Source organism: Dipteris shenzhenensis, chromosome 23 (genome assembly GCF_047967505.1).
Source record: "Dipteris shenzhenensis isolate YYH24624 ecotype China chromosome 23, Dip_SZ_1.0, whole genome shotgun sequence".
NCBI lineage: Eukaryota > Viridiplantae > Streptophyta > Polypodiopsida > Gleicheniales > Dipteridaceae > Dipteris > Dipteris shenzhenensis.
This window is the reverse complement of record NC_141618.1, coordinates 37998931-38143109: the sequence shown is the minus strand read 5'-3', so window position 1 is coordinate 38143109 and position 144179 is coordinate 37998931. Positions and strand designations below refer to the sequence as shown.

Below are 144179 nucleotides of genomic sequence, written 5' to 3'. Positions count from 1 at the left end.
ATAGTTGACACTGAGGCGAGCGCGATTCCAAAAGACAATTCATCCTATGGATACAAGTTCCAAAAACAACCAATCATTTCACTTTCTATAATTGAGCTGTGTATTTTTGGACAACTTCACGCTTCTTGATCTATTTGCGTTGCAGTTCACGTTGACGCATAAAAGCAAGTAGTATGCTAAAAAGTTGGCTTGTGTTTATGTCTCTCTCCAACCCCCCCCACGGTTTGAGGCCATGAATAAACAACTATACTCAAATGCGCTCTCTTCTTTCTCTCCCCTCCCCCCATGGCGGGCTCAAAAGTACTTCGACGCATTAGTTATTCTGCCTTTGGTCAGCAAATTGATGCTGATACGAACCATGCATCATTTTATGAGAGGCTACACTGTACTATTGACTCTAGATATATAAGTTATTGACGTGATCACTAGATGAGAAGTTTCGAGTTGACCGATTGAGGATGAGAGTAGTGACTGTTGTGGTATGTAAACATCTATGCTGTAGAGAGGAAATTTGGATTTAGTCCAGGATCGGAATGAAAAGAGTCTAGGCAACTAATAATTAGTAGGTGCGTGACGGCATGTGTGATGAATAGAGATGGGTTGCAACTTCAATTGGAAAGATAGATAAAAAGAGGTCAAAGATATATGATACGACCTCGAGGATGGAGAAGCAAAGAACAATTTGGATAATGAAAGGATGGTGTTCATTTTGAAGCTAGTGGCTTTCCACGAGTTGAACACTAGTGGTAATAAATCATTCATAAGACCCGCCCGAGATCCAAAATAGCAAAAAACAAGAGGAATTGGATGTGAAGCATGGAAAAGAGGGAGGAGACTGCGGGAGATGATGAATTGAAAGCTAAGAGAGAGAGAGAGTAGAGTAGAGAAAAAGATCTAGATGATTTCGAGGGAAGAAAATAGCAAGTGGAACTTGGCCCAATAGCAAAATAAACAAGTTAAGAACTTCAAATTGGAATTTTCCCTTTCGCAAAGTGAGCAAAACCTTACTATACACTTCCCATAGGGAAAACCAAAAATCCCTTCCCTTACTTGAATTGAGTTACATGGCATTCCCAAATTGAGTTACATGGCATTCCCACGTCAGGATTTCTGGGCTCTATTTCGAAGGAGGCAAATTATAGAAGTCACTCGTGAATTTTGCCTTATTCATCGGCTGTAAGGGGGCTCTCTATTTTCATGGCTACCATCAAGGATTTTGGTGAAGTTAGCCATGAAAATAGGTCCACGAAGAGAAGATTTTGGGACATTTGAGGCAATGTACTACATTGAAACACTATGAGTTTTACTATAAGAAATGGAGACATTAAGTCAATGGGAGTTGTGTTGCCAAAGCTTCACAAGATGTTCCCATGAATACGTTGCATAGCTTCTACTCATTTGTCCTCCTAGCATTGAATCATTGGTACTAGCTCCCTTTGTTGAAGGTCCAAACCTTACCAAGTCGCTAATTTTGGGTTGAAAGGGAACGTGAAACAATGTTAAAACAATAGAAAATTGTGGGACAAAACTGAGAACAAAGGAAAAGAGGAATAGAAATGCAATTTAGGGGGAAAGGATGAAGAAGGCAAATCAGAGCATTAAGCACCAAATTGCTTGGGTGCCGCTACCAATTTTCCCATCTGCAACTGACCAAAAAGGATTTCCTCTTGTAAAGGCAAGCTCAAGCCACTTACCTCAAACAACAATATTTTAGGCATTTCTCCTCACTTGACTTCCCACAATGTCTCAACTATTTGTTCCTAATATTTGTTCTTAATGACGAGAAATAAGCACGTTCCAAAATCAACATATGGCCCAAATGTGATCATGTATCTACCCTTATGAAGATTTTCTTTTTGGCCATGCTCATGAGAAAATAGATGAGACATTAATTTTGTACTGACTACAGCTAAAAGCTTAGAGTCCTCGTTTGGGTTCACAGTTAGTAGTTTTTTTCGTTATGATAAGAAATAAGCATGTTCTGACTTCAATATATAAGCCAAATTGGAGATGCATTTTCCCTCATGAAGATTGAGAAAATAGTTGAGGGTGCACAATTGGTGGTGGTTGGTTGTAGCTTATCAATGCGAGTTTTAATACACATACGCATGTTTCTATCCTACATGTTTATCATTGATGGGTATGAAACTTTATATAGGCATTAATTGTATCCATTATAAGGCCCCTGCAAAGTATTATATCCATCATCAGATATCATTTGCATGATTGGGCACATATTTCCTTGTTTTTCACCACATCTCATGCGAGTGCTCCTATCCTATGTGCATGTTTAAGGTTAGTATTATACCTTTCAAGGGCATTAATACTATCCACTTACTTGCCTCGTGCAAAGTATCAGATCCATCATATATCATTTGCATGGTTGGGCATGCTTTTTCCTTCGTTTTTCACCATGTGTCGTGCATGACTGTCAAAATGTAACCTACCCCCTAGAAACTCAGAAAAAGAAGAAGGCTCTAACCCCTTCTTGAATCCCTACTCTCCCTTTAAAGAAAAGAAAAAAAAACCATCATGCTAAACCCCATGAAAAGATGATTCTTGAGACAATAAAGAAGCACACATGGTATTTTTCTTGGATTTAGTGGATTTTTATAAGGAAGGTGCATTAAGGGGAGCATTAGAGAAAGAAAGAAGAAAATTTTATGAAGAATTTCATAAAGCCCTAGGCCATGCAAGCTAATTGCACATGCAACCCTATATTTTCCCAGCTCCTATGGAGATTGGTCAACTTTTTAAAGGGGATCCCAAGGCCTGATGAAGGGCATTGGCTAAGGGTCATCGTGATGATTCTTCACTCTTATCTAGTTGTATGATTTGAGAAGAGATTTGTGAGTTTTGGAGTTATCCTACTCTACTTGTGATTGCATTGTGAGAATCTGCTTCCCCCTATGAGATTGTGGGTAGTTGTTGAGGCTAAGAGTCTTCCTTGAAGGCAATGTGTGAGGAGGCAGAGCATACCAAGACAAGGTGCTAGACTATCACAGTTGCATAGGGCAACAAGGATACTTCAACATGGTACGCTTAAGGTTGCACATGACCAAAATGGCATATTAGTTTGTCCCTGGCCAGAGTACAGCTTTTTCTCTATATTCCTATGAAGGTTCCGTCATTGTTTCCCATCCTAATATCTCCTATAGGGATGCAAGCCTCAGAAGATCTGGCTTGGTACAGAGGCTCCTCCAATGAGTCAAGGTTGATAGAAAAGTTGCTAGAGGATCCTCTGAGACTTTCTCTTGAGCAACAAATGTTTGGAGAGGCCGTCAAGAATCTCAAGGCATCACAGATGCCACACATGACCTTATTTTGTGGAAATTTCATCATTTCAATGATTATTCCATCAAAGTTTATATACATGTATCTACTCCTTGCGTATATGGCAATGTAATTTGAAAGCATTCAATGATAGTCTTATGGAGCCTTGTTTTATTTATGGATGAATGTTTTTTCCCTATGCCTCACTCTTATGAACTCTCTTATCCACTCCAAATCGATTGTATGGGTTTACTGCACCCACCCATTCATTTCAATGCTATGAAGGTCCACTTTTTATTAGCCTAGCATGAAAATGGACATTAGAGAGCATGTTTTGAAATGCTTGCCATGCCAAAAAATAAAATTTAAGCCTGTAAAGATCCATGGGTAGCTTATCCCTTTGGATATCCCTAACATAAAGTGGGAATGTGTGACCATGGACTTTGTCACAGGACTTCCCAAACTGAGATCGAGAGATGACTCCATCTTTGTAGATTTCGAACAAGTTTACAAAACTAGGGCATTCCCTATCAAAGCTACAGATACTACCCTTGACATTGATAGGGTATTGATCAAGGAAATCTTTAGACTGCATGGGCTACCTAAGAGGATAGTGTCAGATAGGGACAAGAAGTTCGCTCCCAATTTTGGCAAGATTTATTCTATACCATAGGCACTGAGCTGAAACTAAGCTCTTCCTATTACCCCCATATGGATGGACAATTTGAGAGGCTCAACCAAGTCCTAGAAGACATGCTTAGAGTGTATTGTATGGATAAAGGGATCCTTTGGGGAGATTATTTCCATTTTATGGAATGTGTTTACACTAGCGTAATTCCTAATTCTATTAAAATGACCCCATTCAGAGACTTATATGACCAATATCTATTTTCACTAGTTGCTTGGTGTGATCTCGTTAGTAAGGTTGAGATTTACAAAAACATGCTTGGTCAAATGCAAAAAGAAGCCCAAAAGGGCATCTTGAAATAGCCATTGACTACCAAAGAAGCATGATGAAAAACATCAAAGGGAAACAAAATTTAAAGAAGGAGATTGGGTTTCTATTAGGATGAAGCCTCGTATCTCCTTGATTCAATTTAAAGGAAAAAGGAACTTGAAATTGAAATATTGTGGGCCTTTCCGGATCATAATCCATGTAGGGGATTAGGCATATATAAGATCCATAACGTGTTCCATGTGAGCTTGCTAAAGTGATACATATCTAATGATTATCAAATCCTAAAAATTGATGAGGTCATCAAATTGGATGGCACATTTGATATTGAAATAGAAGAAATACTTGAAGTTAAGGAAACCCCTTTGAGGACTAGAGTCATTTGGGAATATTTGATTAAATGGAAGAGGTATCTAATGGAGAAAGCCACATGATTGACCAAAGTAGAACTCCAAAAAGAATTTCCCAATTTTCAAGGATGAGGACATCGTTGGTCCTCTAGGAGGGGAGAGTATAATAAACCCCCTAAAAACCCAAAAAGGGAAGAAGACTCTGACCCCTACTTGAATCCCTACTCTCTTTGAAGAAGAGAAAGAAAAAAAATTATGCTAAAGCCCATGAAAACATGATTCTTGAGACAAAATAGAAGCGTGGTATTTTTTTTAAATTTAGTGGATTTTTACAAGGAAGGATGCATTTGGGAGAGTTTTAGAAAGAATTGCATATAGGCCTAACTTTACCATAGGCATTAACCAAGGGATATGGTGGATGGGTAACTGGCGTATTAAAGGAAAAAGAAAGGAAAATAAGCCTAATCAATTAATGTATGTATAGATAAGGACTAGTCCTCTTCCGTGGGTGTTGGCAATGTACCCAAGGGCCATGCAAGCTAATGGTGCATGTAGCCCTACATTTTGCCAAGCTCCCATGTAAAGCCCTAGTGGTATGGAGGTTAGCCAAGGCTAGTAAGGGGAAAGACAATGCAACGATGGTAGTATTAGCTACCTATTGTATTCAACACAATATGCTTAAGGTTGCATGTGCATAGTAATTTGTCCTTGGCCAAAGTAGAGATTTTTCTCTATAGTCTTGCAAAGGTTCTAACATTACTCCCATTCCCGATATCTCCTTATGCATCCATTGGGCTATAGAGCACAGAAGTGTTGGCTTGGTCCAGAGGCTCCTCCAGTTTGAGCACACTAAGATTGTGGAATCTTGGCCATGTGTCTTATGAAATGGCTATGGAGGCTTAAACACAAGTCTTGGCCTCGATAGGTTATTTTCCCTATTATCACAAAATAGTCAAGGCAAAGAAGTCATGAAACCCCTCAAACTCAATTGTGAGCATGCATAAAATTCTAGAATCTTGACCATGTGGCTTAGGATGAATTTGAAGCTAATTGGTCTATATGTATGTGCATGAAATGCCTATGCAGGCTCAAACTTGAGCTTGAGCTTCTAAAGGATTAATTGTGCTATCAAACATGCTCATAATCAAAAAATGACTCAAGGAGTTCACTAAATTGCTATGAAATATGCAATTTAGTAGCTTAGTTAATGGATGGGGACTTTCCTTATTTGGGAGTTATATCTAGTACATGCTATTTTCTATTGAGTACTCAATCAATATGACAAGGGGATATGACCAATTTTTAGTTTATGCATCACTTTCATCTTTAACTTCTCTATCTATATTCTATTAAATAAGGTATTGTGCATAAAAACTAGAACTAGAATGAGCTTTAGACCTTATTGTACACTAATTTATGGATATTAGCTTGATTATTCAATGGATTAGACCAATTTTTAGTTTATGCATCACTTTCATCTTTAACTTCTTTGTCTATATTCTATTAAATAAGGTATTGTGCATGAAAAATAAAACTAGAACAAGCTTTAGACCTTATTTTACACTAATTTATGGATATTGGCTTGATTATTCAATCGATTAGATCAAGATTTTGAACTTTATTAGCTTGGTATGTGCATATGGAGTACAACCAATGATTAACTTGTATCTTATTATGGGCCAACATAAATTTTGCTATTTTCCTTGTATACTATTTGTAACAGCACATCAATGGTGGTTTACCAAGGATTTTCAAGGAATTATATCATTTTATTTTAAAAATTTTATTTAAATTAATATGATCAATTTTTTAATAAAAATTGTTTAAAAAAGTGCTCAATCAAGGGCTCTTTGCTTTGGTAACTTGTAGATTGGTCCATTCCCATCGAGATGTGCTCTTTTAATACCATGTGAGGGATATTACTTTTATGTGGTATACCATGAAATGAACTAAGATATCAATTAGTATATTCTTGGTAAGCTAATTACCATATTTTTTACATAAAAGTAGGTGCTCTAATGAATGAACTCATTTAACTCATTTAAGTTGATATAAATTCATTTAACATGTACTTTTTTAATTAAAAATATTTTATTAAAATTGTGGTGGCTAACTCTTTTCTTCTTAGAATGAGAACACTTGATCAATAGTACAAGGAGGTATCATCATGTTTTATTTTATGCATTGATTTTTCTTTACTTTTTTATCAATTCTATAGAATAAAGTATTATGTGTGGAAACTTGAAGTTAATTGATTGTGACAAGCCGTCATACAAAGTCGAGATTTCACGTGAAATAACAATTTTACCCTTTGTGTTTCAAAATCATTACTTTACAAAGGAAACACTTCACGTGCTCTATGTCAACCCAATCACAATCACAATTGGAGGTAGAAAATGAATCGTAATCACAATCTTGATCTCAAAATCTACAACTAGAACCATAGTCCCTAGTTCTTGAATCTGAATCTCTTCCAATTCACTCAAAATACATGTGCATAAAGCTTCTTCAAAAAGATAACTTCAAAAATTTGGATAATGTAAGACCCATCTAATAGGGACCTTATCCAATGAATCCCAAATATGCTACATTCATCAAAGAAGAGATACAAGAGCTCATTGATATAGGGTTCATATATGAGATCGAACATACGGAATGGATGTCTCTAATAGTCATTATAATTAAAAGGAATGGAAAAACGTATGTGTGGACCTTGAAAAGGTTAATGCTCCATCAAGATCATTACCCAGTCCCATTCACCGAACACATGCTCGAAAGAGTAGTTAGCAAAGAGGTTTATAGTTTCCTTGAGGGATTTTCTGGCTACAATCAAATGTTGATTGCAATTAAAGACCAATGCAAAACGGCATTTGCATGAAATGGGGGGTATTCACATTCTGAGTGATGCTTTTTGGACTTACCAATGCCCCAACTACATTCCAAAAGTTGATGAGCACGGCCTTCAAAGAATACTTGAGGGACTTCTTAGAAGTTTTCCAAGACGATCTACATGTTCACTCAACAAGTAGTCTTCGCAAGTGTCGACTGTACCGGATTTCCTTAACCCCCTCAAGTGCCAATTGTGAATTAAACATGGGATGATATAGGACATGTTGTGTCCAAGAATGGAATTTCCATGAACTACAACAAGGTTAAGCTTATACTAGAGCTACCATCCCCTACCAACGCCAAGGGTGTGCAATGCTTTACTAGGCATACAAGCTATTATAGAAGATTCATATATAGCTATGTTAAGATTTCTTGCCCCTTGTATAAGGTCCTTATAGTATTTATCTAGAAAAAGGAATGGCAAGCCTCATTTCAAACCCTTAAACTCGCACTAGTTGCATCAACTCCTATGTTGTGGGCACTGGATTGACACCTGATATTCCATGTGCATATAGATGACTCAAAATTTGCAATTGGATGTGTGGTGGTACAACAAGGTGAGCATAACTTGGATTACCCTGTGTACTTTGCAAGTTAACCATCTCGAGATGAACTATAAGACCACCAAGAGGGAAGGCCTTGCAATGGTTTACACAATCAATAGGTTTGTCACTACTTGTTGGCAAAAACATTTGTGTTCTTTGTAGAACATCACGCACTTCTCTATTTATTGTGAATAAACCATGTATGACCGGATGAATTACATGGTGGATGCTAGTACTATTACAACTTGATTTCATTGTCTCATAGTTTGCAAGCGAAGAACCCATTTTATGGCAAATCATATGTCTAGGATCCCCAACAAAGAGCCAACAATTGGCATCGAAGACGATCTCCTTGAAGCCCCATTATCACTTGTTGATTTAATACCAAAATAAGCACAAGAGATTAGCCACATTTTGACCAATGTGTTTCCACAAGACAAAGCCCTCAATAAGGATAGGGCTCAAAAATTTATAAAGGATACAGCACCATATCAACTAATTGTCGGTCAATTATACGGGATGGGAAAAGATGTCATTATGCATTGTTGTATCTGTGTGAGGATGAGTTCATTGAGGTGTTTGAAGAAGCACAATTAGGCATAGCAAGATATCACTTTGCAGGAGAACTCACAGCCCACAAGGTACTGCAAGCTGGGTTAACAATGAGTCATGAAAAACGATAATGAGTCATGAATTGTTGTTTACAACACGTTATCTAGATTTTTTGCTACTCCTAAATATTGAACAATTTTACAATATTTTGGTGACATTAAAGAGAACTAATTTCACAACTTTTGCAAAGTAAGTATAGTTTTGACTTTTTTCAAAAAAATCTACATATTGCTAATTTAAAGGTGAGATTTTTTTTGCTTTTCATATCAAACAAAATAAAAACACCAAGTCAATGACAAGATCTAATATTTTTAGAGCTATTAATAATTCACGCATGATTATGTAATGTATAATACATCCTTTACCTTGAATTCCAAAAATATGCTTTATCTTTTGCAAGAAATGTTGACCTATTGGTCAAAATTTAGATGGTAGTTAAGTTTTGAAATTTATCAGTTTACTTTATTTGATCTAAGCCGTTGTAAAATAATAACTTCTAATTTATAATAGTTAAATTCTAAGTCATGAAAACAACAACAATTTTTGTCTGAGAACAATGATGTGAACTTGGATTCTTGAATCCGAAATTTCATGACGGATTAATATTTTCATCTCAACGGCATGAAATTTCCATCCCAAAAAAGGGGGGAAAAGAAGTGGTCCAAAATTAGTGAAATCTCACTTTTGTCCAATGAAATTCTCAATGACAAGAATTCCTACCAATGAAAAAAAAATTGTCAAAGAATCTGCCAACGGAAACTTTTCCCTTCGATGGAAAATTTCCATCGCATGGAAAACTTTTTCGTCATCAAAATTGGGATTCCAAAATCCAAGTGGATTATGGAATCCCAAATTTCATTTATGGAAAAAAAAATATGTTGATGCACTAAGACTTCCATTGACGAATTAAAATTTCTAGTGATAAAAATTTCAATCCATCGACGGAAATCTCAGTCCGTTAATGGAATTTTTATCTCCGTCGATGAAATTTGGGATTCTAGAATCTGAAATTTTTTGAAATTCTTTTCATCGACCTGAATTCTTGGTAATGAGATTTCATTCGCCAAAAGTGAGATTTCACTCTTTTTGGACCGCTTCTTTTCTCCTTTTTTGGGATGGAAATTTCCCACCATTGACGGAAATATCAATCTGTCACAAAATTTCATATTCCAAAAGCCAAGTTCACATCACAACGGTCTAGATTGAAATAAAGTAAATTGATAAACTTAAACATCAGTACTATTTAAAGACCATTGACCATTAGATCTAAGTAAACCCATTTGATCCAAATAATATAAGATGATAAACATCTTTTAGTTAATATTTACATCTAAAAACCTCTTTACATTCAACAAACCTCTTCTATGGGCATAAACTCAATATAACTACCAATGTTAATATTGAAATATGCTTAAATTCAAGCATTGGTATAAAAAGAAAAGCATTTTTAAAGACAATGCATTCCTTTAGTTTTATGGATAGCAAATTATATACAACATGCAATTTGGAAACATGTATTGGTATAAAACTTATGCTTAAGGGCAATGTTGATACTTCTGTGGAAGTACAACAAAAGTTCTTGAGGAAAATTATGATTCAAAGATGCTTAAATGAAGCAAAAGATAAAAGAAAAGTGGAATTCATCGATGTGTAGAAATGTCTAAATTGCTTGAAGAAATTCTTGTGGATGGATTTAACCTAAAAAATTTTGGACAATCAAGCACTGAAAAACAATTGATATTTTAAATTAAAAGGTCCAAGGACTTTCCTAGTTTAACATAAGAGTTTCTTCTCCTTTGTAATTAGTCATGTTTTTAAAATTATAAGTTACAATACTTTTTCAATTCATAATAGCGGATGTTTTTTTATTTTAAAGTAAGATGTAAGTAATTTTTTTCCATAAAAGTAGTTATTTTAAAAGCATGTTTGATATAAATTGTGCATTTTATCTCCATAATTTGAAAACGATATCTTTTTTTATTTTGTTTCCACCATTTGAATGATTTTGTTGTCATTTTTATGACTCCCTCTTAGTTATGGTGGCCCACTCTTTTTATGGAACCAACTAAATTGGCTAACACTTCAACCCCTTCCAAAGAGTATCCAAAGATTAATTGCCCACACTTCCATTTGACAACATGAAGGGCCCGATCAAACCCTCGATGTGCCAAGACGGGGTAGAAAATCAATAATCCCATAATAATCATGTCCCTTATCACTCACATGTTGGCACCTTGGGGACGGGAGGCTGCAATCCAAGGCCTCTCCAAGCCACGACAAGGTGGGCGTACATCATGACTAAACACCGCAAGGATAAGGTGACAACCCCCACACAGTCTTCAACTCGAGCAACAACAGCCATAAGTCCCCACGCACTAGATCCCATCAGAATCAACTAGATCAAGACCTATTGTTCAACTTTGACGAGCCTTTTGGACTTGGACCTCAACGCACACCCCACGACATAACATAAAAAATAGAGGCATTGCTCGCCAGCATCAAAAGCCAAGAGCCCATGGGACACCAACGTGCTCCAACTCGCCCTAATTGGTCTTACTCGAGCTAGAGTTGTCACAATCATGGAAGATCGCTTAATGGCGTTCCTGGTGTGCATGCACACAACATCTATTATAAACGACAACAAGGAAACTCAATTAGCTACCTCTACCGCCGACCTTACCTCACCAAGCTCAAGGCCAACGACTTGGTGCAGGAATTGCAAAGCGAACGTGTATATTTCTACAAGCCATCGCGGATGAATAGAAAGAAAGGACACAACACAAGCCTGACCATACATACCATTGCCAATGCACTCAACGAGCAACTCACTCTGCGTGAGCTCGTAGAAAAAGCTCACTCTGCGTGATGCACAAAAAGCTCCTGCAAATGGGCTCGAACGACGCTGCATAAAGATCCAAGATAGTTTCGAGGCCTCTAGAAATAATGTAGAGCACGCCCATGCAACTTAGCAATCTAAACGAGGAAGAATCCGACACCGCAATAGCCATTTTCCAATCAACTCAGCATCCCGATCCATTCAATCCCCCTCCACCTCCCTACCTCACAACCCAATAATAACCGCCTCCCGCTTCTCGCTGAAAACTTGCTTACATTTTCCAACTCAATCCATCCATTCTACCCCTCCCGCTCCTTCCGCCTCCACATATCCCTCTACCTCACAACCCACTACCCCCACGCGCACACACAGGTTCCACCGACGACCCTGCAGGACCAAGTACCAATACTACACCCGCTGAACCACTCAGGTCCAAACCATTTTGCTACCCCAACAACCAACCGAGGAACTGGACCATTTTCCAACTGCAGGGAACGATCAAACTATTGAAGACATTCTCACATTAGACCCCCAATGGTACGGGATCCTCCATAAATGTAGTCCCTTTGAAGATATAACCGATTTAAGTGTATGGAAGAGCAAGCTTCAACAAGGCCTAAAGTTTGACTTATTTGTCTCATAGACTGCAAATTGCAGATGTGTTAGACTTGGATGAACACGAAAACATTGAGGGTCATTGATGACAAAGCAAGAGGGATCTCTAAGCATGAATTCCACAAGAGTGCTGCTCTATGATAAAACATGGACTAGGATGTTTTCCACAAGGTATAACTATAAGTAACTGTCTTTACATGCTGCAGAAATGGTCGGGTTAAGTACTAGTGTCTATAAACAGGTGTCTATAAATAGAGGTGGCCTTGTAATCTGCCACTATGGAGCTGCTTTGGAGCTCTTACTTTGTGAAACAGGCGAAAGAGAGAACAACATGCTCTTTGAATTAGCTAGTGAAATATCCCAGGTTGCTATGCTGTCTTGACCTTACAACAGGCCTTCCACTGCATCACATTCCCAACATCGAACAAGAGCAACCAAAGCAACATCTCCATTGGATAATCCCGTTCTTTCATCAATAGATGATGATACCGGTCAGACTCTCTAAAGCTGCAAATATAGATAAGCTTCCTCGACCAACAAAACTGCTATTGATACATCCTCCCCTTAAAAAACATCACGTCATTCTATCCCTCTCTCAATCCCAACGACTTTTCTCTCTCTTTCAGTTCATTCACACACCGTCACAAAGAAAACACTCACTGAACACCATAGGATAAGAGCACCATAGGCTCTAATACCACTTGAAGGATCACGAGGGGAGAGTGGGATCGTACACTACATCGTATTACAAAAAAACAATATATACATGTTCACCCCTTGGGATTAGGGCTACACTTTGTCCCATGAACACTCTCAATTGCGGATTTTACACCATTCTCAACAAAATAAGCGCTACCTCATTTCCAGCGATGTCCTACCAATTTTTGTAATATAATGTAGCTTACACCGATATATCATGAAGAACAAAGAACAAAATCATCAAAAAGCCATTTAAAATTAAAGGTTACTTGAGGACTAAAGAAGCCACAATAAACTCTTCTAAGGGGGAGATTTTGCAATCCAGGGAACAGAACTAATTTTTACATAATATCAATATAACTTTATCCTCTTGTCGGCTGTCAAAGCTGCAACAATCCAGAGAGCAAAACTTTCATTTACATAAGCTCCATACTCTTACATCTTGTCGGCATTCAAAGCTACACCATCATTTTTCTAGATTATACTCTTCTTTTAATCTTTGGGGCAGCCCTGCTTGCCATTTTTCCGTACACAAAATCTGTCTCATTCACTGAAATTTTGTGAACTGAATACAGCGGGGAACATCATATCTCAATCCAAAGCTGGAACCTCGTCTCCTTTTTATTATACTCTTCAATTTTTTTCACACTGTACCCCCGGTCATCAATTAGACAAATTACCATTCTCTCCAATCAAAATAATAATAAATTTGAATTATAACCTTATAATGTGTACAGTACATTTACAATAACTACATCCTTTGTGGAAAAAGGTGTTTTCACCTCATTGCCGATTACGAACAACTCAAAACTTCTTTCAAAAAGGTTTGTTCTTCTGAGCAAAGATGGATATATCCCCGTGGTATCCTTGATCTTCATATCTCATATCTCTGACACCTCAGCCACCACTTTGAGTGGCACTATCATCGGTTGGCATAGACTACTGAGCAGAAGGCTTTTGTCAAGTCAATGACGGACTTTGCACATATGAATTTGTAAGGGTCATTGGAAATAATACTTTCCAAAGTCCTGTTTGATTTATTTCTCTGATAGAAGCACAGTTTCAATTTCCTCCAACGATTTCCCCTTAGTTTCTGTCACATTTCTCCTAACAAATAACACCGCAAGGAAGCAGACTGAAGAGAAAAATGCATACAGGATAGATGCTCCAAGTTGCTGCAATAGCTGGAGAAACATTAATCCCACAAAACAATTTGTAACCTGTTCCATTGCAAAGAGTTAATAAAATTCTCTGCACAACTTCTCGTGTTTGCTGGTCAAATTATTATTTGAAACACTACATTTGTAAACAAAGTAACAGGAGGATACATACCCAATGCACGCACATACTGACAGCCATTGCTTTTGCACGTATGCGATTGGGAAATATCTCTGGTAAAAGTAAGGCTGGTACTGGTCCTACACCCAGGGCAAATGCGAAGACATACCTGCAGCGAACTTAACACTTTCAGCTGATGAAACAAACATCTCTGTAGAATGGAGGATTACAAAGTTTCATTTGATATGACAGCAAATTGAAGAGATTCACAGAACCAGGTCGACTTTATTACATGAGTGTCCCAAACACTGCAATACTCCCTTGCAGGGATGAAAGGGCAGGAAAAGCAGCTACCGAAGCTTGTAAGGCCATAGCCAGACACTGCAAGCCAAAACAACACCATTGAGGACTTTGCATACTTTAATAATATGATTTCCCCCCTCTCCTTCCATTAATATCAATAATAACCTAATTCTATTCTCTAATATATTAGATAAAAAGAGAGATCTGTCTATAGACAATTCAAAACTTAGAAATGTTAGATTGCAGGCGAGGGGGAGGGAAGGGGTGTCGTCTGCATAAGACAAAACTTAGTTCAAACTGACCCACCATGCCAGTGAAGCTCCAGACAAGCAGATTACGTCTACCCTGACGATCCATCAAGTGTGCTGCGACACAAGATGCTGCACATACAGCATGGCACATCCAACTGTTATGAAAAAGAGAGACTGAAACACTTTATTTGATTTGTTTTAGAAGATGATACATTTCTACAGATATATATCGGTACTATGCTGCCACTCAAGAAGCTACTTATAGAGCATGGTGCATTCAACGGATCTAATATATACCTAGATGAATCCAGGAACATTCCCAAACTCATCCTCTAAAAACACAACATAGTGCAGTTTCAATCTCATGATAGTCACTCACAAGGTTGAAAACCATAAACTCCACCATGCATAGCAGGGACTAGCTACTATGACATCCCCACTGACGTCATCAGCCCCCAACAGTGGGTGTAGACCATAGTATAAAAATAAGCTCTCAACGGAACTAAATAGTGTATTTTGCATCTTTCTGTTTGTTGCCACTCAAGAAGCTACATTATACTATATATAAAGCACGAAGCATCAACAAACTAAATGTTGTATTTTCCATCTTTTCATTGTAATTGCCCACACACCCCTCTTCCCTTGTAAGCATAAAAGTCTACAGGTCATGCATCATAACTGCTCCATGAGATTGTTGCTGCTCGGAAGTAGAACTACATCATTACTCTCAAAATCGTGCCAGTTAGGACCCAGTTAAATCGAACGCTGTGTTACTCTCAGAAGTTGGTGCCATGTAGGTCCCAATCCGATCCAACACTGGGTGCTACGCTATTGCTAAAACCAGCATTATTCTGGCCTGCAGGCTTTGATGCATAGATTACAATTCCTGCAAGGTGATGCATAGATCACAATATCTACTGACTTTAAAAAACAAAATAAAACAAGAGTACAGTGTGTGTGGGCACAGCATCGTAGTATAGTGGTAAAGTGGGTCTTTTGGATGCGAAGAAGAACGCACATGATTTCTCTAGTGTGTTGGGCTGTTAAACGGCAATTTTAGCCTTGAAGGTAAAAGGTTGATGGAAGCAATGACGAGGATGCTTCTTCAAAATCAGACAAAATAAAGTCTATAGTGAAGAAGGCCCTAAATGAGATGGGTTTTCGAAGGGAACTAGGACAAAATGAGAAATGGTGTAATGAATGTTCTCGAAAAGGACATACAAAAAATGCAAAATATTGTGATGCATATACCAACTTTGGTCATGACGAGTCCGACTGTCGGTATGCAAAGAAGAGGAATATAGATGTGCATTAGTTTGACCAATACTAAGGTAAAAGATGGATGCCCACCTAGGCCCAAGCCTAAGTTTGAGACTCACAAGTCGAATAACCTTTTTTTTTTAATTACAAGTCGAAATTCACAGAAGAGACCACATCTAAGGACGCAGTGCTAACAAAATAAAGTAGCAAAGAGCACATACCAAGAAGATTCACAACTCCCACAGACACACTCGCCACTAAGTCAGAGGAAATTCCTGCATTCCTGAATACTGTAGAGGAGAAATAAAAGACAGCATTTATTCCGGCCAGCTGTTGGAAGGCAAACAGTGCTGCTCCAACGAACACAACTGCACAAATGGTAGATTGGGGAAAAAAAAACTTTCAGATTTATAGAGCAGCAGTTTCGGAGAACAAAAGCAAACAAACAAACTAAGAATGGTAGGAATAAATTCTCAAACAAATCACCTTGACAATTTTTGGCAGTGAAGGCTCTTATAAAAATACATTATATCGCTGAATCCAGGAACATGCCCAAACTCATCCTCTAGAAATACAACACGTAAAAAATACCTTTTCTATATCGCTCATAAAAGAGTTCTTTGAATGTACTTTGCTCATCTTCTTCATGTCTATCACTGCGGACTAAGTCAGCCATTGCTGGTTTGACATGCGCTCCACCCCATAGTCTCTCAATTTCATGTTCCGCTTCATACCAGCGTGATTGCTGTCATATTTATTTCAGCCCAGAAACGAGACTTAATGCATAACTCAAGAAACACTTATTATAAATTACGAAAAGACAATCGATTACTAAGGCTAGAATTTCTGAGCTATACAGTTCATCAGAAAATTCCAAATAGGTATAGAAGTTAACACAGGGAAACCTTGGATGTGCCACAAACACCCATGCCAAATCAAAGATGAGACAATAAGCTTTCCCCCTACCTTCATCGTGAGGACCTAAGTGGAAATTGAAATTTTACATAAAATCACCGGTGAGTGAAGGCCAAAAGGCTGAAGGCTCTAACATATGCTCACTAAACAGAAATTTCCAAAAAGGTATGGATGTTGAAAATTGATAGAAGGAGACCCACAAACCCCCAAGCGAAAAAACATAAACTTCCCATTGTGAGGACGTAAGTGGAAGCTAAAATTAAAATTATATACACGAGTGTAGCCTGAAAGCGAATATGAAAGCAGACGTTCGAACTACGGAGGTCCTCTTACATTTCTAAATTAATTTACAATCACAAAGAAAAACTAAAGTTCTAAAATTCCAACCTTGAAAAGCCAACGGGGACTCTCAGAGCAGAACTCCATCCCAATAGCAAGTATTACAGCAGGAACTGTGGATATCCAAAAACAAATCCTCCACCTGGCACAACATTCCCTTGCTTGAAACATGCATCCTACGGAAGCTATAGAGGGGGAAAATATGACCAAAATAAATAGTTCGCTGAAATAAGAATAACAAGTATCATTTGCACTCTGAAAAGGAAACTTACCAACCAGGAATTGTTGCCACTGGAAGGCCGATTACAAGAGCTCCTAATATTCCAACGCAAGTAGCAATTTGGCAGAGACTACCGTAAGTTCCCCTCACCGCTGTTGGTGAAATCTGTAAACACCAGTGATGCATTATATCGATGCTTTTAGAAATTTACCAATAAAAAGAACCACGTGAGTAGAAGCAGCGGAAACGTTGAAATTATCACCAATCATACCTCGGAGACGTACAGTGAGGTTACTGGTCCTCCAACGCCCAGTCCTAAACCGACCAAAAAGCGACCGAAGATCATAAGACCCAGATTTGGAGCTAATGCACTGCAAAACCCCAGAAGAATACAATCTTAACATACGGTATTTCTCAAACAGAATATAATCCTGGGTCAGAACAACATCAATATTCTTAATAGAGACTTATAAACCGAAAGGATATCCAGATCACAACACAAAATTCTAGGATTCGGGAGAACTCGATCTCGATATTATATCCGCCGCGTCATAACCACGGACCTTAAAACTCATATGTAAGCACGACATTTCATTCAGTCTCATTTCTATGAGCACAACATTTCATTCAGTCAAGAATCGGGGCTTCAAGACTGGCAGCAAACCTGGCGCACGCTCCCACGATCATCGGAACAGCACTTAGTTGGAAGGCACGTCTGCGCCCGAAACCGTCAGCAATTGTTGCACTTACCGCACATCCAAGGAAAGCCCCTATCAAGCATGTGCTTACAACCCATCCTGCATAACGCACCGCAATTGTAAGGGAAATACTAAGATGGACGATGCTTTGAGGAAAGCCAGGAATCCTTTGGAAAAAAGACATCAAACCTTATCCAAAGATATAGGTAAAAGAAGGCCTCACCCTGAGCAAGGGCGTTTCCCGCAAAACCCAAATCTAGAGCGATCGATTGTAATGGAATATTAACAACCCTGCGCAGCAAAACACTCAGATTTTAGAATGCTCGAGAAGAAACGAGGCCCAATGCTTGCAAAGAATTGCCGCCGATAATTGTGTGGATACACCAAATGCGCTACACTTGTTTCACTGCATTAGCGCGCGAGCTTACCCGATGTGGTAGCCGAAAAGTGTAGCGGAGAGAAGAGCGATGCAGACGTGAGGAAGCGAGAGCTGCCACGATGGCGACAATGCGGCGTAGTCGAAAGCGTCCAAAGCGATGTTCATGGCTGCAAACCAGAAATAATGGACAGATGAGCAATGCGAGAAGCAGATCCATTGCGAAATAACACTGAGATGCCGTAGGCAGAATGTGGATTTGTTATCACAATCAAACTCTTCTTCTAAAATGCCACAGGGCGACAAGCACAGGGATTCATTCTAGCAAAGAAAGGGAAGAGCATGTACACAGAAATCCTCAACAGAAGTCGAATCCATGTCATACGGATCCTGAATAGTAATGCGAACAACGGACGACGAGATCTAGCCAAACAAAGAGGATTTCCCTTCAAAATTTTCCTTCGATTTCTTTCTCCTTCCCTTAGATTTCTTTCTCCAATTTTTCCTCTCGCCTTCCCTCTCGTTTCTTTCTCGGATTTCGATTCTCCTTCCCTCTCATTTCGTTCACTCACTCCCCTACCGTTCTTCTGGTGCGATCCTCTACCGTTCTTCTGGCGCACGTATCACACGTTCTCTCGGTTTGTCTTTTTTTGATTTCCTCCGGAAAGAGGGGGGGAAGACGGCGTGAAAGGGGAGAAAAAGGCAAGGGAAGGAAGGGATAAAATACCTGAGGCGGAAGAGCGGGGAGGAGCGTCGGAAGAATCACGGGAGGGGAGGCGTTTGTACATGGCGAGGGGGGGGGGGCTCGACATAGCCAGCACCAAACCACAAGAAGAAAACCAAAATGAAGAAGACGAACAAGAAGAAGAAGAAGAAGAAAAAGAAGACAATGAAGAGTGGGAACTGTTCCCTCCACGTGGCACCCTAGCAGATACCGGCTTAGCCGGTTCTCCCACCGGCTGTTCCGGTAACCGCAAATAGAGGACTCTCCCCAACCCCTTTCCAAGGGGTCCGACCCCTGAGGTTTCTAGTACCGCTCCTGTCCCTTTCATATCAGAGAACATTGTTTACAGCCTGGCACCCCCGCTTTGCCCTTTAATTTCTGTCCCCTGGCCCACGTGTCCTCCTCCCTCCCCCTCCACGTTGCCTCCCCACTTCTCTTGGATATGCCACCCCTCCTACGTGGCGCCCCTCCCTTCCACTTGGCCTCCCCTTTCCCTCCCACGTCCCCTCCCCCCTTGCTCGCCACGTCCCCCCCTTTTTTTTTCATTTGCATGCCATTTACCCTTTGCTCCACCCTTTATTCTTTATTCTTTCTACAAAAACATATATATTTTATTATTGGGAATATGTTCAACCACAATAACAAGATGAATGATAAAATCCATTCATAAGGCCTGCCTAAGATCCAAAATAGGGGAAAAGAAGATGAATTGGATGCGCAGCATGGAGAAGAGGGCGAAAATCTTTGTGTGTGTGTGTGTGTGTGTGTGTGTGTGAGAGAGAGAGAGATGGAGGATTTCAAGGGATGAAAATAGCAAGTGAAACTTGGACCGAGAAGAGGGCAAAAAGCTTTGTGTGTGTGTGTGTGTGTGTGTGTGTGTGTGTGTGTGAGACAGACAGAGAGAGAGAGAGAGAGAGATGGAGGATTTCAAGGGATGAAAATAGCAAGTGAAACTTGGACCAACCATAAAAAGACAAAAAATAAACCTAAAAATTATGGAATTTTCCCTTTGCAAGGAAAACGATAAAGCCTTACCTCATAGGGCAAGCCAAAAAGAAACAAGTTGAGAGAGAGAGAGAGAGAGAGGAGGGGGGGGGGGGGGGGGGGGACAGAGAGAGAGTGGGAGAGTAGAGAGAGAGATTCTAGGGTTTCCCTCAATTACTGTTGGATTGTCCGCCTTGGTCGTACTGCTTCTTGCGGCAATCTCTTTCATAGTGTCCAAACTTGACAGTAGTTGCACTGAATGTTTGACACATTGGTGGATGCATTCCCTCGTCCTTGAAATCTTCCTCAGTTGAAATGATTTCCTTTTTGTTGATTCTGATGTTGCTGAGGATGATGCTGATGCTGATTTTGATTTTGTTGCTGATGATTACCACTTTTCTTGTATGATCTACCTCTGCCTCTGCTTCTGTTTGAAGCTGTGAATGCCTGATCATTAGAATTACCTTTACGTGCTTGAATAGCTTGAGTCCTGAGTTCTTCACCAAGTAGGATTGACTGAAGTTCTTCCAGTGTCGGAATTTGCCGTTGGATGGTAATACTCTGGACTAGATTTTCATATCCCTTTCTAGTCCATTCAGAATGACTTGAACCATTTCTGCGGGGTTCATAGTCTCTCCCGCTGCTGCAAGTTGATTGTTGTAGTCTTCTATGCGGAGTACATAAGCATGACCGGTTTCACTGCTGTTGCGAAAACTCTGGTTGATCTGGTTTCTCAAGGTGAGAATCCTGGATGTGTTCTTGGACTTGTAGAGAGCTGTGAACATATCCCATGCTTCTTTTGATGTCTTGACTGTATTGAGCTATCCTAGCATGACATCTTGAACATCGGATCCCATTTGCATGGTCAAGAATGAACATTGCCATGTTTTTGCCCATTCATCCCCTCTTCTTGTTGAAAATAATGCCTCAATGGTATGCTAGTCATGCAAATGGGACCCGATCATCGGGATACTTTGCAAGGGGCTTAAAATCACCTAGAATGAGGCCTATGAAATATATCATGGCTAGAAAAATACCATTTGCATGGTTAAGAATGAAGATTTCGATGTTCTTCCCTATGCATCCCCTCTTCTGGTTCAAAATAATGCCTCGATGGTATTTGAGTAATGCAAAATACCTTCTCGCCAACCTAAGTACTTTCCTAAGGTCAAGGGCAGTGGGTGAGGGGTGAAAGTGACACGCCATCTATTCTGCAGGTGGTGAAAACAACCATAAGTCCTTTTCCTCCAGTTTCTAGGTTTCCTTGTCGAGCTATGCCCTTGACGTGAATAGAATAACAAGGAAGGTAGTAGTAAGTAACTATGGAGAACAGAGGCTAGGGCCTATAGCCATCGTCATAGCAGTTGGCTCCACGCCACCATCGAGCACGCTGTCGATTTTCTTTAAAAGAAAATCAGAAGAAGAAAGTATCATTTCACTTCCACAAAAAAAACATATTTATTTGAATATATCAAACAATAAAAGATTGGTCATCGTCTATATCACCATCTAGATTCATGAGAAATCAATTCCTTCATCCAAGTGTCTAATTAGAATCCACTAGTTCATCCAAGTATCACAATTAGACTTATTACGACATCCCTAAGAAGTCACCCTTAGGGTGTTATTAAGTTTCTTTCATGTAGGGATACATATGTGTCCTATTAGTGATGATGACGTGCCAAGACTATTGTTGAAGTACACGACAATTAAAATGCAATTGATGATATGGTGATTTATCTTTGGAATATAGTACTAAATATATCAAACAAAATAATAATTTCTAATATTATACTTTGTTTGTTAATTCTAAATTATTCATCCAATGCAACTTAACATACATCACAATCAACGTAAAAGAAAAAGGCATGAGCTTCAAAGTTTTTTCTTTTTTTAACGTCATTTTCTTGCTCTTGTGCAACACTTTAGATCCTCCATGATGATAGTCCCCTTTTCCTCATCTTGGTTTTGACATAGCTCCCCATATCACTATCCACCTAGCATGGCATTAAGCTTTTATGCATTCCTTTTACACGCACAAACTTCTTCAAACAAAATGCTTTGCCATCTATTGACCATTCCACTTCTTATGTGAAGTTGAACTTCAAACACAATGCTTGGTACAAATTGAAACCATTTCCATAAAAATTTCCTTCAGATTAATATTGTGTAAACATCACAACTAGGCTTATCCTTTTTTTTTCTTTAATAACCAAAAAGTAGTAGTGTATTTATAGGGGCTAGTGACCCCCCAAAAAGAGACCTGATACAAAATTTGGTTGACTACAGGGGCACCGCTCATAGCCTACGCTATGCCAGCTAGGGGACAAAGGGTTACTTCGAATAGCCCAATAGAGTGCAAGCATGACTAATCACTATAGGGGCACCACCCGCAGCCTACACTATGCCAGCTAGGGGACAAAGGGTTACTTCAAACAGCCAATAAAGTGCAAGGCATGACTAATCACTAGTTCTTTGGAGCCCATCATCCAACCAAAGTCCTTGAGGTAGGACTTCACCATGAGGCACAGGTGGGATTCACTGAACCCCAGCACAATATTCGTTTTGAAGGCTAGCTGGTTTCTTTGCTCCCACACCGAGAGACAGACTGCGGCACATACTGAGGGCCACACTGCACCTAGAGAGGAGGGGAGGTGAGAAGCCTCACCTAGCAGCACCCCACGAGTCAGTGAGCAGGACCAGAACAAGTGTTTGAGTGATTCCACCGCCTTCCTGGACAATGGGCATACCGGAGATAGAGGAATACGCTTGGCTAGCCTGCCCCGAACGGGTACCCAGTGATTCAATATCTTCCACAGCATAAACTTAGCGTTGCCCGTCGTGCAGAGTTTCCAAGCGTCTCTAAATCTTTTTTGCCACCATTGGTTACCCCTCCTTAGCTTCCATTTCCTGTTGAGATCGCTTGTCAATGCCCAACTCAACATATGTCCCTGTAAATCACTTTCGTAGAAATGCGACTCATCTTGGTTTTGCCACACACCCATTGATTAACTCGGCCCTCCTCGGACTTGTTGACGTGGTTGGGAGGCCACTTCTGCAGGATCTGGTCTCGACAACCGACTGAATCAAGTCCTTCTCCCAGGGTGAGCACGTGCAAATAAATTACATTCTATATTGTCTGCAATTGTAACCCAATGCTATATGCTAGAGAGAGAATATAGCCAATTACACACATGCGCGCGCATGCACATTTTGAGAGCGATTTACCTATGCTCAAACCTTTGATTCTTTCTACAAAATTTTAGGCCATTAACATATATGTTAACAGCCAAAGATTGGTCATCGTCTAGATTATTATCTAGATCTGCGAGAAGTTTCTTCCTTCATCCAAGTGTCACAACTAGACTTGTTCATCATCATATAATGGAATATGTGTGAGCCTTAAAAAAGAAGTTTTATCTTACTCTAACAAATGCTTAACGGAAGCAAGAACGGAAGAGGGAGAGAGAGAGACAGAGAGCCACAAGTTTTGGTGGGTGCAGAACCACCCTAATCTTCTTTTTTCATTCATTTATATATGTGTTTGAGTATTGTACATAACCGGGGTAAAGGCACAGTGACCTTTAACCCCCACAACCTCCCACTTAAAGAACAATGTGCCTTCAAGGGAGAACAACCAGTGAGCATACTATCCAATGCCCATCAATACACGACAATACTCAAACCGCTGACTAGGTAGACTCTTCGTCAGCATATCTGCAGGGTTATCATCTGTATGAACCTTGAGAACCTCTATGCACTTGTCCTCAAGTACCTCCCGGATGAAATGGTATCTGACCTCAATGTGTTTGGTCTATGCATGAAAGACCGGATTCCGTGCTAGCTGAATAGCACTCATGGAATCACGATGCAATGTTGGTACACCTGTATGAATCCCCAAATCTCCCACTAGCCGATCAAGCCATATAGCCTCCTTGCAACCCTCTGTGGCTGCAACATACTCAGCCTCTGTGGTAGACAAAGCAACGCACTTCTGTGTGCGAGACATCCATGACACTGCACCACCTGCAAAGGTGAACACATAACCAGAAGTGGATCTCCTACTATCCACATGCCCTGCATAGTCTAAATCTGTGTACCCAAGTACATGCATGTCTCCTCTACCAGAGCAAATGCACATCTCCTTGGTACCCTTCATGTACCTCATGATGCACTTAACTGCCTCCCAATGCCTCTTTCCTAGATTAGCCATATACCGGCTAACAACTCCCACTGCAAATGCAATGTCTGGTCTAGTAGCTATCATAGCATACATAAGACTCCCAACTGCTGATGCATAAGGAACCTTGGCCATCATGGCCCTTTCCTCATCTGATTTGGGACTATCTGTATGACTCAGTTTCACATATGGAGGCAATGGAGTACTCACTGCCTTCCCCCCCTCCATATTAAAACGCTGCAATACTTTTGTAACATACTCTTTTTGTGAAAGCCAAAGGAGTTTCCTACTCCGATCACGCGTGATGCGCATACCAAGAATATGACGTGCAAGTCCCAAATCCTTCATATCAAAGGCCTCATGCAACTTGGCCTTTAATGCATCTAGCTCATAAGTATTCTTGCTAGCCAATAGCATATCATCCACATATAGTGTCAAGAGTATCAAGCTATTATCCTTAGCCCTTTTAGTGTAGAGGCAATGATCAATTTCACTCCTTCTAAAACCCTGGGACCGAATGAAAGCATCAAACTTTTGATACCATTCTCTACGCGCTTGCTTAAGACCATAGAGACTCTTCTTCAGCTTACAAACTAAATGCTCTTTGCCCTTTTCTTCAAAGCCTTCCGGCTGCACCATGTAAATTTCCTCATGCAAATCCCCATGCAAGAAAGCTGTCTTGACATCCATCTGCATAAGCTCCATATCCCCTGCTGCCACTAGTCCAAGCATGCATCTAAGTGTGGTCATCTTCACAATTGGAGAGAATATCTCATCAAAGTCCACACCCTTCTCTTGCTTAAACCCTTTAGCGACCAAACGGGCCTTGTACCTAGGCACATCATTACCTGTGACCTTCATTTTGTAGACCCATTTACATGGCAATGCTTTCTTTCCATGTGGCAAAGAAACCAAGTCCCAAACCTTATTCTTCATAAGTGAACTCATCTTTGATTGCATAGCATACTCCCACTTGTGTTGATCCTCGCGCATCATAGCCTCTCTGTAGCAAGAAGGCTCCCCGCAATCAGTAAGGATCACATAGTCTACCCCTGGAACAAACCTATCAGGCAGCCTAGACACTCTAGATGATCTTCTCAAGGGGATTTCAGCTTGCTGTCCCACTTGCATATCAGCCACATTTGTCTCATCATTTCCACTAATAGATGATCCATCATCTACCCTTGATTGTATACGTGTGGGAGTACTTGGTGGTACCATTTCTTGCACATTTGGTGCATGGACAGCTTGTTGTCTCTCAACATATGTAGGTGGATTCACATCTTGGAAAGTGATTCTCCTCATTTCCACATCCCTCATGGGTGCCTTATGCATCTTCTTCTCATTGAAGACTACATCATGGCTGCATATGATCTTCTTTGCTTCTGGATCCCAGAGATGATAGCCCATCTCTCCACTTTCACCATAACCCAAAAAGATGCATTTCCTAGACTTAAGATCTAGCTTCTTTCGAAGCTCTTTTGGCACATGTGCATATGCCTCACACCCAAATATACGCAAATGAGAGTAAGAGGGCTTCTTGCCACTCCATGCCTCTTCAGGAATACCACCATCCAAACTCTTACTAGGTGATCTATTGATCACATGCACTGCAGTCTTCATTGCCTCAGCCCAAAAACCACCAGAAAGACTTGCATTGGAAAGCATGCATTACAACCTTTCTTGAATGGTACAGTTCATCTTTTCTGCAACTGGATTTTGCTCTGGAGTACGAGGGAATGTGAGCTCCCTCTTAATCCCATGTGTATCATAGAAATGCTGAAATTCATGAGAGATACCTCCATTATTGTCAGTTCGTAGGCATTTAAGCATTCTACCTGACTGATTCTTAACCAAGGCTAGCCATTTCTGAAATACTTGGAACACATCACTCTTCTGAGCTATAGCATAAGCCCACACTTTCCTAGTTGCATCATCAATGAATGTCACATAGTATTCAGCCCCGCCTAATGACCGTGTAGGCATGGGACCACATACATCTGATTTCTGAAATACCTGGAGCACATCACTCTTCTGAGCTATAGCATAAGCCAACACTTTCCTAGTTGCATCATCAATGAATGTCACATAGTATTCAACCCCGCCTAATGACCGTGTAGGCATGGGACCACATACGTCTGAATGCACCAAATCAAGCTTTTCAAACTCTTTCTTTCCCCTTCTTTTATGGGCTGATTTAGTTTGCTTCCCATAGAGATAGTGCTCACAAAATTCAAAATCGGAGAAACTCAAATGCGGTACATAACCCAAACGGCATGAGTTTCATTCCATTCTGCTCATGTGCCGCAACCTGCAATGCCACAAAGAAGTGCTCGGCTGCTCGGTTATTGCAACAACATGATCAAATACCCCTGATACATGTAAGGGATACAAAGTCCCACACTTGGCACCCCTGGCCAAAAGCATAGAGCCCTTCTGAATTTTCCAACTCTGAAAGCCAAAAGTGGTGTCAAAACCAGCATCATCTAGCTGACCCACTGAAATTAGACTTTTGGTCAGCTTAGGCACATGTCTCACATGTTTCAAAATAAATGCAGACCCATTTGCAAAAGAAAACTTTATGTCACCTACTCCCACTATGTCACATGCATAGTCATTTCCAAGATGCACACAACCTGTCTTTCCACTGTCATAAGTGGAGAACCATTCCCTATGGGGAGTAACATGGAATGAAGCACCAAAATCCAAAATCCAATCCTGGGAATATGCATCATTTGAAGTGGTAAGCAACTCTGCAGATAAACTAGACATGAAGAGAACGTCATTGTCACTATCATGTGTGACTACATTGATCTCCTCGATCTTCACTTTTCCTTTTTCCTCCCTTCGACTCTCTTCCTTTTGATTTGCACCCCAATTTGCATTCTTTTTCTTATCCTTTTGCTCTCTTTTCAGCTTGTAGCAATCCTTTTTCATATGGCCCTTCTTGCCACAGTGGTAATAGTCAATGTTCAGTGCCCTGGATTTGCTACGAGACTTCCCTCTTTCTTGGGACTTCCCCTTGAACTGTGATCTGCCCCTTTGCACATTTAAGGCTGCATCCTGCTTGTTGCCGTACATAGACTTCCGTCTAATCTCCTCGGCCAACAAGCTACCCACAACATCATCAAATTTCAGTACTCCACCAGGTGCAGAGTTACTGACAGCTGTACGGAAGGTATCCCATGAGGATGGCAATGAACATAAGAGAAATATTGCCTTAGTCTCCACATCAAAATTCATCTTCTGAGCCTAAAGCTGGCTGAAAATAATATTGAATTCATTCAAGTGAGAAGCAATGGAGACCCCTTCCTTCATCTGTAGCTCAAACAACCTCTTCATGAGGTAAACTTTATTAGAGGCAGTTTTCTTCTCATAAGTGGCACATAGTTTCTTCCACAAATCTTCTGTAGTCTGCTCATTCACTACTGTGAAATAAACTGACTCTGCAAGATGAAGTCTAATAGTAGACTTTGCTAATGCATCCAACTCATTCCAATCATCCTCAGACATATTTGCAGGCTTAGCTTCAATACCTGCCAAGGGTTTGATCTGCTTCTTTTGAATAAGCACATCCCTTATTTGTTCTTTCCACAAAGAAAAGTTTGTCCCATCAAACTTTTTAATGTTGAAAAACTCTTTTTCAGACATGGAAGAGGATGCCATAATGCAAATAAAGCAAAATCCCAAATGCGAGTGCCTATAAGAGAGAATCACACCAAATACTAGGTGCACCCAAATGTGTATGCCACAATAAACTAAAATATCACCAAGACTCAAAGCTCAAAGCATCAAAAGATGCATCTGACTCATGTGCATATACTATGCATCCATATGAGCAAATTTGGCCCAAAAGAAAATGCCAACTGCAATGGCAATCCAAAATGCCAATAAATGCCAAATGACTCAAGCATAAACACCGTCCACTGGCATATGCATCAACAATATCTCATCCAAGAGAGCATAACACTATCAGTGCATCACCTGCAATGTGTCAAAGCTGTCCCTCAGCATAAAATAGCATCCATGTGCAAAGCGTCCTTAAAAATAGCATCCCACAAGGCAATTTGGGCCTATCAACACATCCAATAAGGACCGCAATGCATCCAAATGGCCTATAAATCATCCACTGCAACCCAATGCACACCACGAATGAGCGCACACTGCTCAAACTACAACCAGAGTGATCTGCATAAGGTATGCTTAAGAAATCATAGTCCTACGGTAATGACCGCTACTGAAAATAGAACCTGAGATGCCTCAAAACATGGGCGCCATTGCATAATCGGACTCAGCAAGAAAATCTGCAAATATCTCTCTTCTGCCAAAACTCCAAAATCCCAACCGATGAGTGAGAAATGGGAGTCAACACTTATCCATTGCCATGTGGCATAAATCTAAGGTTTCAAAACCTTAGAATGAAAAATGCATAATAGAGAGACGAAATCGAATACACAGAGATCTATAACTCTGAAAATCCTCCACCGAATTACGCAAGAACTGACAGGTAGGGGTTTTTGGGCATCCAGAACGCAATGGGATAGACGGTTTTGGAAACCGTGGTCTCAATCACTGGATCCAACACACGGATTGAAAAACGTTTTTGGAAACAGAGCTATTTGTAAACTCCACCGGAGTGCGAATGATGAGCAATATAGAAGTTTTAGGACTCTTGAGTCCACCGGAATTGACAGATCTGCAAATGGTTGCTCCAAACTTGAGTTCCAACCCCCGGGCAGAAAAACGCAGAAACTCACACAATGAGTCAGAAATCCAATGAAATGATCCCAGATTCAAGAATGAAGGTGTTTCCAAGCTCCTGAAGTGAAGTGTACACCAAAAGCAAGCAATAGTTGCCTCTACAAGTCAATACGGAGTCTCTATCATCGAATGGAACAGGGAAAAGCTCAAAAAACGACTTTTTCTTTTGAAAACTCTTCTTTTTTGATTCATTTATATATGTGTTTGAGTATTGTACATAACCGGGGTAAAGGCACAGTGACCTTTAACCCCACACACAAGATTGAGAATACCTTTCCTTAATAGAAGAGAACCATTTATGCGCTAATGGACGTATGCCATGGAGTGGAAAAAGATACGAAATAGGTATTTCTCTAATAAATAGCACTCCATGTTGGTGCTATTTCCCCTTCCCTTGAGAACCATTGATGTGATGATTCTCTAGAGCCCTCTATTTACGTAACATTTCTCTATAATACTCTCTCATATTCTTCTCATTGGTGTGACATTCCTTTAGAGCTCTCTCATTTTCCTACCTAAATTCATTCTAAGAGGAGACATAATGTAATGCATGGAAATTTATTTGCTCTTCCAAGGCAAAATTATCCAAATAAACCTTTCTTATTTCCCCTATCTTTTTCCTCCATGGCAAAAGTCCCCAAGTGTTATGGATGAACACTTTTACACATAATTATAATACATTAAGCCCTAATGATATGGTGGGAAAAGTTTTCCATGGGAATATTCCCGATGCTAAATATCATAATGTTTGGTGAAAATGTGGATTTTATGTTATTTTCAACCCCCAAGTCTTTTGCTCACAAAACCATTCACTCAGGAGCTCTCATAAGCCCTTTAGTCCACATGATGCAACTTTTAATGACGATATTTTACTTGTGGGATGATTTTCAATGTGTATGCATCACATTGAAAATTACATTCACTTCCAATGTTTTGTGATAATCCACATAGTTTTTAATTTCAAATGAAAATTTTGCTTTGCATGTCTTATTTCCCATATCTTTCTCCTTTTGTTATTGGAAGCAGATCAAGAAAGTTGGATCGGTGAGTAGCGGGGGAATTGAACCTGTGTCTTCTCCTTGGCAAGGAAATATTTTACCATTCAACTATATCACTTTGATCTATATTGAATAACTATATATGTAGCAACTCCAGTAGCTATTTCTCATTACCTTGGCTTATGCTCTATTTGTGTTTCAACCACTTATGATTGATATTGTTTTTCAATTGTCATCTTGAAGGCATCAACATTGACTATACCATCCCAAAAGGCCTTAACATTAACCTCACATGCACCTGTAGTGAGTGCCCTATATTCTGCTTCAGTCTAAGACAAAGAAACAGTTGGTTGTTTATTTGACAACCATGATATAGCATCTTGACCAAGGAAAAATGCATATCCCTGTGTCGATCTCCTGGTCTCATGATCTCTGGCATAGTCACTGTCACAGTATCCATGCAACCGTGGATGACTTCCTCTGTATTCTATCCCAAACTGTCTTGTACCTGTGATGTATCTCAAGACTCTTTTGGTTGCATTCCAGTGAGACATGCCCTCGACTCCATCTAGGGCATGCGCCTTGCGAACTAATCTCCACTATGCAATAGGGACCCATGCCCCTATATTTAAGTTTGTGCTTGGTGTTACAGATGCCATAAAGGAGTGTTAGGTCTCCCTCCACGAGGTCTTTGTTCTTGAGGTTGCCATTTTTTACGCCTTGCCTTCTCCACTCGAAGGCAATAGGCTACATGCAATCTCGTTTCATCTAGTCGTTCAAGATCAATTAAGTGCTTCACCAAAGCATTTTTGGTGAGCCTTTCCTTGACCATGATGCAAAGGCTCGATATTACATACTCCGTTGGCATAACTGCTTCTAGCAGCCCAAAGGCTAAGCTGAAGGGAGAGTAATTTGTTGCCAATTTGTAAGAGGTTTGGTAGGCCCACAATGTTGTGATAAGCTTGTGCTCCCAGTTGGTATGACTGGCTTCTAGTAGAGGTTTTTTTCAAGCTCTCAGCTAGGCCATTTGCCCTAGGGTAGTATGGCATCGACTTCCTATGTATGATCATGAATTCGCGAGTCAGAATCACCATGGTTTCATTGAGGAAATGAGTTCCTTAATCACTAACTAATTCCAAGGGAGACCTGAACTGTGTAATGACTTGTTCATATCAAAACTTAGCTGTGCATCATCTTTTCTTGTGGCCCCTCCACCCATTTGGTGAAATAATCTATGGCTAGGATAATGTATTCGCTCCTATTCCTTTAGCTACTGGGCTTATCGGACCAATAAAATATATGTCCCATTTCTCAAAGGGTTGATCGGTTAATATTCCCATTAGAGGCATCATGTCTGCTTTATGTGGGATTTGTACTCTTTAGCAGGGATTGCATTGCTTGATAAACTCAGTTGCATCTCCAAAGAGAGTTGGCCACTAGAGGCCTTCTTGCAACACTTTTTGTGCCGTAATATTAGAGGCGAAGTGACCACCTGCTATCTCAGAATGGGCTTCTTTGAGCACATTGATATATTCATGTTCACACATGCACCCATGCATGATGGGGGCATTGTCCATGCGGTAGAGTTGGCATGTAATTAGCTGATATGGAGTTGGCATGTAATTAGCGGGCTCTATCCCTCTTGAGGGCTTTGTCCAAGGGCAACCTGTTTGCTAGCTAGTGGCCTATTTGGCTGCCCATTCTAGAATTATGTCAATGCTAAATAGGGGAGCATCTGGGAGGTCATCCTCAACTCTTGTTGGAGCTTCCCCATTGGGAATCCTTGAGAGGTGGTTGGCTAGGACGTGGTTCTTTCCTTTATTCACCATGACTATGAAGTCAAACTCCAGAAGGATTAGCATCCACCTTGTTATGTGTCCAACACTGCGTAAACCATGGCCAAGCCTTCCCTCTCTATTGTAGTGCAATTAACCTCGGCATTGTTTAATTGTCGACTGGCAAAGTACACCGGGTAGTCCAAGTTGTACTTCCCAAGTTGGGCCAGCACGCATCCAATGGCAAAGTTTGAGGCATCTATGTGGACGTGGAATATTAGATTCCAGTCTGGGACCCGCAATACTGGTGCTATGGCCTGATCTAGCTTGAGGGTTTCGAAGGATTTCTAACATTCCTCGGTCCACTCAAAGACTACTAACAACTTGTACAATGGCTGGGCTATGTCTGCAGAAAACAGGATACTTTGGCTACTGGCTGGAGATACCAGTGTTACCAAGTTAGATGGACCAGAGATGAGAGGGACAGACAAGTAACAATAAAGAAAAAGAGAATCAAACACAAGTCTCTATCGTTATGATAAAATGTTGTGGATGTGATGATTTTACTAGTAAGTGGTCCTAAAAAAATTCACAAATGGTGTTTAATCAGTAGTTATTGTTGTTGTTTTTTTCTAAATTAAAATTTTATTTTTGCTCCATGTTGCAGAATGAAACGTGTGAGGTAGTTGAAGAGAAGTTAACACTCCTCTACCCACAGAGAATATTTTGGTTGGATATTGGTTAATGGATGGTAAAAAAAGTATAGGTCACATCAACTTTCCTCAATCTATAACTTTTCCTCCCGATCATTTAATATTCGTACTATGACAAATAAACTTAGGCATTTAATAGTGGATAAGAATGGAGAGATAGTGTGAAACCATATCGAAAACCACAACTCCTCATCAATCGGTTCATAGTTCTATTCTCAAACAAGTTTGACCTATCTGCTAGTTTAGGCACATGAAAGCATGTGCTTTGAAAAAGCTTTGAAATGTAATTTTGTAGTACAGAAAGATGAAGTTCAATGTTGTTATATAAAGAAGAGAGTGACTGCAATTCAGTAATTGCCTGATGAGCACCAAGAGCTTGGATTGAAAGGTGGAAATTTTGATATGGAATCAGTGGTACCTACCTCAAGTGAGCCCCAACTTTAAGAGATATCGAAAAAAGGTTTTATGGAGGCAGGTGAGCTAGTTGACACTTGGGAGAAGGAGATCAAGAAAGAGAAAGCAACTTTAGAGACACTGGTAGAAAAAGCCCAAGCTTAGGAGGACCATGAAGATGACTTTGTAGAATTGAGTAGATAGAATATATGGCATTCTATAGAGTAGATTGAAATATGACTTAAATGATGCATCTAGTAGAAAGAAAGATGTGGATTTCTATTCAGATTTTTGTAAATATGTATGGTTTGAATGTGGGTTCTCGACACTTTTGTGAACCTATATGCTCTGAATATTTTCAAGCAAAGATGCATTGAGTTTGCTTCATTATTTCGATAACATTTTTCTATTCTTTTGGTACTTTATGTGATAGTGAAAAGTTTAGTTTTGACAATAAAGGGAAGGGAAAACTTTTAGAATTCGAGATTACACAAAATAAACTGATATTTTGTGACGTAGTCGAGGTCCTTATTAACTTTTGGGCAAGATGTAAGAAAATTGCATGAACTTATGAAGCTTTAAAATTTTGACTATGCAAAACACAAATTTTATTTGAAATAATTGTAATTTTAATGAATTTTTTAGGGAATCTTAAAACAGGTAGCAATGTAGCTTACAAAAAGTATATGTTACTTTTTTTCCACCTTTCTCAACACAGTATTGCATCAAGTTTAACTAAATATTCTCAAGGGGAAGAGATATCTCTTGTATTTTCACATGTTCATGTGAATCTTTAACTAATCTCTTCAGTTATCTTTGAGTTGTTCTTCCGTTTGCATTTGTATCTTCACTATAAACTTGCATATTTGTAGTCAATTCATTTCTATAGAGGTTCACCTATCAACTTTGTAACAATGGTTGCTCCACTAATCTTACTCCCCAAGTTTAGCAGATTGCCATTCGTTCTCACTAGCTAGTGTTTTGTGCTTGATATGCAATGTGGAATCTACGTTTAGTGACCTCTTTTTTAGAGGAAAATATGTCATGATATGGCCACTCCTTCCACACGAAGAAAGAGGTAGGAGTTTCTTATAAACTAACTAGGAAATATCCTTGTCTTTTATCTTACTCTAAAAAGAAATGGAAGGCCAGTTGATAGGTCCATCAACAAACACACCTGCATGTTCTAGCTCTTGGGTTCACAAAGGGTTCCTTTTCAACTTCTATTGCCAAGGCTTGATAGATCTTGTCTACTTAACTACAAAAGGCTAGAGGGAGATCAAGTAACCCCACCTAGGCCAGCTCTATAAGTTTTCTAAGAACATCTAGAAAAACCTCAACAAATTGTGTCTCCAAATAGAAAGGTTGGTCTCTTATTGTCTAGATCCCATAATCCCTTATTGCTTGCACCATATCAAACTTTCACAAACACAAATACTAGATAGAACTTTTTGAGGTTTCTAACATTTGCCACAACTCAACCTTAACAACACCACATAGAATGAAGCCATCCCTCAAGTATTTAGATGAAGGACAAGGACCATGATATGAAACCAATAATTGCATGTGATTCAAGCCATGATACAACCGTCCAAAATGTTCTCATCCATAAAAGATGTGATGCTCGTACCTTTCAAATCTTTAGAATTCATTCTACTTAAATTCTAGGTTTGTGTTAGTCTACTTCCTGGTTCACTTGTTGGTCCTAAAGTGGTTTGGGGTGACAGAATACCATGCAAGGGTCTCTCGTTATGAAATAAGGGTATAGAACAATCTAGGACTGATATATTTGTTAGGAGAGGTACTCACAGGACATGTTCTTACTTTGGGACACTAGCAAACTGGTGGGACTACTTACTCTATTTGGAAGGTGAAGATAAGGAGCCACATGGCGAGGAGAATTTAGGTGGTGGCATGGGCATAGAGTTGAAACCCAAGGATCAATGGGATTCTATGCGTGAGGTAGCGTCACCAAGGCGCTATCTAGATAGTGTAAATTGCACTATCTACATAGGGCATAGGGGCAAACCCTAACCCTAACCCTAACCCTAAGGGGTTCACATGTATATCTTCATGTTCATTGTCAATACACTTAGTATACAGGTAGCTATATCATGTGCACTTCTCCTCTCTCCCTCTCTCACTCCGCTATCATAGTATGAGAGCCGATGGTGCTCCCACTCCCTTCATGAGCGTTAAGCCCTCCTTCATGAGCCATCCTTCTTCGAGAGAGATTTCCGTCAGAGAGAGTGAAAGCCCTTGCTTCTGTCAAGGCACAAGCCCTCTCCTAGAGGCACCTGCATCATTTCTCAAGCTCATCTTCTACAGCTCATTTTGCTCTTTGATTTGGTTCAAAAATCTTGCAATTTCAAGCTATGGAGAGTAAGATATGTTCATTTTCTTCTTGAGGGAGATTCCATCATTGAGAGTTGAAGTTCCTTTCATCTCTTCTGAGTTTTGTGGAGAAGAAAGCAACTTAGTTTCTTTTGAGAGTTCACGGGAGCCATCTCTACCTTGTGAGAGTTAGGATTCTCTGGTTTTCAACAAAGAGAAGAATTCTCTTTCGAGTTGGTAGCTCTGCATCATTATTTTACTATCTTTAACACTGACAATGCTGCAGTCAAACTACAAATCAAGGAGGAGATCATGATGCAATAGACCTCTCAAGAGCCATTAGCAGTGGCTGCCACCCCTCCTTCTTGATCATCTAAGAAGCATGCACCAGCTCCAGCACAGCGGGAGTACAAAGTCGTAAGGTCACTCGCACACTCTTTGCTCGGGGAAGCCTTACTTTAGCAATTTAACGGTTGTGCTATCCACTCCAAATTTATGTACTCACTTGAGGGAGGACCTCAAGACATATGGCATTGTTCTGGGCAACCCAATGCTGAACATGCATGTGCTTTACCACATGTTGGAATAGCAGTGACCAATCGGATATGGGCTAGCCAACAAAGAAGACATAGGAGACGTTCCAACAGAAGAAGAGAGCAGCGATTGACCCCAAAAGGCTCAAAATTGATCCGAGTGCAACCCCACCAAGCTGTTTTTCTCAATAGCCACTTGGCAGTCAAGTGAGGGAGCAATATGAGGATCATCAATTGTGAGAATTCTTGGAGAGATAGAGATGACTTGAAGCCAAAAACCACCAATCTAAAGGCAAGGTGACACTCCAGGTCCCCATTGATGTGGAAATGTTTCAAGGGGAAGATACAGTGAATATTGGCCTCCACGTCGAGGTAGAAAGTATTCCCCCCACCTCCTCTTCTCCGCACACTATAGCCACCACCACAGTACAGCCCGAAGAGCCATCTTCTTTTGTCACTGGCTCTTCATCTTCTCCATGGGTAGGGCTCACAAAACGCTTACATTTTTGCAGCACACCTGAGTAGTCAACACCTAGAGGATATAGCAAAATGACAACATGGAGCTCCAACTATTCGTTTCCATGGCCCAAATCCCTTGGGTACTGCACACAATTTCGTAGTGGAGGCAAGAGAATGCCTCCCAACTATACTCCTCTCTACTGCAAGCACAAGTCATGGCACGTGATAGCCACACCCTCATGGTCGCTGCACAAGCTACCAGGCAAATCACCCCAGACATAGTAGAGGAGTACAGGGCCAAGGTCGAGGACCTGGAGGTTACTATTACAAAGCCCAAGAATGAGCTCTTTGCTAGTGAATCCCTTGTTCAAACCATGATGGACCAGCTGGACAAGGTAGAATCAAGCCTCCAAATCATGGAAGCGCAACATAGACACAGGCTAAGGAAAGAACTAACTGAAAATTCAAATGCTTTAGGAGCTCCTCGCACAGGAGGAAGCCCTCACTATTGCATTGCTAGCCAAAAATGAGCAATTTTGCACCTTTGAAGGCCCAGAGGTGTCCATGTTGGAAGACAGGGAGCACGAGGAATTCACAATGTACAGGGAGGAACTTGCCAACTACAAACAATCCCTACGGACAATCCCCCAAACACTTTAGATGCACTTCAATGCACTCTACACACAAAATCTAATCTTCCACATCAATCGCACTGCTTCTCTCCCACCTAACACACTCCCGACCATCCTCCATCAAAATCCCAACCACTCCACCCCATTCAAGCTATGTCCTACTTCTCCCTCAAGCTTCAGCCTGCCAGCCTATCCCTAGTCCATCCCTCTGATCTTTAAGCCTTAGCTTCCCACCCCATTCTCTTAAACTTCCACGTGTGGTATCGAGTAATCATCAAGTCCACCAATTATCTATACAACAATGATGTGATGCAGCTAGCCAAGCTCGACAAATTGAGCCCATGGGCTTGTACTCCTGGATGCATACAAGCCGGCATCAATTGGATGCATACCTATGGCTGGGCTTCCGGCAATTCAAACTCAAGGGCATTTAGCTTACTATCATTTTGTTCAACAAGGTGCTACAAGCTCTCCAGGACTCACACGAGTCCTTGGTGAGCAATTCTAAAACAATTCATGTAGCATACCCCGAAGTTGTAACCAAGGAGGAGGGTAAGGAAGCCATCTTTGTCTTTAATGCTACTTCCCCCTAGATCCCACACACCCCACAAATCCTACCCACCCCCCTCACCTGCCAACGCCTCCCCTTCCCCACACAAACCAACCCAAATACTCCTCTAGCACCTCCAACACTAGCACCGCACATCATGGGATCTCTCAATCCATATCCTCCAACTCTCTTGTCGACCTCCAAGACGAAGTTCTCAATACATTGCTATGGTCAAAATTTCTTGTCCATAGGTCAATCGACCTTTCCCCTATAGGGAATGTAGAGGAGGACCCATGCCAAATGTGGATGATGATGTTCCTCAAGTACCCCCCTCATCATGGCCAAAAGATGTCCAATGGCGTCTCGACTGCCAAACCTTCCAGGATTCACCCAACAATGCTCTCATGCATCACTAGAAGGCACAACTCGAAGTCTCCTGCCTTCACCTGTACAAAATAATGGAATTTCGTCCCCGCACTATGTTTATCACTCAGCCTTGCAAAATGAGTGGAGGTGAGCCAACCTAAAGCGAACATGTGGGAGCTACTATTTAGCTCCAGACACACCCATTCCCCTCACCAACATGGGCACCAACTTTCAACCCCATTGGCACACCCCCTTTTTGAAAAAGGAGAAATTTTGGTTCTACTATTGTACCACACCCCAGCATTGGATCCATCCCCTCTATACGCCCATGGAATGACAATGGTCCTGGGCTCACTTCTAGGAGCTCCAACAAAAGGATCCCAATATCATATACAACTTCCCTATGTACAACTTCCCCAAGGAAATGACTCAAGAAGGAATTTGCTTTCGCCTTCAGTCATTCAATGATACCTATGGCAGCTCAGTACTTGACCTCACGGTGGTAGCCACAGTGCACATCAACCACCTCATCCTCCTACTGCTCTGAGATCTCCCCGCCCAAAGTTGTCCATTGACAACAAACTTCACCAACAACCAGATTGTCCTTAGTCCCGACATCAACCCCTCCCAATTCCAAGACTTATGCATGTACCTATAGGTCCACAATCTCCATGGCCATGATGTTCACACGTTTGAGGACATGCATGCCACCCAGTTCTGGAAGCATCGAGCTTATTTCACATAGATCACCCCATGGTGATTGGGTTGTTATGCAGTACTCCATACAATCCTCTCCACCCACCTACTACAACGCGACTGATCCGAGGATGGCTCAGCAATAGGAAGGGGGCATGTTAACAGGCCCATCCAAACCCTGCGGGTTTTGAGCCACAAATGGCTTAGTTTCAAAGTAGTCACTGGGATCACCCCAATCGGCAAGGATAACACAAGAGCCATTTGGATCCGATATATGGATAACATAAGAGCCATTTGAAGCTAGAGAGAATCAGCATATGCCTTGGTGCCATATGGGCCTAAATAAGTGTAACAAAAGAGAGAGGATGATACAAGGAATAGGGGCGGCCCTCGCTTCAAAAGGTGACATGTATAAAAGGCCAACTGGTTGAATTCGGTCTTCATTATTGTATGCAACCTTTGCGAAATATAAGCTTTCTTCTTGCTCATGTGTTGAGATTGAGGTTTGCTTGCTCTCCTTGTTTGCCCTTGGTGTTTTCCATGATCTTCCTTCACCTTCTTCTCCTTCTCCATCCCCTGCCCTTCTTCCCTCCCTCTCCCCTCTCTCTTTCTCATGCCCTTCTTCTCTGAGGAAACCCCATTGCAACAATCTGGTAGGCACTCATATGACACTAGTGAAGGCTTTACTATGTAATACTCCCACAAGGAGTAGCACAGGAGTGAGGAGCCCCATTAGCACACTTCCAACATCACCATCAAGACATGTGTGTCTCCACTAGACAACACAAAATCAATTAAATAGTCACATTCATATTATGTTCTAAAAAATACAAGAAGAGTAGTCTCCAACAAATAGCTCATTCTCGTTTTATAACAGTTGGAGTCTGGAGATAATTCATCAAGAAATGATCCTTGACGTTGCCAAATCCATTTTTTTGATCCTTCATATCATGCCAAAGCTCCTACAATGCCATTTTAATGGAGAAGTGTGCCAACTCAACTACCTCCATCACAACCAAACAAATGTTAGAACAAATCATTTGAGTCAGTGTGGAAGCCAAGCTTCATCGCCAGTGCACAATTGTTATCCTTATCACTCTATCTAGATTAGCAACCATAAAACCTTTGCATTCTTACTGATTCAAAAGTAGTCAAAAGTTTGCATTATCCTTAACAATAATTGAGCTGAAGCTCAAGACAATAGTGAAGTTAGAAAAAATCCTTTAGAGTAATCTAAGGTTTAAAGAAATAAAGTATTATTTGTATAAAAGTACTTGTTGTCATTTAACAAATATAGTAAGGAGTGCACTTAGGAAAAAGACCCATGCCTTATAAAAGTAATAGATATACGACATGCATGTGGTATATCTTATGTCCTAACGGCATCAAAAAATCTGCAATATCCATTTTATATCTTAATGATGGCTCTATTCTTTGATCTCTGTATCTTACATTAAGAGGTTAAAAATTTTCTTTAAACTATAATCAATCCTAGCCCAAGAGGGCATAATCATATCCTATTATGATCCAACATAGGCAAAGAAAGAATTAATTATCCATGGCATCTTAAGAGCATCTTAAATCTTAGATCATAGGAAAAATTAGCATCTTTCTTTTCAAATGAAAAATCTCAGTTTCCAAAAGAAGCTCCAAAGGACATTCACTTCTTTTAACTTTCTTAATCAATCTAGTACTGAATCGCTTCATATACCTCTACTATCCCATCTAATTTGGAGCCCAAGAATTAAAGAATACTTGGTCAATTGCAATTTGCATCCAATACATCTTTTTCCAATAGGACTTCATAATTAATTGAAGTACATTAGAATTCTATATCTATTTGTGGCATGAAATCTGTCTTCTTTGGTCCACAATATGGACATGGGAGTAGCGACTCAAATTCATTTCCCAAGAGTCGATGAGCTAGGCGCAAGTCATTGCCAAGATTTGGCCAAAACAAAGTGCATTCTTCCTTAATATCCTCTTCTTGCATTTTCTCAAGGTCCTTTATTAATTGGCAGGTCTTGTTAATTATTGTATCAGTGTGTTCCTTCCAAGAGGGCTCCTAATCAAGAAATCTCCAAAGCAATTCCTCTTTGTATGTAATGAAAGATTTTAAGCTTCTATTTCACACTTGGATTTCTCGATGAATTCTTTTATAGGATCCCATTTTGGATACATTTCCTTACTCGAAATTAGAGTTAAGAGACTATAAGGTTCTTCAAGTTCCCATGTTGTATCATGAGAATATTGTTGCCACTACATCACTGGTTTTTTGTCCTTTAAAAAAAAGTGAACGTGGTGTGGATTGCTATGATTTGTCAAGGCATAACCACCTATTTTAATGAAAGGTAGAATAAAGCTCTTCCAATCATACATTCTTTTGATTTTGGAGCATATTGTACCTTCCTTATGGACATCAACTTTCCTCCCACATCTTCTTATCAAGTCATCCATCATCTCCATGTCCTTGCATTTTAGCTCTCTTGAGACTGTGCTAAAAACTTGATCGATATCTTCATGTGTATCCCAACATACAAAAATCCAACTTCGATCTCATTGAAGATTTTATGAGTGATTAGAATTGAGAAAAATGCAAACAAGATTATATTCTTATTCTCTCATCCACAATTGTCTGCTTGTATTCTCAAAATTGTTAGTAGTCGACCTCTTTCTACATGTACACAGTGAATTGCCTTCATAATGGATGTTAGAACTTGATTGCTATCATTAGATGCAAGGAATCAATTCATATGTCTACAAAATACTTAAATTCATGTGCTAACACTCCACATAAATGTGTCTTCAAAAAGTATTATCCTTGTGGCTTAGGTGGTGTGTTAACAAATCGAGGCAATGTTACGATATTTTGATGCATACCATCTATAATAAGGCACATGTACTCATTAAGAGGATTCAATCTTTTCTCCTGAACTTGGCCTTTTCCTATCATTTAAAAGAAAGAAAGAGAGTTTCGTGAGTAGGTATTCATTTCTTTTGCTCCCTCTCCTTTGCCACACATGTTCTGTACACCCCTTGATGTCATCTAAGTTAATAGAGCACATACATCTATGCTTACAACATGTATGTGGCAATGCATTCGGCATAATATATTCATTAATTACTCTTATTCTCTTTGATTGCTTTCATGGATTTGCTTGGATTTTATTTCTCTTCATGCATCTATATGTCCGTTTGTTTCTTGTGTACATTGTTATTTGTATTTGTGCACTTCTTCCCATCAGGGATTGCTACATCCTAGATATTTTCAAAATTAAAGTCCAAATACTAAATAATCTTTCATTGATCTCATCCTTGCCTTTGATACAATTGTAGGGACATTTGCATTAATTGTGAGCATCGACTGTTGAAAACCTTGAAACTTGTCTATTCCTGAGAGAAGATCACTTTGTTTGACATCAAATTTATTAATATCGATGAACTCATCCATGCCTAATAAGCCATCATTTTTGAAATATTTACCCTTCTCAATATATGTGAATTCGTCCACTCCAAATAAGACATCGATCCTGAAATCTTTTCCTTTCTCGATACCAATAAACTCATTCACTCCTGATAATATATCACTTCTATAGTTGACTACATTTAAATCACCCACATTTAAAGGAACAAAGCTTGGCACGTTGGCATATTCTTTAAGTCCTTTGATATTGTAGTATACCTTATCCACTCTCAAGCAAACATTGTTCATTGACTTACCTTGCATGATTTTCACAACTCCATAACTTTGTTTGACACCAAGTCTCTTTAGTCAAGATTGAAGGTGTAGCTAAACTTGTTAGTACAACATAATAATACATGTATTGTCATTGCAAAATAAAACATCAAGCATATGAATGTAGTGGAATACAAATAACATAACCTTTTAAGTGGAATATCAAGGATAAAGCATTGTAATGAACTACGATAATATCATGGTTCCCAAAAATCAAACTTAATGATAAGAAGCTTCCTGATATGGCGTTGCTCTCTCGCTTTTTGTCTCCACCAGTTAATCACACCATCTTACACTCAGTATTTGTGTTCCCTTGGATCTAACACACAGGCATATCATGCTTTCATGCTCCCACATAGAGCAATAAGAGGCTCAATCACATAAAGAATACTTCTTTAGCTACATGACTCCACAAAAATTTAGATGAAGAGAAGACCCAAAGCCCATCGGTCATATCCACGAAAACCAAGAGTGCAGGATCGTTGTTGCAAGTGTAGTCAATATTTAGGGATGAAGATCTTATCTAATTTATGCCAATTAGAGTCTCAATCTTGTCGTTAAGAGTAAGGCAGCCAATCCACATGCTTTTATAGGTACATTTATATACGTTCAACAGACCAAAAAGTTGATTTTGCCGACAAAAGGTTATCTACCATAAGAAAGCAATTTGTCATCACTGAAAAAAAGAGTTTAGTGCTTCAACACTTGTGGTCTCATGCTACTTGTGCAAAAGTAAAAGCTAATGATGCTTCACATCTATTAAGCTAGTTTTTATTTAGCACATCCTTTACGGACTAGCTTCTTACTTAGTGCATCGCTTGTGCTAAGTCTTTGTGTAAGTGCTTTGCTACTTAGCATTCATAGAACGTCCTTTAACCAAAGAGCTTTGTTAATATCTATACTTGGGCACCTCACAAAACTTGATTGCTTTTTAGTGAGACGAGGATGGTTATTTCCAAGATCACCAACCACTATGACATACATCTATGTATTGGAGCTTTTCTTTGCCTGTTGGAGATAAACCGACTTCCTTTAATGTTGTACTTTTTCTTTTTCTTTTGTTTCAAATATTGTCGATTCTATAAAATTATGAACCTTTTCCATCCTCATGTCCTAGATCAAGTCCTCTCTGGTTATGGGTGTTCATCTTCCTGTCCAAACACTCTTCTACCAGTTTATTCACAACAGGCAGCAAAGAGAAATAACCATAACTTTATTACCTAAAATCGGAATATAGTGATCTAGCCAGTCAAAATAACTGGCACATACTCTTTGAACAAGCCATCACGAGCCATTTTCATCAATCATGATCACAACGCTGATTTTCAATGCATCTTTGATAACTTTTGCATATAAACTCAAAACCTAGAGATCAAGTGGCCGAAAGGATCAGAAAGAACAATTTTGTGCATGATTGTGTTGTCAGATTGACAAAAATCATGTTGCTTTCTTCTCACACTCATGCTAGAGTGTAGCTCGCAAAATGGATAGCACCAAGGTTTGCAAAGGATCGATTCCCCTTGACTCTATGATGCATTGAGGAAGCCATCTAGGATTGTCAAGAATATTGTTCATTCTCATGATGGTTCCCAAACTTTACGAGCTTCAAGCAGCTTTGCGCATGCAATGCAAACAAATCCCAGTTTAGACAATCACCTAACTTATCGTATGTAAAGTGGATGGACTTCTTTCGACGGGAAATCTGAAACTGCTCTGGCCAAACAATTCCATAGAGGTTGACTCATTAACTGTCTAGGTTCTGGCTACTACGATATAACTCAAGGAAGAGTTTGCAGATCTTACCCATGAATCCTACAAGGTTGATCGCTGGATGGAACACTTCTTTCACAAACTGGTGTAGCACATAGTACCCTGAAAATCATAATGGAGGAATTAGCATCTCGTGGGCATGAAAATTTCCCAAATTCGTTATGCGACCAAAGAATCCATGGGCCGAGACTCATCTTGAAATTTACGGAAGACAACTACAAAAATAGATTGATTTTGAAGTGAGTGCCAATGGTTGTGCTTTGTAGTGAAATCTATAATCTTCATATAATGGCTCCCATTTCACTCGTAAAGGTGGCCTGGTGGCGCATAGTATGACCTCTTGAGTGTGTTTGTGGAGTATTTTCTGCAAGCACATGAAGGGCATACTCTCTTCCTTTGGATTTTTTCTAGTATTGTTCCTCCTCATTGCAAACGAAAGGTTGTCCTCATTAGCACCTAACCTCGTCAATTTAAGTAAGCCTCATGAAGATGGCTAGACGCTTGTGGATGGGGAATGCAGAAAAGACTAGGGAAAACCTCAAAAGATTGCCAGATGCCTATGGATCACCTCCGAATCGAATCTACCATCTTCTTGAGCTAGCTGTCGAAAGGCCAAGGTTTGAGCGATGTCTTGGTGCATTTGTCTATTTTGCCTACTCAGTATCTTCCTATTCAGTAGTGTAGAAGCTCTTACTTTCCGTCCAGCCGATCGAAACTTGCCAAATATTGTATCCGTTGATTGCAAGAATGCATTCCAAGCTCAAGCCTGGAGCCAATCAACAACTCGTCTGGGCCTTGTGCACAAGCACGCACCGAAAGATCGCAGGCCCTGTCGAGGAATGTAGAAAGATTAGGGAAACCTCAATTCTCTCATAAATTTACAGATAATCGTCAATCCTCTGCTACTACAGATAGTCCGCAACCCTCTGCTCCCATGAATTACCGAAGATCTTCACCACTACCGAGTTGCAGCATTCGTGATTGCAAACGCCTTGTCTTCCTTCCCCTTCGTAGTCCTACTGTCTCTCATCCCTGGAGCAATCCTCTGCTCAATGGACGGCCTACACCCTAATTTTGCTTCTTTCTCAGGATGCTAGCAGCCCTTTCAGCTGGAGAGTTTGCCCCTGATCTATTTCTGCCCTCTCGAATACTGTCAGCTTCTACAATATCAGACTTCTGTTCTTTAATGTGGTGTCTGCAATTGGAACGGCTTCGCTTGTTGCCTGCTTTAATTTGTTCTCTGCTTGCTTACTTGCTCACTCCTTACCTATTTCCTCGTTCGACCGTTCTGTTCTCTTTCTTTTGGTTGATTGGAGGGAGATATTCAAGCTCAGGACTACAGAAATCCAAATCCATAGGAAAGAACTCAGCATACAATGAAAACGACTACGGAGCAACAAAAACCATGCTCAAGCGAGCACCAAGACAAAGATGATGATGTTGCCATTGCGAGAGATACCTCCTTCCATTGGGCTATCCACTCCATGAACGCCCGCCGCTCAACTCATCAGCTCACTTTCAGCTCTCAGCCTTGGACAATCAACTCCTCCTCACAACTCTCCCAATCCAGGTATTTCCCAATCCGATTTCTCCATACAACCCCCCATTGCCCTATCTCTTTTCTTGTTTTCTTTCAACTGCCCATTCTTCCATCACCTGTTGCTTCTTAGTTTTTTTTGTTCCTCTGTTCCAAACGCATGTTTACTCGTCTTCCTAATTTTCCTTAGATCCACCACTCTAAGGAAGCCAATCATGTGCTCTGCAGAAAGCTTTTGCTAGATTTGTTTCAGTATCACCGCCTTTGCGGAATTCTTATGGAACGATTTGTTGGCGATTGCCCCGAGTGATGCTACTGTAGGTGATCTCATGGCTGAAGAGACCTCTAAGCCAACCCTGCGCGTCCATGTAGTAGAAGAGGGTAGATTTCCTCACAGGCATGATTGCATGGTGTGGAATCGTGGTAAGATGAAAGACAGAAAGTGGTTTTGGTCCTCAACTCCTGTCTCTCATTTGCAAAACTTTCTAGTGGTGTGATCTTTGTTCTGAATCTGTGAGCAGGGACTAAAATGAACAACAAAACTTCGTAGTAGTGACCGAAACTAACAACAAAACATCACAGCACCAGTGCAAATCCTCACAATCCAACATGCGAGTACAAACCTTTCAACTGCTCTTGCACTTAATATGCTAATCTAGACTTAACATGGAGGAGATAGGATTGATCAACGAGAGATTGTGGGGATCTGAGAGCAGGTGATATAGATCACAAACTTCCTCGATTTTTATGGGAGGAAAGCCACTAGCCCTTATATCTATCCAAGATAATGGCGTACAATTGTACACATGGCTCGAGGAGGGCTCAGAATGCTTAAACTTCCGCCTAGGCTGCTTGCCGTAGCTTGTGAACCTAGAAAGGTTGTAATTAACATTAGGAAAAATCACCAATGAAATAAGGGTGTGTAAATATATCTATAGCTAACTGTTTAGAGAGAGAGAGAGAGAGAGAGAGTAGTAGAAACAATCAAAAAACTACTCGTAAACATAAATCTACCTATAAATAACAGAAAACAAGTAAAAGAGGCACAAGAGCGCGAGATGAAAAAGCACAAGGGAGGTACGCAAGAGAACCGGGACAGAGAGAAGGAAAGCCTACTCAACTATATCCATAAAAAAATATGTTAAAACAAAACAAGCTTACAGCAAGCCCAGTCCGTGCAACCAGTTGATGACATGCAGACAACCAATCAGGGCAGAAAAGGCTCTAACAATCAGTGAGGGCACAAGAACAAGGCTTATGAAATGACTACCCACAACACACGAAGAGAAGGGGCCACAGTTCGGTATGGGAGCAGCTTGCGGCATAGTAGAACCTCGAGTTCGGCATGGGAGTAGCTTGTGAAACAATAGAACCTTGAGCCAAATATTGTGTAGGAGAACCAAGTTAGATAGCACACTAGCGCTGGGATCCCGCGCACAAGAGAAGAAATTGAAACGTAATACACGTACTGAGAGGGAGCCCGGTAAAGTTCATGATCAATCAACAGGTGGTGGCAAATGACCCTAGGAGTACTCATCCATGAGCCAACTCACAAGGAAGGAGGAAATCGAGGTCAGGAACGTCAAGAAAGTTCTTGACTGCGAAGCACAAGATGCTAAGCGGTGACGATGAGTAAGCACGTAAGGCTAGGTTCTCATCTGTTTGGGGAGATGAGAGTACATGGAGCATGATCAGAACAGAGGTGGTCAAATGGGTCATCTAATCAGATACCTATGCAATGGCCACCTTGTATTTACACAGCCATGAAGGTTCAAAGAAAAGCTAGTAGCGAGAGCAAAGGAGCGGATAGAAGCGAAGACAACTATGGCCAATAAGCAAAGCACATAATAGCCCATAGTATTGCAGAGAAAGGTAGAGAGGGCCAGCTAGTCATCAATAGCGAATAAGGAGCTAAGAAAGAAACCAGCCAAGGATGCGAAACTGGAGCCATCACTTCTCCACTGCTGCGGATGGAACTCAACACTTGAGATCCTTCTGAGGATGGGGGTGCCGCTATTTTGCAGTTGCCTTAAGGCCAGACAACGAGCCACTGGTAAGGGGGTGTACAAAAATAAACATTCATCAAATGAACAATAATTAAGCACTCCAAATGAAAGATGGGGAAGGGGGGGGACAACTTAAGACCTGTCTCCATAGGAGTATTGATAGGCTTACAGTCCTTAAGACGAAACCTCTCCAGAAGTTTGGCCACATACTTTGACTGTACTAACCCAATACCTTTTTCATCCTGTATGAATTGAATACCCAAATAAAAATGCAGTGGCCCTAAATCTGACATGTCGAATGTCTTCTTCAAATCAGCCTTAAAAGCTGCAATTTTGACATCACTAGTGCCAGTCAGCAGTAAATCATCAACATAAAGGATGATGATAATCAAATCCCCCCCTTCCTACTTAACATAGAGGGTGGACTCAGATGGACAGTTGATATAACCCTGGCTTAACAAATAAGCATCTATTTTGGCATACCATGCCCGTGGAGCCTGTTTCAGCCCATATAGTGCCTTTCTTAACTTGCAAACCTTACGTTCACTACCAGGTACTGCAAAACCAAGTGGCTGATTTACATAAACTTCTTCCTGCAAATCTCCATGTAAAAATGCAGTCTTTATATCAAGCTGAAATACTGTCCACTTATGGTGAGCAGCCATAGCAATCACAGATCTGACTGTAGTCATGCGGGAAGTGGGGGCAAATGTTTCATCATAATCAATCCCCTTCTTTTGTGCATAGCCCTTTGCAACAAGACGGGCTTTGTACCTGTCAATGGAACCATCTGCCTTACGCTTGACTTTATAAACCCATTTGGTCCCAATGGCCTTCTTCCTTGTAGGCAGGTCTACAAGATCCCATGTGTGATTGCTCTTTATGGAGTGCATCTCTTCCTGCATGGCTGTCCGCCAATGCTCATTAGCATTTGCAACATCAAATGAATCTGGCTCCTCTTGATCTGCACATACTGCCATAACATAATCTGATAGATGAGCCTGCTCATGCAACCTAGCATCTGCACGTGTACGGCCAACAACAGGAGTATCTAGCCCGTTGTCCCGCATAGTAACTGTATACCACTTGGGTACTCGCCTGGCTTCCTGTATACCTTCCAACTCTTGCTGTACTTCCTGTTGCATTTCGAAATCTGCCATAGGCTGATTTTCAGCAGCAACTGGAGGTGCTATTGGTTGTGCATGACCACCAACAGCAGGAGTACAAATAGTGTCATCCATAGACATAGGCAGAAGCCTCTCAAATATGTCAGGAGGAGCTTGATAAGACTCATAACCAGCCAAGGAAAGTTCTGATTTTTCATCGAAAATCACATCCCTGCTAGTCAAGACTTTCTTACTGACAAAATTATAGAGCCTATAGCCCTTGCTTTCCTTACTATAGCCAACAAAAATGCATTTGACTGCCTTATCATCCAGCTTTCTTCTGATCTCCTTTGGTACATGAGCATAAGCAATACAACCAAAAGTACGAAGATGTGCTACAGTAGGTCTCCTGCCATACCAAGTCTCGAAAGGTGTAACCTTCTTCAGTGCCTTTGTAGGACACCTATTCAAAATGTGGCAAGCTGCCATGATTGCCTCCATCCATAGGATATTCGGCAACTTCTTAGCCTTGAGCATACACCTGGCCATTTCAAGATGTGACCGATTCTTACTCTCAGCCAAGCCATTTTGCTGAGGAGTATAGGGGCATGTGTACTGATGAGAGATCCCTCTCTCCTGTAAAACAGTATTCAAAATTTTAGACATGTACTCCCCCCCTCGGTCAGATCTGAGAGACTGCAATTTACATGAGGATTGATTTTCAGCCATGGCAATCCAAGCCATGAAGGCATCATACACCTGAGATTTCCTGGTCAAAGCATATATCCAAGTGAACCGAGAAAAATCATCAATAAAAGTGACAAAATAGTAGTGACCCCCTAATGACTTAACATTCATGGGTCCACATACGTCACTCTGTACAACCTGAAGTTTCTGTGTGGCTCGAAATGACGACCTGGCAAAAGAGAATCTGTGCATTTTCCCCAAAATACAGCCTTCACAAACATGTGGTGGTGGCTTCTCCATAGGAGGCAAATCAGCCACCATATTGTGCCTGTGCATGAGCATCAAACTTCCAAAATTTACATGCCCCAGACGGGCATGCCACAACTCTGCAATGGACTGTGCATGAGTAAGTGGGGTGGCTAAAAAGCCAGCCTGATCAACAGGCTGTCGTGTATCCAATTGATACAAACCACGAGTCAAAGTACCTGTCATCAAAAGAGAGCCATGCTGGCTGCGTACAACACACTGATCTCCCTCGAAAGCAACAACAAGTCCACCCTTTGCCAAGGAAGATACTGATAACAGATTCTTTTTGATTCCTGGTACAAACAGAGAATCCATGAGGCAGATTGTGGAGCCATCTATGGCTGTAAGCATAATCTTACCCACACCTTTTACTGGATAGGTGGCACCATTTGCACATGCCTCTGTCTTTTTGAGAGGTGGAGGAACTATGGACACAAAGAAATCACACCTGGCTGTAATGTGCTTTGAAGCACCGCTATCAAAGTACCAAGCATCATCAGACTCACCAATTTGAAGTGCATGTGAAGCACCATAACTGCAAGTATAAAAACACCAATTCTGCTCTTCAACAAAATCAGCATTTTCATCTGAAGTACCTGCAGTAGAGGCATCGGCAACCAAGCCTTTCTTTGCTTTTCTTTTGCAATCCTCTTCGGACACTCTGTAATAAAATGCCCTGGCTTTTTGCAATAGTGGCATTTGCCCTTCTTTTTAGGCTTGCTGCCATCCTGCTTCACACCGGAAGAGGTTGCTGCACTTTCACTTCCCTGCCCAACAGGTGCATGTGTTTTGTTACAGGATGGGGTTTAGGCTTAGTTTTGCCTTTCCCTCTGGACCTAGCATAAAAAGCATCCTCTGCTGCACCAGATCTCAAATCTTTGTTCTTTCGAACCTGCTCTTCCTGCAACAATAAAGAAACCAGCTCCTGAAAGGAAAGTGGCTATGCTGCGTTTCTCAAAGAGAGATTCAAAGAAGTATGAAATGATAAATAAGACGGTGGCAGAGAGCTCAAAGCTGTTTGAACAAGCTGCGTTTCAGGTATAACCTCATCAATGTTTATCAGTTGCTCTCTCAAATCCTGTATTCTGTTCAAGTGAGTCTGCATAGCATCACCTTCCTTCATCTCTAAATGATCCAGCTCCCTTTTCAAAAAGGAGATTTTAGCCTCATTCCTGGCTGCGTATGACCTCTCCAAGGTTAGCCAGGCTGCTCTAGCATCTATGCAAGAGCGAATGTGAGGAATTATCTGTCTTTGCACTGAAAGAGATATAAGAGACATCGTCTGTGCATCTCTCTTGTCCCATCTTTTCTGATCATCTGTCCTAGGAGGAAGTGGAGGTGGTGCCAGTTGCTGATGTCTACCCCCCTGTGGTGGAGTGGCAGGTGCAACTGTGGGAGGCCGAAGCTCGTCACCATTAACATACTCCCAAAGGCCTTTGGCCACCAAGATGTTCTTCATCATGAAGGACCACATCGAAAAATTGGTGCCATCAAGCCTGTCCTCCTTGGACACAATCTGTAACACATCATTTTGATTATGTGCCATTGCGTGCAATCAAAAAGACAAATAAACACTGTATGTGTTCTCACACTGATTGTACCTGCAGCAAATAAAAGAATACCCAAATAACGAAGGTCACCTTATGTGACACTTTTGGATTAAGAATTCTGATTTTTCTGCTGCACAATTACTAATGCATCGAATGTTCTGCTGCTGCATACAACATTGCCCAAAATCTCCCACTGTTGACTGTTAAGTCAATATCAAATGCATTCACCACTGAGAGTACTCAAAGCATATAAATCTGAATATTTAAATTCAGGTCTGCATTATTTCTGAGCACAAAGGCCAACCAAATCCACTCACAAACTGAGTATTTTTGCCCAAGCTTGCATCTGATACTTCACATAATGTTCCTGAGCACAAAGGAATAAAAAGCCCCTTGTTTATCCACCACAAAACTGAGATTCACTCAGTGTGGATCAACAAGTACGAATCTGAGTAAAAAACTCAGAAATCAACAGCATAATTCCTCCTCGGAAACCGTTCTACAGTAGCAAATGATGATTGGCAAAAATCTGAAGTGAATTGCATAAACCCACAGCCAGTGTCTTGCATAAAAACAGATGTTCGCAATGTACTTGCATACGATTGTGAGAGACCTCGAAAGTAGCAGAATGGGCTAGATGCCTGCGTGTGGTGTGTAACACTTTGCCTACTTGGCTGTGCCTGTACGGCCCGCTGCCTGCGTGTCTACTGCCTATAAGGGAAGTCGCAATGCTGGTGCTGCTACCGCTTGTGGTCGCCAAGAAGCCACAGAATAGTGTCGCCCAGCAGGTCGCCCAACACAGAACAGGAAGCGGCCTGTCTAGTAGAAAAAACGGCAGCTTCAGGGTGATCACGAACTGAAGAAATGTATCGCCCAGCAGCAAACGGCCTGTAGCAGCTTTGTCCAACTCGCCCACAGCCAAAACGAAGAGCAGGAGTAGGGTAAAACGACCAGCAACCACTTCGCCCAGCCCACAGCTCAAGTAGAGCAGGTCGCAGGCCTCCAAGAGTTCGCTAGGTGAGGAAAAACGAGCAGGCAGACAGAAACGAACAGCCTACTTCTCACAAATCGTGATCCCCAACAGCAGCCTCAAAAAAAACGACAGGAGCAGCTCCACAAGTAAGAGGGAGAGCAGCAGGAGAGAAGGAGTCACGGCTCCACGTTTCCTCCAAGAGACGACCTCCAAGAATGAAGATGCCAAGAGAAGGAGAACCTGCTCTGATACCAAATGAAGGATACACACTGTGGAAGCACACTGAACAACGATGCAATGATTGGGATATTTTGAAGAATGAAAAGTACAAGGCTTATAAGCCCAGATCCCAAACGGGATAAAATAGTGCTATCTAAGCACACCCCTAACTAAGCACAATGCTAGCTAAGCACAAAGTGCTGTGAACTGAAATAGCTAAATAATAAATGAGATATCATGAGGCCATGTGGGCCCCATGGGTTCGGGGAAAAAAACCTCCAGCTACCGGAGTAAAAAGTGTCCCGAACCACTATAGTGTGATCACTGGCACTCCCGTGGGTGCATACTGACGGTAAAACCCAACAAAAGTTGCCAACACTGTATCTTCATGCCAGACTTATCAATGCAAACCTGATGGAGAGGTATGCCAACTCACCTAGCACCATCACAACTAAATGAAAGTTAGAACAATTCATTCAAGCTGTGGTAGCCAGGCTTCAATGACGGCACACAATTGTTATCCATGTCACTCTATCTAGATTAGCATTATCAAATCTTGGCATTCTAGTATTCAGAAATATTATAGGTAGCATTTAGGATGTTGATGAAATGCTTATAAAATAGTAGGAAAATTTTCAAAGGACTATATGGACTAATTAAAGGCCTTGTCCTCTTGGATCCATTCTCAACTAATCATGATGTTGGATCATGTTATGCCTACAAGCCAGAACCTTAAAAAAATAAACATTAACACCCATTTAGTAAAGTCTTCCAGAGTCATGTGTAATCATTATATCCTTGGTTAGCTTTCCCGTTCAAAAGGAAGAAAAAGGCATTTGGTCACTCAAAATCATGCAAGAATCAAAAGATTACTAATCATATTTATGACTATGGGTCAACGTTTGCTCAGGTGTAGCCCGCAACTATTTTCAGGGCCATTTTGGGACCGCGACGCGATGCGCTTCTGGGTGAATATTTGAATTTTGTGCGGTCTTGCGCTCTCGCCAAAAATTTTCTCGACATCATGAATTCACACTAGCATAATAATGAGATGCAATCTTATCATGGTCAATAGCGCAGAGCTCAGCACATGGCACTATATGCATTTACTCATGAGCACAGAGACTATTGCTCTCTGACTATATCACGCAACATTTGCCTTGCCATGTTTGCTTGCTCAGCTTCGCCATTTGTCATTGTGCAACACAATCTTTTTGTTGCGCTGACCACCATGCTAGTTCGAGCACAACCACGTTGGCTTGACAACAGCACAAAACTTTTGCCTTGCTACTTGTCATTACGCAGCTTCACCATCTAATGCTGCGCAACATAATCTTTTGCTACGCTGACCACCGTGCTAGTTCAAGCAATGATGTTGGCATGGAGAGACCACCACGTTGGCATGAAGACCACCGTGGCAGAGGTCCATATCCGCAACCACCGCGTTGGATGTTGAAGCTATTTTAGTTCTAAACCAAGGAAAATAGTGTTATTTCAGAGATATTTTAGTCGTATTACTCCTTATGCAATAATTTCTCAACCACCACACACGTTCTTGGAGCTATTTTAGTTCCAAGCTAAGAAAAATGTAGACATTTACAATTTAGTATCATTTCCTTGCAACCACCGCGCTAGTTATTAGAGTTATCATAGTTTTAAAGCACCGCGCTAGTTATTGGAACCATTTTCGCTACAGTAAGAACAGTTTTTTCAACAATTTCTTGTGAAACGATCCCTATGGTTGCAGTAAAATGTAAACGAGGGCAGAAGTATGCCATTTGTTCTTCATTAGAGCCACTTTCACTACCGAAGTAATAGCCAACAATAGTTTTGGCAATAATGGTACTACATTGAAATTGAAACAAAAGAAATTCCATTAAGAAATTACATCCGAGAGTTTTTGCGATAATAGTTTGACATCGAAATTGAAACAAAATAAATTATATCCGAAGAAAACATTTAACAAAATAGATTACATACAAAGATGCTAGCACTTTATTTTTGTAACACTTCTTTAAGCACTTGTCAACACCACCACCGTGGCAGGACTAGGTGTTACTTTTTGCCCTTGTTAGCACTTTCTTACACTTTTGACCTGGTGCCTTGTATGTAGAGACGATATGAGCACCTCGTAGTGCTATCACAGGTAGGACTTTTTTAAAATTTTGACCTGAAACTCCTCATATGCAGGAGACAATACTAGCACCTCGTAATTGAAACAACCTTTTTCATAGCAACTTCAGAATTCAAGGCACTGGAAAAGGGAACTCAACTCGGAGGTAAGCTCAATCGAGCACGACATTCGACAGTGGGCAGGGAACTCAATATGGTGGTGGTGAGCTCCAGCACATTAACGCATGCTCTCAATGCATTAGAGCTTATCACCAAGTTGAGTTCCTTCCCCAGTGTGAAAGGTTGTGCGCAATTACGAGAGGCTCAACACCAAGTTGAGTTCTCTCCTAGTGCCTCATGGAACAACAACGACCCATTTCCCTTGGCTCCCCATCCTACAACATGGTTGGTCATGAGGTTTTTGTTTCAAGTCTTTCAAGGAATTGCCTTCATCATAGCAACTTCTTTCTTGAGACACTGAAAGGGTTATCAAAGAATTGCTTCTTTTAAGGCACCACTGGCAGAGAGAACTCAACGACGACCCATTTCTCTTAGCTCCCCATCCTGCAACTCCCTTGGTTATGGCTATGGCTGGTGGAGTGTTGCAGGATGGAGAGCCAAGGCAAACAATGGATCCCATGACTTAGACAACATTATGAAGTGGCATCGAGGTTGCAGCATTTCTCTGCCCTTAAGGCCTTTATATAGCTAGACTTGCCGCCCTCCTACTCTTTCCCCCTTCGTTTCTTGTGTCAATTGTGCGACTCTGTGTGCCTATCATTGCTAAGAGCACACAATCCACCAACTGGATTTTGCTGGTAGCCTAGCCTAGCATAGGCAGTCATCCACATCATCGTCTAGCCACGACATGCAATTAGATGGTTGCCATGCTAGAATTTTAAGTCATTAGAGCCAAGATCTTGTGTCAGTTGTGCAACTCTGGATACCTATCATTGCTAAGAGCACACAATCCACCAGTTGGATTTTGCTGGTAGCCTAGCCTAGCGTAGGCAGTCATCTACATCATCGTCTAGCCATGACATGTGATTAGATGGTTGCCATGCTAGAATTTCTTGATCATCGAAGCCAAGATCATGATAATTCAATAGGATGAGGGGGGGGGAGCGGTGGCACATACACCTAGCTTTGCTAGTAGCCCAGCCTAGCGTAGGCGGTCATATTCATCATCAACTAGCCATGACGTGCGATTAGATGGTTGCCATGCGAGAATTTCTCGTTCATCGGAGCCAAGATCATAATAATTCAATGGGATGATGGGGGAGGAGCAGTGGCACATACACCCAGCTCTGTTGGTAGCCCAGCCTAGCATAGGTGGTCGGATACATCATCGCCTAGCCATGATGTGCAATTAGATGGTTGCCATGGGAGAATATCTCGGTCATCGGAGACAAGATCATAAAATAATTCAATGGGATGAGGGAGGAGGAGCGATGGCACATACACCCAACTTTGCTCTGGTAGCCCAGCCTAGTGTAGGCGGTCATATACATCATCATCTAGCCATGATGTGCGATTAGATGGTTGCCATGGGAGAATTTCTCAGTCATCGAAAAATGTTAATCTGGTGGCTTGTGAACTAGATGGCCCCTCATGCAAAGTCATTGTGTTAGTATAGTCAACTGAAGAAAGGAAAGATCAAAACAGGACATCAGATTAGCATTGAGTCACTTCATCAAGCTGTAATAACAACAATAGTTCTGATTCTAAACTATTGTTATTATGTACAGCCTGATACACCGACTGAATGCTAATCTATGCTTGTGAACTCGATGGTCCCCCATGCAAAGCCATTGTTATTACAGTCTGATTCCAGCTCAATGCTAATTTGAGCCTGTGAATTAGATGGTCTCTCATGCACAGTCATTGTTATTACAGTCTAATTTCGACTAAATGCTAATCTCAACCTATGAATTAGCCGGTCCCTCATGTAGAGTCATTGTCACTAAAACAAGCTCGGTGGTTGTTTAGGATTAGTATACTGTTTGGGATTTATATTTTTTCTTTTTTGAGATTTATTGATTGGGATTTATTAAAACAAGTGTGGTGGTTATTTGGGATTTACTAAAGGTTATATTTTGTGGGGGTTGTAGTTAATCCTAAACCAACAAAAATGTATTTCATTGCCAATGCCTACCTCCTCTAGCCTTAACTATCATACAACTAACCTATCATATTCATCAATGTAATGTGTGGGGAATCTATCGGTACACAGGTCTTCAAAGATGGTAAAGATCTCACAAGAAGGCTTGATTTGAAATATTAGAATATATGAACAATTACATCTTGGATAGTAGGAGAGCAAACTAGTTTTAAAAGCCGACACATCTCGAGTAAAGTGGTAATTCTAACCGTGTGATATATTCTTACAATCTATCTAGTCATTATTATTACAGTCTGATTTCGGCTGAATGCTAATCTGAGCCTGTGAATTAGATGGTCCCTCATGCACAGTCATTGTTATTATAGTCTGATTCCGACTGAATGCTAATCTGAACCTATGAATTAGATGGTCCCTCATGCACAGTCATTGTCTAAAACAAGCTCAGTGGTTATTTAGAATTAGTATACTGTTTGGGATTTGCATTTTTCCTTGTTTGGGATTTATAGATTGGGATTTACTGAAACAAGCACGGTGGTTGTTTGGGATTTACTAAAGGTTGTATTTTGTGGAGGTTGCAGGTAATCCTAAACCAATACAAATGCATTTCGTTGCCAGTGCCTACCTCCTCTAGCCTTAACTGGTGTTTGAGTTGATCCAATCACGATTGCATGATGTTCCAACCATCGAGCTGGTTTAGGACAATCACATTAAGTCCAAGCCAACCTGGCTCTGATATTTGAGTTGAACCAGCCACACGGTTGCATGATATTCCAACCTCCGGGTTAGTTAAGGACAATCACATAACTGGTATTTGAGCTGACCGAACCACGATTGCATGATGTTCCAACCACCGAGCTGATTTAGGACAATCACATTAAGTCGAAGCCAGCATGGTTCTAGTATTTGAGATGAACCAGCCACACGGTTGCATGATATTTCAACCACCGGACTGGTTTAAGACAATCACATTAAGTCCAAGCCAGCCTAGTAAACTATCCCAAAGCTCAATCACAAACAACCACCGGACTTATTTAGGCAACCACTGATCTGCATTGTATCAAGAAATAAAACAAGTAAATTATCCCAAAGCTCAGTCACAAGCAACCACCAGGATGTTTTAGGCAACCACTTATTTGCATTGTATCAAGCATGTGTATGATGTGCTTGTCAAACATCTTATATCCCGTTTGCTTTCTACAGATGTTCTTTTGTTATTTGGAGATACTTGAGAGATGCACGAAGAGTTGAAGCAATGCTTGATCATCCCAATCCGAGTAGTCTATGCGCTTCAACAAAATGCAAGAAAAGGAGAGACAGACTAAGTGTAGAAGTCATTGCAATAGTGGAGACGGTTTGGCACAAAAATACAAGGTGTTGGTAGGGAACTTTAGAGTGCAGGCTAAAGCTTGTGAAGACTCGAGAATGGTATTTACCTGAATGGCATGATGTTGCTTCCTCGAATGCTACCACCAATCATGAAATCACAACTCATTTTCTTCGCTCTAATGGCAATGATCGAATGCGTGTATCTGCAAAAACTGCTTCTTGTTGCTCTACAAGAAGTGTTCTGCTCCTTGTGCCCTGACCAAGCTTTTCAGCTATTCTAGATTACTCGGTTGCATGTATGTATAGAACAAAATTTTGATGTTTTTAAATAAATTGCTATATCCTATAGTCTTCAGGATGCATGCTTCACATGCAACATAGCACTTGTAATGCTTTAATGGTCTCGTTCCAAATCCTTATTCCATAATTTTTTGCTCTCATGTTCAAGTTTGGAATGTGTACTACAACTTAAAGAAAAAGTTTTTCGAATTACGTTGAGCAATGCATAAGTTATGGATCATGCAAGATACCCATATACATAAAAGTCCCTGAACCTCACAAAAAATAGCTACACCCAAGCAAACAATGACCCCTATGGTTAGAAGTGATTGAGTATAAAGTGTATCAAATTTCTTGTTGTAAAAAGCTTGGTATCAATCATATCCTCCCATGATCCATAAAACACTACTCACTGGCTCTAATTCCCATAACATCCACCAAGAAAGAATTATCCATGGCATCTTCCAAGCAAATCTTATATCATAAGAAACATAGCATCTCTCTTTTTAAATGAAATAAAATCCAAAGGAAGTTCCACAAGGCATTCTCATTTAACAATTTTCTTAATCAATCCGGTATTGGTCCACTTCCAATACCTTTGCTATACTATCCAAATTGGAGCCCAAGAATTAAAGAATCATCCAATATATATTTTTCCAATAGGACTTCTGTCTTAAAAGGTTCTTCTCCCATGAACAATAGTCATAATTCTGCATTATGAGTCGCTCATAACAATGGCGAGTCTCCTTTCTCTTCAAACAATGCTAAAGGATTAGCTTTACCGTCCTCTTACATAGTCATATGCCCAAAGGGAATATTCGTGCATATATCATTAATGGCTCTCAACCAAGTCTCTCCAAAGTAATAGTTTCTTAGAACAAGGTTTTAAAAAATCTTTTGATCCACTTGCTCCAAAAGCTAGAATCAAAGGAATCTATAATGTATAGTTAATCCCAAAGTGACGCATAGTAATCTATATATAAATCTAAGGGTCTCATGAATCTCATGATATAATAGAATAAACTTGAGAGCAAGAATGAGTAGAATATTTTAATAATTAATTCATAAGGAGAGTTTAGCATTCCGACTAAAAGAGAGATGCATGCGTGCGTGCGTACATGTGTGTGTGTGTGTGAGAGAGAGAGAGAGAGAGAGGCCCCTTGCTTGGTGAGTACTTTTTGTAAAATAAACACAAATAGAGTTCACCAAAACAATGTGTGTCTTAGGTGCTCGTGCATGTGCAAGTGTACATGCATCTATGCATACACATAGATACATACATACATCATTTTTCCATGTAGAGCTAATAGAATAACACATATTTCTATTAAAAAGAAAAAAATAGATATGCTTAGGGAGGTATTCAAATTTTAAACCTTTTAATGACACATGTATTTACAATGGAAACATATTTTGAGCTTCTCAAATTTAGAGATTACAAGTATTTCAAATCTTTTAATGACATAGGTATTTACAATGGAAACATATTTTGAGACTCTCAAACTTACAGATTACTTGTACAAGCTTCATAAATGAGGTATCTCTTCTTTTGATATCCCTTATGTAAGGAACCAATTCATTTGTTATGAGGAACATTCTAGTTTATAACATTTTGTTATAAGATTATCATATGTGATATCCCTTATATAAGGAACCTATTCATTATTCAATGCCCACTAGCCTTTACCAAAATTATAATAATACGTGCATTATATCTATGAAGTACTACTCTACATTAAAGAAGCATCTTTAAAAGGCAACTTGTACTAGTCAAACCTCATTAAACCAATAGCTCATCCAAACAAATCACATTCTTCAGAATTTCTGTGTTATTATTACACAAAGTTGATCGACTCTATGGCTGATCGATTTAAAAAGCATAGCTTTGGGCCACTAACATCATAGTTTCGCCTCTTTAAGGGTGGGTTGTCGCATCCACTCATGTACAAATTCGAACTTCCTGCACAAATGGCAAGGGTAGACAAAATCTTTGCTCCACGTATATATGAGAAGATATCAGCGGCGAATATTTGGATCATGATTAACTTTCCAAAATAGTTTTACATCTAGTCAACACTAATGCAACTTCAAAAAAAATAATTCGTTAGGAATGGAAATATTGGACTTTCAGACTATAGTCTGTACAAACTTCACGAGCTACCTTTTTCCCCAAAAGAAAACTCAGGCTCAGAAGTTAGGGATGCACACTCGCAAAACATACAAGAAAGCAAAACCTTGGCCATGAGCATGCTTTTATTTTAAAAACCCTGTCCCTCTATGGGGACATTTTACCAAATGGGCACCCTCTGAGAAAGAGTGAAAAAAGCATACAACTCTTTCTCTAGTTGCACAACTCTTCATAGCAAAATAGCCCAAGGAAGACCTAGCTAAGTCCCGCACCTTGTGGGTAAGGTTTTTAATAATGAGGAGTGAGCCGATTAGCTTCAAGCAAGGCTTTTATTCAGCACATAATAGCCATGAAGTTGGATAAATATACTGAATGAAAATATTCTAATTACATACAGAGTTTGAACCTGTACCTTAAGGCCTGACTTCGAAAATGCACAACAACCGGAAGGTCTACTTTTCTTGAATGCTTATGTACATTGCTTTTGTATTCAACAGCTTCAAGCCTCAGCCTTTTTAGTTTGTGCACCTTTTTTATTCCGTCAATGTTGTCACTTGGGATGAAGAGAAGGATACTGTTTTCAACATTGTACTAAAGACATGTATCTATTAATGGGGGCTTGTACATTGCAGGCATTTGCCAACACAGTTACAAACCCCCATGACAAAAGTAAACAGAGGACTGACAAATTTGTGCGAATTACCCTCAAGTCTAAAGAAGCTTCATAAACCTTTTTTACATTGTCCTTGGCAAAACTGGTAGCTACTGACATCAAATCCCATCTGAAGGACTCTGCTTGACAACGAATAATACCTTGCAATTCTGTGCTCAAGTACAACACCCTCTCGTTTCTGGTAGCTGGCTTTCTCCCCTTTGAGAACAGATACCTTCCTTTAGGGGTGAACAAGATCAACGTCAGATGGGGACATGACTGATGTCGCAATTAAATCAGGCTCTTCACGATCTCTTGGGTTCACCGTTCCCTAGATTACAAAAAGTGTTGGCTGCTAACAACTTCAGGACTCTCTTCTTGCACTTGTGATTTCTGCCGTAGCTCTTGAAGTCGCTTCGCACGAAGAGCATCCATCATTTTCCAGGTATCTTCATGAATAACTCTCACCTACATTAATCAATTTAGATTGATAAGATAACTACACTTGTTAACCCGCAAAGCATACAATTTACCACCTTTAGGCATTGAAAAGAGCAAGGCAACCACAACTTACACGCATAGGTCGTGGAGCCCCATATGTAACAAAACCACAATTTCCTGGTTTGAATGTCACTCTGCCAGGCAGTGATGCTCCATATATACCCCAGCGCCCAGTATAAACAAGGGCAGCATACTCATCAGCTGGGGCCGGTTCACTCTGCATCAGTACAGTGGATATACTTCAGGAAAACTAGGCAAACAGGCCCCCAATGAGTTTCCCCGTCAACAATAGGAAACAAGATAAAAAATAAAATTTTCGATCAGTACAATTCCATGAAGTTGAAAATTCTGGACAAATTGGCTTAAAGAACAGGGGCATACTACTATCTAATTCCTCCATTATGCCCAGCAAGAGGAGTAACGGCGTGAAGATATCAAAACATAATAAACAAATTCTTAACGCATTGCTGCATTCAAAGTGTATGAGTTTAGAATGAAGTTAGTGCATGACTATTTCACATTTATATTACTTTCCTAGCTACTAAAATGGCAACTACAAAGCACTTAGGCGACACTGGCTCTCCCAGACTAAACAAGCCTCAAGGGCACCCGAGCATCATGAGCAGAAACTCTTGAGCATCCTTTACACTAATAATTCTTAGGAATTCGAGATTATCCCTAGAAAAGAAGTCTCCATGCCCCATCCAAGACACCAGCATCTCGAAATCCTATGCTGATATTCTGTATGATGTTCCCAATCAGCCCACACCCGACCTGACTAATATTCCTCGCCCCATCAGCTCCACACTGACTACTGAGAGGGAAGGACTGCGGGAGAAGTACAACGGGGAGAAAGTGAGAGAGAGGAGTGACACAATAGATGCGGGTGTGAGGTGATGAGCCACACCACAAACTCATAGGTTTTATTAGGATTAGGTTTTTCACCCTATGACTGTCTTAAGACAGTCATAGGTGTCATATCTTTAATAAAGGGGTGGCAATATGACTTTACCCCAACAACCTCCCACCTAAAGGCCAATGTGCCTAAAGGGGAGAAAAGAATAAAAATTACAGCAATATACAGTTACTGTATTCAAGACCATAAAATAAGAATGGTCTCATCCTAATCCCATGATGTGGCGGCAATGTGCAAACCGCTCTGTAGGCAAGCTCTTAGTGAGCAAATCTGCAGGATTATCATCAGTATGCACTTTCACAAGCTCAAGTCGCTTGTCTTCGAGTACCTACCTGATGAAATGATATTTCACATCTATGTGCTTGGTCTTTTGATGAAAGACCGGATTCTTTGCCAACATGATAGCACTCTGACTATCACAATGCAAAACTGGCATATCTCCTATAATGCCCAAATCTCCCACCAGCCGAGTAAGCCATATTGCTTCCTTGCAAGCTTCAGTGGCTGCAACATATTCAGCTTCAGTAGTTGACAGTGCAACGCATTTCTGCAACTGAGACACCCATGATATAGCACCTCCTGCAAATGTGAAAATATAACCGGTAGTAGACTTCCGGTTATCTGCATTCCCTGCATAGTCTGAATCTGTAAAACCATGCACCAATGCATCCTGCCTACCATAGCATATGCACAAGTCTTTGGTACCCTTGAGATACCTCAAGACACCTTTCACTGCTTCCCAGTGCCGCTTGCCTGGATTTGCCATATACCTGCTGATGACTCCCACCGCAAAAGCAATATCCGGACGAGTGGCAACCATGGCATACATCAAAGAACCAACTGCAAATGCATACGGAACCTTGGCCATTTCAGCCTTATCATCATCTGATCTGGGGCTGTCCTTACTGCTGAGTTTTAAATGTGGAGGCAACAGGGTACTAATAGACTTCCCCCCTCCATTTTAAACCTCTGCAGTACTTTGTCAATGTACTCCTTCTGTGACAGAAACAAAAGTCCCTTGGACCTGTCACGAGTAATCCGCATGCCAAGAATATGGTTTGCATCACCCAAGTCTTTCATGTCAAAAGACTTATGCAGTTGTTTCTTTAAAGCACTAATCTCATGCTGAGATTTACTGGCAATCAGCATGTCATCCACATATAGAATGAGTAGCATCAAACTGCCATCCTTTGCCCGTTTGGTGTACAAGCAATGATCGGTCTCACACCTATGATACCCTTGGGACTGCATGAAGGCATCAAACTTGTTGTACCATTCTCTTGGTGCCTGCTTGAGTCCATACAAGCTCCTCTTGAGCTTACACAGAAGCTGCTCTTTCCCTTTAACAGCATATCCCTCTGGCTGACTCATATAGATCTCATCATGGAGATCTCCGTGAATAAAAGCAGTCTTCACATCCATCTGACATAAATCCATGTCCTCATGAGCAACAAGAGCTAACACCGCTCTCAAAGTAGTCATCTTGACTACAGGAGAAAAGATTTCATCAAAGTCAATGCCCTTCTCCTGCTTAAATCCCTTGGCAACCAATCTGGCCTTATACCTCGGTAAAGCATTTGAATCAACTTTGACTTTGTAAACCCACTTGCATGGCAAAACCTTTCTGCCTGCAGGTAGCTGCACCAAGTCCCATGTATCATTTTGAAGTAGGGAGTCCATTTCTGACTGCATGGCTTTCTCCCACTTCTTTTCCTCTGTTCTTCCCATAGCTTCCTTGAAGCTGGAAGGCTCACCACAATCTGTCAGCATAATAAAATCAGCCACATTATTGGCTCCTGGAACAAACCTGTCAGGAGGCCGTTGTACACGGGTGCTCCTCCTAACGAAATGTTCCGGATTAGGCTGCTGTCTAGCTTGTTCGTCATGCATGACGGGTGGCTGTACCACCATATCTGGCTGTTCTACAGCCCCATTTGCTGGCATATTCAGTGGTGCATCATTGGCAAAATTATCTGGCTGATTTTCAGCCTGTATACCCTCTTGAACAGGGTTATCTGCAGCAGCCTGCTGCTGCATATTAAGGGGCATTCTTTGCTGTCCGACATCATCATAAACAACCCTCCTGGATTCCACAGGTTGCACGGGTTCTTTGTGTACACTATCCTCTTTAAAGATGACATCATTGCTGCGTATAATCTTCCGTTTAACGGGATCCCATAACCTGTACCCCATTTCACCTTCGTCACCATAACCCATAAAGATGCATCTGGAAGACTTTGGCTCCAGTTTGGTGCGCAGTTCTTTGCGTATATGAGCAAAGCACTCGCAGCCAAACACACGTAAGTGCTTATATGAAGGTGGCTTGCCAGACCACACCTCTTCTGGCACTTTCAACTCCAAAGCCTTGTTAGGCGACCTGTTGATTATGTGAACTGCTGTTTGCACGGCTTCTGCCCAAAAGCCATGGGGCAATGCAGCATAAGACAACATACATCGAACCTTCTCCTGAATAGTTCGATTCATCCGCTCCCTTACACCATTTTGAGATGCATTATGAGGGGCTGTGAGTTCCTATTTAATGCCCTTAGCTTCGCAAAACTGTACAAAAGCATTTGACACATACTCACCCCCATTATCGGATCTGAGGCATTTCAACCTGCGACCTGTCCGATTCTCAACCTGAGCGACAAACTTCTTGAAAACATCTAAGGCATCGCTCTTATGCTTCAAGAAATAGACCCACACTTTGCGTGTGGCATCATCAATAAAAGTAATGAAATACTTTGCACCCCCTAGTGATTTTGGCAGCTCGGTTATGGCAACAACATGATTACCTACACTGGTAACATAAAGAGGGTACAAGGTATCACTCTTAAAACCCTCAGCCACTACAACCTGGCCATCAGTAATCACCCATTTGGAATCCCCAAATGTGGTGTGGTAACCACTGTCATCCAACAAGCCAGTGCTAATCAGATTTTTCTTGATTTGCGGCACATGGCGAACACCATCAAGCATAAATATGCGTCCATCAGGGAATACTATCTGTATACTGCCAATCCCTGCAATCTGACATGCATAGTTGTTCCCAAGGTGAACAACTCCATGAGTACCTGTGTAGGAAGTAAACCACTCCCTATGAGGAGTAACATGAAAAGAAGCACCTGAATCCAAGAGCCAGGTGTGCATGTCATGGCCATCAATAACCAAAGTATGTGCAATTACAGCAGAAGAGCATAGAACATCATGTCTGTCACTGTCACTGTCCTCTGCTGCAACATTCACTGCATCCAAGTCATCTACCTTGGCCTTGCCTTTGCCTTTGCTTCCACTGCCTGCATCCTTTGCCTCAGCCTTCTTGGCTTTCTGATCCCTTATAAACTTGAAGCACTTAGACTTCACATGTCCCTTTTTGCCACAATAAAAGCATTCAATATCCTTTTTGCCACGGGACTGACTGCGGGATTTGGACTTACTAGCAGATCTCCCCTTCTGCTGAGTCCTGCCTCTTTCCTGTACCTGCAAAGCATTTGAAGACTTGCTGCCCGCATTATTCTTCCTGCTCATCTCCTCCATGAGGAGAGAGCTCTCTACATCAGCATAGATAAGAGTGACATTTGAATTAGACAGGGTGGTCTTGAAAGTGTCCCAACTCTCAGGGAGGGTACACAACAAGAAAGTAGCCTTGAACTCCTCATCAAGATTCAACCCCTGTGCAATCAGCTGTGTAAAGATGGCATTGAACTCACTCAAGTGTGAGGTCATAGCTGTACCTTCCTTCATGCGAAGATCAACCAGCTTCTTCAACCAATACACCTTACTGGCTGAACTCTTTTGGGCATACAACTCAGCTAGCCTCTGCCATACGCCATAAGAGGTCTTTTCAGCCTAAACATTGTACACAAGAGAATCACTGAGAGTAAGCATGATAGCAACCCTCGCAAACAAATCTAGCTCCTCCCATTCATCATCTGACATCCCAGATGGCTTGACACCCTTCACCCTTATGGGCTTAGAAATCTTCTTAAGCAGAAGTACATTCAAACACTGTTCTGCCCATAATGCATAATTGTGTGCCCCTTCCAATTTCTTTATGTTCAGAATTGATGATTCACTTCCCCCTGATGCCATATCAGATAAGGAAAGTACCTGACTCCCTGTAAGTCAAAAAAGACTGAATAAAATTCTGATTTCTCAGAAAAAACCTGCTCTATCAAGAGCCAGGAGCACTCACAATAGTGCTGTTTTTACTGTCAAAAAAACATCTGCAGCAAAACATAAAAAATTTCCCTCCAGTTATTGTACCTTCTGACACACTGTACCGTGCTCAAATAGGCATAAAACAGTAATTTCAGAATGCTGCAGCTGTTCCACAAGTGCTTTAACAGTGCATCATCAGCTGACGAAGCACAAAACACTGCTGTCCTGATCACTTCTCCCACCTCAGATGAGGTATTGCACTGATTTTATATGCATAAACCACTTGTCATACACTGTTTTGTTCACTGAAAAAGAGGCTCCAGACACTTCAGCCTGTCACAAACCTGCAAGAGAAAATGGGACAAATCCCAAGCAATCACCCTTCTGCCAAGGGGATAAAAGGCATCTGAAGGTCTCAAACAGTAACCCAAGTGCTCTCAAGCAAAATCTGGGCAAAAGCCCCTTGATTTGACACCTGTACCAAGTGAAAAACACCTCAACACTGAGGTAGCATACAAAATGCAGCGCTCTCCTGGCACTTTCACCTGACAATGCAATACATAAACAGCCCTGTGTACACAATAACAACACAGATCCCAACGTACAAACACTGAAGAGAAAATCTTTTGAGCACTGTCAACGATGGACAGTTAGGGACCGAGTAAACTCGATACGCCCTAGCCAAGCGTGGCTCAACTGAGATTTTCCAAGGTGTCGTACACAAAATGTGACCTGCAGAAATGTCACTGAATACACTGCGGAAACAAGACCAATGTGGGCTCCCTGGCTCCACACTGCCTCAAGGCATACACTGCATAAGCTTCCAAGCAAAAGCCCTTTGAAAAAGTCACCCAAAAGCTGAGATTTGCACTCAGCAAAAGCATAAAAGTCCTCTGCAAAATCAAGGCATTACCTTCCCGAAACAAGATAACTGTGCAACCACCACACACTGTGGTATTAGTCACCTCAAGCACGAGGGACAAGAGTGTACTTGTTGTACCTCAAAAAAAAACACAGTTTGAAGAACTGAACAGCCGGGAATGCTCTCTCTTTTTCTTCTTTCCCCAAAGAAAACTGCTGTACTTTCTGTACTTTTTGTACCTGTGTACCTGTGCAGGGTACCACTGTACCTGCTGTACTTGTGCAGGGTACAGATCCAAAGGAAAAAAAAAATTCAAAATTGTACTTCCCTGATGCAGCTCCCTGACACAGCTCGTACGGTGGCGTCCGTACAGTACGGACGCCTGTACGGAGTCCGTACGGCGGTACGGACGGCCGTACGTCCGTACAGGAGCTCCCTGCACGCCGCCCTGTGCGAGGCCCTAGGCTGCCTGTGCGCTGGTGCTGCGCACTGGCTACTCCCGCTTGGTAGCGGGTAGCAGCTAAGCTAGCAGCAGCTAGCTGCTGCTGTTGCAGCTGCTGGCGCTGCTCCGCGCCGCCGTCCCGCGCTGCCCTGCTGCAGCCCGCGCTGCTGCCCCGTGCTGCCGCCCTAGCTATCCCGCACTGCCCCGCTGCAGCCCGCGCTGCTGCGCAATGCCAAGCTCCGCCCACGCTGCCTGCACGCTGCTGAGGGCACGAGTCTCGAGGGGATAAGGAGGGGTAGAGGGGAGAGGTAGGCAGGAGTGGGGAGGGAGAGATGATGGCTCTGATACCAGTTGAGAGGGAAGGACTGCGGGAGAAGTACAACGGGGAGAAAGTGAGAGAGAGGAGTGACACAATAGATGCGGGTGTGAGGTGATGAGCCACACCACAAACTCATAGGTTTTATTAGGATTAGGTTTTTCACCCTATGACTGTCTTAAGACAGTCATAGGTGTCATATCTTTAATAAAGGGGTGGCAATGTGCCTTTACCCCAACAACTACCACATCCCATCTTAAAGACAACATCAAATTTTCTGCAATGAACAAGCCATACATCACCAGTGCCTTCTAGTAAAACTCCTAATCCGTGGTTGGGAACAATATCTATGCAGCTTCCATTTAAGAGCTCAACACTCATTGTAAATTGCAATGCTAGCATTCCCTGATACCAGAACATCCTCTTCTTCATCTGCATTGCATTGCGTTATTCTAAATCCGAAAAGAGAGGTCATTTTCTAAAATACTAAAGCTGTTCAAGGTCTGAAAATCCAAAGACTTGCTCGGAAGCTGAATAACCCACTTTTAATGTACCAATTGAATGAGATGTAGAGGGTTTTATGAGGTTGATACTAAGATTGACATTGATTTAAAATCATGAAATCAAATACCTGAACTAAAATAATGAATGTATGTAATCTCCTTAGTTCAACGTACAATCACCTCTCCATTCAATGATTTTCAAATAAAATATTCAATTGAGGGTGCAAGGCCATGGCACCTGAGGTAAGCGTGGTGCCTTATTGAAGATGTCCCATATTTCAGCAGCATCAATGTCTAGTTTCTCCAATAGAAAATCTGTAAAAATAATTTCCTCTTTTGATCCATTCTAAGACAGATTAAACATTATTATGAAGATTCAGGAATGCTTACTGCACGCTCACACAAATCCTTTCGAACTCTCTCCTATGTAGCTTCCATTTCAAACCTGCAATAGTCTCCAAAGCTGAACGATATTCTTTGAGAACAGCAGCACACTTTTCCAAGGCATATCGCATGTATTCGTCTCTCAACGCTTGAACTTTTCGACCAAGCTGCATTCAGAAACCCCAAACGTTTTGTACACAAGGAACCTATAATGAAAAACTTAGAGCGTAATTCTAGTTCAGGGAAACCAAGTAAAATATATCATGTGTCTCTTACATGTGTAACAACATCCTGCTCTGTCTCATAATGAAGCTTCCCAAGAGCAGTCATGCCCGTTTGAAGTATGAGGTAATCAGCTATTCCACCTGCTTCTTCAAGTGAAGCCCCCGATATCCAAGAAACATTTTCTTTGCCAAAGATCTGCTCCTCGACAACTCTCGCTGGTTGAGAAGTAAAAGAATTATTAGCACTAGCGTTAATAAAATGAAAAGTAAGCCATATGATGTCAAACACGGACGCGCACGCATGCACGCACACACACACATAAACAAAAAAACAAACAACTGCGACCCATGATGTTGATGTGCATTCCCACAGACAATAATAAAATTGAAACAATCACTTTATGAAAAAAAGAGAAGGTATCGACTATCCATGTATAACAAAATGAAAGACTTAGAACGGCCATCTATTGCAGCATGAAACCCACAATCAACACCTTACTGGTGATTTAGAGCATGAGATTATATCTCAGGTACTTTTCACAGAGGCTGATAAGCGTCTTTTGTGAGATAAAAAGGCTGATCTTTGACATAAGCCACGCGTCAGTATCTTAGGCTTCTAGCCTTGAATGCCTTACTTATTGGAGCACTTTCACATAGCTTTTCTAGCCAAATACATCTAGATGAATCCAAGAACAAGCCCAAATTCATCCGCTGCAGTTTTAACCTCATGAGAGTCAACCATCAGACTTAAAACCATAAATTCCATCACATATACCAGGGACTAGCTACAATAATCTCCCGATTGACATCATGAGTGCCAAATAGTGGGTGTAGACCTCAGTATAAACATATGCTCTCAAACAGTTTTCAAAGGCATCGTACTTTTCACAGAGGCTGATAAGCATCTTATGTGAGATACAAAGGCTGATCTTTGAAATAGGCCACGAGTCAATACCCTAGGCTTCTAGCCTTGAATGCCTTACTTTTTTCTTTTCTTTTTTTTTTCAAAGAAAGGAACCTTCTATTAATGCTGGGAAGATTTCATACAAGACAGCAGCCCCGAAGGTGCTGAGTATGGAAAAAAACCGGAAAAGGATAAAGAAAGAAACCGGCCTGTTCTAGAGAAACCCGGCTCACTACCTAGGGGATCTCTGGAACTAGGGCTAACAGCCAAGTGGGAGGACTATACAGCCAACGAATCCCTAGCGGAGTGAAGATGTAGAAAACACCTGCAAGCCAAGCCTTGCAGAAACAAGCAATAGTCGCCCTGGAGCGTGGAGTCCCACGCTCACAGGTGTAGATGATATCCTACCAAATGGCAACTAAGGTAGCCAAGGGTGGAACCGGGTGCTCTCTCATCACAAGACTACAGCGAGCCACCCAAATGTTCCAAGCCGTGATGCTGGCTACCACCTCCCAAACACTGTCTTCCCTAGGAGAAGGAGGAGCTAGGGTGTCACGGGGGACTGCCTCGTGAAGTGCAATTTGCTGAATGCTCTAACCCTGTATCCAGTAGGCTGGGGAGATCTCATCGATCTGGAACGCGTGTCCTCCCTCTGTCAACCAAGCCACCATCCCCTAGGTGTAGTCTCTGTGAAGACTGCATACGTGTCATGATCCTAAGGGTTCTCATCCAGATCCTCGCTGCGTTATGACAACTCCATATGCAATGCGGGATAGTCTCCAAGACACCATCGGAGCAACAATGGCACTGCCCCTCCACTCGCATCTGCTCCAACCACAGGCCGGGGGCAATCCTCCGTGGGCTGCCAGCCAAAAAGAGATCTTCCTCGGCCGCAAGCTGGACCACAACTGCGTCCACAACCTGGAGCGAACATCTCCGGGCACTCTTTGGGTCACCCAGTGTCTCTTTCTAGAGGGGTCCACCTCGACGAGTCCATCTGAAGTCTCCTGCCAATCCGTGTGGTGTAGGAAAAGAAGGGCACCTCATCCACCGTCTCAGCTAGGCCACCCCTGAAGGGCCAAAACCACTCCCCCGGATCCCACTGGACCTCCCTCAAGGGTCTACCCTCCCATAGCCAAAGGCGCCATCTAGAGGCGTCCTACTCTGAGATACTGGGAGGGTCAATGTGCCACTTCTTCCCCAAGCGTCCTACCACTCTGATCATCTGCCAGTGTATCCCATCAAGACACCCATCCATCTCAGGGTCGCTCCGAGTGAGGGACTAAAGTAGGCCTCCAGGTCCTACTCAGAAGAAGTCGAGGTGAGTCGCTGCATCAATATCCTCAAGGAAACACCAGTACAAAAAAATTGTCCCAACCATCTGTTGTCTCTCCAAATGTGAAGTCCTTCCCACCAGAACTCAAGAATGGCTAAGTCAATCTCAGCCAGAAGTGTGCCTGCTCTACCTTTGCCTCCAACGGAAATCTGATAACTCCTGTCGCCAAACCACACACCAGCTCCTGGCGTGTGGAGCTCAGCTGAAAGTTCACCTCCGCGCCATGGGCATACCAAAGATCTAGTCCCTGTGGTCCCATCCACTCGTCCATCATAAGTATAATCTGATTACCCAAGATAGCATCAAACGAAGGACGGGTGGTGAGAGTGACCATAGAAGGGGGAGCTGAAAGGGGGGGACGGGACGGGACGGGACGGGAGAAACCTTGGAGAGGGAGGGGGAAGTGAAGAGGAGGGGGAGGGGTCTGGGGGGGGGAGGAGGAGGAGGAGGAGGGAGAAGGGCGACCTCAGGCCCCCTGCTGATCAGGCTCGCCGGGGCTTTGAATCGGCTCCTCCGTGGCCCTCGTCGGGCTAGCGTCTGCGGCTTCCGCCATCGCCGCATCTGGAGCTCCTGGGGCTCTCTACTGCTGTAAGGGTGGGTGTGGAGACTGAACCTCCAAAGATGGAGGATCGGCCGGATGGGCAGTGGCCCTTGTCGTTGGAGGAGGTAGCTCCTATTGTTCCTCCTTCGAGGCCACTCAGTCAACGCTATCCCTCTCCCTGCGGTTGGCCCTTTGCCTGCGGCGTTTGTGGGCCTGCTTGCTTTGTGTCCAGTTTCCTTCCGAGGGGGTAACCCATGGAGTCTGAGACTCCTGCTACTCCTGCCTGTGAGGCCGCTGAACACGGGCCTACTGACTCTGTCTACTTTGTGGAGGAGGGAGAGGGAGGCCACGGAGACAATCTCTGGCAACGTGACCCATCTATCTGCACCGAAGGCACTGGCGAAGTGTGCCCCTTCCAGGGTCTCGAGAAGGATCAACTCTGGGAGGGACTCTGGGCTCTTAACCACCAGCCTGATCCTAAGGACTCCATCAACTGCTAGAACTGAGGTACCGACTCTGGCGGGGACTAAGCAATGTGCCAAATGCCTGACCAATGGAAGGGAGGATGGCTCGATACTCCTTGGGGAGCCCTGGGAAGTAGAGTGTGATCAAAAAATGTGGAACATGATGTGTTGTGTCCATGTCCTCCATTGTGAACCCATGATACCATGGAAAGAGAGAGACAAGATGCGGGCCAAGGAGGATGGGTGTTGAGGCAGAGTCGGAGAAGCTCAGCTGGATGAGGAAAACACCTCGTCCATAGATGGTGACCTCCTGTATGTGGCCTCCCTCTAATGCCAAGCTCGCCTAGATCCACTCTCGCGCCTGTCTCTGTGTAGGCGTGCGGCCCACAATTCTGATCACAAGCGCCTTGTCCTCGAGGGACTGAACTGCCTGCTATACATGTTCCTTGTCAGCTAGGGAAAGAAGAACCTTGACCGCTGTGGGATTCGAGGGTGCTGCCATAGAGCCCCTCTAGCCAAACCAAGGGTCACCACCAAGATTCTTCTCTCGCCTTAACAAGCACAAGTGCTCCCGCTACAGGGAGGAAGAAGAAAAGGAGGGTGAGGAAAAAGTGACAAAGAGGGAGGCGAAGCGGGGTGGAGGAGGAGCAAGATAGAGATGGAAGAAGGAGGGCAAGGAGGACGGAAGGCGGAGGAGGAAGGAGGGCGAGAAGGCAAAGAGGGAGAAAATGAGGGGGTGAGAGGGCAAGAGAGCGGAGAGGAGGCGAGAGAGGGGGGGGGGAACCAACGGGGGAGAGGAGGGGGACACGGGGGTGGAAGTGGCGGAGGGGGCGGGGGGCGGAGGTGGAGGAGAAGGCGGCGGAGAAGAAGGTGGCGGGAGCAGGTGGGGCTGGCGGAGATGAAGGTGGCGGGAGATGGAGGTGGTGGGGCTGGCGGAGGTGAGGGAGAAGGAGGCGGAGAAGGAGGCGGAGGAGATGGAGGTGGCGGGAGCAAGAGCGGACAACAGAGGCGGAAGCAGGAGGAGCGGACGTCGGGCAAGGAGGCAGAAGCAACGGGGCGGGCGCAAAAGGGGAGGCGAGAAGGTCAAGGGAGGTGGGGGCAGCGGGGAGGTCAAGGGAGGTAGGGGCGGCAGAAGCAACAAGGAGGTTGAGGGAGTGTGGGGGGGGGAGCAGAGGAGGCGGGCGGGGTGAGGCAACGGGGCAGCCAAGGGGGCACGACAGGAGCTCACAGGGAGCTCAATACCATGCAAAATGAATGCCTTGCTTATTAGAGCACTTGAATCCAAGAACGAGCCCAAATTCATCTGCTGCAGTTTTAACCTTTTGAGAGTCAGCCATCAGACTTAAAACCATAAATTCCATCACATATACCAGGGACTAGCTACAATAATCTCCCAATTGATATCATTAGTGCCCACAATGGGTGTAGAACAATGGGTGTAGACCATAGTATAAACATATGCTCTCAAACAGTTTTCAAAGGCATCCCACAAAATACCCCTCAAAAGCATTATACCTGGAACTACCGTCTTTTCTTGCAAAAGTCATCCATAATACGCACACAGTCACGATTGCAACATCTTCAGGCAGTCCGTCTCAAGTGTGCAAAAGAGTGACCAAGACCTAGCCATTCTCCACCTCAAGTGAAGAGACCTATTTTTGTGTCTATCCAGTCTATATGAGAGTACCATGTAGTCTAAATGCCTTTCGAACAAAAGATAGGAGCGAGATAAGAGCCTTGAACTTTGAAGGCCTCACCTTTCTATAGCATACCTTCTCTTACACTCACAAATACCAAGGCAGCTTATCTGATGATATAATATTCATAGGTTTTGAGCTCTCTCTCTCTCTCTCTCTCTCTCTCTCTCTCTCTCTCTGTGCGCGTGTGCATGTGTGTGTGCGTGCGTGCGTGTGGGTGGGTGGGTGGGTGGTTGCTCTTCAGTTTTTTACTACTGTTTTTGTTAGAAACATGGTGGAGAGAGAGTTAGGGTGTGGGAAAATAATGCTCCAATGAAGACATGAAGAAGGATTTCATTCATCCATCAAGTATGACAAGACAAGTGAAGTACAAGCCTTATGTAGGCTACTCACACACACACACTAGCACCTAGTGCATATGGGATAAGTCCCATGATGACACGTGGCACTCACACAAGATTCACACACATAAACTAGTACTAGATCACCTAGTACTACACACTAACACACTCTTTGACTATGATATCTCCAACACCCCCCTTCAGAGCAAAGAGGTGTGAGACCCAACACGCAAGAGTAGACCGATCCCTCCTCCACCGCAATACTGCAAAGAGCAAGTCCATGTTGCCTCAACTTGAGCGTAACATTCCTTCCCTCTTCAGGCATCAGCGTCCTCGATGATAAAGTCTGGGAACACTCTCCGCAACTAGTATACGGATTCCCAGGTAGCTTCTGATAGAGGTAAACCATGCCATGCGACCAACACCGTGGGTATCTTCCAATTGTGTACTTGCATTATTCCTCGGTCCAAGATTCTTGTTGGTTTGTGTCCTGCATTATCCTCTATCTCCTGAAACAAAACAACACCTCGATTAGTAAGTCACATGTATGTAAAAATTCCTTTAAACGAGAAACATGAAACACTGGGTGCACCTTACAACCCTGTGGTAATTCTAATTTATAGGCCAGCTTGCCTATTCTTTTCAGAATTAACCACAGCCCAGAATATCGGGGTGATAACTTAGCACACTCTCCTGTAGTCAAAGTGCGAAGGAACTATGAGAAAAACTTTTTCTCCCTCCTTAAATTCTCTAACAGATCTGTTTACATCCGCATACGCCTTAGCTCTATCCATAGCTTAGCGGATGTTAGCTCTCGCAAGTGCTAGCATCTCCCGCATCTGAACCACAAAGTTCGCGGCACTAGGCACTTTCTGAGATACTCCAACTCTAGTTGGATTTGCTGGTCTATAACCATAGTTCAACTCAAACAGACTGAACCCTGTAGAGGAATGTTTTCTATCATTGTAGGCAAATTCTAACAATGGCAACCATTTGTCCCACGTATGTTGCCTCAATGAAACATATGCTCTAAGCATATCCTCTAAAATTTGGTTGATTCTTTCTGTCTAACCATCCATTTCTAGATGATTCCCACTACTCATTCCTAACTCAATCCTTAGTGTCTCAAACACTGCAGTCCAAAAATGACTGGTAGCTGTCTGACACTATGGATTTGGGTAATCTATGCAAACGAAATATATATTTAATAAACAAATCCGCCACTTGCGGGGCACTAACAGACTCTTTAGTTGGAATGAAGTGAGCCATCTTGGTAAGACGATCAACTACCAAAAGGATAGAATCATATCCACCTTGTGTCATAGGCAAACCTACAATAAAGTCCATGGAAATGCTCTCCCACCTACCTAGTGGTATTTCCAAAGGTTGTAAAAGTCAGGGTGGCTTCACCCGCTCACTTACCTGACACGAAAAACGTGTCACATATTCATGAATATGTTTTTTCATTTTTTGCCAAAAGAAATCTCGCTTGATGAGATCATATGTTTTCTCGACTCCTGGATGTCCCGTACATGGGCTATCATGGCATTGTTGAATGATTCTCTGCCTGAGATCATTCTGATTAGGTACTACTACCTTGCCATTTCTTTTCAGCATACCATCTCTTATGGCATATCTTGAATAAGTCTGGTCTTTTCTGGATGCCACGTCACCCTTTTCCCCAGGTTTAAATATATGAGCCTTACGCCAAAGGCTCTGAACGAACTTGTCCACCTGTTGAGTTTCTCTTATCGCGGTCATTAGAGCACTTTCTAATACCGTGAAACTCATATTATGCATAATGCGTGGCAACACATCAGCAACTTTATTATCCTTCGCTCTTCGGCACTGAATGGTCCATGAGTTTTGCCCACCTAGCTTGACGGCCTCTCAAGTCAAGTTGTTTACAAAAATGTTTCAGAGTATCATGATCAACATCAACATAAAACTCTGACCCATACAAATAATGTCTCCATGTTTTCAGAGCATGGACAACAGCATACAACTATAATTCATGAGTTAGCCAATTTCGTTGAGAGGGAGAAAGCTTCTTGCTTTAAAAGGCTACTGGCCTTCCCTCTTAGAGGAGAACTGCTCCTACCGCAATGCCACTTACAGCCGTTTCAAGCAAAAACGGTTTCTGGGGATAACACCGGTCATGCGACCACAGCTTGTTTTATGGTGTTAAAACTCTCCTATTGATTCTGTCCCCATATAAAAGATACTTTATCTGAGGTCAGATCAGTCAATGGCGATACTATTTCGAAATATCCTTTGATATGCCTTCGATAAAATTGGACAAATCCCAAGAATGATCGCAAAGCGGTCAAACTCTGAGGGATAGGCCAAGTTAGTAGAATATCGTCAATAAAATGTACTACAAACTTCCCGATATACGAACGTAGTGGATCGTTCATAAGCATGACGAATGTAGCTGGAGCATTGGTAAGTCCAAACGGCATTACCAAAAACTCATAATGTCGAAACTTGCTTCTAAAAGCGGTTTTATGCACATCCTCGGCTCTAATACAGATCTGATGATAGCCACATTTAAGATCTATCTTACTGAAAATTATGACCCTATGTAACGCATCTAACAAATCATCCATCCAAGCCATCGGATACCTGTGTTTAATAGTGATATTATTCAATGCTCTGTAATCTATACACAGGCGAAAAGTATCATCCTTCTTTTCTTTTAATATCACTGGCGAAGCAAAAGGTGAGAAACTGGGTTGAATCTGCCCCAGCTTGAGGTATTCTTCCAGTTGTCTTCGTACCTCCGCTTCTTCAATAAAACTTAACCTATAGGGAGGTCTATTTACAAGTTCTTGTCCCCAGGATTAGTTCAATCTTATGCTGGACATTCCGCTCTGGAGGTAATCCATAAGGTAACTCAACCCTAAAACAATCAAAGAACTCCTCTGCTATTTGATCAGCCAGCTTAACCATCTCTCCATCCTTGAGGTATATCTTTTTCACCTCGTAAGACATACAACACATCATTCATCTTGAATTGATAAATGTGCTTTTTTCAATCTATGACTGGATTCTTCCTAGAATGCCAAGCCTTACCTAGGGCTATGTCTACATGAGCAAGCTTTATTATTTCAAAATCAAGCTTCTCAGCATAGTCCTGAATTCGAAGTTCCAACTAGGTAACCCTTTGGTCCCAGTCCCATACTTCAGTTGAACTTCCGTCCGCCATTCTGACTATATATGCATAGTCAGATGGACTAGTCTTTAATTTCAGCCTTTTTACAAGCTTGGAGTTAATTACATTCTGTGTTGACGCTGAGTCAAACAACACAATGACATCACGATTAGCTGCTTGCCCCTTCATCTTAATTAACTCTGTATCGTTAAAGGCTATATATCCCGTTTTGGTGGGCTTTGACAGGTCATTATCACGTGCACTAGTTACTAACTTAGCAACAGACACACATAACAAAACACTACTGACCTTTAAGAAAATCCCGCTAGCTGAATCTACATCTGTTCTGCTCTAGGACTTCCCTCCATTTCCACGTCACATTCAAAGATCACCATCTTAGCCATCCGACGATCCTTGTTTCGTGGACAATCTTTCCACTGATGAGGCTGAAGGCATCCAAAACACAAGCCTTCTCTCCTCGCTTTTTCTCTTTGATCTGGATTCAAAGAAGACTTCGACCAAGCCGGGCTGCCATTGGTGTTACTTTTCTTTTCATTCCAATGGTGGCACTTGGTTTAGGAGTCTCAATTGGCTTCACCTGCTTGGCTTGATCACTAGGCTGTGAGGCACTCCCTTTGCTAATCCACTTCTTCTTAAACCCAGTTTTCTTTGGGTACTCATACCGAGTCCCAACCTGCACAAACCCACTTGGTCTGTTCCCTTTGGCATCTTCATAGTTCAGGGCTATGGCAATTGCTTCATCTAGCGTGTTCACATACTTAGCCCGAACTTCCATCTTGATCCGATCATTCAGTCCAAAGATAAAATCTTTTACCTAGATTGACTGAGGTAGGGGTTCATAAACTTTCATTACACTTTCTCTGAACTTATCAATGTATTCCGCCACTGATAAATTTCTCTGACGAAGGTTTCGATACTAATCCCAAGCTCGGGATACTTCAGCAGGTAAGAAGTGTTTTCTAAATTCTTTTTTAAACCCCTCCCAAGTAGTGGATGCCACTCCATCTTTCTGTTGTTTTATCCACCACCTATCTGCTGCCTCATTAAACATATGGGTGGCCTCGCGGATTTTCTTCATATCATTCTTGATTTCACAAATGGTGAAAGCTTCATCCCATTTGTGTAACCAGGTCTCTATGATATCGGAACTACGGTCAGACATCCGACCAGAATACTTTTCTGGCCTATAATTGGCAATATTAGGCATCTTAGTCCTCCTAGGCTCGACCGTATGAACACTAGTTTCAGGAACACAAGTTTCAAGCTCCATTGGAGATTTACCTCTCTTCACGAGATGGTCTAGTAGACATACTATGAACCATTTTCTTGATCTCGGATTGCCCTACATTTGCTTGTAACTGTTGCGCTAAAATCTGTTGTAAGGCATCCTCCAATAATGCAATTCTACCAGATAGTGTATGGCCTGTTGGGCGCGACACATGCTGGGTCAGCCGGACTCTCGACTCTACGGGATCCACCCTAGAAGCTTCTTCTTCTACTTCTATTTAGATTGATGGGTGTGTATGTTCTTTTTTTTTTTTTTTTTCACGCCTGAATTGTATCTACAATTGATGGGTGTGTATGTTTTTTTTTTTTTTTCACACCCCTGAATTGTATCTACAATCGAAAGTCTAACTCCCAAAATTACAACTAACCAAACATATATCAACTGCAAACCAAAACCGCTTTTCCCTATGCTAGGGAAACTCCTGCAATCTCAGAAACCTCAAATCCTTTCCAAATCCGTAAATCCAAAAGCATAATCTCGCTCCCAACAATCTAGCTCACACATCTTGAAACTTTAGAAATTTAACCACAAAATAAAACAAAGGGAAAAAGGAAATCGAAAGCCCCCTGATATCTCCACGTGATCAACACACGCCAGACTGGTCTCATGGATGGTGCGTCATATGCTAACTGCCATCGTACAGAACTCTTTACAACGATCAACTCTACCCAAAATATAACGATCAACTCTGCCAAGGCTACTTGCAACACATCGAGGCCCAATTAGCCCATCGCATGTCAACCCACAACTCAGCAGATTCAGAGTCGATCGTAGATAGCGGGTCTACTCTAGGCCCTTACGTGGAACCACCTGCAGGTTGCAGGCTTGCCCTAGGTACATATGGGACAGCTACAACTAACCCAGCTGATCACAAAGAACCTCCAGCGCACTCCAGGATAGTACAAGCTGATGCGAACCTACCCCAGGGTCCCCAAGCACAGCTGAATTCGAAGTTCACCACAAATGCATGTAGCTTTGCGGGCTACCAGGCCCAATAGCCAAGCCCACGATTCGAACGCCAACTGTATTCCAATATCCTCTCACAACCATATGATGTTCCGCTCCAGCCTTTGGTGTTAACCAAAGTTCCGCCAACCCGTCACAACGCCAGCTAATCAGGTTGTGTGCAATAGCTAGCCCCCCGCGATGCCAAAGAGCCCTAAAGGCAACAAGTCATGAACCTACGACTATATGCGAGTCTGATATCCTGCAACTGCAATGATGTCCACGAACATATGACTTCTGCAAGCGCAAGGTCGCCTTTACTCCAACCTCTCAAAGCCTCCTTGATGATCATCGCATCTCTCTCAGCCGGATCAGACATCCAAAGCACAGCTGCAGAAGGTCTTCTTCATATTTCTCGAGGTAAGTCTCACGGATGCTATGACGCTGCGGTTGGTTACAGTGGCAGATGATATCCAAGACAATTTTCTTGTCACAGCCAATATCTTCAAAGGCGGTACGCAAGGCGAAGCAATCTGTGTTGCCAGGAAGGCCTTACGATGAATCCACGATCTAGCCGATAGCTCTGATACCAAATTTTCATGACCAAAAACTACAAGCTCAGCCAAGACCACGAATTTGATGAATACAAAATAACAGGTGATGGCACGATGAATAACCGCCCAGCCATTTCTCTGGTTCAGCAAGCTCATCAAAAACATCACCCACGTAAGAAGTACCTGCATGCTCAATACCAAAGCCCACAATTCCCTAGATGGATCTAGTATGCCACATGTCTACATTTGAGGGCATCTCCTCAATGCATCATTTATCCCTCTCTTGGGATATCATTGAAATCATTTGCTCCTTGGCCCATTTAATGCATTTACACCCCTTAGCCTTAGATCTACCTAGTCTTGTGCCATGTCACCCTCCCCAAGGACCTTGACCTTGATTCCTTTTTTATCATTTACGTGAAGCTCAAACAAATATAATACAACATTGATCCTTCTAAGAGAAATATTGACCGACCCTTTCGAGGTCATGTTGCCTCAACTTGAGCGTAACAAGGAAACAGTACGGGAACACTCTGTACAGCCAGTACGGACTGTACGGCTGGTTGTGGAGGTTCTAGGTGGGCAGGCAGAAGTGCAAACAAGGCGGAACTGACGTGAAACTGAGGCAGCTGCAAGGGCTTGAGCTAAAATGACGATTTTAGGGTTAGGGCAAGGGTGACGTGGCAGCTATAGAAGGTGGCTCTGAAACATGGTGGAGAGAGAGAGAGAGAGAGAGAGAGAGAGAGAGAGAGAGAGTTAGGGTGTGAGAAAATAATAATGCTCCAATGAAGACATGAAGAAGGCTTTCATTCATCCATCAAGTATGACAAGACAAGTGAAATACAAGCCTTATGTAGGCTACTCACACACACTCTAGAACCTAGTGCATATGGGATAAGTCCCATGATGACACGTGGCACTCACACACATAAACTAGTACTAGATCACCTAGTACTACACACTAACACACTCTTTGACTATGATATCTCCAACAGTTTTTAGTTTTGAGTAGTAGCTGTCCTGCTCTGGGACAGCTATGAATGTAATTTCTTCTTAAAGAAAAGTTTATTTTACCACCCCCAAAAAAAGTGAGTGTGTGCATGTGTGTGCATTTGTGTGTGTGTGTGTGTGCACGCACGCGCATTTACCTGGTTGCAAATGTCAACATGCAAAACACAAGTCATGTGTTGCCACTTTGGGATTTTTCAGGGAAAAAGAGTTCATGTATCTTCGATGCCAAGTTCACATTCAATAGGAACAAGCAATCTACCTCTTCAAACATGGGAAACAGCACAAGTTCAAAAAGGCACTTGTAGGCAGTGTTGAAGCCATATAGTGGTTGGTGCCTGCTGCATGATGGTTTCCCAGTTAGAGTTTGAAGGCTCTACTCAACAGTAGCCCTACACAGCGGAATGTTTTAAAACTCTCACTCATCACACAAAGTAGGTGCACACACACTTTGAAATATCACTCAGAAAGTACAGCAAGAAGAGAGAAGAAGAACTCAGACCTTACTCATTCACAAACATAGGGAAACAGATCAGAGAAGAGCAAAACACATCTAGCAAAGATGCTGGGTAAAACAGCAATCAAGGGTGATTGCAATGCTGAGATCTACAAGGGCTTCAGTGGCTAATGGAGTGTGCATAAGACTGCCTCTCATCCGTACCTGCTGCTGTCCTACTGACAGGCCTATAAATAGGCCCTGGCAATGCTCAACTGGACTCCTGCCATGCTGCCCCAAAGCCTCGCTGTATTACCACGCAGACTTGCTGCCCGGTACCAGAAGCATCTCCAGAGAGTCATAGACGTTGAGCACCAGCCTGCTCTCCAATTCCAAGTAAGCCTACCTACCCAGGTCAACTAATTGACGTTCTCGTATGGGGGCTCATAGTTGGTTTAGTGACCATTCATCCAACATTCCCCTTTGGTCATTACGAGGGAGTGGACCAAAGCATCAGTGGATAGCTAGGCAATCAGTTTCACACACGACCCAACATGTGCATGGAGAGCCTTCATAGGCTTTAAAATGGTATCAGAGTGTGCACCAATCAAATGTGTGCAACAGATAACAGGCTAACAATTGGGCTCAAACCAAACATGTAAATCTATTCTCCACCTACTTTGCTTAGAATGTTAAATTGTTGTCTCCTAATCTAGAATGCCAATTAAGAGTCTGCCAAAGGACAGCAATTATCCCCTTAGGACACGACAAAGGAGGGGGGAAACTCTAATCCTTTGGAAAATAAATGTTTGAACATGGTTGCCTCACATGGATGTTTCTTCTGCCACTGATAATCCTCAGTCTAACAAGGCTGCACAGCTCTCCAACAGTAAAAGGGTGGCCCACTCAGCAACACAAATTTCCTCGTTCCTAATCTTACCATGATGCAAGTTGGCATGCAAGACTTCACATCTTAAGAGTAGCCCAAGCTCTTTTCTCAAACCACGCCATTTTTAAACAAAGCCTATAATGCCCTATCTCAAAACCAAAAACAAGACTTGATCTGGTGTAACACATTTGTTTCTCTAACCTCATCCTTTCATCTGATTGTTCTCTGACTATATCATACTTCATACCTTAGCAAACATCGTTCTTCTTTCAAGCACTTCGTGTGTGATAAGGCGCATATTGGGGAAGGCGGGATAGAAACGCATGCATGCATGCATGCATGTATAATTGATGTGAATGCAAGTGTGTGATACCGCATGGATACCTGTGCATATATGGATAGGAGTGTTGTGTGCTGGATGTGGGGTCTGCACATACATGTGTGGGAACTTCATGTACAATAAAAATGAAGAAGAAAGAGAAAATAGACTTACGAGCACAAGCTCGTACAATGGAGCTCACAATATCTGATTTCTTGGCAAAAACTGAGGCACGGGGGTCCATATAAGTCATGTTCGGGGTAGTATCTAAATGCCGGACTGTTGTCTGCAGCATTACATAAAAAATGTCATGACATTCAAACAGACAAACATCATTCTAGGGTTACAAATATAAGTATGCCACTCCCGACTGGAACCCACCTTCAAGAAAGGCCTATGCCTGTTTGGGAAATAGCAGTCGAGTACCGCTATAGCAGCCTCTCTATATGCAACTCTAATCCTTGCTTCATTTGAAACATCAATTTCATCTTCCTCCCCAGTTTTGAATTGGCCTTCTTGCTGGGAAATTGAGCAAAAAAATAACCAAATTAACACTAAACAGCTCAATCCAACACTAAGAACAGAGAACCACAAAATTATTAGACTCTCTTTGGTTCACGTTTCAGGCATCTCAGAATATCATTGAAGAATACATTCGGAAAAAAACCCGTCTTGGAAAATTTTAAACAAGATCAAAATGGAAGTATGGAACAAATTAGTTGAATGCCTCCAACAAAGAGTGGTGCACCATATCTCAAATTCCACGAATGAATACTGCTAATTGGAAAGCATGCAATGCCTGGTGCTGATCACTCTATTTTCCTGATTGTTCTTATCCTATGCTCACATGTTATTTGAACTACATAATGTTACCAATAGAGCTTGGACAGCATTAATAACCAAAAGCTATAAATCCTACATAATATTACCAATGGAGCTTGGATAGCATTAATAACAAAAAGCTACAAATCCTACATAATATTACCAATGGAACTCAAATCGAAAGCCATAAATCCTACTCTTTTCAAAGCCTCTTTGAGGTCTTCCATTTCGATGAGGTCCCTATCCTTCCTTGCAGCCAATATGGATGCCTCATTCCTGTTTGCATTGAAAAGGTCCAACATAAGTTTTACAGTTGATGATGGCTCCAAAAGGCCAAAACATTGCATGTGTATGGTAATAAAAATACATTTTTCCTTAATCAAAGGGACTGTAAGCCCTATTTGAAATATAAATGCACAAATCACCCATAATCTCTCAAATCCACACTTACAGAACATTTTGCAACTCTGCTCCACTAAAGTCTGGAGTTAGACTGGCTATTTCCTTAAGAAACTCCTTTTTTTCACCCTCTGACCGCCAACCTTTGTTTTTAGCATGGACCTGAACCAATACAAGCATCAATTTAAAAATCTTAGTCAAAGCGATAATTCTCAATTCAAGTTTTTCCCACAAAGTGGTCTTATTTAAAAGGGAACAACCAAGAAAACAAACACGAAAACAACTAAAAAACAACCGGTTATGAAGGTTTATCCAAGGACTATTAAAACAGAGATTATAAGTAGTCTAGTGGGCTCAAGAATTGAACCTAAGAGGAGCTCAATGAGTCCATGGTTTCTAAGGCAGCTGGGAGCAATTCCAATGCTTCTAGAAAGGGACTAATTACTTGAGATCTATGTGGAGAAGCCACCAGGATCTCACTATACAGGTTCCAGATACAGTTGGATGATGTTCGAGTTGCAAAGGACCCAATATACTTTGTACCTTGCAATACCTACTATGTTCCTCACTTCTCAGGGGGCGATTCGATGGACCCGTAGGTGGTACAATATCTTGTAGACTCCAGCGTGCCCATGACTCGGATGGGCAGTGCCAATGAAGAAAGATGCTCTGATTGTACCATACTTCGAGGTGGCTCCAGTTGTTCGTGTACAATGTGGAGCAAGATCAAGAGGCACTGGAATCATGGCCTCATGATGAAACATCTTTGACATGTTCTTGAGAGCTTCTCCATGGGAACTGATGGAGCTACTCTTTGACAGAGTGCGACCAGACCATGACGTGTCATTGAGAGGGGGTGTTGGAATATGATGGTCAATGTCCCACCTGAGAGCCCCCAATAAGGAGGACAAAGGGGCTTGACATATGCAAAAGGATAAGTAAGAGAGAAGCTGAGTGGGCAGGAGGACAGGACTGCCCCAAGGGCTGATCAGAGGGTGTCACCTGGAGAGCAAACAGGCTTTCACATGGGTAGCAACAGCAGCAGCCTTAGGGCTGCCTTGTTAGCTACCCAGACCAGTAGCAATGGTGGCGCAATAGATTGGGGCTATTGTGCAGCGTGCTGGCACCTGGTGGTTAGGTTGGCCCAGTGCCATGTTTGGTGCCTTATCTCAGGGACTGATTTTAGATGTATAGGTAAATCTTTTGGCAAGATTCTGTAGAAGGCTTCTACCTTTATATCTATATACTTTTGGTTGTACTCTTTCAGATCTGAAGTGTGTTCTTACTTTCAAGTACAGAACATTGTGTTCCATTCTCTCTACTGTGATCTCAGGGCTAACCTTCCGCTGCGTGACTAGTGGTGGCCCTAAGCAAGCAATCTACATTCCGCTGGATGGACAAAAATAATAGAGCCGAACCCGCCTTCATAGCCACCCTCATCCCCGTTTAAAACACCCGAACAACACAATCACGAGGCAAAAGGCATTCATACAACATCATTGCTCTACACATACCTTCTGATACAACTCAACACTCTGGCCACACTTTCTCCAGAAGCCAGACAACCTCAAACAAAACCAATGGGTTATACAGCTCAAGGCAAGCTCCTACTGACTGAGATCAAGCTCAAGAACATACAAAAGAACCACAACTTAGGATGCACAGAAGATTGATGATTTTCAGATCTGTTCAACTATCATTCGAAGTCCCCTCTTCACTGACTATCAATCATCCAAACAACCATGTATGATCACAAAACACGCAGCCCACAGTGATAGCCTCATATTACGCCTGGCTCTGCTTGCATCCTATGCAGTTGACAACCAGCTAGCTCATAACTTGCTGCCTGCAGCACCTCTGGTTCAAAATCATGATCTGTATTTCCACCTACTGCTTAGTCTTTTCTCATAGCTGCTCCTTCAGCATCTTAGAGCTCACGGCCTCTTCCAAAGAGTCACCCCTGTCCATCTCCATCTTCATACTTTAGTAGCTACCCTGTTGCTCATCTGCAATCAGCGACTAACTACGTTGTATCTTGAATCTCACCCATTGTGTCTTCTCTCATCAGCCTGCTGCGCATGCTTTCTTCCATCCAAGGCATCCTATCTCCCACAATAGAGATATCACGCTCCTATTCAGTGACTCTCAACCAGCAACAGCACCTCTCCATTAAAAGCAAACAGCCCGTACTCATCGCATAAGCCAAGGCTCCTAGGCTCCCAACGAGGATAGCAGCTCATGACTTAGAATACGATCAAGATAGCACTACAGTGCGTCACCTTCCCTGTCGCCCAAGGTCTAGCTTCCATAGCTCTCAACACAGCGGCAAAAACTTCCAAGCCTTGTGACTTCCAGTTACAAGCTTACACAATCTACTCTCTATGCTCCACGACCTCTGCAATTGCGTAATCCTCCTCTGTAGTAGCACCTTAGTTTGGTTATCTTCCGCTCGATTAGCTCCTCACCTCTTCTAGCTGATCGCAGCTTCTCTTGCACTCGAAGGTTGGATCTCTCGATGCCAGGGTCTTCTAATCTCAACGCAGCTGTACGTCATCCCTGGTCCTTCCTTGCATGGCGACCCGACACTATGACTTCCTAGCTCACGGACAACCTACGCCACCTTCAAGGAACCTGAGTTCAGCAGCTACCCTCTTGCTGATCAAGCACACAACTCACGGACTCCAGGCCTGCATAGGAGCGGTGCACCCAGCCAAGTCCCTAAGCTCTCCGCAGTCCAGGAGTTTCCAGAGCAATTGCTGACCCCGATCAAGAAACTCCCAGCAAAGAGTCACGTCCAAAACTCACGACCACCTCCAAAAGCTCCCTGCAAGAGAATTCGACTCTTCCAGCAGGATCTCCCCTCGCCATAGTCACCAACTTGCTCATAGAGCTTCCCCTCTCTCTCGCCCATGAGCCTTCCCTTGTACTCCCGTCCCCATCAGCCTGCTCCTCTCGGACTCTCCAGTAGCTCCTTCTTCTCTGTTCGTCCTCTCCATGTGTCCACGTACCCTTCCAAGACCATCTTTTCGCCACCTTCTCCACGTACGTGCTCCTTTTCTCCAGAAGCTCCTCTTTCCTTTTTCGTAACCAGGCTTGCTTGCATGGATTGCCTTTCTCTCACAAATAGCCACATCATCATTTTTAAGACCACTCTACCCACACACTAAATAAATACTAGTACCAAGGCACAAATCTAGCACCTCCACTTCAAATTTCACTGATGGCAAACCTCCTCAAGCCCATAAAAACCCACATACTTGTCATAGGCACTCACCCAGGGTACATATACTTCACAAATGTAGACTCCACATTAACGGGAAGTTCCCTCAGTGACCGAAAAAACCTTCACTAAGGACCACGAAAGGACACATCTAAAGATAAAAATATCCCAAGCCCAAAACCATTCACACAGGGACTCTACATGCTCTAGGATGCCTGGTGCATCCACACTACTTTTCATCGTCTCCCAGAAGTCCCTTTAGAAGCCTCTACCATCTGTACATCAGTGTGGAGTCCTTTTAGGAGTGTCCAGAACTCAATACCACCACCAACTAGCTATATACATAGCTATGCACCTACCCAGCAACATGCAACAAGTAAAAACATATTTACATTTTTGTCCACACATCTCTAGCAACCCCTTTCTTCTGCTGTGACATTCATGTCCAGCACTGAGCCAAAAAGAGATGACAGATTTAAATTTCCTTCTTCTTCATTTTGCACTGACTTCCATTGATTCTGCCACTGCTCATCATCTTCATGATCTTCCTTTTTCAGTGCTACCATCAGCCGTGCAAAGTATCTCTTCAACCGGACACCATTGACTCTCTTTTTATGTCTTTTTCCATCTAAATCCATCAATTGATAAGTTCCATTTTCAAATTTCTTCTCCACTTTGTATGGACCTTCCCACTTGGTTTGAAATGCAGTATGAAATGTACTGTCCAGTTTGCTATTGTATCTGAGAACCAAGTCTCCATCTTCGATTTTCTTTTTTTTTATTTTTACATTTTCTAATTCTTGCCTCCGCATTTGCACTCCGGCATAATGCTCAAAAGCCAAATCCCTGTCTATATACCTAGATGAATCCAAGAACATTCCCAAACTCATCCTCTAAAAACACAACATTACCTGTAATGCTAGTAATCTCTCCTTGTAACTGTCTACAGGCTCATATCCTTCTTCAACTAAAAATTTCAAAGCTGGTATCTCTACATTCAATGGCAGAATTGCTTGTTTCCCATATACCAAATGAAATGGAGAGAACTGAGTGCTATGCTTCACCGCTACCCTGTATGCCCACAACACTCTATTCATCTCCAAATCCCAGTTTTTGGTGTGGTTCCCAGTCATCTTAGTCATCATCAATTTGAAATCCCCATTAAAATTTTCATTCAACCCATTGCACTGAGGGTAGTACGGGGTGATGTACTTATGATTTATATTCAGCTTGCTACATAAGTAATCTGTCACTTCCCCTCTGAATCCAAGACCATTATCTGAGAGTAACTCCAGGGGAATCCCAAATCTGCAGCATATGTATTCATATATAAAATCAGTAACCCCTTTGCTATCCACTCTCTTCACTGCCTTCACCTCTGCCCATTTTGATAAATACTCCACTGCAGTCAGCATATAACATTTCCCTCTAGCAGTTCTGGGTAGAGGACCAACTGCATCTATCCCCCATCTTTCAAAAATATCATAAACCAGCATAATATTTCTCGGCTCCATTTTAAGAATTCTTTTTCCCATTCTCTGACATTCATGGCAGGATCTGCACCAATGCTGCACATCCTTCTGTATTGAAGGCCACACATAACCTTCTAGAAGTATTTTCTGCAGTGTAATCTTAAAAGCATAGTGTCCTCCACAAGCTCCTTCATGACTGGATGACAGTATATAATATATTTCTTCTCTCCAGGGCACTCTTCTCAAGATTTGATCAGCTCCTCTCATGTAAAGCTCATCATCAATCATCATATACTGTCTGCTCTTCTGTATGAAGGGATATTTCTGATTCTTCTTAAGCTCCTGAGGTAGATGTCTAGTAAGTAAGAAATCCACTATTTGAGCCAGGAATTCTCTCCCTCTGTACAGTGGATCTTCAAGCTTTGCTATCACTGGATCTTGGCTACTCATCTCCTGAGCCAATTCATGTGCCATTTGATTATCCTCCCTTCGCACATGCTGGATATTCCATGCTGTAAATCGTTGAAGCAGCCTTTTTACTTTGGCTAGACACCCTCTCAATCTCGGGTTTCTTGCTTGCCAACTTCCTAGAACCTACTTTACAACAAGTAGAGAATCTCCCTTGATCATTATCTTCTGAATTTTCAGCTTAAGTGCAGCCAGCAACCCCTCATATAATGCTGCATACTCTGCCTCATTATTACTTCCAGCTTCCAGATGGACTCCCTCCTTCTGAATCAGCTTGCTCTCTGAATCGGTAATCACATAGCCTCCTTTAGCTTGATGTAAACTCTTCCTGTATGAGCCATCAAAATGCAAAATAGATGCCCCTGGAATGATAGCATACTCCTCTTTATCTATCTTCTTCTCTACTTCCTTTACCAGAATGGGACCCTCTTTGTATGTTAATAGATCTGCCAGTGTGGCTCTGGAAGTGCTCTCCCAGAAATGAGAAAGTATATTCTTGTAGCTCAACTAACCATTTCATCATACTTCGAGAAAGTGTTGAATTATTAACAAGCTGAGGCAATAAAGGGTAGCACGTCAAAACCACAAATGGCTTTGAGATTAGATATGCCCTGAACTTCCTGCAAGCATACACCAAGCTTGACAGAATCAACTCTGCCTCCATATATCTCCTCTCTGCTTCTGTTTTGACTCTACTAGCATAATACACAGGCCTCATATAACGGGACTCCTCCCCATTCTGCACTAAAATGGCTCCCATAGCATCAGGTCCAAATGAAGGATTCACATAAAAGGTTTGAGAGAAATCTGGAGCTTTCACACAAGCAATCTCTCCCAACACTTCCTTCACTTTACTGAACACTGCTTCACAATCCTCATTCCATTGCAGAGGTTCTTCTTTCATAGCTTGTTGCAAAGGATACAACAGCTGAGAGACCAAATGTATGAATCTTGTCATATATTTCACTTTTTGCACAAAAGTCTGCAACTGTTTTGATGTAGACGGGGTTGGAAGTAAGATAAGGTCTTTCACCTTCTCTGGATCAGGCTCAATGCCATTTTGGGATACTATGTGTCCCAATAACTTCACTTTGGAGCATCCTAAATGACATTTCCGTGGGTTGAATTGTCCTCCTACTTCATCCATTCTGTGGAATACTTGATCCAGTCTCCGTGCATGCTCTCTCTTGGAACTGTACACACATATATCATCCAGAAATGCTCTCATAAATTTATCAATGAAAGGAGCTAACATTTCATCAGTATTCTCCTGATACCATGCCGGTGCATTCTTCAATCCAAAAGGCACCACTCTGTAACAAAAGCAACCCCAGGGTGTGATGAATGTGGTTTTGATTTGATCCTCCTCAGCAATTGAAATCTGGAAGTATCCAAAGTATCCATCACACACACTGTATTTCTCATACCCTGCCACTCTATCCAATATATCATCAATAAAAGGAAGAGGATAATGATTGCTTTTAGTTACCGCATTGAGAGGCTTGTAGTCAATACATACTCTCCATCCTCCTGTATGCTTAGGAATGATTACCACTGGACTGCCCCAATCTGAATGCTCCACTGGATATATCAGCCCAGCCTTAAGCAACTTATTCAACTCCTCTCTCAGTACCGGCAAAAGCTCTCTGTGTGTCCTCCTCAACTTCTGAAAAACAGGCCTGCTGCCTTCTTTTATCTCAATGTGCATTGGCTCACATCTAAAACCCCTGATCTCTTCATGTGAGGTTATAAACAGCTTTGAATACTGATGAATGACTCTCATATACTCCTCCTTTTCCACTTCTTCCAGACTGAAATTCAGCATGGACAGCAATATTTCTTCTCTTTCTGTCTGGGAAGGTGGGGGTTGCATCAAATTATCCATATCTTCAAGCTTACTCTCCTCCTTAGCTTCTAGTATCTCTACCGCCTGCAACTCATATACATCAGACTCTTTCAACAAAAATGATACCTGCCCCTCCTCCTCAGATGTAGTACTTTCTTCTTCAGTCTCACTGTCTGACTCCTCCTCTATGCTTGTTTCTTCTGGTTTTTCTTCTATTTCCCGTCTGCTACTCATATCAAATTTCTTGGCCTTTCCCTTCTTATTATGCACTGTAATTGTACCCATCTTCCAGTTTTGTATCGCTCCTACCTCTCTGAGCCAAGGTCTGCCCATGGGTATGCTCCCAAACCAGCAGGCATAATGTGGCAATTAATACAACAGGATACTCCAAAAGCATCCACTACTACTCCCGTGCATAGACCCAGACACTTCACCTTCGCATGGTTTGCCAATCGAAGCCTAAAATCTGAATGTGCATTCAATTTTAGCCCCAACCTCTCCGTACATGCCTGAGTCATGACACTTATCTGTGCACCGCCATCAACATATGCCTCCCCACCACTCATACCTCCACACCATGCATCCACTGCAGGGCATAAATCTGGAAGATCTTCTACAGACATCATCTCCATCTCTCCTCTCGTAGGCTCCTGCTCATTACTTTTCCTGGGATTAGCCAACTTCTTCCATTCTCTTTTGAGCTTCGAACACAAGCCAAGTAATTGTGCAAAAGTTATATTAGCTGTCCTCCCCTTCAAATCATTCATCAGTGTGTATTCCTCTTGTCCTTGACCCATATGCAAATCTGAAGTCTTGTAATCTTTCTGGGCCTCCGACTCTTCTTTTTAGGAGACTAAGGGCTGAGATCAAACTCCACATGCTTCCCTTTTTTTGCAGAAGGTCCATTCTCTCCTATTGCACTCCTTGTTCTTTTTGCTACTGGCATGATCTCCAGAATAGTCTCCACCCTAATCAGGCTGATTGCCTTCCCTTTTCCTTTATCGTCCCATTTGACTCCACTGGTAGAGGGCTGATTCAAATCCTTCACTTCCACATTGAAGTCTCTTGACCTATCATTTGTTTTCTGCATCACAGGATAAACTTCACCACCTACTCTTGCTGGCTTATCACAGTGAGGGCTGATATGTCCCCACTCTCCACAATTCCAGCACTTCACATTGCTCATGTATCCCCGTCCTCTACCTGTTCCAGCTATATTTCCCTCACTCCCAGCCTGTACCTCTCTCTTGTTGTTTTGCACACCTCGGCCTCTTCCTCTTCCTGCAGTCTCCATCCAATTTAGACTGAGTGACTTCATAAGCTCTACAGCATCATGCAAGTCCTTCTTTAGGGAATCATCCTGCACAGGAACAGACACCGGCTCTCTCTCTGCATAAGTCTTTATTATTTCTGGACTTCCAATCAGACTCCTAGGCTCTTCTTGCATGCCAAGCTGCCTCAGTCTCTAGGCTTTCCATTCTTTCTCCCTGGCCACTCTGACAGCATCTTCAAAACTATCCAGATTCTTCAGCTCCACTTTCAATCTGAGTGTAGGCTTTAGGCCAGCTATGAAACGATCACGCTTGATCATTTGAGGTGGTACTTCCGAGCCTTCCCTTGTACTCCCGTCCCCATCAGCCTGCTCCTCTCGGACTCTCCAGTAGCTCCTTCTTCTCTGTTCGTCCTCTCCATGTGTCCACGTACCCTTCCAAGACCATCTTTTCGCCACCTTCTCCACGTACGTGCTCCTTTTCTCCAGAAGCTCCTCTTTCCTTTTTCGTAACCAGGCTTGCTTGCATGGATTGCCTTTCTCTCACAAATAGCCACGTCATCATTTTTAAGACCACTCTACCCACACACTAAATAAATACTAGTACCAAGGCACAAATCTAGCACCTCCACTTCAAATTTCACTGATGGCAAACCTCCTCAAGCCCATAAAAACCCACATACTTGTCATAGGCACTCACACAGGGTTACATATACTTCACAAATGTAGACTCCACATTAACGGGAAGTTCCCTCAGTGACCGAAAAAACCTTCACTAAGGACCACGAAAGGACACATCTAAAGATAAAAATATCCCAAGCCCAAAACCATTCACACAGGGACTCTACATGCTCTAGGATGCCTGGTGCATCCACACTACTTTTCATCATCTCCCAGAAGTCCCTTTAGAAGCCTCTACCATTTGTACATCAATGTGGAGTCCTTTTAGGAGTGTCCAGAACTCAATACCACCACCAACTAGCTATATACATAGCTATGCACCTACCCAGCAACATGCAACAAGTAAAAACATATTTACATTTTTGTCCACACACCGCTTCTATAACAAAAAACCAGTAAGCTTTTGCCCCATTTAAGATAGTCTCATTTGAAGCATCATTAATCCAGGGCACCTCACAATACCCATGGGTTTTGCCATATAATTAGAATGACAGTAATAAATCCCTGACACGTTCTATACACCCTTGTGGGACACCCAATTGGGCTGGCACAGACCTCGGATCACACATGACTGATAAATGACTGAATCCACATTTTCAGAGTGTTTTTGTTTAAGTTTCGATTCCCATCATGTCTTTAGGGGAGTACTAGGTACGTGTAGTCCTCCTACTAGGGTTTTTCTAGTGATGTACTTTAAACTTGTCTCATAAGCCTTGCTGACCTTCAATAGACATTACCTGACCTCTCTCTCTCTCTCTCTCTCTCTCTCTCTCTCTCACATCTAGAGGTAGATCCATTGCAAGCAACTCCAAAGATGGCACATCTCAGCCAGCAAGTACATACATCTGTAAGCATGTTAGATAACAATTTATATCTACATAGATTTGAATGGTTGTGTGTCTCTGTCTGTGTGTGTGCATGTGTTGTTTCGCATCTGTATTCATTAAGCATTCAATAACTTTGAGCACTAATGTGCATAAACAAAAAGCGATTACATAGGAAAGGTGGAAAATCAACAGACCTCTAGAATTGCAAGCCTTCCTTCTTCAGTTGGAAGTCCAACACTGATGACTTTATCAAACCGTCCTTTCCGTAAAAGAGCTGGATCAAGCATATCAAGCCTATTTGTAGCTCCAACAACCAAGACCTAGGCAAAAACTTTCCACATGAAGCTAAAACCAAAAAGGGGGGTAAAATAGTTTGGAAAGAGCACTAGGAAGCCATAATAGTCAGAAGTTCTCACCTGTGCATTTGAAGTTTGAAAACCGTCCAACTCTGTCAAAATTTGAATCAATCCCTGCTCTCTTTCCACTCCCCCCTAAAATAGTCATGGCGTTGCTTAGTCAAGATCTGGTAGCATTGAAATTAACATAGGCAATGAAATAGAGAGAGACATTGTGCCAAACATACCCCACCAACATCTGGTCCACCACGTTTGGCGCCTATTGCATCTATCTCATCAATAAAGATAATGGATGGTGCAAATTGACGAGCACGCGCAAAAAGATCCCTTACACGTGCTGCTGCTACACCTACAAACATCTGTTAAATAAAAATTAATATTAGGTCCAATACACTTGCATTGCATAAGTACTTGAAACCCTCTGATAACCAAAATACCAGAGAAGCGATTCATGACCAATCTCTAAGTGTCACAATGCATGACAACAGAATTTCAACAAAACACAGAAATGCTAAATGTTCCTACTGGTCACTTTGCATAAAAGCTCAACATAGTCCTTGAAAGTCAACCTCTACAAACTCTGACCCGCTAGCAGAGAAGAATGGAATTCCCGCTTCGCCTGCTATGGCCTTGGCTAGCAAAGTCTTGCCAGTTCCTGGTGGTCCGTAGAGAAGAACTCCTTTGGGACAGTAGATTCCAAGGCCGGAGAACTCCACTGATCCTTTTAATATACTGACAACTTCTTGAAGCTCACGCTTCACATAATCCTGCCCTGCAAAGTCATCAAATGTCACCCCTGTGCTTTCCTCTGCAGAGATAAACCTTGCCCTGCATATATGGACACCAAAATCCTCACGTGGTGAATTATCATCTCCGTGACAATTATTTACTACAAAAATGATTATCACATGTTCTAATAGAAAATACAAGTCAACCAATGCCATGAAACTATAATTAACAACGGTGCACATTAGAAAAGCAAGAAATCTTTATTTATTTTAAAGACTAGAGAAATTCTTGAATGATTCTTGGTAAGTTAAATGTCTTTAACATAACCAATGCATGGACAATTTCTTGTGATTTAACTTATATTGTATTGTAACGTACCTTTGTAAGACTATGCATGTATCCAATCGTACAAATTCAGATTTGTAATTATGTATTGTTCGAAAATTTGAATAAACATATGTATCTATCATGCATGTGTGTGCAGACACAAGTAAATGTGTGCATTTAGATGTTATGCAATTTCAACTTCAATATCTCACAAATGTTAGCTATAAATCTTTTTTCTTTAACACATGGACAGAGATGTAATGAAACTAATAGGAAAATATTTGAGAATTATAGTGAACATGTGTGTGCTGAACATGTGTACCCCATGTAAAACATACCTTATCCATAAAGATAGAAGTGGTGCAGTTTCAACCTTGTAAGACATCCACAGGATTAAAAACCATCCATTCCATTATGAATAGCACAAATTAGTGATCATGATGACATCATCAGCATTCAACACTAGATGGAGGTGATTTTATAAATGCATGCTCCTCATACATGCACAATCATACAAGCATTATAAGAAGAGACAAGGAGGCTCCCTACACTATGATGCCCTCCCATAGCCAAGTTGAATCAATGCAACATTGAAGATGGATCACTAAAATGCAATGTGAACCACTCACTACAAATGCTTGAACTGAAAATGCAGCGACTAAGCTGACAATGAATCCACTAAACAGATCGAACCCTAACTTTAAAGAAGATGAGGAGGGGTGAGGGAGAAGCCACCCTATGCAACCGTACCAAACATGTTGGCGTACACTTTCATTTTACTCGCGAGCAAGTGGAATTGGGTACTATTTGATTGGTATATGTTCCAACTGCCGATAATCATGCTGACATTCTTACCAAGCCGGTTAACCGACCTACTCTTGAGCATCTCAGCCCACGGCTTGGGATTGGTGTACCGCCTCCTTCTCCTTAGCAGTATTTGCGTACTTGTGCTTAAGGAAGTGAACAAATCCCCTGCGAGGGCACTCCTTAAAGTACCTCTTTTTTTTGTACCATCACTACTGGGCATTTAGTGAAGATGAAAACCTACTTTGTAGGCATCTCCATCTAAATGAAAACCCTCTTGTAGTTTTTTTTTTTTTTAATTTAAATAAAGGCTAATGAAGAAGATAGATCATCCCTGGAACTATTTCACCCCTGGAACAACTCTTTGCTTCTCCCTTCTACATTGGACATTGAGAGGGGGTGTTAAGCCAGGCAATCTCCAACTCTAGAGGACAGGATAATCAAAGGCCAAACTGGCACAAAGGTCAGATAAAATACAGGTAAAAGGCCACAGGTGAATCTCTGTCAGGACGAAAATCAAAGCCAATATACTCTGTTAAAACCTCGTCAAAACAGACACCAGAAGAGCCCAGAATCAGAGGCCAAAACTGGCCAAAATCTGGCCGACCAGACTGACCAGGTCGGCCAAAATCTGGCCGACCAGAATGGCCAGGTCGGCCAGATCTGGGCCGACCAGCTGGTTGACCGACTGGCCCTTCCCTACTTAAAGGGGGGGGGCCTAGGTGCTCACTCACCACTTCTGCTCCTGAGGTCCCTGCACACCCTGAGCTCCTGCCTCCTGGTTGCCTCCTCTCTGCCTCTCCTTCCTGCCTCTTGGCTGCCTTCTCTCTGCCTCTCCTTCCTGCCTCCTGGCTGCTCCATCTTCTCCTCCAGATCTGCCCCAACTTCTACTCCAGATCTGCCCCAACTTCTGCTCTTACTTCTGCTCCAAATCTGCCCCAACTTCTCCTCCAGATCTGCCCCAAATTCTGCTCCAGATCTGCCCCAACTTCTGCTCCACATCAGCCACAACTTCTTCTCCATCTACTGTTCTTTTTGCTCCAGATCTGCAGCAAACCTTGCATCTGTTTGCTGTCCCAGATCTGGTTCAGTTCCAACTTGTGGAGCTAGTGCAAAAGTCCACTACAGTTGGCTGCCCTGGAGGACTGATGTTTGCTCCCTCCAAAGCTTCTCTCTGATACCTTCTCTTGTATTGAGTTCCTTTGGTGATATATATTTCTTCTTCAGCTATCATTAGTCTTCAATGTTGTTTTATTTGTCACCAAGAACTTTCTTTATACACCCCCCCCAATGCACTCCTCATTTGGGGGCTCACAAGTGGGGAGACGACCTATACAAATCAAACACCCCTTCCCACTGACACATCTTCGCCACTCCAGTAGGTAATTGGTCCCCTCAGCTTACCCATCTCACCAAAATTAGGGATTTGATATCTATTGGCCATGACACTGAATTAAAAAGGATCGAGTTCATGTGTTGTGAGCCTGTCTGACCGAGCAATGAATCAAGGTCGTCCTTCAGCAAGGTCCTTGACTTCAAGCTCCATCATGGCTCTAATACCATGTTAGAAATGAATCCCTACAAAGAGTATGCCATAACGGTAGAGTGATAGAGCATCCCTAAAAATTACATAAGGAAGTGTTTGACTACAACATCAAAACTTCTTTACTTGTGTGTACTTCACAGCCATAAGTGTGTGTGCAGGCCGGTAGATACACAGTGCCCCAAAAACCAACGTTCTCCGTTCTTACCAAAAGTTCTCATACTATTTTATGGAAAGACAGAAACTTTAGAATATTTGTTGATCCATCTCTGGTCAAGTACCACTTCTTCAAAACATCACTGCAGCAATCATTCTTTGATTGTATGTGTGCTCATCATTTGGATTATCCAATATACTTGTTATACAATGCTATCTTTTGATCTTGTACTTGCACAATCCCTACCTTGGACTGTGTACTCATCATTTGGATGATCCGGTATACTTGTCATATAATGCTATCTTTTGATCTTGTACTCTTTGTGATATAAATACAAATAGATTTCCACACAAAAAAAGTGTGTGTTGGTCGAGCTCATTGTTGGGTGCAGGAAGCAATGGAACGGGAGTGGAGTGCGGGAAGCAAACAACAAGATGGAGCAAAACGTAGTACTGCTCAAATGGATAAGAGGAAAATACAAAGGGTGGCCTATATGGCCCCCAAGTCAACCATATGGTTGACCAAAGAAGTCAACTCATAGAGTTGACCTGACCTACAAGGCTCATACCAAGGCTAAGTGCTAACAACCCCCTGGTATGAGCCTTGTAGGTCAGGTCAACTGGCTTGCAATCCTCGAACTGGAAGCGATCAAGGAGCTGTCCAATATACTTGGACTGACTCATCATTATATCCCCTCAACAAATGCAAACTGTATGCCCAAATAATAATGCAACCGGCCCATATCTCTCATAGCAAAGGGAACTTGTTGTCACTACAACTGTTGCCGCCCCAGATCCTGGTCATGAGGCAGCAAACATTGCTCACCATGAGTGGGCTTTCACGGTGGCATGCCAGTACCATCCAAAGAAGCATGCTACAACCTTGTCTGTCTTAGATTCTAGTCAGATTGGTGCTTCGACAGTGGTGCTTCTAAGCAGATCACTCTTTCAGACATTGGGGCCTCCTCCACATGGTGACACAGTGACATGTGCCAACAATGCATCATATCCCGTGAAAGGGATTGGCTAGGTCGAGGTCACTTCAGTTTCAGGTGATAGGATCACGCTCATGCACGTTTTGTTTGTCCCAAGTATTAAAAAGAACCTCATCTCCATTGCAGCCATATCCTTGAATGGCTTTCGGGTTCTCTTTGATGTTTATCAATCTACCGTGTATGACAACCGGTACGATGACATCATAGTACTTACTGGGTCACTTTCTTATGGGCTATATTATCTTGATGTTTATGACAAACAGCCTGCTATAGAGGCGAATTTGGTGGCTGAATCTGTAATTTCAGATTCCCACTTATGGCATGCGAGGTTGGGTCACCTCAACTATAGAAGCTTGGTTAAAATGCATTCACAAAGCATGGTGGTTGCTCTCCCACCCATGCATGCACCCATTAGACATGTTTGTGAGGGATGCTTGTTGGGCAAAATGCACCGTTTCTCATTTCCAAAGGATGGGACAATTGGTGCATCCAAGAAGCTTCACCTTGTGCATAATGATGTGTGCGGGCCGATGCAGACAGCATCTCTTGGGGGCTACCTTTATTTTTCTACCTTTGTGGATGACTACACCACATTTGCTTGGATATATGGCATGAAGGCCAAATCTGATGTGTTCCCATGCTTCAGACATTGGCTTGCCACGGCTGAAAATGAATCAGGGAACAAGCTCCTTACTCTACACACTGACCAGGGGGAGAGTACATGTCCCGTGAATTCTCTGATTTTTTGGTAGCTCTGGATAATATTAATCAATGTACAATGCCTTATACTCCGCAGCAAAACGGGCTGGCAGAGAGGAAAAATCAGTCAGAGATGGAAATGGGCAGGTGCATGCTCAAAGGGAAGTCTTTGCCAAACAAGTTTTGGTTGGATGCTGTCATGTGCTCCAACTATGTGCTCAATCGGGCACCCACAAAGGCATTGAAGACTATCACACCTTATGAGACATGGCACGGTCACAAACCTCAAATTTCTCATATGCGGGTTTTCGGGTCATTGGCTTATGCTCATGTGCCATCTCAGCTGCGGCACAAGCTTGAAGACAAAGCTGTAGAATGTATATTCATTGGTTACAGCGCAAAGAGCAAGGGATACAGGTTGTATCAGCCCAGCACAGGCAAGGTCGTTGTCAGTAGGGATGTTGTCTTCGCTGTAAATGTGCAATGGCTGGAATGCAAAAAACAGCCTATTGTTGATTCCTCAGATGTCTTTGATACATTGTTGCCTCTCTTTCAGTCGCCCACGGATTCAGAGCAGCCAGTGCAGAGTGTTGTGCCATACACTTCTACCAGTTCACATCCTCCTCCAATAGTTCCTGCTCAGCCTGATATGCCTTTAGTTGATGATCATGCTATTGAGGAGGCAGTTGCACAGGAGAGTGCTGTCATTAAACAGCAAAAATCAGTTCCGAGACACACTCAGGGGCAGCAAACAAGCTGAGCCTTTGCCAGCCCACACTAGAGGTGCGCATAAACAGATGCATGGCAACTATTTGGCTGTAGCTTTGGTTGCTACTACTTGCAATGAGGAACCTTTATGTCACAAGGATGCCGCGCCATTAGCACAAAGTGGGTCTACAAGGTGAAAAGGAAAGCTGATGGCAGTGTTGACCACCTCAACACCTGCTTGGTTGCAAAGGGATATGCACAGCAGCACGGCATTGACTTTAAGGAGACCTTTGCTCCCACCTCACGCATTACTACTATCAAGTGTGTTATTGCTATGGCATCTCATCGGCATTGGGAGGTTCATCAGCTGGACATCAAGACTGCCTTCCTTCATGGTAATCTTCAGGAAGAGGTCTTTGTCACTCGGCCACCTGGTTTTGAACAATTAGGTTCTGAAAATATGGTTTGCCGGCTCAGAAAAGCCCTCTATGGCTTGAAGCACGCACCCGGGGCATGGTATGCGAAGATACATGCATTTTTGACAGCCCGTGGCTTTCAGAATAGCCCAACCGAGGCCACTCTTTATGTCCAAAAGAGTGCATCAGAATTTTTAACTCAGATTTTATATGTGGATGACATGCTTATCACTGGGCCAGATATGGAGCAAATTGCAGATTTCAAGGCTGATTTACAGCAGTCTTTTGCCATGAAAGATATGGGCCGGTTGCACTATTATTTGGGCATACAGTTTGCATATGTTGAGGGGGGTATAATGATCAGTCAGTCCAAGTATATTGGACAGCTCCTTGATCGCTTCCAGTTCAAGGATTGCAAACCAATTTCTACTCCATTGAAACCTGGCTTTCGTTTCTCCTCCGAGGATGGAAGTCCACCATTTGATGCATCCCTTTATCAACAGGCTGTTGGTTGCCTCATATACCTTTGTCATACCCAGCCTGATCTTCAGTATGCCATTTCCCAACTCAGCAAGTACATGCACAAGCCTAGTACGCAGCATTCGCAAGCAATGAAGCGGGTCTTTCACAGCATTTGGGTTTAGTCTATGGTTCAAAAACCCCACTTGTTTTGCATGCATTCATGGACAGCAAATGGGCAAGATGTTATGACACTAGGGTGTCACACAATGGCAACTGTTTTATGCTTGGAGCTTCATGCATCTCTTGGTTCAGCAAGAAGCAGCCTACAATTGCCACATCCAATTGTGAGGCTGTGTACAAAGCAGCTTTCATAGCTACAGTAGAGTGCATTTGACTTCGCAAGTTACTTGCAAATCTTGATATCATTCAGCCCAACTCTACTACGATCTACACCAACAGCCAAATTGCTTTAGCGGTTGCTAGAAACCCAATATTTCATGCGCGCACAAAGGATATTGAAGTCCACTATCACTATGTTCGAGAGCGACTGTCTGGTGGAGACATCCAGTTGTCCTATGTTCCACCGAGGACAACTTGGTAGATCTTTTCACGAAAGCTTTACTGCGTCCCAAGTTTGAGGCATTTTGATATGCTTTACACTTGGTTCCTTTTATTACGTGAGGGATCACTCTGTACATAGTATAGGTTGCTATATCCCTTTGGGACGAATATGTGCAACCATGATGTAGTTTCCAAGTATTCCTGAGATATTTCCAGAATACTTCAGCCATACCATGGAGGGGGGTTTGTTAGCACTTAGCCCTGGTATGAGCCTTGTAGGTCAGGTCAGGTCAACTCTATCAGTTTACTTCTCTGGTCAACCATATGGTTGACTTGGGGGCCATATAGGTGATATTTCCAGGATACTTCAGCCATACCATGGAGGGGGGTTTGTTAGCACTCAGCCTTGGTATGAGCCTTGTAGGTCAGGTCAGGTCAACTCTATGAGTTGACTTCTCTGGTCAACCATATGGTTGACTTGGGGGCCATATAGGCCACCCTTTGTATTTTCCTCTTATCCATTTAAGCAGTACTATGTTTTGCTCCAGCTTCTTGTTTGCTTCCCACACTCCACTCCCGTTCCATTGCTTCCTGCACCCAACACTCATGCCTCCTTAATGTGGTCTTATTCATCCTTAATCTTAAAACCCTCAAACAAGTTTCGAGAGATTTTTGAGTGTGACTATGATCTTCCACTGTAGTTATGCAATTCGTGTGATGTATTTTGGAATATTTTGAATCCCCAAGTTTCAACAAGGCAATCAAGAACACAATTGATTTTGCCAGATCACATTATTGACACCATTTGACAAGGATAAATCAAAGTATCAAATTCAACAGGCTACGTGACAATATTAGGGGATCCCCCACCACAATGTGGTCTACTTGCAGGGGAGGGCGTTATCCATTCATTTGGACAAACAGAAGCAACCAGCATCACAAATTACAAGGTGAGGCACAATGGGATGAAAATGGTAACTTGTGACATTAGTCTGCAGAGACAGTTGTTCTTAGGCTCTCTTCTCCATAGTGTAATCATACTATCATGAACTTATAACATGGTGCTTCAGACAGGACAAGGCATACTCCAGGACTTTGGAGTCTGCTTAGTCACTTAACTTATCCCAAGAATAAATCAACACGTTCTTGTCATCATATTTTTAAGTTTTGATCCAATATATGTAGCCTTTCTGCAACATCAATTGCCAAATGCATTTATGATTTCCTGTCACAAAACTGTAGATGAAATGCACAGCACAACGTGATAAGTCCTTCCCACAGCGGCACTTGCAAATACATATGATGTGAAAATACCACAAGAAATGTATTTCTTGATAGTAGAGGATACGAACACAGGTAAAAGAGAAGAGAAAGCAGCATGTATATGCTCACCCAAGCTTTAAAAGGTCACTTCAGAAATGCAGCACAAAAGGTCATGACATCCAAGGTTTAAAAGACCTCACTGTATTAGAAGTAAGGAAGAGAAAAGTATAGCCATGAAATACAAAACAAAATGTTATCATAAGGAGGAACAATGCTCTTACCGACTCTGGCCAAGAGATCCGAGACTATCACCATCAAGACCAGCAAGCTTCAGCCGCTTTATCTTTGGTCTTTCGTTTGGATCTCTGAGCTTGTATAAGGGATAAAGCTTGCTATCAAGCCATCTGTATAGAACTACTGCAAGAGCTAGCCTTAGTCCCCATACAACAAGTGTGACTAAGGTTGGCTGAATTTGTGCCGCAATAGTCCTTGTGTTGATAAAATCGACATGAATCAATTGCTGGTGCAGCTGACGCCAAATATCATTCCAACTATCTGCTGGCATTTGCATAACCCTATGACGCTTAAATATTATCTTGCCATTGTCGGGTTTCGCAGGTTCTGCACTCATCTTTGTTGTAGACTTGGACTGCTCACCTTTAACAGAATAAGGCAATATAACTGCAGAAACACAATGTTTATGAGAAATGATTCAGGGATGGTGCACAGGTGATCCTTCAAAACCAAGAAGAAAAGGAGCTATCTCTTCAAAACAAAAAAACATATTAACAACCTGATACATCCTCTCCTGCATCACCATACTCCATATATTGAACTCGTTTAGCTTCCAGGAGCCTCAAGAAATCACTGAATGTTATGTCGGGGGCAGATTCAGGGTCCCAGTATCTGCCCTTTGCCTTTCCTTGGAGCTTCAGCAGAAACTTTGCCCACTCTCTGGCCTGGACGAGCTCCATTTCGTACTGCTGCGCTGATATTTCTTTGTCCCTTTTCAAGTTCCGCAAACGCTCTATCTCCTTGTCCCTTAATATCTGAAGAGATAAACAAAGTGAACAATTACAAGGAGAGAACAATAACGAGGTTGGCTAGCCTCTGAATTATATTGTCGATTCTTGTAAACAGTCTCCGAGTTACTGCACAAACAAAGGGAAAAAGATCGACCAAATATCAAGCCACTGCTTTGGCCTAGCTGTAAATACCTGATTATTTCTCTACATAATACGTTCAGTAAAGAATGTTCTGCTTAGTTGCCATAAGATACAGAAGCTTCAAGCTTACAATGAGATGAGGAAACATACAAACTTTGATACGACTCAAAACAGAAGCATTGGCACATACTGCTTCCTTATCTCTCAGCTTGATTTGAGCTAAACTGATAAATATAAAGTGACTAATAATGAACAAATCCCACTTTGTACATTCCAACAGTCAGCTAGCTACGAGACTTGTCCTTATTAAGACCGGACCTGTATGTACTCTCAAAGACTCGCTATGTCTTCCTTCGAAGATCGGATATTCACATAATAATTGCGTAAACAGAACAGCATAAAAGCGGTGTGTATCGGCAACAAAAGTAAATTTTCACTAACTTCGAAGAACTTGCGAGCCTGCTCTTCGTTCTTGCTCCCTGCTTTCTCCTTGGAGGTCGTTCCAAACCATGCGTTGGCTGTAGTCGTCCAAAATCTTCTACACGGCGCTCTCCGAAGCAAAACCTGCTCTGTCGAGATTCTGATTGATGTGCCACAAAATCGAGATAGCCCCGCGTCGAGATTAAAACCGGATGGAAGGGAGAAGGGATGAAAAGTGAGCCGGTGATGGCATTGCAAGGGTGAAGAGGAGGCGAGGGGAGGGGAGAGGACACCCCAAGGCCCTCGCTCCATGAGAGGTTGTGTGTGTTCAAAGAGACTTGTTGTTGGAGAAATGAGATTTCATTTCACCATTACTCAATATCAATGATCGTTCGAGCTGCTCACTTCACCTCGACGGATGTTGTATACTTACTTACTCGGAGGGCTTTCCCGGAATGAAATTGGGCTACGAGCCTATGTGGCCGGAAATGCAAGCGAAAATGCGAGATGCGAAAATAGAAATGCGAAAATGGGAAAATGCGAAAACCTGGCTTTAGTGCGGCCCTTTACGTAGCACGAGTGTTCCCAAAAGGCCGAGGGTAAGACTAAGTTGAAGGCTCCAATCCTTCCAAAACGAAAATAAATTTATGTTGCTTCGCATTCTTGGAAAACTAAATTTGGGACCTTGAATGAATGCTCTCAATAAAAGCCCACAAGTGGAGGAACCCACTCCATGGCTTAGACTTCTTCACAATTGTTGGAGCCTCACGCATTCACTCGCTTGAAGCTTCCCCAAGTACTCCATTGAGGTATTCCTAAATGAGCTTTAGGCATCTGAAATCTACCCTTTTGCACAATGCCGCTTCTGAACAAGAACTACACACAGGCAAAAGAGACTGTCCTCCACACTACCTTCAAGCCTAGCCTTCGCTCAGAGAGCTTGGCCTTCACAAGATACAATTTCTTCATGGCAAGCTTAATGAATCTCATTCATCTTGTTTTTTAATAAACCATAATGCTTGGGGTTTCAATTTTTGCCTAAATTTTTGCAAGTTTACAACATTGAGAAAATATTTTTTACAAGCGAAAATGATAACGTTGTAGGTTCATGGTATGTAGTTTGCAAGTTTTCTATGAACACTATGTTGTATGCTTAGAAACAAAATAAAATCTAATGGAAATTAATCTCATATCGACACATTAACTTCAACTAATAGGGGGCCCACACGTTGCCACAGCACATCTACTGAATGAAACAAGCTAAAGTCCAAGCTCAAAAAGGCATTGAAGGAACTGCATATTCGAGGCAAGCCTGGTCCAATGGGGACATGATGCAACAACTATTATAAGGATGAATGTCAAACCAAGTATTGCAACACTTATACCAAGTTTGGATGTGATGATAAGTGTTGGTGCAACAAAATTTGCACTACAAATGTCCACTAGGTAACAAAAACCGCATTGCAGGTGTCCATAAGGTGACACACGAGACCAAGACCAAAGATGGATGCCCATCGAGGCCCAAACAAGGCAAAGCAAAGGCAAGAATGATATAGGCAAAAATTAGGGATCATCATAGATTCAATGCTACTTCTGTTGTGATAATCATACCCAGGCTAAGTGCCAATTATGACAGGAGCACCTTCAACTGCTCAAAAGCAATGTAGAACGAAGAGAAATTGACCCCCAATGTCGAGCTATTCTGGCAGAGTTGATAGACTCGGTTGAGACTAATGCAGTTACCAAGCCACAAGGTCCAGCAGAGGTCCTTGAGAAGGGCCCAAGAATATTAACTGGAAGGCACAGAAACAAGTGGTAGCTAAGCTTGCCAAAGAACTAAAAGGGAAGGCATCCATAGTGAACTTGCCATAAGACCCACCTATAGCTAGGCAACCAACCGAGCCAAGTGAGGCTTTAACAAAGTAAGTCATGGACTGAGCCAATTACCACTAAGTTCTCGAGTTTGGAGATGATTCAAGCATAGGAAAACTTTCGCAACATGAAGATCAGTCTCACGATGGCTGAGCTATTGAAGCTTGTCACCACTACCAAGAGTTCTTTTCGCAGCAGCTTTGACTTGAGGAGGAAACAACCCCAATTGTAGACTCTCCAATTACCATTCTAGGAATCAACACACCATCAAGGATGAGGAAGTTCTGATCATCATTGTCAAAATCAAGAAGCAGATTGTACCTTGTATTGTGGATGGTGATTTAAGAGTTAATGTCATCTTCGAGGATATGGGCCTGCGACCAAATCCTAAAATTTTGAAACCTTTTCCTTTCCAAGTATGTATGGTGGATTAGCCAATTCAGTTGAAAGGTATGCTCCAAGATGTCATCATTACCATATTTAGAATCATTACACAGTAATTTTTATTGTCATTTTTTTGGATATGAATGCCTATCCAATCTTGTTGGGGGTACACACTGGTTGAAAAGTGCCAAGGTGTTGCATGATTGGGGATCTGAGATTATGACAATCAGAACTAGAGATAGTGAGGTAACAATCCCCATCAACATAAGCAAGATACCAAGAATTTGCCAACCCAAGGACCTAGAACTCAAAGATCAATTTCCACTAGATGTTGAGTCTTGGGGTGGCTAATGGACATGCATATCTTACCTTTGGGAGAGATCAACGTATTTCAAGTGGGGAGTGACCTCAAGCAAAAGCTAAAGGATGAAAAGTTGGTCGAGCAATAAAAATTGTATGTGTGACTAGAGAATGAGAGTTAGTCGAGCCTAAGATAGCTATAACTCAGCTTGGTACTGAGCACTTGGTCCCTAAACCAACTCACGAACCCCAACTTGGGAATGACCAAGGAGCTACACACACTTGTGGTAAGTGCCCATTAATTGAATGATCAACTCCAAGTAGTCAAGAATCTTTTTGTGCAGCGTCAAGATGTGCTTACATGGAGTTACACCAATTTGTAGGGAGTTCCCTTGAAAATATACCAACATCGGATTCTCTTGATACCAAATGCCAAACCTATCCGTCAACAGAGGTGTAGAATGAATCCAAACTATGCCAAGAAGGTGACAACTAAGCTTATTAGCTCATCCAAGCAGGTTTTAATTGTTCCATTGATTAGAGCGATAGGTTGATCCCGATTGTGATTGTGCCTAAGAAGAATGGCAAGCTTCAAGTTTTTGTGGATTACAGGAAGCTTAATGCTCAGACTGTGCTAGGTCCTTTTTTCATTCCTTTCACAAATGGAATTCTTGACCAAGTTGTAGGCCACAACATGTACTCGTTCATGGATGGCTATAGTGGATATAATAAAGTCTCTATAGCACCCAAGCCCGAAAACTACCTTTATTAAAATTGGGTGCATATGCCACTAAAGTCATGCCATTTGGTTTCACAAATGCGCCATCCACTTTTTCAAGACTCATGGTTGAAACTTTTCTAGGATTATCTACCCACGTTTATTGCTAATATCCTGGGAGATTTTTGTGTATACTTGTCAATATCCATGCATTTGGCCTGCCTTGAAAAAGTGTTTACCAAATGTAGACAGGTAAGAATCTCCTTGAATCCAATCAAGTGTTTTTTTTGTGTACAAGCTGGTGTGTTGCTCAGCCATAGGATTTCCAAGGAGGGTATTCGAACCGATCCAAGTAAGATCTAAGCAATTGAGAAATGCCAGAGCCAGAGAATCTGGCCTAGCTTAATTTCTTTGTTGGACTTATTAGCTTTTATCAAATATTTGTGAAGGGATTTTCCAAGATTGGAGCACCTTTATATGAAATGACCAGAAAGGATACCAAGTTCAGTGGACCGAGGAGTTATTTGCAGTGTTTGTGAATTGAAGAAAGGAGCAACTGAGACACCAATTCTTTGACAACCCTGATGGGATGTGATATTTCATGTCCATGTGGATGTGTCAGGATATGCGATAAGCATTATATTGGCACAGCTAGATGGTAGACTAGACTACTCAATCTATTATGTCAGTCAGTTGATGATGCCACCCGAGTGCACACACAACATGACCAAGTGTGATGCCCTTGGGATGGTTTATAGTGTCCAAACATTTAGGCACTATTCGCTTGGTAATCCATTCATTTTCTATGTGAATCGCCAAGCTTTACTATACAAGGCAATGATTCAAGGATGTGTGGTGACATGGATGATATTGCTACATGAGTTCTCATTCACAACTATAGGAGTTCAATTTCAAGATCATTCACAAGCCACGTAAATTTCAAGCGAAGCAGACTGTTTGTCAAGATATCTTGTCTCAAATGAAAACCAGGGAGTGACAAGCAAGCCCCAAGATTGCCATTTGTTTGTTGTGGATTTCTTTGAGATCGAGTGTGATGAAATGCTTTAGTACCTCTCACAAGGCACATTTCCTAGGAAATGAACCAAGACAAGTGCAGGCTGAGCACGATGTAATGCTTAAGTACCTCTCACAAACCAAGACAAGCATAGGCAATGGATTTCAAAGCCTATAAATATACTTAATTGTTGGCTAACTTAATCGTTAAGGTGCATATGGACTACTATGCCATTGGATCATATCACATGAATGAGCAACGATTCTCATCGAGGCACATACAGGGGGCCTGCAAGAGGTCATTTTACTGGTTAGTTGGCAGCTTAAAAAGTTATACAAGTAGTTTTAAGGGGAGTACTCTGTTCGTAGATGCACATGCTTGGTATATCAAATGTGACGTTTGTTAGAGAACAGACAGACTGTAAGTATCGTATATGCTCCCACAAGTAGAGACTACTCCCACATAATCATATGCCATTGCAACCAAGCCTTTCATGGAAAGCTTTCTAGAGATGGGGCTTGGATTTCATTGGGCCATTTGAGAATGCGGCTTAATACACACACAAAACGTACATAGTTATTGCCATATATTATGCAACAAAGTGGGTACAAGGGAAAGCACTACGAGATAACTCAACTCGCAACATAGGCAAGTTCCTTTTTCAAAACATCATTTGTGGGTATGGCTATCCAATCAAGTATGTCAGTGATCAAGGGACACACTTTATGAATGAAGTTTTCTAGCCTGATAAATGCATTCATGGAATGTAGCAAGTTGCTATGACTCACTGCTATCTTTGTTAGGCTCTAGGTTGTTATTTGGCTCAGGATGAGTGTGAGTCTCCTCTATAATCTCTTTGGCTAGAGGAGAAGAAAAAACCAAGCAGGCACTACTTTCTTTGCTAAAAGGTGGGGACAAAGGACCTAGATTCAGTAGAGGAGGCAGAAGAGGCCCAGACCAGATGAATATTTCAAAATGAATTTGATTTTAGATGGGGGATTGGCCAGACCTTCAATAGGTGGGATTGGTTGAGTCGGATCTTTGGGAGGCGGCATGGGATTGGTTGAGTCGGATCTTTGGGAGGTGGTACGGGCTTGGTTGGCTTGAGGATAGGTGGGATGGGCTTGGAAGTGGGAGGGAGTAACTTGGAAGCATACGCGGTTGGCTTGGAAGATGGCATGGGCTCAGAAGCTTGCTCGACGAGATGGAGGATAAGTGGAGAGGTAGGTTGGTCCTCTTCATCCATGACCAACAATGTTGGTTTGTCCATGAGAGCAAGTTAGAGCCCTGGTCGTACCTCCAAGGCCAAGGTTCTTCTCCAATCACTAGCCAATGGCAGATCATGCAAAGATGAGGGCAAGCTAGTACTGTGCCTAGCCCTTGTTATTTATCGCTTGCAATTGCTACTTGAAGTTCTTTGAAAACATAGTGAGCCAGTCAACTAGAACTTTGTCTTCATAAGCTGATAGTGCTTTTGCAACATATGATTGAGGAATAATGCCAATACCCTTTTTCAATCCAATGTACTTGGTTAGGAAGTGGAAGCATGGACAGATTTGAGATCTACAGTCTTGCTGATGAGGTAGAATTGGGATGCCCAGTAACTCTTGTCCTCAAAGAATCTATGACGGTCCTCAAAGAATGGGACTCTTGTCCTCAAAGAATCTATGACGGTGTGCATTGCTACACACAAGCATGGTATTTAGACCATCCAGGTGGATAGGAGGAAGCCCAGATACTTGTTGGAGTGATGATTCCTGGCCAGAATGTTGGTGTTCTCCTTTACATAAGACTCCAAAAAGTCCTCTACTATATAAGCATTCTAAATGCCCAACCATGGCAACTCTATGAATTACCTGAGCCCGTTGTGCTTCATGTATGGCTTTGCAATGTTGTTAATGTCAATTGGTTATGGTGCAATCAACTTTGGCACTACCGTGTGTTGCTTAATTGGGTGTTCTTTAGGCTTAGGTGAGTCAAGAAGGTGGTTGGAAGATCTATAGACGCTATAGACAAAAGCAATGAAAATGATAGAGATCTACTAGTGCAAGTAAGGGCTCAAGGAACATAAATGATAAAGGAATACACTAAAAAGTGCAACACAAGATGTTTTGAAGTACTCCTTTAGTCCCTATGCACTAGAGGCATTATTGAATTAACTGGTGCATGTGGCACCTCGACTAAAGTGATGTCCATGTTTTCCATACAATGAAAACCAATTAAGGCTTCCTTAAGAGCTTCTCTTCCACTTACATGTTATGTTTGTACATTGCCACCAAGCAAACAAATGCTATGTAAGGCTTCACTTGGCTTCTATTGAAGAGCTTGGGTATCACCTAGCCTTGCAAATCTTCAAGATGTACTGTACCATTGCTAAAGACCTCGGTTATCTTATATGTCCCATTCCATCCAATTTTTAGATTGGTCTTTAGTGGCCCCAACTTAGCATTATACAATAAAACAAGCATACCCTCCTTCAAATGCTGCTTCCGCACAATGTGCCGGTCATGAAATGCCGTTTGCCTTCTTTGTATTACCTACCATGACCATGCAGCTCAGATGCATAGCTCACCTAGGTGGACTAGTTGATGCAATCACCCCTTGATTGCCTTGGGTTCCCAAGCTTCTACTTGGCTCTGCAACTCGGAGACTTATGACCAAAATTTCCAAAGGAGCCAGTACATCTAATCCAAACACATTCTAAATGGGTCAGGTTTGTGGTTACCTTATATACAGTCTAATATGCCCATAGTGCAATAGGAAGCTTGGTGTCCCAATCTCTCCAATGTGTATTGACTGTCTTTGTGAGAATAGATTTAAGAGTCTTTATAGTGGACCCAGCTTGGCCATTACACCTAGGAGATTGCAGAGCAGGCCACAAAGAAGGCAACAAAAGAAGTACCAACAAAGCATACCAAGGTCCAAGGAGGACTTCTAAGCTAAGTCATAAATAGGGTGACAAAAATGATGAGAAGATTGCCATCTAGCAAGCAATTGTGGCAATTGTTGTCAAGGCAAGAAAGTGTAGGCACTAGCTATAGTGCTTGATGTGAAACTCAAGAACATTCTCACCAAGTTGCCTGAGCTACTTAGCACATGTCTAAAAGGCATAAAGTTGGGCACCCATGAGCTAGGCCCGCAATCAAGCAATCGGATGACTCACAACCTTGTTGGTTCCCTGATCCTCCCTCAATTGTAAGGTTTCTTTCACTATGTCGGAAGGCTCTTGCAGGAGAGAGCATAGATCAACTGTTCCACTTTGATAGTGATCTTCCTCTTGACGTCATAATGGCAAATTAGTGCCAACTCCATGAACTGTGGTTGCTGTTGTACCTTATAGCATGTAGCCAAAAATTAGGTTCCTCCCCAGGCTCTCATTTACAACAAAAACAAATCATATGGGTTATAAAAAGAAAATGGAAGCCTTTTATGAGTACAAGCTTGACTTTGCAAACTCTGAGTGTAATAACATGCAAACAAAGCTTGACAACATCTAAGAGGCCCATACTAAGCTGAAAGAAGAACATGCCATAGTAACTCAACATCTTCAAAAGACCCAAGCTCAGCTAGTATAGGCAAACAACACACTTGCCATGCAGGGATAGTTTCTCATGGCAAATTTAAAAAAACTACCATCCCTCATTTGACCAACTGCTATTACTAGTGAGCTTCGCTAGTTGCACCAGGAGGACACTACAATTCAAGATAAGGTAGCTACCCTAAAGCAAATACAAGCGCTACTACAAAACTTGAATGCTCCCTAGGAGCACCTAAATAAATTGGCTTGCGATGACAAGGATGGTGCCTCTGAGCACGGTGGTCCTAGTTTGCCTCGTAGTCCCTTACCAAGCCTAGCATGTTGGCCATTTTAACCAAAACTAGTGGTTCACAACCATGGTGGCTAATGTAGGTTAGGATCCCACCAATAAGCAAGCGGCAAATGTTGATGAAAGGACTACAGCCTAGGGTTTGCTATTGATGGATCTTTGAGCCCTAATCCCATGCAAAAATTGATGGGTCTTCCCAGAACGACTTCCTTTTTTTCCCATGAGAAAAGGAACTTCCATTAATACTTTGGAAAAACCAACCATAGCAAGACCAAAAGGTGCTGACCATGTGAAATAAAACAAAAGAAACAAAACTTGGTTGTCAAAAGGGAAATCAGCTATTTTTGGAGAACCCACCTCACTGCCTAGGGAATCTTTGAAATAGGGACTAGCAACCAAGGTGGATGATGTTAACTAGTCTGACCATCCCGATTAGGTAGGCATTCCAATAACACGATACTGTCGAAGTCACCTTACCCGAACTTGCTTTTGTCATGCCCTTTAAAGGTGCAGTCAAGAGGGTGACCACTCTAGGTTAGTGCCACACTGCTTCTTGTTCAATGTGGTGCCATCCTTGGTTAATATAGCGCTGCCCACGTAGCCATAGCCATTCATTCAAATGGTTGCTAGTTTAAATCCCACGGCATCTTACAAAGACCGTTGGTGAGAAGTAGGATTTATAAGAGGCACCTTGCCTCTCTTTGTATGTTGTTGATTGCACACTTTAGAGACTTTGCTCAGTTAGACCCATCGGTTGAGTCGTAGTACTCCACGAAGAACTTTAAGCTTTGTACTCCTCATTTTTGTTTCTGACATCCGACCTTGTCTCTATGTCTAACTATGTTTCTTTTTAGTATTTCATTGTCATGTTTGATTAAGCAACTTGATTCGAATGTGTACTGTTAACATAGCAAAACTCCCCCCATTAACAATTGGTGACCACATTGTTTTCATTCCCTTAAGGTACATGTCTGTGCGTGAAGCTTATTTTGGAAACCGCAGAGCATCCCGAAGATTCTCTCTCTCTTCTCCCATGCTTTATTGCAACCACATCAGGTGGTATCCTTGTTGCACCTCCGTGTCCTCTACCAATTTCCTTTCACTGATTACCAATTCATGTTCATGTTCGTCACCCAACCATATCTATCAAGGACCCCAAGCTCTTTGATTTCCTAGAGGAGGATGCCAATGTGCATGTAATGCTGTCTGAAAGCGCAATGCATGCAAATGTTCCGGTGGTGCACCAAACCAAAGTCGTCAAAATGGTGACGTTCTTGCCTACTCTCCATAGGTAGCAAGGCAATGATTTGGGCCATTGATTTAGGCCACATAGTATGCCATTACCACGTTTGAAGATTTTTCTACCCTTCGTGCAACCTTTGTGGCTCACTACCGCATAGAAAAGACGATGGTCTATGTCCTCAGAAAGCTTGGACTTATGAACCAACACGACCTCACATTGGATTTGCATGCCAACCTTCGGCCAGCAGCTCTATCACTAGCTCAATGTTCTCATTTTACCAATGGTACCTGTCCAACCTATGTGCATCATAGGACTGTCTGGAACTAATCCGATGGTGTGCATCGACACAATCAAAAGCACCAATTTACGATGAAGATATTGTTCTGATTACAAACACCGAAGGGCCAAGCAATCTTGGGTGCATTGCTCGATGGTGGTTCAAGGGTCAACATAATATTGGATGATATGTGTTGGTGTGTTGGATTCTTTGGATGGGAGCCAGCACCATTTGTGGTTAGGATGGTGGAAATAGCGTGTACAACCAATAGGCCTCCTTTGCAAGGTTTTGATTATGGTAGCAAACCCAATGTTTGTGGTTGCCATCATCATTATTCGGATGGAAGACATCAGCAATGCCTACCCGCTAGTATTGCTCGATAAGCCGTGGCTGCAGCAAGTGCGTGTGAAACAAGATTGGCATTATGATCAGGTATGGTGATAAAAAGGTGAAGCTGGTTCGAGGCCAATTCACATGTGTCCACCCACAAGTAGCTGAGAGAGTCAACATGACCGAAGGACTTGACGAGACAATGAAGAGGAGGAGTTTCTCCGAAACTATCCCGACATTGTTACTCTCTTTGAGGTGGATGTAGCATCCATACTCGACAAGTACAATTTCCCTTAGGAAGGATTGTCGCTACAGGATGATCTGTTGGTCAAGGATGATCTGAATCCATTATCGAAAGTAGTCGAAGATACCCTGGCCAATATCCTAACCTCAATTAGGCAAAACAAGATTTTGAGAGGGAATTGCAACTCTTGAAGGGTGACCTAGGAAGCCCTAATGGACCTTAACCTTGGCATCGTGAATGACTTGCGTATGGTTTGCATCAGCACCCGACTCAACCCCACATTTCGGACAGAACTGCAAGACCCCCTTAGGACATTTGTCGATGTCTTTGCATGGAGCTATATGGATATGAAGGGTATTGACCCTTAATTTTATCAACACAGTATTGTCCTTTACCAAATTTAACTGTGTTGTTGGGTTTGGTTGACTGATTGGATTTCTTTTATTTGCTAGTGCTTGGTGACCATCTTAGTGCTTGCTATGAAGATGCTCACTCCTTTACTCTAAGTTTTTCTTAGCATGCAGCATCCTACTCATTTCTTGGGATGCAAAGAATGAGTGTTGTACTAACACAGGGTTGTGCAGGCTTGGATAATACCGCCGTCTGGAGATGGGTGATTGAACAAGGCGAGTAAATAACGTGCAAAAAGAGAAAACCAAGTATGAAATGCAAGTACTTGTATCATCATTAAGTAAAGGGAATCAATGCTCATCACAACCAACTGTAGCGGTAGAGGTGCTTGTGTAACAAAGTATTGGGTTTAGTTGACTTATCGAATTTATTTGATTTGCTAGATTTAATCATACAGTTATATTTGGTTGTCCAAAATTGAATTCTCAAAGTTGTATCTATCTTCTGCTTGGTGCTCCTAAATATTGGCCTTATGCCTTTGCTCATCCCATTCTAGCACTTTCTGGGGTTAAAAAACTCAGACGGCTATAAGGTGCTGCTAAACTATTGTTCCTCGTTGGTTTCTTTAGCTGGTTCCTTGGCTATGGGCTCCAATCCCTCTGCGATTGGCATACAATTTTTCTCATTGTCCAGTTTTGTGTGGTTGGATTCCTTTGTCCATACCCTCCAACTTGAAGTGGGTTGTACTATAGTTGATGGTCAGTTTGCCACCCAACCAAGGCTGTAGTTTCAATTAGGGACAAAAAGTTTGGATAATGCTGCACAATAACTCACCTAGTGTAGCCATATCAACATCATCTAAGGCATCGTTGGGACACTTTCGTCCACTTCTGAGGGTTTGTCTACATTTACTTCTCGCCTTAAGGATGATACCAAACTCATCTAGCAAAAGCGTTACCAGACAAACCCGAACTATGCAAAATAGGTCAAGGAAGAGATTGATAAATTATGGCAAGTGGGATTCATATACTCCATCAATAGGGCAACTTGAACCTCCAACTTGATTGTAGTTGTACCCAAGAAGGACAACAAGAAGTGAGTTTGCGAGGATTATCGCAAGCTCAATGCTGCGATCGTGACCAATCCATTCCCTCTCCCTTTCATGGATTCCATGCTAGACATAGTCATTGGGCACAAAATGTACTCATTCCTTGTTGGGTTTGATGGGCATAATCAGGTCCAAATGGCCAAAGAGGACCAAGAAAAAAATCACATTCATCACCAAATGGAGGGTCTCCAACATAATGATGTTTGGCCTCAAAAATGCAGCAGTGGCATTCCAACGCCTAGTCCAACAAGTGTTTGTTGATGATGTGGCTCTCAATTTGCTCCTCAACACAAAGCCACTCATATGGATGTAGGATTGCAAGTGGGCCTTTCGAATTCTCAAGCTGATGCTGGCCAAAGCCCTGGTCATTCAACTGCTTGATTGGAAGCTTCCCTTCCATTCTTCGTTGTTGCAATGCCTCTGTCATATCAATTTGTGTGGTATTGATGTAGGAAAGGATAAGAATTGGTACTGTCCATTTACTATGCAATCCGCTAACTATCAAAGCCCGGTACGAATTATTCAACGATAGAGAATGAGGTGCTCAAGATGAATTATTCCATCAATGTGGTTTTGGCACTACCTACTCGGGAACCCCTTGGTATTTCATGTGGATCATTTGGCATTGCTATTGCTCAGCAAGCCTAAATTGGCAAGTAAGCTTGCTCGTTCGATGTTGTCACTTCAAGAGTTTGCCTTCATTGTTGTTCATACTCCAAGTAGTTCACACACGGTGGCCGATTACCTATCCCAATCAGATGCGTTGGTCGATTACCTATCCCAATCATATGGCAGTGAGACCCCACCCTCTTTATCAATGATTTCCTGAATGCGAACCTATTTGAGACAACAGTTGAGGGACATAGGCCAATCAATGTATCGAATGGGCCAGAATCACTGGTGCAAGACCAGAAAGAAACACAAGACGATATATTGGCATTCATACCAACTTGATATGATGACATGTATTAGTTCCTATCAGACACTGTGCCACATCATCACTTGTCTTGAGATAGGCGTAAGCAACTTGCTCTATGAAGCCAAAATTTTGAGATCATCCACGATTCCTTGTACCACCTTGGATCAGACAAAGTCCTTTGCAGATGCATTCCACCACATGAGCAACAACTAGTCTTACAAAAAGCGCACCAAGGTTTTGACCGGAGGTCATTTTTCCACTAATACCACTAGTTAAAAAATCCTCCAGCCTGGCTTGTGGTGGCCTATGGTAATTCGTGATGCCTTCCTTTTTCCAAGCAATGGGATGCATGCCAAAGGTTGGGACAGCCCACCATCAGGGATCGCATGCTGCATAATCCAGTTTTCCCTTTGGAACCATTCCAAAAGTGGGGCCTTGATTTCATCAGCTCATTCAAGGCCACTCACCCATCGGGCAAAAAATACATCCTAATGGCAATGGGCTACTATACCAAGTGGGTTGAGGTAAAGCTTTTGAAAGACAATTTGGTTGCTACGACTACGAAGTTCATTTACAAGTAGATCATCACATGATTCAGCTATCCAATTGAGATAGTCAGTGACCAAGGTGGCCAAACGAGGTGATGAAGAAGATAACAAGGTGCTATATGATTGTCCATAAGCTGTCCACCATCTATTATGTGCATAAGCAAATGGCCAGGTAGAATTGTCTAAAAGATCACGATGAAGTAATGAAAAAAATCGTCAATAAGAACCACACATATTGAGAATTCATGGGATTTTTGGATAGCTTATAAGGTAGCAACCAACGTCACCCCTTTCAAGATGGTGTATGGAATTGAAGCAGTGGTGCCTATGCAATAATTGATGCCATCCCTAAATCACGTGGTCATGGAGTAGTTGAGCCCAAAAGAATCACTCACACACTGCATGGACCAGCTGTAACAACACCTTCATGAGATAAGATTCATCATAGCCCACAGTTTTGATATAGTGTAACGCCCCCAAAAAAATGGGTTGACCACCATGCACATAACTAGATCTTCAAAGAAAGGGATGCAATATTGTTATTCTGGTCCAGACAGATCCCTCACCCAGCAAACTAAAGTTTTGATGGGCTAGACTATATTAGCTCATGCATCATTATTATGATGGCACGTTTTTACTTGGCACGGTTCAAGGTGAGCTTTTCAAAAAGCTAGTTAATGGCCAATCACCTTAGGCCTTATTTCGGCCCAATGCCACCATTTGTCTTCCTCGAGGAATCGAAAGATACACCGGTAGTAATGTCCGCATGTGTGGATTTGATAAGGCTAGATGCCGACTCATCAAGTGATAGGGTGTGCCTCAACATGAACTTAACTGCAACACGTGAGGTGCAGCCTCCGAAAAAGGCCATTGTCAACATGCATGCATGTGAGTGCCTCCCTGCCATTGCATGCCTATTCCTCCTTGATGTCTCCCATTCCCTTCATCACTTGAACCTTGTCATCACGACTCTACTATTCTTGTTCTTTGCACTCTCTTACACTCTTCCAGCTTCTACCATGGTGGTTTACACTAAATTGTTGACCTTCAGCACCCCACATTGATGAATGGCTGATGGTAGCACGACTAAGAGATCCTACAAGCCTGCCTTGGAGCACAATCCTCATTTACTCGGAGACCAAAAGCATTACAGCATAGCTACAACAAGGAAAGATAGTTCGTGTTGCCTCCAAGTAACGCATGCTCATAACAAAGTGGGTCGCCACAATGCTTTGTCTCCCTCACGACAATGAAACTTGTTGCCCCAATGCCAAGCCCAATGATATGGAGTATCCATTTGGCAATAAATCCGCCCAAGAGTACCTCCTCAGTAGCCTCAACAACCTTATCCTCATCCCCTGTTTCAGGTTCTTTTAAGAAAAAACTGCTAATGCTAACATCTCGGCTCTGCAACAACAGGGTGGAGGATGCAAATAGAGGAAGGGAAGCCCATGGTGTGGGCACATCTATTCCTAGAGTGCTTCCTCAATGGGACAAAATCCCTCGTAGAGAAAATGAATGCTTGGAGCCACGTTGGCCAAATCCACTCAGTCTTGTTTTCTTGCTTAGTACTAGAGCTCGAGATTCCACCTACAGGCAATGCACTAGAGGCCAACCCAATAGAGACCTCCAAGGCCACAAGGCACAAAGACCGTGTGCACCAAAAGGACCACAAGAGTCCTCTAGCTAGAGGGTGAGGCCACCGGCTCCAAGGCCACCGTCGATGATGACTTTGAGCCAATCACCTCCTTCCCCTTGCCCATTGGTCTAAAAAATGTAGCCTTCTCTAATGTGCTTGCCTCAACTCCCTTGACGAGCATGACCGTGCTAGCACCCCTTCATCCTAATTCAACTACCTCGTATTTCTTCTCTTGACCGGCCATTTCTTCATCTATTTATATATCTGTGTCCCTCCCCATCGCCTGTACGTCTATTCCCCATCCCCTGATGATTGCAGCTGTAAAGACCACCAAAGGGGTGATCATCGGGGGCTCAGTAACCCCATTAAGGCACTGTAGCTTGAGGCAACAAGAAAAGGAGATGGCAGGTTTGCACCGGGAGTTCAGGGTCTCCCAACTATCACAGGAGGTTGAAAATCTCAAGCGAATGCAACAACAGGCCAGAGAGGAGCATGTCTGCATGCTGGAGAGCCTCCACAACTAGCATGCAAAGACGTGATAGTACATGTCTTTATACATACATATAGATATATTCATGTATATACATATATATACACATATATATAGCAGCTCGAGCCCTCCTCTGAGATATGCACCTCCACACCAACTAGAAGCCAACTAAAGAGGCAGTTCCTATGGATGCCAACATATTGACAGAGCTCTACACGCTTAGTCAAAGAAGAGCATGCCTGACAACACCATGTTGATCGCTTATGCAGGCCATCCTAGCACCCGCCTCTTTAAACAGATGGCGGTCATCCAACAATATGAACCGGAGCTAGATGCAGATGTGGCCGACACTTTTGCTCACCATTCACAAGGGCATATTGCAATCATCAGGCGAGACAACCAGCCCTCCGCCCAGGGTTAAGGTACTATGCTTGCACCAAATGCCAGCTAGAAGCACGCAACCCTATCCCTCATGAAGGGGAAAAGCCCCCATGCCAATTTATCTTCTATGGATAGATGGCATCCTCCTACTCATCGGATTGGCCAAAGGGGCAGAGCGTCCTCAACGCACGCTCCTGTAGGAGTAGATTATGGTCCTCCAACGCAATTGGGACGATGCCAAGGACCAACTCAAGGCAACTAAGCTACATTTTGATCTTAAGTCAAAGAGCTGGGTAGAGTAGGAGCATTAGCTAAAGCTACAGATTCAGACATTTGAGTAGAGCGACATGGTCCTACAAAAGAGGAGAGTAAAGACGAGGAGCACAGTAGACTCGGATCCTCTGACACAGGCACCACTTGAGTCGTCTGTCGTTTGGCTACCAATGCTTACCCCTCCTTCCCCTTTAGCACAAAAGTGAATGAAGCAACCTTCTCCCTGGAAGACGGTTTAGCAAATAGTGCAGGAGGAGCATAGCATAATGGTAGCAATGGTTTGCATAATGCGGGTAACCAATAATGACTTGCTCAAGAAACAACAGCTACAGTAGTACCTCAGCAATGCTTGACAACAGATGGTCTTCAACCGTTGGTAGATTGTCGAAGACGCTTGCATGAGCATCAAAGGCTTGGTGGCATAGGCACAAATACCAGAATCGACGTGGTATTTGGCATTGTACATATTTTTGCAGCTGCATGCATGCAATCGGGCTACTTTACTACCACCACCGCCTCCACCACTAGTGTCAAATTTGCCAACCGTTCTACCTCCACAATAGGGCCGCCTCCACCGCCCAATCAACAACCTGTTGCACTGGTGGCCCAACCAGCCAACAATGATCAATTAGAGATTGCCAGATGACATTTGGCCTTTTATACATGTCACCTTTTCTAGAAGCTGAAGTAGTGGGCATTAGACTTTCTCCAGCTGATAATGTTCACCCTCTGCACATCCCAGCCGCTCCTCTTTCATCTTTGGATGCCAGCATGACTACTTGATAAGGCCCCTAATTTGCATTGCCTCCTTTCTCGACTTTTGGACATGGTCCTAAACGGCACCACCAAGGTCACCATGGTTTGTAGCACGAAGGAAGCATCTTTCGAGTCATTAGGACTCTTTAAGCAGCATCTTTTGAGTCATTATTTGGATTCTCAACCCTGGCCTTCGGGCTTTTCCTAGATGTATTGTGCATTAGGGCTTAGTTATGTGCATTGGTCAGTCTGGATAAATGAAGAATGAGGATCTAATTTCTTTAATGTATACAACCAAAACAGCTAGAGATACAAGGGAATACAAAACATTGACATTAAATGAATATATCAAAGACTAGAAAGCAAGTGAATGAATGTATCAAGGGACAATATCACTCTTCGTGTGACAAGGTGGCCTGGGGATTCTTGATCCAAAGCTTCACTTCTTATTAGAGGCTTGACCCCAAGAAATCATCCATGGAAGCAATTCTTGCTTCATGGTATTCTTTATTGTACACCGTGAGCCATTGGGTAGTGGTCAGGGAACATGGTTGGATTTTCTTGGTGGATTATCACCGTTAGCCCTGTTCTCCGATGGTGTGGACACTTGTCCAAATATGGGAACATTCCCATCGTGCTATCATCCGAGTGGTACCATCCATCACGGAGTAGTTAGCCAAGAAATCTTTTTTTTTTAATCCTGTAGTGCTATTTCAAGGTCTCACCCTTGGCAATGAACATAGATCCAGATTGGCACCTTGGCACTGCCAAGGTATGTCTAGTATGCCATGCCTTCTTCATGCAGAGGCGTTTCGAATGTGGTGCCTACAGATTTGAGCACCATGGAGCCATAGGATTTGTTCTTACTCCCCATCCCGACTCAAGACCCTCTGCCTTCCTCATAGGTGGACTCAGCTTACGAGGTGGTTTCTAGTTTGTGATCGATATGGTGTTCGCGATTTGCTCGGGTCATGAAGCGGACATACATCCATTTTCATTGATATAGTGGATTTCATTTGGACTGATCTCATTTTTACTAGCTGGAGTCAATGGGAGAGATGCATTGGGACCTTTACAGAGATTGATAGCATTCATGCGGGACCTCAAACTCTGTTCCTTCTTTTTACATGTTAGTCCACTTGGGATGATGTGGCATTATAGACCACCCCCATGGTTGTTTATTCATATTGTAGAGGGGAGATATTTCCCACCTTTGGTATAATTTGTTTTGAATGGAATAAAGTAGTTCTTACTGCAAAAAGCTGTCCCTGACTTTGACTTTGCATTCCGACTTTGACTTTGCATTCAATGAATCCTAAATATAGCAAAAGCCCAATAAACCCAAAGGTGCAAAAATGTAACAATTGTAAACAAGGCAAGCTTTCTTCATTATTCTTCCTCCAGAAGCGAACGCCTAGATTTCTAGGTTGACAGAATAAAGCTAGAAATTTGATAAGCAATCACCTAACATTAAACACTAAAGTATACAAAAGTACAAAAACCCTTTCCCACTTGCTGTGCTGAGTTCACAATAACTAGGAGGATAAAATTCCTCACCAGCTGAGTTGGTCTCTTTGTACATAGAAGTTCAGAAGATCTTTGATAAACAATCATCCATAACCATCTAACATGCTGAGTTGAGAAAATAATGACTGGCATGCCTCAGAAAAGACCAATGGTTGGCAAAATCTAGTCTCTGCAATCACCAGAAACAACTGCAGCCAAGCTCCAAATTATCCCCGGACCCCAAGGCAGTGCTGACCTACCAGCAATAAACACCCCACTAGATCTTTACAGCTGAAGATTTCTAGCAAAAGGTAAGGTCTGCAAGGATCACACGAGCTAGCAATGCTTTAAGAAAGAAAATATCAGACAAAGGTGGGTGACACTACCCTCTTGTAATGGCTAGGGTGGGAGCAGATTCAGTTAAATGAACCTGGCTTACATAAATTCAATACACACTCCACGTGATGAAACATAGTTTCTTAGTAAGCATAAATGCATATATGCCCACCACGATGGTCAAACTGCTGCAATACTCTTAGCATCATCCATGACACGTATGTCGCCATGGTATGCCTTGACATTCAAATTCTGAACTTCCGACCTTCAGGAGTGTACCTGCTGACGTGCCTTTCCATCTATTGATGGGCAGGATACTGGATCATAACTTTAAACCTATGTATGCCACCACTCTGCTTAAGCTGATGCTCAAATAACAACATACCATGACATATAATTATCAGTTGCAGCCCAAACTATATGTACGTAAACACACCCAGTATTTGCTTCTGCAGGTGTCAAAAGCCGACATGAGAGCTCCAGGGTATGCACACTCACTTTTTCCATTCTCTTGGATTTTTAATCTCCTGTAAAACCAAATATATTTGAGCTTTAAGCAAGCAAACAAAAACTTAATCCACATGAAAAGCTCCTCCAGAGTATTTACCTTGCCAAAAAAAGAAGAAATCTGACTCCCTTTTTTCTTACAACATCATACAAGAGAAGATTCACATAGTGGCGATGATTTGATTGATAAAATCATCATCATCCACCTGAACCTCATGACTTATCCTTCCACGTGCATCAACAGAATCAAAAAGATCATCTAATACACCCAAAAAAAGATGTTAAAAAAATCCTAGTCAAATCAGCTGGTCTGTCTAAATTTCTGGCCTGGTCTGTCTAAGTTGTGACCTAGCAAGAAAAGGTGATTGTTAAAAAGTTTGTAATCTAACCGGTCCTCAAGGATTTCATTGCCTGCCTTGCTGGAATCCTCATTCTCTTTCCAATTCCATTCTCAATGTCATCTGCATTAATATCTGTATTTACACCTTTACCATCTGGCATATCCAAAATAGCCATGAAAGATTCACACTAAGAGTTAGAACAAAGCAGCCGTTAGCTCCATTTTTGTTCATCTCGAAGGGACACAAGATGTTAAAAGTTTCGTTATCTGACCAGTCCTTGAGGATGATATTGCTTGTGTTGCTGAAACTTTGATTGCTTTTCTTTCATCATCTCTATAGTTGCCCACATTAGTCTCTGTATTTGCACCTCGACAAGTGTCCATGGAATCAGGCACATAATCCAGCACACTTAACATTCAAAAAATCAGTACCCAGCAAGGAAAGAAGCATCTTCCAAAAGTTTCATTGTCTAACCAGTCACAGTGGATGCCATTGCCTGCCTTTCTGGAATCCTTATCATCTTTGCCTTATCATCTTCATCAGCCTCCCAATTAATCTCTGTATTTACCCTTCCGCAAACATCCCCAGAACCAGGGACACCAACTGGCAAATCAAAAAATTCACATCATTAAAAAATCAGACAAATCAGCTCATCAAATGACGTTCTTTTCAAAGCAACAAGTCAAGCATAATCAAAGCTCTGATATCTAACCAGTAGTTAAATATTTCTTTGCTTTTTTCACTGGAACCCTTATTGTCTTCCCGTTGAATTGATAGTGTTTCCAAGTTGGACAATACTTCTTCATAAGTTCCTCTTGGTTCTCTGGCCTTCCTAGCTGTTGATACACTTCTCCAACTCGCTGCAATGTGCCTTCATCCGGTTTTACCCCCATCATTTCCATCTGCTTAAAAACCTTCAACACAGAAAAACAATCTCCAATTAAAAGCGATAGATAATATATCCCATTTAATCAAATCAGATCATATCATAAAATTGTGAGAGAAGATCAATGAAAGCAAGCTGTTTTCTTCCTCTTTCTGCTTCCAACTGCTCCACCTTCATCTTAACACTAGAAGCAGCTGACTGTCCTTAGTCAAGACGGAAATTGGGACAGGTGAGGTCATGACGAACACGTTGAGAGTATGTATCTCAAAGACAGATTAAAAAAAGGTCAATAATTCCCATTAATTGGCTTTGCCCACAAGCTTTAATCTATTTATGGTTAAGTATAAATTCCTGCCTAGGCAGAATCTATAATTATTTCCACAAGGTCAATAAGAAACAATATTAGGGGCCAGATTGTCGCAGCTCTCAGCCACCTTAAGAGATTGTCCATTCATCCATGCAATTCTGTTTAGGCTCTTCACATCCCCCCCCCCTGATAGAGTAATCAAGGATTACATACGATTTGATATTGCCAATCAAAGAGGATAAAATCACAAGTACAAACAGATGACATCATTTCTAGAAATTTTGCAGCTGACAGAAGCTGCTTGCTTGACCTCACAGGCACAGAGCATTCCCTTTTCCCCAATACGCAAGCAAAACCAATTGCATACCAAATCGCAGCTTACCTCCAAAAGTTTTTCTAGCATTCCACGCCTCTTGTACATGCTCATCATGCGGACAAACATGTTCCTGGGCATGGAACTTCTACGTAAGGCTAAGAGCTTTTCCCACAATGCCTCAGCATCGTCCAGACGAGCATCCATGTCATATGCCTTCAGCAAAAGGTCATATACTCCCATTGTCTGGCCTTGCCCTTTGCTTAACATCCATTTGGAAACCTGTGCACAAAAGCAATTAGAGTTGAGGAAATGCATATGGAAATTGAAACCCAAAAAAACAAAAAATTAAAACCCAAGCTAAAAATACGGCTGCTATACATATCTCATAATATGGCTATTGATCATGTATATGAGGCTTATCTATGACAAGTTCAAGACTGGTAATTGAGTGCAGCAGATTCAAAACACTCGAGTGCTCATTCAGATCGTGATGAGTACACTTCAAGCCCGGTGGAATGAAAACATGTACTTCTATGGTGTATGAAAATCCCAATCATATCAAAATTATCAATACGCCAAACAAAACCTGGATGATTCTCTGCCATTGCTGTCGCTGCTTGAGTCTGTTAAGCCCTTTTCTCACAGCAATAACTGGGAATTCTGGCTCAAAAGCAACCCATTCATCTAAAGCCCCATAAAGTTCCTCCTTCACGTTTGAAAGAGGCATAACCTGCATAAAATCCCATACCAATTATTAAGATAGTTTCCTTCATTTGGTCTGTACTTGAAGGCTTAAGAACCTAGCATAGGAGAAGAGGTCAGAGAACAGGGTAATACAATGCTCACTAAGGATTTCGCCTTTGTTCCTGTTCCAGATGCGCCCGTCCTTTTCCAAAGATGATGTTGCTTCTTGCCTTGGCTTGCAGATTGGTTTTTCCCTGTCTTGGATGACTTCTGTCCTTCATAAAATACTACTGTTTAGGAGATGTTTAGAGGAAACTAATTGCTTGAAAAGTGTGCAATATGACCAATTTACTTGAATATCTCCCTGAACAGATGGCCGTAGCTGTGCTCTCTCTGATTTAAAAGTCTTCTCCATTCCTTTGCACGAAATGGTGAAGGATCTGCAAATGGTAAAAGCAATCATATAGCGCATTGCAAGGGCAGTTACGACTTACAAGTCTTGACAAGATTCTCGTACTGAAGTAAGCACCTGCTCAATAGATGTTTTTCCCTGCAAAACAAAGCAGCTCGATCGGGAGTACCAGGCCTCGATTTGAGAAAGAATGTGCTTGTCCCACTAACCATACCAAGGTCTTGATTTAAGTGAGCTTTGAAAGTGGAACTGTTGGGTACATAACAAGCGTTGAGATGCCTGCACACAATCGAAATTGGCAGAGCCACGGACGCTCGTAGCGGGCTGCTTTTGTCTATAAGAAGCAAAGGCCATATCCTCGACTCTGTTGGCTCAACACAAAATGGAATGAGAATACAATGCACCCACGTTACACCGATGCGATGACAACAGTGAATTGTCCTCTAGTTTCCAAGGGGAAGAGAAGTGATTGGCATACTTGGAATGAGAGCCAAGGGGTGACGGGCTCCTGAGGCAGCGGCCTTGAAGACAGACATGGAGCTCATGGTCTTCAATGCTTGTGTGTGTGTGTGTGTGTGTGTGTGTGTATATTTGACAGGAACCTGATGATGCTGTGTATATATATATATATTTGACAGGAACCTGATGATGTGTGTATATGTGTGTTATGTACATGTATGCGTGTATATATGTGTGGTATGCACGTGTGTATGTGTGGGTTGATAGTAGCCAGCCAAGCCATATTTGGTTGTCATGTGAAGAATCCACATGATGCAATCACTACTAGACCAATGGTTGCTTGTAGTCACCACTATTGATCTATGCCTCCATCTCTATGGCGCACAATGGCCTTCCTAGAAGGTTACTCGAGTAACTATGGTGATGACTTAGTGGCTAGCGATCGTGTGCATAGTAGCTAGCAATGATGGCAATCCGGTTCTAGTAATAGGTACTTATAATCCCCATGCATTCTGATCGACTAGATCGCTTGAATAGTCGTTGGAATCACAATTGATTTGCAAGAGTTGATAAGGCAAGTCGGCTCACCTTCACTTTTGGCAAACTATATGCTGAGTATGGTCGGATCTACTTTCTCCTTAATCTTTTGCCACAAGCCCTTCGTTAGAATGCCCTTTCCAGGGTTATTAAAGGCCCCTATTAAGAAGGCTAATATGGTCGAGCCACTTCACGAGGAAAGGCTCTTATGCTTGCGTTTAGTGTTATAGGGTAGGTCCTACTAAAGTATATTCTATTGCTATAAGAATCAATTCAACCTGCAATTTTATAGATCAAATTACACGACCGTTACATCAGTGTAAAGAGAGTTCTATTTTATACGTATGAGATATCCAACTTGAGATATCCTTGTCATGCAATACGTCTCAAAAAAATGAAGATTTGGTCATAAGTTGCCTCAAGCTATATCATTAACCAATATGATGTCCATGATACAAAGTTCATCCAGTAAAAATTAACATGTTTATCAAACCATATAGGTGTAGCTCTTTGTCACAATTTTGGAACATTTTATGCTTGTCATTGTGCCTTTTATCACAAAACTCACACACACACACACACACACTTGTGTGCATGCGTGCGTGCATGTGTGTGTGTGTGTAATAGCCCAATCTCAAAGGCATGGGTCAATGCAGTTAAGAAGGGTATTCCGCTTTGTGAAGAAGATGAGAATTGGATTCTGAGAGTCAGCAAGACCCCGAGGGCAAGACCCTAAGGCAATGGCAGAGGCTTGATGCCTCCTTTTCTTTTTGAGGTTTACTTATTCCTTGTACATATTTTCATGCGTGCTTCTCTTAAATGTGTTTCTTACAATGTACAGGGCCTCTACAACCCGAATAAATGGAGGCTCCTTTGGCACTATGTAAATACAACTCATCTAGATGTTGTGTGTCTGCAAGAGCATAATCAGCATTCTTTTGCTGGCCAGCATGGGTTCTTTTCAAGATATGATATATTCTATGCAAGCTCTGATCAATTCTTTGGGGTGTACATTCTAGCCAGACATGATTTGCAGCCCTGTGTAGCATGTAATGATCTTTGTGGCCGATGGATGATTATCCAATACATGATCAATGGAGAGATTTTTGAAATTGGTTCCTTGTATGCCTCTCAAACTTCAGCTTGTAGAGCTCAAATGTGGGATTCCATAAAGCAATATCCTTGGTCCACTAATGCTATACTTTATGGTGATTTCAGCAATGGGAAGATATGATTTCATCACTTCATGCTGCAGATTTACAGATAGCAACTCACCCTTCAGTTTTGGGCTTTACATATCATCATAATGCTTTTACAGAGTATTGGGCCAGGCTTGACAGATTGTATCTTATTCATGCTCAGCAATATGATGATTATACATGTCAAATGTGGACTGAGTATTCTCAACAATTGTCTGATCACACTCCTCTTTGGCTAAACTTTTCATTTGGTATGCCTCTGGATGATATGCAACTCTCTCCAGTCAGACACTTGCATGTCAATCAATTATATCTTTCTCATGAAAAATTCCACCAAATGATATAATTGGCTTACAGTTGTTATGACATGCTTAGGAGGACATTGACTTTGCTTGGAACTCTTTTGTGCATCACATTCAAAATGTCATTAAGGATTATGGAAGGTGGTACATGGCAGAAACCAGGCATCAAATCCAGTGGGCAAAATCACAAAAGCAGCCCTTGGTACAGATTGGCCCCCATCAAAGGTCTCTTTCCTCTTCCAAATAGGGTTCATTGTCTTGTGCTTCTTCCATTATTGATGCCAATAATAAACGCAAGCTTTCCAAATGGCAGACAAGGGCTAGAGTTAAGCCTTTTCTAGATAAGGGCTATTCCTCAAAATCTTTTTTTTGGAATTTGCATGCACATAGACAAAGTCAATCTATCATGAGAGTCAAAAAACCAGATGGTATTTGGACCCAAACTTTATCTTAGCTTGAACAACAATGTCTAGATCATTTTCACCTTCTCTTTTCTCAACCATCTTCTTCTACTCCTCAGGTTGAATTGGCTTGGAGCAAATTTATTGATCTTGTCTCTCCTATTATTTCTTTGCAAAAAGCTTCAGTGTTGGAAGTGTCTTTTTCAGATATTGAATTGGATGATGCTCTCAAGCATTTGGGTAAACATAAATCCTCTCGCTGGGATGGTTTGACTATTGAATTTTTTGTTGCCTTCTGGGCTGAATTGAAGGGTCCAATCTTGTAGCTCATTAATGCTTGGAGGCATGGTCTGGTCAAGCTTGTGCCCAAAAAACTCCTCTATGAGACTATGGCTAACTAGAGACCCATCACTTTGATGCCTGTTATATATAAACTTATTGTCAAAATGTTGGTTTACTGTATAAAGGATATTCTTCATGATGGTATTCATCCCAGGCAATATGGTTTTGTTCCAAGAAGGCATATAGATGATAATATCTCCAATACTCTCACTGCAATGGAATATGCTAAATATTTAGATCAAGATGTTTTGGTCATGTAGGTGGATGTGGCAAAGGCATTTGATACCGTACAGTGGGATTATGTCTCTCAAACCATGTCTAGACTTGGTTTTGGGCCAAAGCTAGTTAATGTCATTTATTGGCTTTACTCTGATTCCATTGTTCAATGCTTTATAGGGAATCATTTGTCTGAGCCTTGGACTCTGGGATGGTTAGTCCGACAGGGATGCCCTCTCAATGCTTTGCTCTATGCTATCACTTCTCATCCTTTGCTTCTTTATATGGATCATCTAGTTGAAACTGGACAGCTTGTGGGACTTTATAGGGAATCATTTGTCTGAGTCTTGGACTCTTGGACAGTCAGTCTGACAGGTGCCCTCTCAGTGCTTTGCTCTATGCTATTGCTTCTCATCCTTTGCTTCTTTATATGGATCATTTGGTTGATACTAGACAGCTTGTGGGGCTTAAGATTCCGGCTCACGGCCTTTCATTGCACAGGCTTATGTAGATGATTCTTTCTTCATGCCAAAGAATTGTCCTCCGGAGCTTCGCATATTGATGGATACCCTTTCTGATTTTGGGTTGGCCCTGGTCTAAATGTTAATTTTCAGAAATCAAAACTCTTGCCTCTCAAGCTTTGTGACTAGCATGCTCTTCTTTGGCTAGGTTAGATTGTTCATCATGAGCACATAGTAAGGCATTTGGGTTATCCAATTGGCTGGAAAATCAGTAATAAGCATCAAATATCTTGGGTATTCAACAAAATTCAAGACAAATTAGAATATTGGAGGATCTCCACTTGGCCTTTCCATGTTCGTGTCCTGTCCATTGTCTTATGTCCAATTTTACTTGCCTTTACTACATTGGTCATCTCGAGATCTCTCTTCTTTTATGTCTCAAGCCATGGAGATTTTTTGGAAAACTAAGCTTTATCAAAAAGGTTTGAGGTTGCTCAAAATGGACCTGCTTTGCTCTCCAAAGATGCATGGAGGTTTGAATATTCTAAACATCAAATTTCATGTGTTGGTAAGAAAGGTCACTATGCTTAGGACTTTTTTTTAGCAAGAGCAGCCATGGTCTATTATGTTGGCAGTTTTGTGTGGCCAGATGCGCACAAATCCTTATGGGCATTGGCTCAATGATCCATGGGAAGTAGTACTTGGCAAGTTTCCAGGAAAAATACCTGGCTGTCCATTTTCTACTGCCTTGATTCAGGATTGGAAGCAGGTGCTCTCTCACATCAAATCGTCTCCCCATCCTTCTTCTATAGCTTCATCTCTTCAAGTGGAAAGCCTTCACTGGAGTGCCGTTTTTTACTCTCCTCTTGCTGTACAACAACCAATCAAGGCTTACAATCTCATGAAGTTGGGCATTCGGTTCGTTGATGATGTGGTAGATATTCAGGGGCATATTCTCTCTTTTCCAACAGCTTGTCAACAATACAATCTTGGCATGCATCATAGACCCATATGGAAAGTTATTGTAGATCTCTTACTCCCTTTTGTTCCAATTCCACCATTGGCAATAAGAGATAGGCTTCAAGATTGGCATCTTTAGTCTTCAAGTCTAGGCTTATCCTCTCAACCTTTGCATTTACTGGCTTCCATACAAGCTTATAGCTTGATTTTACCTCCTCCATGGATTGCTCATCATGCCAATTCTCTTTGGCATATTTTGAATAAGTCTTTATCTTGGTGGAAAGCAAACTTGAAATTAATATGGAAGCTGAAACTGCCATTAAAGCAGAGACTCTCTTTTTGGAGGTGCATTGTTGGTATTTTTCAAGTGGGAGTGAAATTGGGTCAAAGAAGGATTGCCTCTCCTCTTTGTCCAAGATGGCATGATCCTCCTGAGAATATTCATTGTGGTTTTGTTCATATTCTAGAGACCTTCTGGACATGATCACCTATTTTTTATCTCTTAGATTTTTGGCACACAGGTTCTCAAGGTTTTTCTGGATGTTTGGCAGATTACCAACTCCTTTGTCCCAGTACTCTCTTTTCTTCCAGTGGATCAGATACTGGGCGTTGTGGACCCACTGGCTTCAGTGAAATCATGCATTTTTGAATTCATCTCTTCAACACCCTTATGAGTTCTTCTGGGCAACATTGCAGCAGTCCTTATATAATGCCTTGCATGAGGAGGATTTGGATGTCTCTTGCATTGAGCTTTTCTTTTACTGTTTCTAATGGATAGGGCATTGGCTCTTTTCTGGAGCACTGCCCTATTGTAAAATGGTTGTCTCATAATATAATGTTCTTAGTTTCACCCAAAAAAAATGTGTGTGTGTGTGTGTGTGTGTGTCCTATCAACTACTCTTCTGCATCGATTTTCAATGTACTAGTGAACCAAATACAACCATATACCATTGCCCTTAGCATCGCATAAGTGAGAACAATCCATTACCATTCTGTCCCTTCTGACAAAGTGTCAAAGTGGGAGTCAACTTACATACCACATTCACGTCAGTAAATTGCAAAAAGTACACACCTTTTGAAATAAAAGGTTATACTTCTCGAAGTACAAGTAGATATATTAGGCACTCCCATAGTACCCATATAGAGAAAATTTTCTCATAGCCATAGAAAGGCAATGAATGCTTCAGAATCCATAAGAAAGACTTCTAAGTAAGCTTAATCACATAGAACATGTTAGAAAAGCTGGCCCTATATTTTTCTCCATTGAATCAAACTATCTCCATTGCACCAAGGTCATTTATTATTTTGGCAGACCTATATATATACATGAGCCCTACAAATCAAGGGAATTTTCAAGGCAATTCTCAATTCCTGCAAACAGGAATATAAGGGCCGTCTACAATTAGTTATAAAGAATTTCTCAAAGTCATGCAAGAAAGTAAAGGGGATTGTAAAAGGGGGACTCCAAGGATCCTAGCCTTCTAATACCCTTTTCAATGTGTAATGATGATTTATCAATGACAAAGAAGTGCAAAAGTTCTAAAGACTAATTTAAGTATCCCCATCACAAAGACACAAGGGTTTATACTTCGGCCATATTCCTAATTAAAAGGAATATATGCAAGGGAATCCACCTTAGAGCAATGAGTTAGGTTAGCGTGAAATGCTTCATTGCTAAAAGGAGCATTGAACATACAACGTAAGATCATTTCTTGCTCTTGTATTGCTTGTAGCTACAAATAGAGGAAAACAATTATGTAGCTCACAACATAATGTTGCGACTAGTCTTCCTTCCAGAGTGCAATCACCTTTGTTATCTCTACCATGCATCTGGGCCTTTAGTCCACAAATTTAGTAGCACATAGAGTAAGGACTAATGTGTTACTAAGGCGTAGTTTATTATGGTCATCTAATGGTGTTTTAATGCTTGTGACAAGAGCTAACAATGTGATAGTGTGTCACCCTTCAAGCCAACTACTTGGTTGATGCTTGGGCTATATTTTTCCATATAGAGCTCATAGAACTATTGCGGGAAAACATTCCTGTTTATAGAGTTGCAGTGCATCCAAGTGGGCTCACAAACGTTGCGAAATACTAGGGCCACTACTCATACCTCATGGGAGACAACCAATGAAATGTTGAACCAAACAAGACTTTGGAGTAGTTATCCTAGGGACATAATTCATATACTAGCCTAGCAAAAGTTGAAAAGTGGACTCCAAAGCTATGTAGAATACAAGTGAGTTTGTTACATAGAATACAATAGAGTTTCGAGAAAGGCCAACAAAAGATGATCATAAGTAGCAGAGATTGGAATGAACCGCACAAATGCGTAGTCCACCATGATCCATTTACACATAAATATTCTCGCGGGGCTAACATTTGGCAAAGCTAGAAAGTAGTCATTGCAAAATTCTAAGGCCCAAAAGGCTCGTTGCCTTCATCTCTCCCAATCAAGTAAAATAGATCTGGCACAAAATGAAGGAGGTCCTATTTGATGCAACAATTGATTGAAGTGAGAAGGGTTGGAGCCCACCTGTTCTTGTCATTTGAACAAGCAAACTCATCTTAGCCGTTCTTGAGAACAAGACTTATAGAGGAGTATCCAAAGCAAGTAATAGGTTGATTTTCATGCACTGGAACTGTAACGTTCCATCTCAGCTGGTAATGGACATGATTAGTTGCAAGCTGCTCAATGATCAGTCGACCATGGCAAAGCTAGCCCTTGAAATTTGTGGGTTGGATTCCACCCATTATTCTAGTGTACTCAGATTCCTTTGGGTCTCATGAGTCACACTATTAGAAGCTTGTGTGGTTCTAAAATCGAGCTTCATAGTGCCAAGCATAAGGCTTCCTGTCCATGACCAATAAAGTGGCAGGTGTCTTATGGTCCCATGTTAGGAATCTAGGAAGTGGTACCATTTGTCCAATTGGGTGGTACCATTAGCCCGTCTCCATTAAACCCATTGCAAGCATGTGGCTGTGGTGCATCTAAAATGTCCAACTATACCACGTGTCGAAGTACCATATGTCCTTGTACAATGCTTAAATAGTATAATCGCATGATCCTTACACATAGGATCCCCTCCAAAATATCATGATCTTTTCATGATTTTTAAAAACAAGGGACACTATATACATACATAGTAAGTGGGTCTTTAGAAGGATTCCAATACATTCTGTCTCATTAAAATCACCAATCCATTAGTACCTCAAGTCATCGAGCCTCGCATCTCTTTTTCTTGCATTCTCCTTGCAATTCCTTATGTTGCAGCCTTTGAGTAATGCATGAGGCAATTATCTCCACCAGGTTGCACAATCACCTAGAGTTGTGATAATGTTCTCCTCCTCCCTCCTCCTCCCTTCTCCTCCCTCTCTGCCTCCCTCCTCCTCCTCCCTTTTCTTCCCTCTCCTCCTCCCTTCTCCTCTCTCTCCTTCCCCCCCATGCTCTTACATCTTCTTCCTCTCCTACTCCTATGCTTCCCCTAAACCTCAGTCCCCCAACCCTTAACCTTTATGATCTACGAGGGAGACAAGTTCTCCACCATGTACTCTATCCTAAACCTTGAATCCTCCTTCTAACCCTTAAACCCCTTCTGAGCTCTGGGACCTCTTCTACACCCTGGACCTTCTTCTAAACCTTGGAAACTCCTTTTGAACCCTGAACCTCCCTCTAATCCTTGAAACTCCTCCTAAACCCTTCAACTTCCAATGAAGGCAAAATCCTTCATCACCCCAATCATGATGATACAGGTTCCTTTCACACATGCATGCACTATGTTTGCTTACCACACTTAAGCCTACGTCTCTCACCGGAATACGATCCAAGGTCCTAAGCTACACTTAAACTACCAATGATGACACTGATATATTTGTAGGTGACAAAAAGCCTCGGAACCCTGCCTATTGATGAGAATACCTTGCTCTTTCTATGGAAGCCATGGGAAAGAGCCAACATTTGGTGCCGCTATCGAGGAGACTAGTGTCTCAAGTAACAAGTAAACATATGCAAGTATGTGTAAAAAACAAACTACCATGAGATTTTACGAACATAGCACTCAAGGGAAAGGAGAGAAAACATTTCCAACTCCAACCAAAAATATCAACCCCAAGCATGAACCTTGGGTTACTACCTTAAGAAATTTTCTTTATTTCTTAAAAAGAAGCCACTTGAAGAACAAATCAGGCTATGTAATGGACACCAATGCGTAGAGCTCACAACGTCAAACATTTTACCTTTTTACAAAAGAGCGATCCGAGCTAATCATAAAAAGTTATGGCCTAGGAAGTGTTTAGGGTTTAACTCTAATCCTAAACCCATTCCCATAAAAAACCCACTCCACCCCCTCATTCTTCTTCTTCCACATCTAGCCTCCATCCTCTTCCCTATTTTGAGCCCTATGCAAGACCCTCCTCCCTCTCCATCGACCACCACCCTACTCCTATCCTCATCCGTGAGTTATTTCAAGCCCTTCTCGCAGCGAGAACCTAGCCATCCACCCCCCCACCACCCTCTCCCCCTCCACCACACCCCCCCTCCACCCCCTCTCCCCCCCCCCCAACCCCCCTCTCGACTTCCCTTTCCCCCCCTCCCTCCACCACCTCTCCACCCCCTCTCCCACACCTCTCCACCCCCCCACCTTCCCCCGCCACCCCCCCGTCCCTCTCCACCCCCCCCCCCCAACCACCCCACCCCACCCCCCCACCTCCCTCTCCACTCCCCCCCCTCCACATGCGCCCCCCCCCTCCCTCCCCACCACCACCAACCCCCCCTCCCTCCCCCCGCTCTCCACCACCCCCCTCTCCACACCCCCCCTCCCCTCCATGCCTAAACCCCCCCCTTTGCCTCCCCCTTCCACCCCTCTCTAAGGGCTCTAAGGGCCCTTAGGCCCATGCTCTGCAAATCCGTCGCCTAAAGGTGCCAGTCGCCAACCGATGTGGTGGAGGCGTGCCAGAGGAGGCCCCACTCACCAACCAATGGTGATGCCTGCCTTGTCGGCAGTGTACTAGCAGAATTTGCCCATTTGGCAATAATGATGATGACGGTGGCACCCTCGTAGTGCTCGCCTGACCTGTGTACATCCTCATGACTCCTTCCCCTCTGTGCTTCCCCTGCCTGCCACCACAACGCCTCCACCTCTGCCTGATGCCCTCTCCTATTTTCACTCCAAAACTCCTCCTCCCATGCCCCTCTACCTACACTCCCCACAGTCCCCTCTCAGCACCCTCCCCCTTTTCCCCCCCTCTCTACCACCCAATCGACGGCGGCGCCCCCCCCTTTTTTGTTTATAACCTATAAATAATTTATAATTTTTCTTTAAAAAAGAACTAACCCTAACCCAATTCTTAACCCTAGTTAGTCAAACTAGGTTAGGTTAGGCTAACGAGGCGAGGTTAGGTCAGTTCACTGAGAGTTAGTTAGTGGAAAGGTTAGTCGACTGTAGTTAGTTTAGTATTAACATAGGTTACGTTAACCTTAGTGTTAATCACAGTTAGGTTAGGTTAGACTAAGTTAGGTTACAGTAACTGATAACACTCTAATTGACCAGTTATAATAACTAGATAGTTAGGTAACTGGCCAATGGACTAACTAGGAGTACCCTAGTCTAGTTCCCTCAAATGCTAGGGCCATTCACACCACACTTTTGGCCAAAGGGACCCACCCCCCAAAAAAAGGGCCACATTTTACCCCTCCTTTAACCCATCATAACTCATCCATTTGGGACCCAAACTGGAAGCTGATTGAACCAGGATTTCACACACAGATACACCATGCCACAATGAATTTTTCCAACCCATTTCATACATTTTGGTATCCCTAGCACTCCTTAATCCACACCCTCGTGTGGGCCCCTTTTCGCACTAATTCGCTCATAAATTTCCATCATGACCTCTGATTGATGATCTGTCTGCACCAGCACATTTCCACACTCATGTGGCACAATCCTAGGCACATTATTAACATGATGGTCCCTACTACACTAATGCATCTCTAACCCCCCTAACATACCTATGTCAACACTCGCACTTGTAGAAGAGGCGCCCGTCCCACCTCTCGACAAATTTGCATGCAACTACGCTCTGGCCAACGCCTATGCCAACCCTTTTCCCCAAATTCCCCCTCTGAAATTCAGCCAATCCCTTTGACTCCTCCATGACACAACATGGCAGATCATCGTCATGATGATGGTGACCTTGAACTTGAAGCGGCTGGGAACAATTTCTTTAACCCTCACAATAATAACAATCAAGATAGGCACCCTCTGGCCAAACTCGAACTTCCCAAATACAATGGTCGGGGTGATCCAGCAAGATTCCTCCAACATTTTGATGCCGCATGCCGAGCTGGAGGAGATCAATCCAATGAAACCAAGGTCACATGGTTCCCCATGGCCTTAACTAATGAGGCCTCATAATGGTACCTAGAGCTCCTAGTGGAAGAAAGAGCCACATGGGACCTCCTGCAAACTGAATTCAAGAGGCTCTTTGAAGCAACGAGACTGCAAGATGATCCCGCTCTCCAACTAAGCAAGCTCGATCAAGGTTAGTGAGAAGATGTACGCATGTACCTAGGCAAGATGAAATGCTTAGTTGCCAAATGTGGCCCATGCCCCATAAGTACCTCATAGCCTAGTTCATTGCAGGCCTAAGGAAGAAAATCCACAAAGACATGAAAAATGGTATGATGGACTCTGACACTAACAGTGATGATGGAAGAGCAAGTGCACAAGGTAAGTGCTCTAAAAAGGGAAAATCCAAGTCCACTGCAGAAACATCTAATGAAGATTGCCTAGAGGCCATGACCATGAAGCTAAGAGAAGAAATGATGCAGGCCATGGAACAAAAGCTTCACATGTCATAGCCACCACCTCAAACTTATCCACCGGCAAGAAAATGTATAGTGTCCACATTGCATGGTGGCCAATCACATAGCAAATGAATGCCCCATCCTAAGAGCCAGGATCAATGCACAAGCCAATACAATCAAGGTTGTAGTGACACATTTGTGCAGTCAGTGGGCATGATGAAAATAGTTGCATCTTCAACATGCGCAACAACTCGCCCTGACCTCAACAATACCAACCAGCACCCATCCCAGTGTACAGGCAGCTCTAGCACTTGCGCAAGCACCCCAAGCTCCAAGGTTGAATCATGTTCCCTTTCAAACCCAAGCCCCACAATTACTCAGGAATCCAAATCCATGACCATATCCAAGAGCGCCAAATCCAGCTTCGACGATAATTCCAATACAATGACTTCAAGCCGAGGAAGTGGATTTGCAATTCGAGTATGAAGCTGAGTACCCAGTGTATTATGTGGAAGGAACAGAAGGTTTAATACCTGTCTATGCGAATCAAGCTCAGCCCAATAGATATCGAGCGCCAATCAAGTGCTATGGTTGTGGAGAGAATCACAGGATCACAGAGTGCCCTCATCATGGTAGCCCTACTCTTTCCAACCACTCTGCAAAGATTGTGGCATTGGCCATGCCTGTTTGGATTATCCCATGAAAAATAAGGTCCCACAACAAAATGAGGCTAAGCCTAACGTCCCAATCGACATTATTGGGGCGGACCATCAAAGTCTAGGGCCGACAATTATCACAACGTGTGAATGTAATTACATGCCAACAAAAAGAGGCCACTAAGGCCCCTAATATTCTAATTCAATCAAGAAGACCTCTTTAGAAGAAAGCACAAGCACCTATACCTCCACCAAGCAATGAGCAGCCAAGTGCATCCACATCAGCTCCCAAGCCTCAAATAAAAGAATCTCCATACACTAATGCAGAAGTGGAGAAGGCTCAATTTCAGGCACTTCAACAATGGGTGCAAAAAGAACAAGCTCAATTCGAGGCTGAGAAGCAAGCACAAGATTCAATCCTTGACTTGGCCCCACCAAGTATTGACATTGTACTTGAGCCTCTTTCCAGCAACAAGATCCACAATGTAATATACCGACATGCCAACTTGAACGTGCCACACTCTCTAGCATTCTAAGTTGCCTGGTGTCCATTCCCATCGGAATCTTGTTACAAAATCGTCGCAATCTTTGGGAGAGTTTAAAGGATGGATTGAATTAACAAATCCCCCTCCACCTATGAAAGACATAGAAGATATCCCTGTGCGGATGGGTGAGAGAGATGCCATACGCAACATCACTGTGCCTTTGATCCATAAAGCATATGATGAAGTCCAAGCCATAGTGGATGGTGGAGAAGGTGTGAATGTCCTATCTAAGGAGCTCTATGATGAATGGAGTCTCCTACCAATGCAAAAGGCTAATTTCAACATACGCCTTGCAAATGATTCAAATGCAAAGCCCTTGGGAATAGTGAATGGAGTGTCAACAAAAGTCGCAGGAGTCCGCTTTTTTCTTCAATTCACAATCTTGGAGCTCCCCAAGAAATATTATCAAATCTTGCTTGGACATCCGTGATTGTGTGAGGCATCAGTCCTTCATGATTGGGGGACTGATAGATTGACAATCCAAAATCGAGACACTGGAGTAAGAGTCAATGTGGGGATAGGAACAATCAAACCAATTGTGCCTAGAGCATTGGATGAAACCTCTTCAAGCAAATCGGTCCCCTGCAACAACATGCCTTAGCGAGAGATGCACAAAGCAATGCCAACAGTTGGATCCAAGCATTGGCAACTATTGACAACTGCCATACACTAGATCCCATCTTCTCACAAATTGATGCTAAGGTCATGCAGGTAAATCCTCCACTCACAGATGAAGGACCGATCAATCAAGAGGTGCCATTTTTTATGGTTGACCTCAAATGGAATGGTGAACCTAAACAAGCTATCCATGATAATAAGGACTCAGATTTTCCTTCGGACCTTGAAACAGAGGCTGAAAATGCTCAATTTGAAGACCATGTCTTTGACAATGATTTAGCCACTCTCCATGCCCTATGATAGTTGAGCTTCCCAAAGTTGAAACTCCAAAGTTTAATAATAGCAAAAGATCCTGCAAGAAAGCTGAAGGAGGACATCGCCACGCAAAGCCAAGGCCAACCACTTTAATGAGTTTGAACGAGTCCAACAAACTAGGATCATTGAGTTATATCTTACCAAGCCAGCTCCCCCAAAATTTGAGCCACCTCCTCTTGAATGGTCCCTTGATGGACTTGAAGGAGTTTGCACAGCAAATGAACCATTCCTTCAGAATACTTTGCCAGTGGAAAAGTTACCCCACACCTCCCAACATAAGAAGTTTTGAAAGTTTAAGCCACATGTGCAGATGAAGTTTGATAATGAGACATCAAAAAAAGAAAGTCCACAAGAGCCTCAAAATTTGGTTAATGATACTATGCCACCCAATTCCCATAGCCCATGCACGGCTAGTTCAACACAATCAGAGGCTCCAATCTATGAGGTACCAACCAAAACTCGCACAATAAAACTCACCCTTAAAGGGGAGGAAGAAAAATTGGTATTCATTGGGAAATAGCTTACACAGGAAGATGAAACAAAGCTCAAAGCATTCCTAATGGAATATGAGACTGCCTAGCATGGTCATACAAGGAAATGAAGGGAATTTCACCAGAAGTGGTAGTACACACGATACCTATTAGGGAAGGTGCCCACCCTAAGGTATGTGGACCTTATCAAATAAATCCAAAATATGGCACCATGGTCTATGACGAACTGGAAAAACTTTTAGATGCCAGATTCATCTATGAGATAGAGCACACTGATTGGGTTTCACCCATCATCATCGTGGCTAAATGCAACAAGAAGCTAAGAATATGCATTGACTTAAAGAATTTGAATGCCGCCATGATCAGGGATCACCATCCCCTACCCTTAATAGAAAGAATGTTGGAAAAGGTGGCTAGTTCAGAGATATACAACTTCTTGGATGGCTTTAGTGGCTATAAGCAAGTGCAAATTGCTCTCGCTGTGACCAATCAAAAACAATATTTTATATAGAATGAGGTATATTTGCCTATAGTGTCATGCCATTCGACCTTTGTAATGCCCCAACCACATTCCAAATAGTCATGTTCACCACTTTCAAGTCATTTCTAAATAAGTTCAAACAGGTGTTCTTGGATGATTTATGCATCCACTCGATCAAAGGAGATCACTTAAAATGTCTTGAAGCGGTTCTAATCAAATGCAAGGAGTATGGTATCTCCCTAAATCCAACAAAATGCCAGTTCATGGTCACCCACGGAGTTGTTTTAGGACAATTGTTTCTCAACATGGGATTGCAAGTGACATGGACAAAATCAAAATCATAATGGAATTGCCTCATCCTATAAATTCCAAAGGTGTACAGGTCTTCATGGGACATGTTGGCTATTATAGAAGATTTATCTTGCGATATGCCATGATAGCCAGGCCACTTTACAAATTATTGTGGAATTCTTATGGACAGAAGAGTGCGACCAAGCCTTTGAGCTTTTAAGTGGCACCTAATCATAGCACCCATCCACCACCCCTTGAAATGAAAGCAGTGGATGCCAGAAAACTAATTTTAAAAATTGCACCCTATCAACTTATTGTAAGACAACTATACAAGATGGGCAAGGACCAGGTTTTAAGGAGATTCATAATGCCACATGAAATCATGCCAATCCTTAGTGAAGTTCATGAAGGCAGTGCAGGAGGACACTTCCAAGGGAAGTAACAGCAAGAAAAGTCCTCCTCGTAGGCTACTGGTTGCCAAAACTTTGGGCAAATATCTATGAATATGTTAAAATCTGTGATGTATGCCAACGGACTACTAAGCCACAACACAAGGACTTCAATCCCCTAACAACAGGTGTTGCACAAAAACCATTTGAAAAATGGGGATTGATTTTGTGGGTCCCATCCATCCAGTGATAGCAAAAGGAACACGGGCACGCTACATCATTGTGGCCACTAATTACTTTACCAAATGGACAGAAGCTAAAGTAGTCATAAAGGCAGATGCCAAAAGCAAAACAAGGGTCTTATATGAGAATGTGATAACTCGATTCGGATGCCCCATTGAAATTGTGTCGGATAGAGGCATGCATTTTGTCAATGACATTATCCAAGAACTCTTGTCTAGCTTTATGGTAATCCATAGAAAAAGCACACCCTATTATCCCTAAGGGAATGGACAGGCCTAATCCACCAACAAAATATTATGCATTATCCTTACCAAGCTAGTAGAACCTCAGCATTCTAATTGGGCAAAGAAACTAAATGCAGCCTTATGGGCATACCAAACCAAGCTCAACATTAGTACAAGGAATACACCTTTTCAATTCGTGTACGGCCTTGAAGTTGTGGTCCCACTAGAATTTGTAATCCTAAGCCTACGCATAGCAATACAGGAACGCATGGGAGATCATGAATCCTTGAAAGAAAGACTCTATCAATTGGAGAAGCATACAGAGAGCATATTAGTTGCCTACCAGGCCATGACAATAGAAAAACATAAAAGAAAGGCATGGTTTGATAGGAACCTTAAAGCCAAAGACATCAAGGAAGGTGACTTGGCCTTACTATACAATGCCAAAGTCCACAAGGGCAAACTCAAGTATCTAGGTCAAGGAGCTTATCAAGTTAAAAAAATGAATCCCATTAGAGCTGTGCTGCTAGAAACATTGGATGGAGTCCAATTCAACACAACCATAAACGGGAGCCGACTGAAGCACTACTACATCAACACGCAAACCATCCCCAATAATAATGAAGATTTGGAAACCCCAAGTCTTCTTTAGTTAGTATTAGATTGTATCATGAGCACTCACTTACATATGTACATCTTCGCACATATAGGTAGCATCAACCAATTTCAACCTAAGGCTTAGAAGTGATGCATGAGTCCTAGCTACCCTACGAAATCCCAACAAAAATAAAAAAGCATATAGTTGGTCCCTACCTAGTTACTAGGTCACGTGCACTCACACACTTCTATTGAGACACATAGTCGATTGCATGAATAATTGTGTCGCACATGTTCATTCCACATTCTCAAAGCATGTGTAAAAATACGATATGTCACAATACACACACACGTGTCATACTTGCATACTAATTAATCTAATGATTAATGGTACACCATATCAACATGGATGTAGGTTCAGAAACAATGCCGCCACTAAAGAGGATGTGAAGAAAGAGCCCACTGCCTTAGCCACAAGACCCCCTCCAGAGTTCACAGCCATCTACCTCCTCTCAACCAAGGCAACCACAGGCAGTAGTGGTTCAGAGTGATAGATCTCTGGTGAGGATTTTGTGCATGACATGGAAACACGAGAAGTACAAGTGCCATCCCAGTCACCACCAGCCTACACAACCATTGATGGGGCCCAGTCCTTGGAGCTTGTGTGGCCACCTACATCAACATATGCTCTTTGCAATGCAACACAAGCTTTCTTAGAGCAAAGGGGTCTTGGCAGTTTGTATGAGAGCCTAAAATCCTTGGAGGACAGTCCTATAATGACCAAGTACATCAGGGACTTTCTCCATTCTTACCTCTCCAACGATGCACAAGTTGGGA

The 144179-nt window shown here is 42.3% G+C and overlaps 3 protein-coding genes across 6 annotated transcripts; all 3 read right to left on the bottom strand.

Moving 5' to 3' along the window:
* Positions 1-13470: 13470 nt before the first annotated feature.
* Positions 13471-19273, bottom strand: LOC147887348 (putative plastidic glucose transporter 2). The gene is made up of 13 exons (XM_087394202.1): positions 19142-19273; positions 18467-18584; positions 18262-18329; positions 18005-18137; positions 17612-17711; positions 17393-17505; positions 17169-17262; positions 16458-16611; positions 16088-16234; positions 14662-14735; positions 14345-14433; positions 14107-14221; positions 13471-13994 (listed from the first exon to the last, which is right to left on the bottom strand). Exons 1-13 carry the CDS (start codon positions 19224-19226, stop codon positions 13812-13814), a joined length of 1473 nt encoding a protein of 490 aa, XP_087250328.1. The 5' UTR covers positions 19227-19273; the 3' UTR covers positions 13471-13811.
* A 41441-nt stretch (positions 19274-60714) lies between these two features.
* On the bottom strand, positions 60715-105493 carry EMB3144 (AAA-type ATPase family protein). The gene is made up of 16 exons (XM_087394591.1): positions 104859-105493; positions 104045-104300; positions 103533-103932; positions 95158-95416; positions 94816-94947; positions 94649-94723; positions 94427-94552; positions 84501-84610; positions 84247-84325; positions 83609-83746; positions 83402-83513; positions 69383-69546; positions 69168-69273; positions 68961-69037; positions 61596-61739; positions 60715-61489 (listed from the first exon to the last, which is right to left on the bottom strand). Exons 1-16 carry the CDS (start codon positions 105147-105149, stop codon positions 61358-61360), a joined length of 2601 nt encoding a protein of 866 aa, XP_087250717.1. The 5' UTR covers positions 105150-105493; the 3' UTR covers positions 60715-61357.
* A 17526-nt stretch (positions 105494-123019) lies between these two features.
* LOC147887346 (pentatricopeptide repeat-containing protein At4g21190-like) lies at positions 123020-127409 on the bottom strand. Of its 4 annotated transcripts, none has more exons than XM_087394520.1 (12): positions 127286-127409; positions 126925-127171; positions 126748-126835; positions 126549-126665; positions 126298-126441; positions 125778-125990; positions 124915-125116; positions 124677-124805; positions 124474-124557; positions 124251-124355; positions 123962-124120; positions 123020-123881 (listed from the first exon to the last, which is right to left on the bottom strand). In XM_087394520.1, exons 1-11 carry the CDS (start codon positions 127350-127352, stop codon positions 124023-124025), a joined length of 1494 nt encoding a protein of 497 aa, XP_087250646.1. In that variant the 5' UTR covers positions 127353-127409; the 3' UTR covers positions 123020-123881; positions 123962-124022. The 4 variants fall into 4 exon arrangements, with proteins under 4 accessions (XP_087250646.1, XP_087250647.1, XP_087250649.1 ...); XM_087394521.1 differs by having other exon boundaries at positions 126558-126665; XM_087394524.1 differs by having other exon boundaries at positions 123871-123881; positions 123962-124086.
* Between the last annotated feature and the right edge of the window lie 16770 nt (positions 127410-144179).

Coding starts and splice junctions, on each gene's coding strand:
- LOC147887348 (XM_087394202.1), bottom strand. CDS start 19,226: ATGTCGAGCCCCCCCCCCCTCGCCATGTACAAACGCCTCCCCTCCCGT. Junction 17,263..17,392: donor GTGGCAACAATTCCTGGTTG/GTAAGTTTCCTT, acceptor ATGTTGTGCCAG/GTGGAGGATTTGTTTTTGGA. Junction 14,736..16,087: donor GGGAGTTGTGAATCTTCTTG/GTATGTGCTCTT, acceptor CTGTATGTGCAG/CATCTTGTGTCGCAGCACAC.
- EMB3144 (XM_087394591.1), bottom strand. CDS start 105,149: ATGGAGCGAGGGCCTTGGGGTGTCCTCTCCCCTCCCCTCGCCTCCTCT. Junction 69,274..69,382: donor AGCAGGATGTTGTTACACAT/GTAAGAGACACA, acceptor TTCTGAATGCAG/CTTGGTCGAAAAGTTCAAGC. Junction 61,740..68,960: donor AGGCACCACGCTTACCTCAG/GTGCCATGGCCT, acceptor GTACTGATGCAG/AGTGAACCGGCCCCAGCTGA.
- LOC147887346 (XM_087394520.1), bottom strand. CDS start 127,352: ATGAGCTCCATGTCTGTCTTCAAGGCCGCTGCCTCAGGAGCCCGTCAC. Junction 124,806..124,914: donor AAAGAAATATTTAACTACTG/GTTAGATATCAG, acceptor TTGATTTGCCAG/TTGGTGTCCCTGGTTCTGGG. Junction 124,558..124,676: donor AATGGCATCCACTGTGACTG/GTTAGACAATGA, acceptor GTGCAAATACAG/AGACTAATGTGGGCAACTAT.